Consider the following 144,179-nt stretch of genomic DNA (forward strand, 5'->3'; position numbering starts at 1 on the left):
AAAATCGTTCTCATCTGTGAGATGACTGGCATGAGAAAATCCTTCTATTTTCAGATCCCCTTCTCCGTACACTAGGAACATGTCTTTAGTCCTTCTCAAGTACTTAAGAATGTTTTTGACGGCATTCCAGTGCTCGTCTCCCGGATTACCTTGGTAACGACTCGTTATACTTAACGCGAACACTACGTCAGGTCTAGTGCATAGCATAGCATACATAATCGAACCGATTGCGCTAGTGTACGAGACTACAGCCGTGCACTTCTTATCATCTTCGGTTTTAGGAAATTGATGATTATTTAACTTTACTCCATGTATCATGGGTAAGTTACCTCGTTTCGATTCAAGCATGCTAAACCGCTTTAGCACCTTTTCGATGTATGTAGCCTGTGAAAGACCAAGCAATCTTCTTGATCTATCTCCATAGATATTTATACCAAGTATATAAGCTGCTTCACCAAGGTCTTTCATGGAGAAGTTACCTGATAACCATACTTTTACCGACTGTAGTAGAGCTATGTCATTTGCCATTAATAATATATCGTCCACATATAATATCAGAAATGCAATTGAGCTCCCACTTGCTTTCTTGAAAATGCAAGCTTCTTCGCAATTTTGTTCGAAACCAAATTGTTTTATGGTTTCGTCAAAACGCTTGTTCCAGCTTCTTGATGCTTGTTTGAGTCCATAAATGGATCTCTGTAGTTTGTAAACCTTGTTTGCATCCTTTGATATGAAACCTTCAAGTTGCATCATATATACATCCTCAAGCATGTTTCCATTTAGGAAAGCTGTTTCACATCCATTTGCCAAATCTCGTAATCGTAGTGAGCGGCAATAGCAAGCATTATTCTGATTGATTTGGACATAGCCACAAGAGAGAAAGTTTCGTCATAATCAATTCCTTGCTTCTGACGATATCCTTTCGCTACTAACCTAGCTTTGTAGGTGCTAACCTTTCCATCCATGTCAGTCTTCTTTTTGAAGATCCACCTGCACCCAATGGGTTTTATCCCTTCGGGTGGATCAACCAAAGTCCACACTTGGTTGGCGTACATGGAATCCATCTTAGAATCCATGGCCTCGAGCCATGCTTTGGAATCTGGACTGGTAAGAGCCTCTTCGTAGTTTTCGGGTTCATCGTCTAACACGGGAACCTCATCATCATCTCCCACTAGAAAACCATATCTAATTGGGAGTTCACGAACTCTTTGTGATCTATGAATGGGTGGCACTTGAGTCTCATCTAATGGGACTGCTTCGGGTTCCTCAACCGCCTCTGTTGTTTCAGTCGGTGTTTCTTGTTCTTGAACTTCATCAAGTTCAATCATGCTTCCCTTTTCTGTTTCTTCGAGAAACTCTTTCTCTAAGAAGGTTGCGTGCTTGGATACTATTACTTTCTGATCATCTGGATGATAGAAGTAATATCCCATAGTTTCCTTAGGGTATCCAATGAAGAAACATTTATCAGATTTAGAATCTAGTTTGTCGGGCGCAATGCGTTTGACAAATGCTGAACAACCCCATACTCTCATGAATGAGAACACGTGTTTCCTACCAACGAACAATTCATATGGTGTGGAACTAGCGGATTTAGTTGGTACTCGATTTAGGGTGAAGAGGGCAGTTTCTAAGGCATAGCCCCAGAATGTCTTTGGAGGTAATGCTATGCTCATCATGGATCGTACCATATCTAGTAAGGTACGGTTCCTCCTCTCGGATACACCATTGTGTTATGGTGTATAGGGAGGTGTCCATTGTGAGCATATCCCACATTCAGTTAGATAATTCAGAAAATCATCTGAAAGATATTCGCCACCTTGATCGAATCGAAGTATCTTTATTTTCTTTCCTAATTGATTTTCTACTTCATTCTTGAAGCATTTGAATTTCTCAAAGGCTTCGGACTTGTGCCTCATCAAGTAGATATAACCATATCGGGTATGGTCGTCTATGAAGCTTATGAAGTATCTGAATCCTCCTCTTGCTTGGACTGACATAGGACCGCATACATCGAAATGTATTAATCCTAGAGTGTCTGATACACACTCACCTTTATTGCTAAAGGGTGTCTTTGTCATTTTACCTTTTAAACATGCTTCGCATGTTTCCAATGATTCAGGATCAATTGAATTTATAATCCCATCTTGATGTAGCTTAAGCATGCGTCTTTTGTTTATGTGGACTAAACGACAATGCCACAAGTAAGTTGAATTATCTAGCTTATGTCTTTTGGTATCAATTGCGAAAACAGAAATTTTGTCATCTAGCACATAAATCCCATTTTGTGATATTCCTGAAAAATAGAAAATCCCATCTCTATAAAAATCGCAATGTTTGTCTTTTATTGAAATATGAAAACCGTCGTCAACAAGACGGCTAATAGAAATAATGTTACGAGACATCTCTGGAACATACAAACAGTTCCCTAATTCTATTACAAGCCTAGAGGGCAAACTTAAAGCATAATCTCCAATGGCGAGGGCGACAACTCTTGCTCCATTTCCTACTCGCAAGTTTATGCTTCCTTTCTTCAGTTCCTTAGTCCGATTTAGTTCCTGCATATTTGTACAAATATGAGATCCACATCCGGTATCAAGTACCCAAGATTCAGACTGTGAAACTGTATTTATTTCAATATAAAACATACCAGATGTTGAAGCACGACCCTTTCCCTTCTTGAGGGAGGCTAGGTACTCCTTGCAGTTCCTTCTCCAATGCCCGTCTTTACCACAAAAGTGGCACTCTCCTTTGGGCTTCTTCACTTCCTTTCCCTTAGCTCTAGTGGGCATGGCTCCCTTGCCTTTCTTGGGATATTTAGGATTGGGAAAATTTCCCTTCCTCTTCTTTGATCCCTCTATGACAAGAGCCAATATTGCCTTGTCTTTCTTCATATTGGGCTCAACTGACTTGAGCATATTTGCAAGCTCTTCAAGAGAGGTTTGCAAGTCATTCATCTGGCAGTTCATAATGAATTGTGAATAACTCTCTGGGAGGGATTGAAGAATTAAGTCTATGCTTAGTTCGTTATCCATCGCGAATCCAATACTAGAAAGCTTGGTAATATAGCTAATCATCTTGACACAATGTGTCATCACAGATGTGCCCTCTTGCATCCTGCAATGATATAGCAACTTGGATATCTCGTAGCGTTCGCACCTAGTCTGTTTCCCAAACAGTTCCTTTAGGTGCATGATGATGGAATAGGCATCCATTTCCTCATGTTGCCTTTGCAATTCCGGTGTCATCGATGCAAGTATGATGCATCCCGCATGATCGTCATCAGCTTTGTGCTTCTGGTAAGCATCAATTTCTTCGATGGGAGCATCATCAGTAGGGATAGGGGGTATCGATGTATCAAGTACATACCCTATCTTATCGAACTTCAAAACAATTTTGAGGTTATGAAACCAGTCGGTGAAGTTTGAACCGTTCAACTTGTTATCGGTAAGAATGTTTTGCAGATTGGTTTTAGTCATGATTTTAAGAGTGTTTTAATTTAAACCTGAGAGTGAGAAAGAGTAAACGTACGTTATTCATTTGCTTTAAAATACATCAATCTAAAATTATAGGCCTTTTAGTTTATTTTAGATTGCTCCCACTATTTTGCCAAAGTAATAGCCCTCCATATTAATTCGAAGAATTTCACAAATCCTTTAGTGAGCTAGGATCCTAACTCCTGAGATTTCGCCTTGAGTTTACTCAACAAGCTAGTCTCATTTGTTAGGTAGATTCATGTAATCAATCACATCTTTGATGTAATTCCTAGGTTATTGGGTTACTAACCACATTAGCAACTTAATATGTTATTCATATTAATCCCAACCATATTGCCCATTAGTTTATGAGAACATGAGTTTACTCATCCAATTATCATAATCTAATTTAAGTATTACCCCATATTCATGAAAAGATTATTTTCAATAATTCAGGTGTTACCATAAGACCCCGAGCTTGAGTTTACTCAACAACCCAAAGGCCCCCAGTACTGCCGGCTGAATTATAATATTAGGGAGGGGCAACCGATTTTAATAACTTGCTTATTTACTTAACTTTTAATTAGTGAGGGATTTTTATTTTAAGTCTCATAATCTAACTTAGTCTTGATTTGCTTTAGCATACATCAGACACATACATTGGTGTTATGGACATATTATCTAAATTATTCCGTCGAGCCAGAGACGGAATAAAAGGCCAAACCTAGGGAAATACTAACTATTACATATTTCTCTTTAGGTCCTCCGTCTTCTCCATGGCGACTTGAAATTACATATTAATTTCTATACTACTAAAGAAAACTTCAATTAACTTGAAGGGAATTAGATGAGAGGAGAAATTACAATAGATAGTAGAAAGGCACGACACGCAGGCCCTATTTCAAAAATACCAAAAGACTAAAAGAGGGTCCAAATATGTCCATAACTCCAAACATGCACAGACTCAATTAAATAAATTTAATTGGTTGATTACATAAGTATTTTATGTAATATTTAGGTTAATCACATTAACAAATCAAATTAACTTTCATCCAATTTTAATTCTAACAGTTTCGTATCTTCTATATTAACCTTTTAGATTAATACAACTATACAATTATTTTGATTTCAATTCATTTAATACTTTTGATTTACAAATAGGTAAAACAAACTTTTAAATAAATTTTCATTCGATAATCAAAACAGAAAACTATTAATTTCTGAAACATATATATACATAAATATATTTAAAACTAATTTTAAAACGATTTAAAATCAAGTGGGTCTTGGGCCGAGCCCGAGAACGCGGCTGCTGCCGTATGGCAGCAGTCCTAGCGCGTCTGGCCAGCCGCTGCCTTGCGGCAGCGGCAGCCAGATGCCGTGCGGTTGTTGCCGCAAGGCAGCAACCGTGCCACAGCAGCCGGGTCGCGCCTCACGAGCTGCTGTCCAATTTTTTTTTTTTAAATAATTATATATATATATATCAGTTTCAAAACGGTTTTAAAACGATTTTCAGAAAGTAAGATAACCTATTATAGATTTCCGGATTTATCTTTAGAATCAATAAAACTAACTTTTATCAATCTAACTATAAAACTAATAGATTTTGTTATAATGATTATCAACCAAAATTATTAGGGAACATATGCACAATTTATTTTAATTAACAATTAATTAAAACTTATTTATCTTTAGAACTTAATTAATCAAAACAGTTTTGTTAATTAACCTAACTATAAACATTTATTCAATCTGATTGAAAAACTTCTAAATTTTCATATATGAAATAATGGATTTAACCTGGCTCTGATACCACTGAAGGATAATAGGCTAACGTATGGCAGCGGAAATATAAAAATTTTAACCTATTTCCATAAACCCAAGATCCGTTAATCGTTATTTCATATAAAGAGGGATAGAAAGAAATACCTTTTAGAAGTTCTATCTACCGTTGCAAACGAAGTGCCCACAACTCTTACTTCGAGTTCCCAGGCACAAAACAAAACAATTGAAGATCAAGTTAGAATCAACCGTATATAACAACCAAAATAGATTGTCTCTAATTAATCAACACAAGATCAAAGATAAAGAGAAAGAGATGAAAATCAATTGAACGGAAGGAAGCGGTAGATAATCTCGTCCTTATGGTGTGGGTCGAAATTCTCTCTCCCGGCTTGCTTAGTGTATTTCGAAAATTCACATATAGGGGGTATTTATATTCTCTTGTATCAAAACCCTAGTTAGATAGAATTAGGTTACTGAATAAGAATTTAATTCGGAATATAATTCTTATTTATTATCTATAATTATATCTTAAATATAAAGATAATAATAGTAACCTTATAGGATAATAATAGGAGCAATTTAATCTAATTAAAACTCCTAACTTATTTATCCTTTAATTAATTTAATTCACAATTATAATCTAATTAGAATTGTTTAAAATCAAATTAAATGTTTATGTATTTTATATACATAAAATCGCCCCACCCCATATACTGGGCCTTAGTGGACTCAGTTGGGCTTCCATCAATTAATTAACATCTGTTTCTCTTTTGGGTTCCAAGTCTTATGTGTGACCCATTAGGTTCTTATTGCTTCTAGCCGTATGCAACTATTAAATTAATTTTCACAGAATTATATTTAATCTTTGCATAACGGAATGAGTACGCAAAATGTGATTGGCAAATCCGAAACATTCCCCTAGAGCTATAAGAAGACAGGTTGATTCTGTCCTTGACCTTTCCGTATTAGTTACAGTATAATTCGATCCTTTATCAACTACATCCTTGAACTGAATCTTATGACTATGGATAATGTCAAGTCACATATAGCGAGACGTTCGTTTTACTTGTACAGGCCAAGTCAACTCCAATTAGATAGGTTAAGTGAAATCTATATTTCAAGTCTTAAGCTATCACCTTGCAAGGATTTAGAGTCAAGTCTTCCACAAGTGATCCATGGATGTATCTCCCATTTATCGGGAGTGATAAATGCTCAATCCAATGTATAACTATCCTGCAATTACTTCCTGTGATACCCAACGTCTGCCGTTCACACCCCAGAGTCATCTCTGTTATGGATCGTGTTACAACAGGATCAAAGCGTCACATTCCGTAATCCAGAACTAATTAACATTCCTTTGAGTCTGAGGATTACTTATACCTATTAATACCAATGAGATGAATAGGTGACAAGGATGAATCTACCCATCCTGTTATCTCAAGTCGGGTCCCCAATCCTAATGAACTTCTTTTCATTGGATCCATGTAACTGTCCAGATATCTGTATATATGAAGCTTGTAAGATCAGCTTTCTGTCTCGACAGAAGACATTGTTACATGCAAGTCTCAGCTGTGATATGTCAATCCTAAACATATTACTTGACTTGGGGTGGTTTTAAGTTTATTAGTTTATTATAAAGTTTCGTCTCACTTCATGTTTGTATGAACACTTTATAATCACTTTAAACAAACTTATGGATTTCCTTTTATTAGACTTTATTTAGTTCTTAAAAGGGATTGCCTTTATATAGTTATGAAACCATATCTCATTAAAACAAACGATATAAAGAACACTTCATTTACATTAAGTTTGTATCCTAGAACAATTGTCTATAGGACACTAAACCCCAACACATATATCACATATTATACTTGGAATTTATTGAAGAGGATTGAACATACCAATGGCTTCTCTAAGTATGTTGAATTGCTCACGAGCCAGTGGCTTTGTGAAGATATCAGCAAGTTGCTCATCCGTTGGGACATAGGTCAGCTTGATCTCTCCCTTGAGTACATAATCTCTGATGAAGTGATGTCTTATGCTGACGTGCTGGATTGGGTTCTTTGATAGGTCAATAGCACTCTTGTTGTCACATTTGACTTCAATTGTTTTAGTCTGAACGCCATAATCTTCTAGCTGTTGCTTAATCCAGAGGACTTGAGCAACAGAGCTTCTAGCAATAATGTACTCAGCTTCAGTGGTTGACATGGCTACTGATGACTGCTTCTTACTAAACCAAGACACAAGACAGCTTCCAAGGAAGTGACATCCTCCTGAGGTGCTCTTTCGTTCAAGCTTGTCTCGTCCGTAGTCAGCGTCAGTGTATCCAATGAGTGTGAAATCATAAGTATTGGGATACCATAAACCTACATTCACTGAGCCTTGCAAATATCTAAGGATTCTTTTTACAGCTATGTAATGAGATTCCTTAGGGTTAGATTGATATCTAGCATAATAACATACTGAGAACTGAATGTCCGGCCTACTAGCAGTTAAGTAGAGTAGAGAGCCAATCATACCTCGGTACAGTTTGCTGTCTACTGACTTACCATTTTCGTCAGCGCAAAGGACAGTGTTATTGCCCATAGGAGTAGATACTGACTTGCAGTTTTCAAGTTCATACTTCTTCAATATCTCCTTAGCATACTTAGTTTGACTGATGAAGATGCCATTTTTCCCTTGTTTGATTTGAAGTCCAAGAAAGAAGTTGAGTTCTCCCATCATTGACATTTCAAACTCAGTCTGCATCTGCTTACTAAACCTTGCACATGGACTCGTTAGTGGCACCAAAAATAATGTCATCAACATATATCTGAGCCAGTAGGGTATCTTTACCCTTCCTCTTAATGAATAAGGTTGTATCAGATTTACCTCTGACATAATTTCTAGTCAGCAGGAAACTGGTCAGCCTCTCATACCAAGCACGTGGTGCTTGCTTGAGACCATATAGAGCCTTTTTGAGTTTATAAACGTGGTTTGGGAACTTGGGATCCTCAAACCCTGGAGGCTGATTAACATAGACTTCCTCGTTTATAACTCCATTAAGGAATGCACTCTTAACATCCATTTGAAATAATTTAAAGTTCATATAACTTGCATATGCACATAAAATTCTTATAGCCTCTAGCCTTGCCACTGGGGCGAAGGTCTCACCGTAGTCAATACCTTCTTGTTGACTATAGCCCTGAGCTACTAGTCTTGCTTTGTTTCTAACCACGTTCCCTTATTCATCTAGCTTGTTGAGGAAGACCCATCTTGTTCCTATGGTCTTCTGATTTCTTGGATTTGGCACTAAGTCCCACACTTCATTTCTTCTGAACTGATCAAGTTCTTCATGCATTGCACTCATCCAGAACTCATCGTGCTCAGCTTCAGTGAAGTTCTTTGGTTCCTGAACTGAGACGAATGCTACGTTGCTGAGGTATCTCCTGAGTTGATTTCTTGTCATCAGGGTGTTTTCGGCAGCATCAAGAATGGCACTCTCTGAGTGTCCTCTTGGTATTCTGATCTCTTTTGGTAGAGTGATGTCTTGAGCTGGTTGTGTTTCAACAATCTCTGCAGGTATTGATTGGTCAATGAAAACAATTTGAGTTTCGCTTTTACCTTTGGTCAGCCCTTGAGGTAGTGACTCAACGGCTGTTTCTTGGTCAACGGGTGCTGAGTATGGATCATCCTCAGTCAGCTGCTTGTCTTTTCCTGCAGGGTTAGTTTCATCGAACTCAACGTGTACTGACTCTTCTAAGACCTGAGTTCGTTTATTGAAAACTCTGTATGCTTTGCTGTTTGTTGAGTAGCCTAAAAAGATAGCTTCATCGGCTTTTGAATCAAACTTAGCAAGGCTGTCTTTAGTATTTAGAATAAAACATTTACAGCCGAAGGCACGAAAGTATCCAATGTTGGGCTTTCGTCCTTTCCAAAGTTCGTAGGGAGTCTTCTTTAATATGGGTGTGACTAGAGCCCTATTAAGTATGTAGCAAGCTGTGTTGACAGCTTCTCCCCAAAAGTACTTTGGAAGCCTATGCTCACTCAGCATTGTCCTGGCTATTTCAACCAAGGTTCTATTTTTCCTTTCAACAACCCCATTCTGTTGAGGCGTTCTAGGAGCAGAGAAATTATGGTCAATGCCGCTGGCTTCATAGAATTCAACAAACTGTTGGTTTTTGAATTCTCCACCATTATCACTTCGGATGTGAGCTAACTTTAGGTCTTTATCATTTTCAAGTTTTCTTACTAATGTTGAAAATGTCTCAAAGGTCAGCGGCTGGACTGGTCCGAAGAGATCCAAGTGTAGCAACTCAAGTGGACGCTTGGTTGAGACAATGTTTTTACTATGAAAAGATGTTTTGGTTTGTTTCCAGCCTGACAAGCATAGCATAATTGATCCTTTTCGAACTTAAGTTCTGGCAGTCCCTCAACTAATTGCTTTCTTGCTAATTTGGCCAGGAGGTCCATGCTTATATGACCAAGTCTCCTGTGCCATAGCCAGGAATTTTCTTCCTTTGACACTAAGCATACATTTTTTGAAAATTTCTTTTCCAAATTCAGCATAAAGACATTATCAATACGAGGGGCAGTTAAAATCAATTCATTTGTTTTTCCCTCGAGTATTTTACATCCAGTGTTATCAAATATAACTTTTCTCCCGTTATCACATAGCTGAGCTACGCTGAGTAAGTTATATTTAAGTCCACTGACTAGGGAGACTGACTCAATAGTAGGATTACCACCAACGGTTCCTGACCCTACTATCTTACCCTTTTTGTTGTCTCTGAAACTTATGCTTCCACCTCGTTTACGCACAAATGTGATGAACTGAGTTTCATCACCCGTCATATGCCTCGAGCATGCGCTGTCAATGTACCACATTTTTGACTTCTCAGCACACCTCAGGCTTACCTTAGTTGAGTGTGCCTCATCGTCAGATGCAATGGAGGGGTCAGCATGCTCAGAAACACAGGGCTCAGCAAGCTCATCTGCCATGAAGCAGATCTTTGCTGACTCAGTGACATCAGCTCCTGATGATGATGACTCATCACTATCACTCCAGGTTGCCATCATTGCCTTCTTGTTGTTCTTCTTTTCCTTCCTCAAGGTAGGACAGCTTGATTTGATATGGCCAGTTTGATGACATTCAAAGCATGTGATTGGCTTTGAGCTGTCCTTCTTGTACTTGCTGTCGTTGGACTCAGCTTTGTACTTGTCAAACTTCTTGTACGGCTTCTTTGAATACTTATCATTCTTTCTGAATAGACCTTTTCATTTTTCTAGTGAACATGGCCATCTCTTCATCGTCTGTTAAGCTCCCATCAGTGGAGTCAGCTTTCATGACAAGAGACTTTTGCTTCTTGTCCTCAGACTTCTCCTTCACCTCAAAATTCTTCATTGAGATCTCATGGGTCAGCAGAGATCCAATGAGTTCATCATACTTGTAGGTGGTCAAGTCTTGAGCTTCCTCAACAACGGTTTTCCTGGCTTGCCAGCTTTTGGGAAGGCTCCTCAGTATCTTCTTGACTTGCTCTTCCTCAGTAAAGATCTTGCCAAGTCTTTTGAGCTCGTTGATTATATTTGTGAATCTTGAGTTCATTTCAGAGATTCCTTCATCATCATTCATTTCAAACAGCTCGTACAACCTCATGTGCTGGTTCACCTTGGACTCCTTAACTTTGTTGGTTCCTTCATAAGTGACCTCCAGTTTCTTCCAGATTTCCTGCGCTGACTCACAACTTGAAATCTTGTTGTACTCTGCAGCATCTAACGCACAGTGAAGCATGTTTATAGTCGAAGCATGATTTTGTAGCTTCTTGAGGTCATCTTCTGTCCACTTAGCCTCAGCTTTGACAACCGTTTGGCCGTCAACAGTTTCAACAGGAACAAATGGGCCTTGGACTATAGAAAGCCATGCACTCATATTTGTTGCCTGAATGAAATTTTTCATTCTGTTCTTCCAAAAGGTGTAGTTAGACCCGAAGAACAGAGGAGGCCGAGTAATAGACAGTCCCTCAGGAAGAATCTGAGTTGTCTGATTTCCTGGGAGGAAACGAGTGCTGTTCTCAGCCATTGTGGGGATCAGCTCAAGATAGTTATATCTTGCTCAATGAGCTTTTAAGCTCTGATACCACTTGTTGGTCCCGTATAACGTGACAAGGTTAGTTCCAAGGGGGGATATGAACTATTTAAAATTTTGTCCGTTAAGGCTGACTTCTTTTCTTTAAGAAAAGGTTTACACAGCGGCGCTAAGTAGTTTTAAGACACAAGCTTAGTCAACTGGTGATTAAGTCTGTTTCTTTCATTGAGTCAGGAGATAGCACTTAAGTCTATTCCTGAACTCAGCTTCTTAGTGCACTCAACTCAGCGTGAGTTCGTTACTTAGTCAGTTTTATAGCAAGCAATATATAAAGGAGTTTAAAGGTTAGAAATATGTTACTCAACAGACATATCCTGGTTCGGCCTCTCCGCCTACGTCCAGTCCCCGAAACTCGTTCCGAGCTTTTTGAATCCTCTACTGAGCTCTTTAAAGGTAGAGCACGAAACCTTTTACAACAGAAGCTGAGTATACAAGAGTACCTTCCTCTATTCCTCTATCACTCCTATAACTACCGCTGAGTACTATAACCGAGTACTCAACTTCTCCTTTCTATTCTTCTAGAAATGATAAGTGTTTGTCCTAAACAACAATTGCTAAGACACTTTAGATGAATGAAATCACTCTAGACTTTTACACAAAGATTGGAATTGGTGTAAGGTTTGCTTTGCTTTTCTCACAGAACTTCAAGTATGAATTTGGTCAGCGTTTCGACTTGATTGAAGATCTGCATCGAATGAAGCATTTGAAAGGCCTATTTATAGTGACACTTCAAGCACCGGTGATTTCGAATTTCGAAATAACCGTTGGAGTCAAACGGCTTCCTGTCGCTTTCACTCAGTATGTGCTCAGCGTCTTCGGCCAATCATATTCTTGTATCTTCTGTCTTCGCCAGTGCTCAATAGCTTTTCGTCAGATGAAACAGAATGTTCCCACATTTACGGCAAAGTCTTCCAGATAGCTTCCTGCGCCTTCTGAGCTTTACCCAAAGTAGAAATACTTTGTCTCCAAGTTCATTCTGGTCAGCCGCTGACCTGACAACCTTGTCGCTCAACTCACCAGCTTCGTCTTGAAGCTATTTGGTCGAAGGCTTCTCGATCCTTCTTGTTGTTGGGCTAACGCCTTACTCAGTACGACGGCATTTTGAGTCTTCTTGGGCCGTGAGGCTTTGATCTGTTGACTTGGGCTTGACTTCTTCTTTTGGGCCTTTGGGCCATTTATCTTAATGTCTTATAAATCAAATAACTCAACATTGAACAAACACATTAGTATGAATAAATCAAAGCATTTAAATTTAATGTGTTGGAATATTTTTATCATTCACATAAATAATTTTGTCAAATCAAAATCATGTGGAAAGGTGTTTCAACACACGCAAGCAGTAATGTGAAACGTGTAAGTTGAGATACTGGAAAGGTTGTTGACAGTCACCCACTGCAGTTCTTCTTCTCGAGTCCTCGAGTGAGTATCGGATTATATACAATAAAGGATTACAAAACTAATGTATTACAATTTAAAAGATTAAATTAAATAACAGAATAAATGTCTTACTTGATCGCCTCGATCTGAGCCTCAATGTCCTTGTGCACTTTCGCCCACACTGTATCGAGTGCACCAGTAGATGAATTCAACCACTTTTTCAACTGTGCATGTGAACTCTCCACTCTACATGTTGTGGTGTTTCCTAAGTGCAACACCTTGTTCGTCCATGCTCGATAAAACTTCTCTTTGTGCACTAGCCATGTGGTCTCTACGTACTCTATCACACGAGGCCAGTTGGTAGTAGTATTCTTCATGGCTACCACTGCCGCCTCGTATTCGGCTACTGTCGGGGCTTCAATTATACGTTTCCATTTGGAATTCTTAAAAATTTCACCAAAACTCTTCATTCCACACAACTTGCCTACTATATCCTCCACGTCTTTATTAATATGCCATGTGCACAATAAATGATGACTATAAGGAAATACCTCACGAACCGGTCTCATTAATCCTAACTCCTGATCCGTAGCAATGGCTGTCGGAGGCACATCAGGTTGGAGCGAAAGCTTCAATTTTTGTAACACCCACATATAACTTCCCTCAATTTCATCCTTCATGATTCCATAGGCGATCAAGAAGTTTTTGTTTGAAGGCGTCATTCTAATGATCTCAAAGAATGACATCTTATACTTATTTGTTTTATATGTTGAATCCATACCAACAAACAAGTAATAAGATCGGAACAGTGTGATCGATGTAGGATGTGCCATAAATAAGTGAGTCACAACATTGCTGTCCGACACCGCTTGCGTCCAATGTACGTATTCCTTATCTATAGCAAGCCGATAAAACTGATCGATTACATCCCGACCCTCAAAGCTCTCAGTCCTGATTTTCTCCCTGTAGTTATAGATATGTCTTTGTGTCGGGCAATCCGCCGGATGTTTTTCTTTGATTGCAGCAAAAATAGCATAAGACTTAGCTTGAGCTGAACTCATTTCACGAACAAGTTTTTTGGAACACGGGCTTAGTCCGCTCATCTGTCTGTAGCTCTGACGATATACAGCCAACTGATGACAGTGTTGTCCTCTATCTCCAGCAATCTCATTCACCACCCAACCGCCTAATTCAGCGATTTCCAGAACCTTTATCTGGAATTTGCAACCACAGTACTTTGTTTTTTTCTCCCTCCATAGTATATAATCCGTATCCATATCCCTTTTCCTTCTATAATTCTTAATACCATGAGCACATTTAACCAATATCCATTTTGACTTGCCCCTTGTCTTGTGCGACGCTGTGGTTAACTCGAAGCCGATCCCAATTGCCGTCTGTTTTGCCCAGTTAACAGCTTTATGATATGTTTGAAACGTTTGTTTGGGAAAAAACTGCGAACTGTAATCAATGTTGTTTCCACCAAAATCTTCCCACGAAACCTCCTGCAAATGATAAATAACAAACATTACATTCCAACACGCGACATTTCTACAGCGTTTCGGTGTCTAAACCCGAAAAAACAGCAACAAATATGCTCGGGCGTGTGAGCATCACGCCTCACCATGTGGTGGGGCATGTGAGCATCACGCCTCACCATGTGATGGGGCGTATGAATATTACGTCCCACCACATGGTGGGGCGTATGAACATCACGCCGCACCACATGGTGGGGCGTATGAACATCACGCCTCACCATGTGGTGGGGCGTAATATTCAAACGCCCCACCACATGGTGAGGCGTGATGCTCACACGCCCGAGTCCGAACCAGCGACTTTTTTTTTCAAAAAATTGACAAAAATCAATGGAAGTTCAATCGGAAAAATACCTGGACTTCAGGGACAACGTCATTCCCGTCTCTTCGCGGTGATAACGGATCGCTCTCCATCAAACGTGTTGTCTTTGATTTCGAAAAAAAATGTATTTGAGAGAGTTTGGGAGGGTTTGGAATTTTCAATTTTTGGCTAAAAGGCGGTTACGTCTTTTTCCGGGGCTGGAAGTGTGAAATTGGGGCTGGGTATAATAATCCACTTAATTGATAGGTCCATTTATGTATTTACACCGTATTACATCAACTTTTATAAAATAGATGATTTTAAACTAAATTTTTCCAAAATACCTTTAGTACTTAATCATTTTTTCTTTCTTATTTTTTGTGAAGACCTATTCAATGATTTGTGTGAATTCTGTGTGCATTTCTCACCTGGAGTTCTGTGTGCGATTTATTACTGTGATTTCAATGATAAAGATCAAAAAAGGTAAGTTCCTAACGTTATTTCTCATATATTTTTCCATTTTTGTTTTGTTGCAATTTTGATTTAGGGTGATTGAGTTTTGTTGTGATTTCTGTATATATAATGTTGCAATTTTGTGTTAGGGTTTAGGTTTTTATTTGCATTTAGCGTTCTTTGTTTTATTCTTTTTTTTGCGATTTTGGTTTAGGGTTTAAGGTTTTGTTGTATTATTTTTGTGCCGTTTCCTATTGGAATGTTATTTCTGGGGTATTTTTGTGCCGTTTCCTGCTAGAATGTTATTTTTGGGGTATTTCTGCATATTGAAACTGAAAAATGGTCTTATTTCACCAGAATGACACTTTCATAGTCATAACTTTCTTTTGCAGTTGACGCAAACTGCGAAGCAAAAGCATAGTAGTTGGCGTCTACTAGGGGTGTGCATCGGTTCGGTTTAAACCGCATACCGAACCGAACCGAATGAATTCAGTTTTTCGGTTCGGTTTTTTAACAATTCGGTTCGGCACCAGTTTTAATTTTAAATGTATTTCGGTATTCGGTTTGGTTTGATAGAAAATGTAAAGAAAACCGAACCACACCGAATTACACATATTTTACACACACACACACACATATATATATATATATATATATATATATATATATGATTATACAAGTTTTTTTTATTATTATTTTTGAGATAATAACCCAATGTAGATATATTTTGGAAATATTTCAATTTTTGTTGTTGTTGAGGTAAATTTTATGAGAAAATATAGTGATTTTTATTTGTTATTTGTTATTTTTAACTTAATTCGGTTTGTTCGGTTTAAACCAAACTGAACCGTATATTTCGGTTCGGTTTTAATTCGATTTTACCTATTATTCGGCTTGGTGTCAGTATGAATTATTTTGGTCATTTCGGTATTCGGTTTTTTCGGTTCGGTTCGGTTTTGCACCGATGCACACCCCTAGCGTCTACTGCGGAAGAGATTTCATGACTGCTATGGTTATTTGTGCTTTCGCATTTGCACAAACTGCGAAGAGATTCAAGAAAATGCGAAGTCGCAGTTTGACTCTTGTTTCGCAGTTACGCTCAACTACGAATTATAATACATAGACTTTTAGTTTCACACTGCGAAGTAGTTGTTTGATACTGCGAATTAGTTTTCTTTAATTGTTTCCTTACCGTTAGTCCCATTTTTGTGAAGGTTGATGTTGCCGAGAAGGATTCCAAGAAGAGGAAGAGAATAATATCTCTTGATTATAATGTTAAAGGCATCAAATTCAAGTATCCCTTCAGCTTGAATACGAAAGCATCAATTACAGTGGGGGATGAGATTGAGGTGATGAAGAAGGTAAAGAGCAAATTTTCAAATATTTAGGTAGAGTTCTTTCGAGAATTTAGCGGATATGGAGGTAATTACTAGAGAGATTACTCCACGGAACGTAAAACATAGAGAGATGTGGTTCAATATCAAAGGAGTTGAACTCAAATTTGATGATTGGGAGTTCGGTTTGATCACCGGGTTGAAATATGGTGATCCAGCACCAATTTTGTAGAGGAAGTCGGAGCTTAACACACAAGCAAATTTATGAAGCTTTCGGCAGCACAAATTGGCACGACGAAAAAGACGGTGATGCAGTCTTCATGGCGATGTTGTATGTTATACATAAGATCTTCTTCACTACCGATCCAACTCATTTGGTGGATAACAACATCATCGAGCTCACTGACTTTCCTACCCTGTTTACTGAGTTTCAATGGGGTGTGATTGCTTGGGAGGGGACTTATAAACCCATGCAAAAGGGTTATAACTAGTTCGTCTAGAAATGAAAAGTTTGAGAAATTCAATAAAGGTAAGATCGATAGTGTTGTATCATATCAGTTAATTGGGTTAGCACAATCATTTCAGGCATGATTCCTATATATATATATTTGAGTTTTAGATTTGTATGAACATATTTTTTATTAAATTGAATTTATACAGGTTTGGTTACTCGAGGTGTGGAAGGCGCTTCGTAGATTCCATCTCAAAAGAGAAAGTGGCGTCCTCCCACGCTTAAGTAGATGGATAACTTCAAAAAACCCAACATTTAAAGAAGCAGTGGATGTTTTTACTGTAAGTAAAATTGGTTTAGACATGTGTGTTTAATTGGATGATTATGGTTTTGGTTATCATGATAGTTGTGGTTTTGGTTTTATTTTGCAGTCAACTGAAACTCCAGAAGCTCAAGTTGTGGCGGAGGAAAATGAAAAAGAATATGCCTGGTATAAGTCACTCCAAGACTATATCGACGGTCATACGATAGGTATTGATGCCTTATAAGTATGAGACCGTGGAAGAAGAAGAAAATGTAAATGAGGAAGAACAAGAAGTGGAGGCAGAGGATGATGAGGAGAAGAGGAGAAACGAGAAGAGGTGTAAGAAGAATGAAGATGTATATGAGGAAGAAGAAAGTGCACAATCAAAGATGCAAGAAGATAAAAGGGCAAAGATGTGGCTTCAACTACTAAAGTTGAAGTCAGAGGTTTAGGCGGAGGTTGTGCTAGAGTTGATGGAAAATATGAGGAGAGAGTTGATGGAAAAGATGGCAGAGTTGAGGGATGGGCATATGAGAGAGATGGCGGAGTTGAAGGAAGAGCACAAGAGAGATATGGACGAGATAAGGGCAGAGATGATGAGAGAATGGAAGGAAGAGCGGAGGGAAGATACTGTAGAACAAGAAAATGCTCAATACCATGTATATCAAATTGACGACGACACCAATGAATAACAAAAGACTCCAAAGATGAACTGTAGGTAGATGACATAAACTGTTGAATAATGTTTTTGTTAAAAATGTATCCCTTAAACTGTTTTCGTTGATTATGATTTGACAGGAAATGCTCAATACCATGTATATCAAATTGACGATGACACCGATGAACAACAAAAGACTCCAAAGATGGACTGTAGGTAGATGACATAAACTGTTGAATACTGTTTTTGTTAAAAATTTATCCCTTAAACTGTTTTTGTTGATTATGATTTAACAGGATGATATTTCGAAGCAACAAATGAATCCAAGTAGTGCTGATGCTATAAAATCCATAGTTATGCTTTCGGTACATATACTTTACTTATAGGTTTATGACATTTTGTCTGTTGAATATTAGTTATGTTAAAAATTTATCTCTTAAAATGTTTTCGTTGATTATGTTTTGACAGTATGATACACCAGAGTAATAAATAAATCTAAGTAGTGCCGATACTACAAAATCCATAGTTGTTCAGGTACATATACTTTACTTATAGGGTTATGCCATTTTATATGTTGATTCCCTTAAACTGTTTTGGCTGATTTTGTTTCTTTAGGATGAGATTGAACAGTTCTAGGTAAGGGGGAGAGCTGGAAAGCCTATAGTAAGTGATATTATTGAAGGGGTCCAAGAAAAGAAACTTTCACAATAAGTGCTTTCACCTTTCACTTTTCCGGGTAAGAGACCTAAGGGTGTGAAGAAGATCCATGAGAGTATGCTTATTGGAGTAAAAAAAAACAAACCCTAAGAATGGATTGGTCGGTTTGAATTAGACGATATTGTGATGTATGAGACATGGAAAATTAAAATCGATGCAAAGACTACCAAAATTGTGGAAGGGTTCTCATATCTATATCCAGATTTGAAATGGTTTGAGGCCCTTGAGACTTTTGGCATCTATTGGAAAAGAGAGGTAAGTATATAGAAAATTAGATGTTGTTGTGATTGATTGTATTGTTTGCTTGAATTAGCACATCGATGTGTTTCTTTGGCTATTGAGGTGTCAGTCTAACGAATCTGATTTAATTGCGGATTGGACTATGACTGATAGCCAATTCACTGGGTGGATGCTCGAGAAGAAACCCTCAATGGAATATTTTTTGGGAACGATCAACAGTAAAAAAAAGAAGAATGTATGAGACCCTGTAAGGAAGTAAAGATGGTATACATATGCCTATATGTGTGAAGTTAAATCATTGGATACTAGGGATATTTGATATGACGGTGATGCATCTACATAAATGATAATATGATTTCAAATGACAATGATGCATCACTATACTAGTTCCTAACTAGTCACATCTTGGTCCTTTCTAGGGCCATTGCAAAGTCCGCATATTGGCCAAGCCTGAAGGATATTTGACCAATAACTTAGAGTAGGCTTATGGAGACTCCACAAGAGGTGATGGGTTCGAACGATTATGGCGTATTAGTTATTGTTTTCACACAGTATTTATATGCTCGAAGGCGGTTTACATTTATATCCCAACGAATGAAACTTTTTTTACGATATCGTATTGTGCTTAAGGGAAAATCTATCCGTTAAATTAGGAACATTGATCTTTTTTTAGAACAATGATTGACATTGTAAAATTTCGGATAATGTGCTTGTGATATTGTACAATTTAGAATACTGCATTCATTTGACATATTAGATTTTGTGTTTGATACTGTTTGAATGTTCAGTTTTGGATGGTATTGTGTTTGATATCGTTTAAATGTTGAGATTTATATTTTTAAAAATTAGTAAAGTTTAATAACCATGGATGTAATTTACCAAAGACATATAACGTAAAAAGTAACCAACCGTTTGAAATTTAATATTAAAAATTTACAAAAACAATATTATTAAATAATACAAATTTCTCACAACTAAAAGTATTAAAATAATTACAATCACATTACAAAATTATTTTATATAACTTTTTATAAAATAAAATCAACATATTTAGTATTCACATCGATGCAAATGATTTTAATCGGTCAACATTAGATTTAGACTTATTAAATCTAAATATAACCTGACTGGCCTCAATCAGAGTATCTTCCTATATATTTTCTATTTTGTAAGAATCCAATCCAATACAATCTAATCTAATCCAATCCGGTCCAACCCAATGGACTCATTGCGAGACTATTGGGCAACCATTGACAACAACACCAGGAGCAGTTGGACAAGCAGCTAAAGAACATCCATCAGAATCGTTCCCCCACCAATCCAACCCAACATGCTCCATCCCCAAACAAAAGTACAACAAAACAGCCATAAAAGCTAACCCAGCATCAAGTGCACCAGACAACACATAGTTATGGCGACTCCACCACTCTCTATAATATCTATACACAATAAACCCTGAACCAAACCCAATTATAATCCAAGTAACATAGTTAACAGAAGTAGCAGGTGGCATGTTGAGTGTAGCAGCTAAGATTACAGGCATGGAGATCAATTTAATCCAGGCTTTTTCAGGGAAGGTTTTGTGTGAAATCCAAACAATTAGAGGTGCTATTGCACCTGCTAAGAAAAACCAGTTGATTGCTGAGTAATGGCCTAGGTTTCCGAATATTCGTCGAGGTCCGATTAGACCCCAGATTACTGATGCATCGTAGAAGACATGGTCACCTGGACATGTCCATGGGCTTTGTGGTGGGAGTAATTCACGGTTGCATATGTCTGGAATGGTTTCCATTAGCCACCATGATGTTGTTAGATGGACTGTTGCTGATATTATAGTGCCTAACACCTGATCATCAAAACATTTAATTAGGTTGTAATCAAGCCGTGTCATATTCGGCTCGACAGAAAATTAACGAGCTCAAGCCAAGTTTCGAGCTCAAAATTAGGGCTGTAATCGAGTCAAGCTGAGCGGAAATTTTGGCCTACTCATACTCGGCTCGATAGAAAGTGGACGAGCTCGAGCTCCACATCTTGTTCGTGAGCTGTTGCGAGCGTTATGTTCATTAATTACTACGTAGTTTTGAAACCTACCAACTAAAACTAAAGTTTCACACAAACCTACCAACTAAAACTAAAGTTTCACACAAAACAACGTAGTTTTATATTTCCCTTTTTATAAGAATACTATTGTTAAACAAATTTGAGGGCGAGCCTTGGCGCAACGGTAAAAACGTTGTTGTCGTGTGACCAGAGGTCACGGATTCGAGTCTTAGGAGCGGCCTCTTGCCAATTAAATTGGCAAGGGAAGGCTTGCCCCCAATACACCCTTGTGGTGGGATCCCTCCCCGGACCCTCGCTCAGCGGGGACGCGTAATGCGACCGGGCCGCCCTTTTTTTTTTTTTTTTTTTTTTTTTACTATTGTTAAACAAATTTATTGAACCAAGCTTGATCACGAGCCTGTTCATGAATGTTATAATCAAGCTTGTTCATGAACCTATAACCGAACATGCTCGTGAGCTTTCAAGTCTAGTTTCATTGCATATGTATATTACCTGTGCCATGAACATGGCTTTAGGAGGAATCTTCATATAATGGCCAAGCTTGAAATCTTGGAGAAATGTGATGGCTTGTTTCATGCTAATATATCCATACACTTTGAAGCATATGTTAGCAACTGGGAATCCTGGGTACAAATAACCAATTATATATTCTGTAATCACATTCAGCCCTGGTGTCTGTTACCAAACATAAACTCATTTTCAGAAGTATGTTACACAGAAACCGAAATGGAAATAAATACTAAGAAACGTTATTTCTAAAAAACAACTAGCTAGCTAGGTTTAAGTTACCTGATTTGTTGTAGCAGTAATGATTCCAATAGGAAGGGTGAAAAACAGGGCAAGACTGCAAGCTAGCAAAACACCCCACCATGGCAATTGAAGTTGATTGTTGTAATACTCGCATGTAAATATAGTCACACCTATGGTCAACACAAGAATGAACAAGAACCACCATTCTGGAACTCGCTCATATTTTCTCATCAGTTTTGTGTGCACATCCATTTTCTTCTCTTGAAAAGCAGACTTGCTTAGCTGCCATATATCTCTACATTAATCCTTCAAAATTGAGCAAGTTAGATTGATTACATTAATTAACTTAATTTTGCAGTGCAAAAGTAGCTACTCATGGGTCTATAAATGAGCCGAGCCGCAAAATTCGAATATAAACGAGCCGAGCCGCAAAGTTCGAATATAAATGAGCCGAGCCGCAAAGTTCGGCTCGATAATTCGGTTCAATTTATAAATGAGTCGAGCTTAAACACAGTTATAGGTTCATGAACATACTCACGAACCAAGACGATTATAATGTTTAGAGATAAGGTATCAAAATAGGCCTATTATTTTTGGAGAAGTATCAATTTAGGCTCCACTTATAAAATAGCACCAATATGGGCTCCACTTATACAATTGATGGAACTTAACGGAGTAATATGAATGACATGTCACGTTCCGTTATCGAGGCCTAAATTGATACATTTTTTAAATGGTAATCTCATATTGGTGCTATTTGATACGTGGAGCCTAAATTGATACTTTCCCAAAAACCATAGACCTATTTTGGTACCTTATCCCTAATGTTTACGAACATGCTCCTAAGCAAGCTTGGTTGGATTATATTTTTAATAATAGTATTTTTGTAAAAGAGGAAATGTAAAATTACGTATTCTTATGTGAATCTACAGTTTTATAGGTTACAAAACTATGTAGTTTCGTGTTAATTAACGAGCTACTCGCAAGCAAAACTCGTGAACAAATAAACGAGCTGCTCACGAACAGGAGGATGTTGAGCACAAGCTCGTCGTCCATTTTCTATTGAGCCGAGCATGAGCAAACTAAAACTCGGTTGGCTCGCTCGCTCGATTACAACCCTAGTTACTTATTCTTTTATTGTTTTACTTACCTTCCATGAAAAAGGAAGACATGGACAATAGTGGCAGCCAGGCAAGCAAAATTGAGGCCATAAATCATTGCAAAGTTAGTGCTAAGATACAGAGGACCCTCTTGATCATATATGTCCATGTCAATATGAAAATTGGGGTCTATGATAGCTGAGATGTTGTATTTTTTACCAGAAGAAGTGAACAAACCATCTGAGAAAATAGGAAATGTCTTGGCCTTGTAAATGTTGAGGCAATAAGCAATTGGAGTGATGAGATACATAATAAGTGCAAAACCAGCAGCTACATTAGCAGTTGCAAACCATGGACTAGCCATTGGACTGCCAAGATAAGAGGAAACAGTAGCCCAATCAAATCCAATTGACCCGATTCCAAGACCGTGTAGTCCTGAACCGAGCTGTTGCGCGAGAACGGAGGCCGGAAATATCCAACAGATCCAGGATAGAGAGGTTAACTTTTCAAGAAGGTACCCTGGAAATAAGGGTGTCAAAATGAGTCATCGTGTTATCCGTGTCATGAGCAGGTTGTCTTGTAAAATCGTGTTGTCATGTCAGAAATTGAGAGACGTACCTGGAAACACATAGTAAGCAAAGCTAGTGATAAAGGCAACAATGAAGAACTGGTTCCTTGTTAGTCTTCCCTTTTGCCTCTTCTCCTTCTCATGTAATGCCCTGTATTGTATATATAAATATGCTAAGAAATTAATACATCCACATTCATTATAAACTCAATCCAAATCCATAATCATTTGTTTTAGGTTAAACACATAATTAACCTATTCAACTTTTATGGTTTGAAGAATAGATCTTCTAATCATTTATTTTTTCCGGATTAAGTTTCTGAATTTCAGTTTTTCTACACACTGAACCTCGGTAACGGTTTCTTTAGCTAAAACTTAATACACGTGAAAAGTAAACGAAAGATAAAGGGTTTAATAAAAAAAAAGTTTTAAAGATCTCGGGCTCATTAAAAAAATGGTTATAAAAATCAAGAGGTTAATAAAAAAAAAGTTATAATTTTTTTACCTATAATAAAAAATAAATATGGATTGAATATACTCAATTTATTATTATTTAAATTAATATAAAATGCTTCTATACGAAGTCATTTGGTATAAACAATTTTACTGATTTTTTATTAGTCATTTTTATATATTAGTTTGCAAGTAAAAATTCTAAATTTAAATAATATTTTTTAAAGTTAGAAACACAAAAATTTTATGGATTTTTTATTTTTTATTTCAATTTTTTAAATTATCCGATATATATGTATCCAAAATTTAGAAGAAAAAAATGAAAAAAAAATATTTATTTTATCTAAAAAAACTATTTATTATATTTAAAATAATAAGATAATTAAATAAATAAATATCAAAACACGTTATTAAATCCTTCAACTTTTAATTCTACCAAAAAAAAAAAAAAATCCTTCAACTTTTAAAATTTTAAAAATTAAATCTTTAATCTTTAATTATACACATATACAATCATTCACTAATTGTTAATTAATTAGTGTGAAAATTAAAATTTAATTAGAAAAAATAAATGATCCCATCCTCTTAAAAAATTTGTTGGGTAAATTACATCCATGGCCACTGAACTTTATCAATTTTAACATTATCGCCACTGAACTTCAATTCTCAACGATATGACCAGTGAACTTTACACTTTTTAACATTGATGGTCACTCAATTTTAACTAACTCCTCAAAATGAATGTTAATGACCTCAAAATCAAAATATTCAAGAATTAAAGTTGTTCAGAACGATATTTACCATGAAACCACATTTTTTATTTTCCAAAATCACATTTTTGAAGCTTTCTCTCTTTAAAAATTTACTTTCTCTCTCCTAACCAAACAACGCCTATATGACCTCAAAACAAAAATTTTCAAGAATTAAAGTTTCTTAGAATATCATTAACTCTTCAAAAAATTTATTTTGAGACCGTCAACGATCGTTTTGAGGTGTTGAATGGCCACCAGAATTAAAAAGTGTAAGTTGAATGCCCATAATATTAAAATGGTAAAGTTCAGTGGCCATGTAATTTATCCAAAATTTGTCATATTCAATTTACTAGCCGTTACACTGTTATTTGATTACTACTAATAAATTCTCTCTTTATGTTAAAGAGTGGTGAAAGAGAAAAATGTATCTAGACAAAAGCATGTCTAGATACATTTTGAATAGATTATGTTATTTGGACATTTATGCATTTTTCTCTCTTTCCATTTTTTAACTCGAAACAACACCTTAATAATGTGACATTTATTACCTTATGGAATCGAATCTTTTTCCTTTTGGTAACAATCTTATGTTTTCTCAAAAAAAAAAAAAAAAAAAAAAAAAATCTTATGGAATCTTTCACAAAGTAATATCCAAATTTTGTACAAAACGACAACGTACTTAAAAAAAAAACCCTGAAAACGACATACTTTCTTATTTTCCAGGTCATTATTAGTCAGCTAGCAATTTTATAAAGATTATCCAATTATTCAATATTCTAATCCTAATTGCATCATGTGCTTATTCTACAGTATAGTGGGCCAATCCAATGGAGAAAAAAAGTCTTACCTGAAAAGAGAAACCTGTACCAGATTCTGCGGCCACCACATGGTGGCCGGTTCAACCAAATACCGCCGGAAAACACCGGCCCATCCGAACCCCAACACCTGCGTCGTTATAACGACGAGAAACGCTACAAAGAAAGTCAATTCCTTCTTGTAAAATATCTTAACGGTGCTAACGATATGAATCGCGTAAACGGTACCGGCCCCAGCATTAGCGAAGATCGTGATAAGCACGTGTTCTTTCATATTAAACGGCCCCGGATTGAGCGAGAACTCCCATCGTTTCCCCTTGAAGAAAACCTTATCGGTAATCGTGGCGGCCATCAGATGGCCGAGAGGAACCACCGCAATCTGAGCGGAGATTGAAGTGATGGTGAGAGGTTCACGGCGGTACCAGAAGAATTGGTTGAGGAAAGAGAGGAGAATACAGGCGAGAGTCCCCAAAGTCCACATACGGAAAGTTATGGTCGGAAGAGTGGAATCGTCGGTTATCGGAACAGTGAGGGCAACTTGTTCGATCGGAGAATTCTCGTCGACTGCGGAAGTGGAGGCATCGTCGCCGGTACTGTTAACTGCGGTGTTTGAAGAGAAAGAAAGTTAGAAGAGAGTAAAAGAGGAAAATGAGAAAAAAATGATAGGAAGAAATATTACTTAGAGGAACAGTGATTTCGTCGGCAGCTATCGTCGTCTCTTTCTCCATTCCGGCCGGTGATTCTCACCTGTAAAAATTTCCTTCTCCTGCATTTATGGAGAAAAAGGTTGCTTCTAATTATAAAGGGGGTGTTTGGTTGGTTCTTTGTAGGCTCCGTTTGTCTTTTCACTTCAAAAGGGAGAGTTTTAGGTGTTTGGTTAGTGACCTCATGTTTGCCTTTTACCATTGAAAAGCAGCATTAGGTGTTTGGTTAGTAGTCTTTTGTTTGCCTTTTACACCCGAAAAGTAGCCTTTTGCAAAAGCAGAGAATCTCTGTTTTTTAGAAAAGCAACTTTTTCCAACAGCAAACCGTAACAGTAAACAGCAAACAGCAACAACAAACAGTAGGTAAAACAAACGGGTCCAAAATCCCACAAAAATAAAATAAACCAACCTGTGGGACCCCCATGAGTGGATTGCTATTCGTCGTCCCTATTTTTCTTACCGTCGCCTCCTGTTTGACATTTTTGCCCTTTTCATTTTTCATTCAAAAAAGTGAAATTCTCTCAACCACGAAGAACAAAACAAAGAAAAATCATACCTCCAAAACAAGGAAAAATAATTGAACATCTAAGTTTCGTATTTACCAATAATCTGAAATTTAACGAATTTAACTTGAAACAGAATTTTTTTTCATTGAATTTGCACTAAACGGGTAGCCTATACGGTCCGGTCCATGGATCGATAGCATGAACTACCCTATTTCACCTAGACAAAACGGGTAGCCCACCCTATTTTGCCCCCGTTTTGCCTAGGAAAAATAGGATAGTCTACCCGTTTTGCTTTAGAAAAAATGGGTTTATTTATTTATTTTTTTAATTATAATAAATATTAATTATAGATAAATTATGTATTGATTGGAAATAAAAAATACGTATTGAAATGTCCAATTAATTTTTATTTGGTAAATTATATTTATTTACCTTTTAGAACGTAAATTTAATTATAAGTAAATTATGTATTGACTGGATAGAAAAAACGTATATATAAATTATTGATTGGAAATAAAAAATACGTAAATTATGTATTGCACGCGTTAATACGTAATTTATCTATAATTAATATTTATTATAATTAAAATAAATAAATAAATAAATTTATTTTCTCTAAAGGAAAACGGGTAGCCTACCCGTTTTCACCTAGGCAAAACGGGTAGGCTACCCTATTTTGCCTAGGCAAAACGGGTAGTCCACCCGTTTTGTCTAGGCAAAATAGGGTAGCCTACCCGTTTTGCCTAGGTGAAATAGGGTAGTTCATGCTATCGGTCCATGGACCGGACCGTATGGGCTACCCGTTTAGTGCAAATTCAATGAAAAAAAAATTCCGTTTTAAGTTAAATTCGTTAAATTTCAGATTATTGGTAAATACGAAACTTAGATGTTCAATTATTTTTCCTTGTTTTGGAGGCATGATTTTTTTTCGTTTTGTTCTTCGTGGTTGAGAGAATTTCACTTTTTTGAATGAAAAATGAAAAGGGCAAAAATGTCAAACAAGAAGCGACGGTAAGGAAAATAGGGGCGGCGAATAGCAAAACCCTAATAAATTGGTCACTATGTAAGGAAATTTAATATGCGGAATTGGAAATAAAGTATTCACCAAAGGAATAATAATAAAATACTACTAGCATTTATGCAAATAAAGTTAATTCTTTTACATAAATACTAGGAATAATTTCTCAAAATAATGTGAGTTATGAGAATAACTCCATATGTTTTGCCTGACATGGTTAAAACTAAATTAGAGATAAAACAAATACACGGTTTTTGTTTTGTATGAAACTTGTGCTAGGTCACTTGTAACGGATAAATTCTATTATAAACTAGAATTAATACTGGTCTTTCCACTGAAATAATATTACATCAACAGTTAAACTGACATGATATTATTTTAGTGAACGTTCTAGTCAATTGTAGAAATCTTCCTTATAATATTAATAGTGTTATATACTATGATTATTTTCACGTGGTAAACCTTATATCTAAGTTTATTAGTAAGTTTTATAATGATTTTAAAATAAATTCTAAAATTTTAATAAGTTTAATCATAATTGTGATTGATCAAATTTATAAAATCAATCTCTAAGTAAAAATAGTTGTTTATATACTGATGATGACAGTAAAAAAATCAACGCCATACATTAAATTAATGTATGCTCTCTTGTGTGCAAAAAGATTTCCACACGAACCATTACTTCCATGTAGGGAGTATTGGCTTTAGAGCCATTTTGATATTTGATAACATCCAGATTCGTGAACGGTGTCATCAATCATTAGCAATTGACGAATACACAGAACTTGAGGAGTCTTATGGTAAGGCAGGCGAATCTGCATGAGACAAATTCGCCTTCAATGTCTTATGATAAGAGATCCGTCTAGAGAACCTTGTCTCAAGAGAATTACAAAAGGTCATGTCTGTCGAGAGCCGCACGAAAGATCGGCCAAGGGATTCGCCAGAAGTCAGTATATTGCCACGTCATTGTACCTCTTGTACGATTATGCAGAATCCCGAGAAAGGCGTTATTCCTTCTAGAAAGAAGAAGATAACAAAATAAAAGAATGACCCCATTAGGACGAGCACGTCACGGAAGAGTATATATACCCCCAATTAGGATATCATTTCGGGTAAGTCAACAACATTTTCTCAATACCTTTCAATACACATTAATTCTCAAATATATTACTGACTTTATCATCAGAGGTGCCACGACCGAATCCAATGGTGTCTCACCAACGACGGGATCACCAATAAATTTACCCAAAGGGGAGGTGATATTATCAATATTGTTTTTTCAAATTCTAAAAGCAATTTCCACACAATAGTGTCTTGGCACATGTTAAATAGCTTCCCTAAATCCATGAAAGATACTTTTAGGACAAGCTACTACAACATGGCTCTCTTATTTTATTTTTCATCAAAATCTCATCTCTCTTCCTCCTAAATCTAATCCGAAAAATACTCTTAGGACTTTTATTCTCTTTATTTCAATTTTTTTTCTCATTTCTATCCACAACCTAACTTCCATCAATATTTTCTACATTCAAATTTGAGTTGTACCAATTAAGGTTGGTTTGAGTGGTTAAAAGATTCAAGTCGTTTAAACTAGATCTCGAGTTTGAGCCTTAACATACGCATGAAGCTTTAATTAGGAGATGATTTATCTAAATGGTATCTTGACGAACCTCGAGACAAACTGTAAAATAAAAATGTGTATAATATTTTGTCCTTAATCTAATTTATGAAAAAAAAAATATTTTTGTGTTGGAGTGAAATTCATATTCATATTCAGTGCCAAGATTCTTGGTAAAAATTATTGACTCTATTCAGTAACTTAATAGTGTGTATATATATGGAAATATTTAATATGAAATCTACTCGTAGCGAAAATGAGCCAAATACAGATTAAATGGCTAACTATCTTTTGGGTTCAAGAGAGCGAAAAAGGTGTCATGTGAGAAAAGATAGTTTGACAAGAACAAAAAAATAATATGGCAAAACTACACCTTCCATCGTTTGACCAAAAATTGTCATGTAAATATTTCTAATGATACGTTAGCATTTTTTACTATCTTTGCTAATAGTGTGAATTTCAAGGTACTGTTTGTTAATTTTTAAACCACTAGTCAGGTTAAATTGTCCAAAATAAACTTTTATGATCTAATCGATTCTCAAAATGGATCACTGTGTTTTTTTTTTCCAAAACAATGATTGTGAATGTTGTTGTTATAGAATGACAAAATCTTTCTTGAGACCATTAAAAGTGCTGATGTAACAAGAATAATTTCGTCCAAATATATATTTTTTTATTATCTCTCTCTTCTCTTCTTCCTTGTGAACGCTAAATACCGTCCCGAATTATTTATCACCGTATCTTTTAGACTTTTTTGCCCTTCTCATAATTTTGATCAAAAACTGAAAATTCTCTCTCCAAAATCATAAACCTGAACAACAATAATTGAAATTATGAAAATAATTGATGTGTGAAATCCGAATCCCGAAAATGGATGATTACGAATCGGAAACATTAAGATTTACATCTTTTTATCAAAAAAACTCATGAAAATAATATATATTTTTCATGACGATTTTGCATTTTTCGTCACAAAAAATAGAAGAATTTTTCATTTTTCGTCACAAAAAATTGAATGATTTAATATTTTTCGTCACTAAAAATTTTACAATTTTACATATTTCAAAATTTAGCCTAAACGGATACTGCATACCGCCCGACCCATGGCGGGAATGGGTCGGACGGTATGCCGCATCCGTTTAGGCCAAATTTTTAATTTTTTTTCAAAAAAAAATTCCCCAATTTTGAAAAAAAAATTATGCCAAGGGTGATAAGTAATTTGGAGGGAATAAATAGCAAAACCCTTCTTTTTCTTTCCTATTTGCTGAAATTTAGATCTTCAAATTCCATGATAGATAGCCCGATAAGAAAAACAATAGAAACCAACATTCCTTACCTTTTCATATAATTCTTGTATTTCAAATATGAAAATCAATTTTGAACTCTCAGAACGACAATTCTAATAATAAAACAGAGACACAAGTGATTTTAAATGTTCACCATCACATACCTATCAACAATTTGGTTTTGGGATATTCCGCTAAGGCTTTGATTGGTTGGGAGGTTTTGAAGGGTAATTAAAAGGATGGTAGGGAAGAGTTAGTGGAAACCCTTATTTGGAAGATTAAAAAAATATGAGGGTAGTTTGATTGGATGAAGGGAAGAGAAGGGTAAATAAAGGAAGGGTGGAGAAGGGTAGGAAAAGGTGAGGAAGGGGAAAGAAGGGTAATTTCTAACCCTTCCAAACCCATCAAATTGGGGGGTTGAAAATTGGATGAAATTTTTTAAAAAAACCCCTCCAAACCCTTACCCTTCTATTTTTTTTTTTGTATTCCAAACATGGATTTGTAAAAACCCTTACTAACCCTTCACCCTCCCAAACAAGGGTTTCTATCAACCCTTACTAACCCTTCACTTATTAACCCCTCTAACCCCCCATCCAATCAAGCCCAGAGTTTTGAAGGGTTGATGAAAGGTTTTGAAAGGTTCAAAATCAACAAGTTTTTAATAGATTTTCAACCCACCAAATCGGTGGGTTTGGAAGGGTTTTGATGAACCCTTACCTTTCTCCCAAATAAGGATGAGGGTAATACCCTCTCTCCCACCTCTTTCTCCTTTCCAACCCTTCCCTACCATTCCTTTAATTACCCTTCAAAACCTCTTATCATCCAATCAAAGCCTAAGGGATCGAAGGTTTCATCTATACAAAAAATGAATTTGAGTTGCTCAGACATTATTTGGTAAGATTTATCTCTTGACCAATTGATGAAACCTCAATAGATGTGGAATGTAAGTTGACAATTATATTAAAACTTTAACCTACCTAACAAACGATCAATAAACATTAAATGAAACTGTTAAAAAATTAACAGAAATAAAACAGCCGATGGTGCAAAAATTCAAACTTTTATATTAGTTGAGATTTTACCCATTTTACCAAATAATTGATTAAAAGACAAAAATCAACATTTTAGATAAATTAATGACAAATATTATCAAATAATAATAGATGAGGATGAAAGAATGATTAAAGTCAATAGTGGTTTAATAAATATGTACCTTTTGCATTTCTATTAAATGGAAAATTAATCTCTCCAAGTTAGAAATTTTTTTTTGATAATTTTTTAAGAGAATGGTTCGAACTCACAACCTTTCCCTTCTGAAAATAGATGGAAATTGCTTGCCTCTCAATTGAAGGGTAAACTATACCAATGGTACCTGAACTTTACATAGTTTACATTTTGGTACCTAGATTACATTTTGTCCCAAAAATATACCTGAAGTAAAGATGACCGGACAATTTAGTATATTTTTACCGGTTATGACCGGTCAACGCGAGTTTCATGAGTTAATTACATTAATGGTACCCGAACTTTACCACAATTCACACTTCGGTACATGGATTTTATTTTATCCTAAAAACATAACACAAGTAAATGTGACTTAAAGGTTTAGTTCATTTGATCGATTAGTGACCGGGTAACATGAACTAAACATTGAGACTCACCATACACTCAATTAACATAAAATTATAATATTATCATTTATGAGCTAAATGATATTATTATAATTTTATGTTAATTGAGTGTATGATTGGTCTCAATTTTTAATTTAAAATGGTTAAACTCGGGTTGATCAATCACTGATCGGTCAAATATACTAAAATATTGAGTCATCTTTACTTGAAGTGTATTTTTTCAATAAAATGAAATCTAGGTACCAAAATGTGAATTCGGGTAAAGTTCAGGTACCATCAGTATAATTTACTCATCAAAATCGCATTGACCGACCATTAACCGGTAAAATATACTTAATTGTCCGGTCATCGTTACTTCGGGTATATTTTTGAGACAAAATGTAATCTAGATACCAAAGTGTGAATTAGGGTAAAGTTCAGGTACCATTGGTGTAATTTACTCCTCAATTGAATAGTTCTTACAAGTTGCATACAAATGGACGCCTGCCATCTCTCTAGGTCTTTCTCATCTTGTGTCGCCCACCTACTCCTTTCTGCTTTCTTCTTTCTTCCCTTTTCTTTTTTCTCTTTCAAACTTGATCTTCGTAACTTTAAGCTCGGAACAAAGTAGCCAGATCTAGTCGGAGGAGGGAGAAGGAAGCTTATCTTCCTGATTCCTCCTCCCATCTATGTCTGAATTTCCGTTTTTCTAGTTTTTTTAGTGTTTTCCTTTTGTTTTCAGTTAAAATCCATACATTTAATCAGATTTTCTCCATCTGATTCTCACCTGTTAGCTATATCTCTATCGTTTATGCTTTTTTAAGGTTTAGTAAGAGCGGAAACGTATTATTTTATACGTAAATCTACGGATCTACGGAGTTGCATCAGTAAAAAGGACTCACATCCGATTAGCCGGAAGAAACTAAAGGATGACGATTGGTTTGCCGTTGCTTTCATGCGGAGTTGGATTCGTGAGAAGTATGAGTTTTATCATCTTATTGTTTTAGTTGTACATTTTATGGTTATTTTTGCTCTTTGCAGTTTTTTTATTTCCTTTATGGACGTTGTATTAGGTATTAGCTTGTATCCCTTACTATTTTCATGATGTACTTGTACTTCTTCGTCTAAGTTTAAGCATTATTATAAATAAATAAAAATTGAATAGTTCTTAATTTCTTATTGGCATAGCTATCACCCAAGACGACTATTAAACAAAAGATTAATTACGAGAAAGCAATAGAGAATCAAAAGAAGATGAATGAAGGAAGAAGAGAAAAGCATGTGAAAGTGAAGGAGAGGGAAAGAGAAAAAGAAGAGAGAATAAATAAAATAATAAAAAATAAATTTTGGATAAAATTATCCATTGCCATGTCATCAACATTCACGGTGTCAAAGAAAAATTCTGCAATTGCTTTTTATAAGGATTTGTTGATCAACTGAAATTGATCAAATTTAGATAAAAAAACTCTCAACATTTTGAATAAATTCAATTAAATCTCTTCTGATAAGTTTTGATTCTCAAACTACCAAGAACCAAATTCAGCTCCCTAATAACTCAATATTTTTGCAGCATCAAAAGGAAATCAAAAGGAAATTTTAACCTAAACTAAGTTGCAGACTTTGTGAACCTCACAACAAAGAGTCCACTGGTTTGTGAAGTCATAGGATCAAAGCGCAAGGTCTTCGGTATCCTCCCACTTTTACATGGCCAATCTCTCGCACCGTCAATCTCCTGCAGCTCTGCATCAATATGTGGATCAACTACAGACAATTAGCAATCAATATGACCCTTTAGATCAATAAGTCTTTCCGCTGCGACAATTTAAAAGTCTACATAAAAATGGTACACCGGCGGCATTCAAATAAATCCTCAAGGAAAAAAGCAACCAATAAGAACAGCTCATTTCTGTCTACTGTATTCCCTGAAAACGTTTTTCTTATCATGCACTTAGCTCATGATATTTTGCTTCTCATAATCAGAGATTCAAGACTAACGCGCACAATTCTAGTAGCAAGATGCGGAAAAGAAAGAAAATGAGAAAGGCTTAAGGCTCAGCATAAATGAATTTTCCTTTGCAAAGATCAATAGATAAATAAATAAATGCGCAGACCATGATTCATCATCTCCAAAGAAGAGATACCGTACCTGCAGAAGGATTTTCCTTGAGAAATTTCTCAACCACATCTTCATTCTGAGAAACTGTCAAACTGAAAATAAGAAGGATCAGTTTTAAACATATTGATATTCAATGTGCTCTTGCTATACATGGGAGTTGCCAATAGGACAAACCTGCAAGTGCTGTAGACAAGCAAACCGCCAACTCTTAGCAGCTTGAAACCATTTGTTAGAAGTTTTAACTGCAAGAAAAATATAAATCACCTACACGCCTGAGAATGCACTTTGAACAGAAGACGTAGAACATAGCCCAATCTGAAAGATGCATGGAAAAGAATAGCAACAAAATGTTCTAAAAACAGTTGTAGCTTAGATGTTATTATACTAGAGACATTGAGATTTACCCTAGGAAGCACCGACAGGGGTACTCGTACGGGTGTGAGCACAGCAAACAACATTTTTTTAAAATGAGACACGGGTACGGCGGGGACACGCTAAAATTATATAACCACAAATAACATTTGTAAGTCATTATAAACCACAAAGAAGAACCCACCGATTAAAAGAACCCACATGAAAAACCATCATCGAGTTAAGGCTGTTTTTGGTTTCTTTGTGTTGCGACTTGCGATTCTTAATTGCAGATCAAATGTGTTTAGGTTGGATTTTTTTACTTTTAATTTTGATTTTTTTACTTTTAATTTTGTGTGTGTTTTAGGTTTGGGTTTTTTTGAAGTTTTAGATTTTAATTTCCTTTCTTTACATAAAAACGGGCAGCTGCTATATTCTTTTGTTTAGATTTTGATTTCTTTTTTTTTATCGGGATTTTATTTTATTTTATGTCAACCGCTCTTTTTTGTAAAATTATTTTTTAAAAAATACTATGTCTTACCTAATTAACTCAGAAACCATGTCTCCGAAGTGTCCCCGCATGTCCCCATATTAAAAATAAAAAGAGGGGACACTTATTTTGGCGTGTCGGGTGCGTGTCCCCGTGTCCGGAGTGTCCGACACTCGCACATTAACCTCCTAGAAGTGTCTGTGCTTCCATTTAACCAAACAACAAAATCATATTTGATTTATAACACTATCACTAAACTAGTCATACCACGACAGATGAACTTCCACTAATTTATTATGCTGCTGCATTATTGATGGCTGGAGAATCATTTCACATTCATATGAGATCCATAACATCAACATATCAATCGCTAAAACTTCTTCTCTTCAATAGGTTCCTAGTCATGACATAAACATTCCTCAAGGTTCCCAGCTGCCCATGTGTATCTGTGTAACTGTGTGTACGCATATGTATTTGTTAGACAAGGAATACTGTTAATGTTAATGTGTATCTGTGTGTGCGCATATCTATTTGCATGTATGTTAATGTTAGACAAGGAGAACTGCTATGAACTCAATCAAGGCTGTTCCAAGTCAGGGTCTATCAGCACTATATCAGGCTATGGGAAGGCGCAGCAGTGAGACTGGAGAAGTTTACATTTAATTTAGGTTCAGAAGTATACGATCCTTTGGTTAATCCTTTTTTTATTCTTAATTTGGATGATCTTGTAAGTAGACCACAAATTAGGGGTTGTAATAGAGGAATGTGGCTCAAAAACCTCTAATCTCGGCATAGACCCCCATTCTGCAAACCAATTAAGGTATGCAAGTTAAATTGGCTACCTAGCATTATGAGCTACTAATTCATAGACAACGTGATAGTGAGTTGGTGGGTATAGTTAGTTATTTCTAATAGGTGTATAAGGGTAGTGAGCTAGAGGGTAGAATTGGGAAATATTAGGGGTAGTAGGAGGGTGACAGGAATAGGAAGCTATTATATTGAAAATAGTATTGTTGTTTGAGATAGAAACGAAAATAGAACACAGAAGAAATAGAACAGATATAGTGAAATGAGTGAAACAATATCATTTTTCATAACCTTTCCTTCTCTCCCTACTGCTATATATAACCCAACTGCAACCCTCTCTCTTCCCTAACTAACTCTCATAAGACCCCAAGCCACGTATCACTTAATCCCCATATTACCCTTAGACCTATTCTATTAGCATATTCTCTATCAGTTTGGCTCTTCTATTTGAGTAGAGCAGAACCTAAGTTCTGGGTGGATTTGGGATTTCTCCCATTTCTGCAATTTATCTGTCACTTTCTGTTTGGTTCATATCTTCATTCAACAATATTAGTTCATCTTTCATTGGTTTCCTTTATGTGATCTTGCATCTTCGGTGGTGGTTTTTTTATACTTGTTTCTATCACTAATCTACAATGAACATTCTCCATCACATCAGACTAAAGAATTCCAGGAGTTTCTTCAATATGGACGTACAGAAGATATCAATATCAAGCATTCTCTTGTCATTCCACAAGAACCAAACTTTGAATTATAAAGATTCTCATATAAGTTTGAGGGCCAAAAAAAGTGCGAGTTCAGTGTTCAATGATATAGAGAAATTTCAGAAGACAACAAAAAAATATTTAAGTCATTCTAAATCCGTCCTACAGAAGCATGGATAACCAAACCACCAAAAAAATGTACTAACAAGAACATCCAAATAGCTAACTTTTGTGCTTATACAATTAAGAAATTATCTTATTATCTGTATGCCATAAGGAATTTTGTCTTCTAACTATCAATATAATGATTAATGAATGCTTCACATTACATCTCTTTACGTCACTCTCTTAATCTGATTTGATTTGGCGATATGAAAGGAGATGCTTATTCTTCTCACTTACCCTTCCATCAGTCATCATTGCACAATCATATGATTTAAGGAGTGTTAAATTAATTCTCAATATATAGCACTTGCTCTCTGGGCGCATATTATTTGAAATATTTTTCAGTTGTCAATAGTATTCAAGAAAACAAAGTAATTTCGTTCATTCAATGAAAAAAATGCATAACAAAAACACCCAAGTATCTTGATACATTTTAATTTAATAAACATCATATGCCAATTATAAGTAAAATTTCAGCAGAACACGCATAGCAAATGGTTAGTACATGACAATTACCTGAAGTGTGGTCAAACTATCGGTCCTGTCAGCATTTAGAACACGTTGCTGAAGAGTTTCCCATCCCCACTGCTCAAATTTTTGGATATGTTTAACTGATCCATCATGTGTACACTCTGCATCCACGAGAACCTGTATAAAATTTCACCACTTATTAGCATGCACAGTTGAATAAAATGGATGCTCGAACTGTTAGTAACAGGGAAATGTAAAAATACACACTACACAGTCTATGCCATAGCTTACCTTATCATAGCCACAGCTTAAAACCTCATTATTGCACATAATCTGATATAATTCACTTTTGGTAAGCCCAACTACTCCAGAATCCTGACCATAAAAAATTATTTCAGGACAATCACTTTCTGCTGTCAATGCTCTAGCAGAAAGTTCCCTTGCTTTAGCAGCTCTTTTCCTCTCTTTCCATAATCTCCTAGAAGTCCACTCCCTAAATGTGTCGTCTTTTTCTTTACATGCAGATTCATCTGTTCAACTCTAGACAGAAGGATAAACACATCAAAATGAGTCTCAAAAAGTAAAGGAAAAAACCTCCAAGCTTAGTCAAAATAAGACAATCTACGTTCCAGTTTCCAAGATGCTTACAAGATTTAGAATGCAAGCATTCCCTCACAGGCACAAGCGAAAATGATGTTCCATCAGCAACAAACAGTCTGCACCTATTACCCAGTACATATTTCTGTAGCATCGTTCTACAAGCTGCCAGGCGATGTCTTGCAATATCAACCCCTGTTACAGATCCTGAATCACCGAGAAGGTCTGATATCATGCAAAGTTTAGCACCTGAAGATGAAGGATAAAAATAAATAAATAAATCGTGTGATAATATTATGCATATCACCAACTACTCCCTCTGTTTCAATATAGATATCTTTTAAGGTTTAGGAACCTAGATTAATAAAGTAATTAAAATATCTTAAATATAGTGTTATCATACCAAATATCCCTATTTTGTGATCAACACTAGATACATGGGTAGACAGGTAAAGTTTATTAAATGCCTTGTATATTTGTAAAATGGCATCTAATTTAGAATATGCATTCTTTTTACTGGAAAGACATCTATTGGAAAACATTCGGAACATAAGTATACATCATGATAAGAACACTAGCACAAGGACTCAGTTATGGAAAACTATCTCTTAACCTATTTTGAATGAGATGAATAAAAACTAGCAAAACTAACAAAGTTTAGATCCATAATCAGCACTCTTAAGCGTTTAAAAGTTTTTGAATATTCAGCGCTTCTTTGCTCACACACTGTTATCACCATCCTATAAAACTAAAGCGTAGGCAACTTAATATCTCCATAGTGTAGCAAGATGGTCCAAGCTGAGGTGATGACAAAAAAGGGGCCATGTAAATCAAGTACCACTGCTAAATTATGTGTAAGGAGGATCTTCTTTTCCAAAAAAAACAGAAGTACACATGGAGGTTGCAAATTATCAGACTGCTCATTCTTTTTAAAGTTCAAATCAATGACAAGTTATGATCAAACTTACCTGGAGCAGCACAAAGATCAAGGACATGATCTCCAGGCAAGATATTCAACGCCATTACTGCAGCTCCCGAAGCTGCATCAATTCCATATATCTGAATGGCCATAGAAAGTAATTTATAAGCATGGACCTAATATTACAGTCAGCTAAAACCCTAAAAAGAACAATTCAATAAAATCTTGAATTTGAAGCAAAAATAATCACCCAAATACAAAAGTTTTTCATAAGAACATGTATCTGTTACCTTTCCTTCTCTATAAGCATTTGAGTTAGCAATCTGAATTTGTGGTGGAAAAGCATAAAAACCAGGTAACCAACCCACCCTCTCAAGCTTACACTGCATCTCTGCCTCAATCTCTTCAAGATCATTTTCACTCCCAGGCTTCAACCTTCGCCAGAAACACAAATTCAAAATTTAGGATTAGCAAAAAGAAAAACTGTCAAATACTAAAAACTTCAGTTCGAAGAGCAGGAATCGAGAAACTTGAAGCTAGGAGACATAAATTATTCATTATCATAAGCTACAGAAACCAGAAATTGGTTATTCATATGCAATCATTAATGAAATTGGGTACCTTATGTAGCGAGGGACTGAATCGGTGGCCGTGTAAATGGCAGGGTCAAGCCCATTTTGTTGAAGGAAGTCGAGGAATGCTTCTGGCAATGGTAACTTCGAAACTCCTTCCATCTATTACTATCCTACCGATTCTACTTCCTAGCTTCCCGAATGGTTGGGTCGATCACCGGAGTTTCATAAAATAATTCAGGATGAAGAAGCGCCGTTCTCTGGACGACAAGTCGTTTAGTGGTAGTTTTCTATTTCACGAAACGACAATGCAGTTCATAATCGTACTTCTCCGACTACCACACTCAAACGACAAATCCTCCATTTTAAGTTTAATCTAGGATAATGTGTAAAAATATCAATAATGTTTATATTTTACTATTAACGTCTAAAATTATATAATTTTATCTTTAATATTGACGACTAAAAAAATTTACTTTTAACGTTGATAAGTTGGGTTAATTAAATAAATTATTCATCAAATTGTCTTCCTGGTCATGAATATTATCATCTACACTTTACATATGCATCATTTTATCACTCATTAGTAACCAATCACAAACACATTAAAATAATATCTAAAATTGACTCAACTTGTCAATGTTAAGGGTAAAATTGCTATTGGTTGCTAATATTATGGATAAAACTGTACCATTTTAGACGTTAAAGGTAAAATTGTCCATGTCCGTAAATGTAAGGAGTATTTTTGCATTTAGTAAATGGGTAAAATTGGCCGTTTAAACTATTTCTTTTCTTTTCTTTTAAATCAAACCAATTTCATTAATCAATAAGGATAAACGTTCTTAACCATTACATCCATAAACCATAAGAGAATATTAAAATAAAAAGACTTGCTAGCATCGGGAAAAAAAACTTATCTTGTAAGCGTTAAAATTATAATAATAGCACTTATGAGTACAAAAAGCTTTTTTCTCTCCCTTTTGTATCCCGTGGTTTGTGGTTCAATTAGGTCAGATATCTCGGGAGGTTTAGGAAATTAAAAGGCTTCTTTCCTCATAATATTATGTATTTCATTTTGCAATTGGTTCTTGAACAAACTCTTCCCGCACCTGGTCCGTAACGTGAGCAACTCTATTCACTAAGTGGGGAGAACAAAGGACTTCAGGAACTAATACTAAGTATCACCTTGCAATCTAAGAGGAGATTTCCAAAGTTCGATAAATCGTGAGTTACCGCCACTAATCCATCAACTACTACCTTCGAGTCCGTCTCAATCACAATATTACACATCCTTTGGGATTGAATCCACATTAAACAACTTCATAATGCCAATGCTTCCATGACCCTCCTCGTGAACTCCATTTATCAAACCACTTTTACCCGCTTTTACCTGTCCAAACTCGTCATGAACCATTGCCCCCACCCACACTGTCCATCAACAGCAAACACCGCCCCATCTGAGTTGCACTTCAGCTACCCCGACGCAGATCTCCGCGAATACACTGTTGCTGTAGTTTCAGTAGCTTACTTTTGGGGTTGGATCTCAACCGGTAAGGATGGACTGTCCAATCGAATAGGAGTGAATTACTTGTCATGCTTAATTCGTTTAGATTTAAGGAATAATTAGGTTGGAAGCGCTAAGCCAACATCTATAACATGTTCATTATAGTTCACTGTTGAACACTATGTTTTCCGCCAATGGTTAACAATCATAGATCCTGAATTAAAATTACCTTTAATTGGGTATCTCTATAAACATTATCAAATTTCATCCATATAGTCATTGTTATTTCCACCCCCATTTACTTTACTGCATTTATTATATGGTCATCGAAATAATTAGAAAAATCGATATTAATCCATTGGGTTCGACTTTTACTACTCTTTTACAATCGTTCTAGGCTAAGTGAAATTATATTTATTTTTAGTGGATTCGACTCTCATCAACATTATTCTGTTGAAACCAGATTCCATACATAATTATTGTTGTTGTTGTAACTAGTTATGGTCTTGCTGTCTGACAGAAGTTGAGGAACCATTTCGCAGCCTCCTCGAACTCACCCTCTAAGGTCTCATACCCGTTGTCTGCCAAAAGCTCCTAACAAATGAACAATCCATAAACACGTGCCAACTATGTTCAACATCTGTACTGAAGGAAAATAGGCTAACGTATAACAGCGGAAATATAAAAATTTTAACCTATTTCCATTAACCCAAGATTCGTTAATCGTTATTTCATATAAAGAGGGATAAAAGAAATACCTTTCAGAAGTTCTATCTACCGTTGCAAACGAAGTGTCCACAACTCTTACTTCGAGTTCCCGAGCACAAAACAAAACAATTGAATATCAAGTTAGAATCAACCGTTTATAACAACCAAAATAGATTGTCTCTAATTAATCAACACAAGATCAAGAGATGAAAATCAATCGAACGGAAGGAAGCGGTTTTTCTCTCTCCCGACTTACTTGTGTGTGTCGAAAATTGCATAGGAGGGGGTATTTATATTCTCTTGTATCTAAACCCTAGTTAGATAGAATTAGGTTACTGAATAAGAATTTAATTCGGAATATAATTCTTATTTATTATCTATAATTATATCTTAAATATAAAGATAATATTAGTAACCTTATAGGATAATAATAGGAGTAATATAATCTAATTAAAACTCCTAACTTATTTATCCTTTAATTAATTTAATTCATAATGTAACGTCCATGTCTAAAATTCTAATCTTCGATATATTATAATATAGTTTTTATAGTGATAATTAATTACGAACTTAAATATATTAACGGATTTAATTTATCGAGTTTAATTTAATGTTTTGAGATGTAAATTAAAAGTTCTGGGTAAGTTTTATAAATAGTTAAAAATTTAAGAGGACCAAAATCAAATTTTTTCTAATTTACCAATTACTCTACACGTAAGAGAACATACAACTTGTATGTTGGAAATTAAATTTCATATTATTTTATAAAATAATAATAATAATAATATTAAATATTATTAAGAAATAGAATGGCACTTGTTTGAAAAGAAAAACACAATGATGACACCTTTAAAACACTTGTTAAGTTGCATGTATATAAAATGTATATAAATGACACATTTTAAAGTACTTATCAAAATATAAAACACTTTATACTTATATATGCCATGTGTAATTCTTATATATATGCCATATTACACATATTATATATATCTTGGTGGAGAATGCGGAGGATTAGGAAGAGTTTTGAGTTTTTTTAAATAACTACAAGGAAGAAAAACGTTTTATGTTTTTTTCTTAAAATATATATATAAATATTTTTGCACCCACTTATGATAAAGGGGTTTATTAAATGGGATTTGGTTTTCTTTAATTGTTTTACTTGTTTTGGATTTGAATTAACCAAAACGTAAAGGAAAGATGATTTTATTCTGCTTCGGATTAGCTGTCAACGGAACCGATTAATATTTCAGTGACCGACGATGATAATTCGGTGACCGACGACGACATTTCGGATCTGTTGTCAACGGTTTATATCGATTGATTTTCGGTGATCGACGATGATATTTCGGTAACGATATTTTAAACTCAAATTATTTTTAATATTTTATAAGTATGATTTTGAGTAAGTCTAGTTTCGGTAGTTTCGTCAAATTTTAACAGATTTAAATTTACGATTAATAATTTATCGACTAAGGGTAATTCATATAAAATTTAGACCATTGTCGATTAGATTTATTAAAATGAACTAATTAAAATGAATTCAATAAAATGAATTCAAGTTGGTATTAATGGTCTTTCAGCAGCGTCACGAGTTTAAAAGTATAATCAATCTGAATTAACTACGTTGCTTTAAAAATTAATATTTCAGTGACCGAAAATAATCCAATTTCGATCAGTAAAATATTTTAAGGAACTTTTAACACTTAGAGTTAAAATAAGTTGAAAATACAAGGACTAATACTGATATTTTTCAAGTAAAGTCGGTGTAAAGTTGAATATAAAAATTAATAGAATAATTTGAATATAAAATTAAGACGAATAAGACATCTAGTAATTTAACGAATCTAGTAATTTAACGAGTCTAAGAGTATTCATAGTTCGGATTAATTCTTCAGTTTAGAATTTTTGTTTCGGTGATTTTGTTTCGGTAATCGGAATTAGTCCGATAAGAATATTTATTTTTAAACGATATGAAATGTTTATTGATATAATATTTTGAGCTATTTAATTTTTGAAGTTAGATTAAATTATGAATCAGTTATTTTATACGAGTTTTTAATAATTTTACTTATATTAAAAGAATATTTAAGTTAAGGGATTTTGGTATTTTGTTTATAGATTATTTTGAAAAATTGTGGCTATTTGCGAAATAGTTAATTGAAGGAAAATGGTTTTGTATTTGTGGAATTATTTAGAAATTTGATTGTTTTAAAGATATTTGAGCATATTGTGATATTGTGATTCTATGAGTTTTATATCCATCTAGAGTAATCCGGACCTGTGGTTTTATATTTGAAGACCATGTTCAGTGAGGGACATGGCCTGTTTACACAGTGTAAAGACCTAGTCGGGTATTGGCAGCGAAGTGTGGGGTAAGACAATACGGGATTAGGCAAGGTTAAAGAGACGTCTCGACTATGTGATTCTTGATATGTGTGGTTATGGATTGATATATAAGGGGAGAAACTCTGGAATGGATATAAGGTTTTATGTTTTCGGTTATTGATTGATTTTGAGGTTTTACGGTTGATTAATTACGAGTTTGATTGATTACAAATTTGGTTTGATAAAGCATTTATTTGATTACAGATTTGGTATGATAAAACTTTTGGTTGATAAAACGGCGGCTTGATGAAACATTGTTCGCTTTGATTGCTTTTGATAAAATGTTGTTTCGATTTCATTCGTTTTGATAAAACGTTGCTCGATGTGATAAAACGTTATTTGATTTGATAACGTGATATTTTTTTAGACGGCCTGAATAAGAGTTTTTGGTCTATGGTCTATTTCAAAATTAAGTTAAGTTATTAGAAAATTAAATTAAGTCTTTAACAGGTTAAAGATTGACGAGTCGAAATCATAGATCGGATACTAAATAAATTGTGACTAGTAATAATGATGAAACGAAACTATATAGTAATAAAAGTGAAGTCTATTATAGTCTATTAATTTCATCAAAGTCTCAATAAGTTGAGAGAACTATCTAATGGGTAGAACTACGTGGCTTTGATTCCCGATTTAAAGATTAAAAGACGTTCGGGATACGTAGGAAGCTTGATAGAATTATCGAGTCCAAGCCAAATAATTAATAAAACTTTAGGTAGTCCAATTAAATTTTTATTCGTAGAAAATCGGTTCGCCTTTTAGACTGCTAGAAGTCTGTTATTTTGTTTTCCCTTCATACCCGATGCCGTTTCGGGTCGGGTGTGACATATAATCCTAATCTAATTAGAATTGATAAAATTAAATTAATTATTTATGTATCTTATATACATAAAATCGCTTCCCCTCATTAACTGGGCCTTATTGGGCTCAGTTGGGCTTCCATCAATTAATTAACATCTGTTTCTCTTTTGGGTTCCAAGTCTTATGTGTGACCCATTAGGTTCTTATTGCTTCTAGCCGTATGCAACTATTAAATTAATTTTCATAGAATTATATTTAATCTTTGTATAACGGAATGAGTACGCAAAATGTGATTGGCAAATCCGAAACATTCCCCCAGAGCTATAAGAAGACAGGTTGATTCTGTCGTTGACCTTTCCGTATTAGTTACCGTATAATTCGACCCTTTATCAACTACATCCTTGAACTGAATCTTATGACTATGGATAATTTCAAGTCACATATAGCGAGACGTTCGTTTTACTTGTACATGCCGAGTCAACTCCAATTAGATAGGTTAAGAGAAATCTGCATTTCAATCTTAAGCTATCACCTTGCAAGGATTTAGAGTCAAGTCTTCCATAAGCGATCCATGGACATATCTCCCATTTATCGGGAGTGATAAATGCTCAATCCAATGTATAACTATCCTGCAATTACTTCTTGTGATACCCAACGTCTGCCGTTCACACCCCTCTGTTAAGGATCGTGTTACAACAGGATCAAAGCGTCACATTCCGTAATCCAGAATTACTAATTAACATTCCTTTGAGTCTGAGGATTACTTACACCTATTAATACCAATGAGATGAACAGGTGACAATGATGAATCTATCCATCCTATTATCTCAAGTCGGGTCCCCAATCCTAATGGACTTCTTTTCATTGGATCCATGTAACTGTCCAGATATCTGTATATATGAAGCTTGTGAGATCAGCTTTCTGTCGCGACAGAAGACATTGTTACATGCAAGTCTCAGTAGTAATATGTCAATCCTAAACATATTACTTGACTTGGGATGGTTTTAAGTTTATTATAAAGTTTCGTCTCTCTTCATGCTTGTATGAACACTTTATAATCACTTTAAACAAACTTACGAATTTCCTTTTATTATACTTTATTTAGTTCTTAAAAGGGATTGCCTTTATATAGTTATGAAACCATATCTCATTAAAACAAATGATATAAAGAACACTTCATTTACATTAAGTTTGTATCCTAGAACAATTGTCTATAGGACACTAAAAACCCCAACATACTCCCACTTGGACTAAAGCCAATTGTTTCTACAACTCATCCCAGTAGAAGTTAGATGATGATCATGTACTTTCTGGGTTAAGGGCTTTGTCAACGGATCTGCAACGTTGTCCTCAGTAGGTACTCTTTCTATTCTCACATCTCCTCTTGCCACAATTTCTCTTACAATGTGGTATCGCTTCAGGTAATGCTTGGATGCATTATGAGACCGTGGTTCCTTTACTTGCGCAATGGCTCCATTGTTATCACAGTACAGTGTAATGGGATTTACAATGTCAGGCACCACACCAAGTTCAGTAATGAACTTCCTAATCCAAACCGCTTCCTTTGCTGCTTCCGCAGCAGCGATATACTCTGACTCGGTCGTAGAGAAAGCTACGCTTCCTTGCTTGGAACTTTTCCAGCTGACCGCGCCCCCATTCAAGATAAACAGGTATCCTGATTGGGATTTAAAATCGTTCTCATCTGTGAGATGACTTGCATCTGAAAATCCTTCTATTTTTATATCCCCTTCTCCATACACTAGGAACATGTCTTTAGTCCTTCTCAAGTACTTAAGAATGTTCTTGACGGCATTCCAGTGCTCGTCTCCCGGATTACCTTGGTAATGACTCGTTATACTTAACGTGAACGCTACGTCAGGTCTAGTGCATAGCATAGCATACATAATCGAACCGATTGCGCTGGCGTACGAGACTACAGCCATGCGCTTCTTATCATCTTCGGTTTTAGGACATTGATGATTGCTTAACTTTATTCCATGTATCATGGGTAAGTTACCTCGTTTCGATTCAAGCATGCTAAACCGCTTTAGCACCTTTTCGATGTATGTAGCCTGTGAAAGATCAAGCAGTCTTCTTAACCTATCTCTGTAGATCTTTATACCAAGTATATAAGCTGCTTCACCAAGGTCTTTCATGGAGAAGTTACCAGATAACCATACTTTTACCGACTGTAGTAGAGCTACGTCATTTCCCATTAATAATATATCGTCCACATATAATATCAGAAATGCAATTGAGCTCCCACTTGCTTTCTTATAAATGCAAGCTTCTTCGCAATTTTGTTCGAAACCAAATTGTTTTATGGTTTCGTCAAAACGCTTGTTCCAGCTTCTTGATGCTTGCTTGAGTCCATAAATGGATCTCTGAAGTTTGCAAACCTTGTTTGCATCCTTTGATATGAAACCTTCAGGTTGCATCATATATACATTCTCAAATAGGTTTCCGTTTAGGAAAGCTGTTTTCACATCCATTTGCCAAATCTCGTAATCGTAGTGAGCGGCAATAGCGAGCATTATTCTGATTGATTTGGACATAGCCACAGGAGAGAAAGTTTCGTCATAATCAATTCCTTGTTTCTGACGATATCCTTTCGCTACTAACCTAGCTTTGTAGGTGCTAACCTTTCCATCCATGTCAGTCTTCTTTTTGAAGATCCACCTGCACCCAATGGGTTTTATCCCTTTAGGTGGATCAACCAAAGTCCACACTTGGTTGGTGTACATGGAATCCATCTCAGAATCCATGGCTTCGAGCCATGCTTTAGAATCTGGACTGTTAAGAGCCTCTTCGTAGTTTTCGGGTTCGTCGTCTAACACGGGAACCTCATCATCATCTCCCACTAGAAAACCATATCTAATAGGGATTTCACGAACTCTTTGTGATCTACAAATGGGTGGCACTTGAGTCTCATCTAATGGGATTGCATCAGGTTCCTCAACCGCTTCTGTTGTTTCAGTCGGTGTTTCTTGTTCTTGAATTTCATCAAGTTCAATCATGCTTCCCTTTTCTGTTTCTTCGAGAAACTCTTTCTCTAAGAAGGTTGCGTGCTTGGATACTATTACTTTCTGATCATCTGGATGATAGAAGTAATACCCCACAATTTCCTTAGGGTATCCAATGAAGAAACACTTATCAGATTTAGAATCTAGTTTGTCTGACGCTATGCGTTTGACAAATGCTGAACAACCCCATACTCTTATGAATGAGAACACGGGTTTCCTACCAACGAACCATTCATATGGTGTGGAACTAGCGGATTTAGTTGGTACTCGATTTAGGGTGAAGAGGGCGGTTTCTAAGGCAAAGCCCCAGAATGTCTTTGGAAGTAATGTTATGCTCATCATGGATCGTACCATATCTAGTAAGGTACGGTTCCTCCTATCGGATACACCATTGTGTTGTGGTGTATAGGGAGGTGTCCATTGTGAGCATATCCCACATTCAGTTAGATAATTCAGAAAATCATCTGAAAGATATTCGCCACCTCGATCGGATCGAAGTGTCTTTATTTTCTTTCCTAATTGATTTTCTACTTCATTCTTGAAGCATTTGAATTTCTCAAAAGCTTCAGACTTGTGCTTCATCAAGTAGATATAACCATATCCGGTATGGTCGTCTATGAAGCTTATGAAGTATCTGAATCCTCCTCTTGCTTGGACTGACATAGGACCGCATACATCGGAATGTATTAATCCTAGAGTGTCTGATACACGCTCACCTTTATTGCTAAAGGGTGTCTTTGTCATTTTACCTTTTAAACATGCTTCGCATGTTTCCAATGATTCAGGATCAATTGAATTTATAAGCCTATCTTGATGTAGCTTAAGCATGCGTCTTTTGTTTATATGGCCTAAACGACAATGCCACAAGTAAGTTGAATTATCTAGCTTATGTCTTTTGGTATCAATTGCGAAAACAGAAATTTTGTCATCTAGCACATAAATCCCATTTTGTGATATTCCTGAAAAATAGAAAATCTCATCTCTATAAAAATCGCAATGTTTGTCTTTTATTGAAATATGAAAACCGTCGTCAACAAGACGGCTAATAGAAATAATGTTACGAGACATTTCTGGAACATATAAACAGTTCCCTAGTTCTATTACAAGCCCAAAGGGCAAATTTAAAGCATAATCTCCAATGGCGAGGGCGGCAACTCTTGCTCCATTTCCTACTCGCAAGTTTATGCTTCCTTTCTTTAGTTCCTTAGTCCGATTTAGTTCCTTAGTCCGATTTAGTTCCTGCATATTTGTACAAATATGAGATCCACATCCGGTATCAAGTACCCAAGATTCAGACTGTGAAACTGTATTTATTTCAATATAAAACATACCAGATGTTGAAGTCCCGACTTCTCCCTTCTCGAGGGTAGCTAGGTACACCAAACAGTTTCTTTTCCAATGCCCGTCTTCACCACAAAAGTGGCACTCTCCTTTGGGCTTCTTCACTTCCTTTCCCTTAGCTCTAGTGGGCATGACTCCCTTGCCTTTCTTGGGATGTTTAGGATTGGGAAAATTCCCCTTCCTCTTCTTTGATCCCTCTATGACAAGAGTCGGTATTGCCTTGTCTTTCTTCATATTAGGCTCAACTGACTTGAGCATCTTTGCAAGCTCTTCAAGAGAGGTTTGCAAGTCATTCATCTGGTAGTTCATGATGAACTGTGAATAACTCTCTGGGAGGGATTGAAGAATTAAGTCTATGCTTAGTTCGTTATCCATTGTGAATCCAATACTAGAAAGCTTGGTAATATAGCCAATCATCTTGACACAATGTGTCATCACAGATGTGCCCTCTTGCATCCTACAACGATACAACAATTTTGATATCTCGTAGCGTTCGCACCTGGTCTGTTTCCCAAACAATTCCTTTAGGTGCATGATGATGGAATATGCATTCATTTCCTCATGTTGCCTTTGTAATTCCGGTGTCATCGATGCAAGTATGATGCATCACGCATGATCGTCATCAGCCTTGTGCTTATGGTAAGAATCAATTTCTTTGATGGGAGCATCATCAGCTGGGATAGGGGGTATCGATGTATCAAGTACATACCCTATCTTATCGAACTTCAAAATGATTTTGAGGTTGCGATACCAGTCGGTGAAGTTTGAACCGTTCAACTTGTTATCGGTAAGTATATTTTGCAGATTGGTGTTAGTCATGATTTTAAGAGTGTTTTAATTTAAATTTGAGAGTGAGAAAGAGTAAACGTACGTTATTTATTTGCTTTAAAGTACATCTATCTAAAATTATAGGCCTTTTATTTATTTTAAATTGCTCCCACTATTTTGCCAAATTAATAGCCCTCCATATTAATTCGAAGAATTTCGCAAATCCTTTAGTGAGCTAGGATCCTAACTCCGAGATTTCGCCTTGAGTTTGCTCAACAAGCTAGTCTCATTTGTTAGGTAGATTCATGTAATCAATCACATCTTTAATGTGATTCCTAGGTTATTGGATTACTAACCACATTAGTAACTAATATGCTATTCATATTAATCCCAACTATATTGCCCATTAGTTTATGACAACATGAGTTTGCTCATCCAATTATCATAATCTAATTTAAGTATTACCTCATATTCATGAAAAATGATTTTCGATAATTCAGGTGTTACCATAAGACCCCGAGCTTGAGTTTGCTCAACAACCCAAAGGCCCCCAGTACTGCCGGCTGAATTATAATATTAGGGAGAGGCAACCAATTTAATAACTTGCTTATTTACTTAACTTTTAATTAGCGAGGGATTTTTATTTTAAGTCTCATAATCTAACTTCGTCTTGATTTGCTTTAGCATACATCAGACACATACATTGGTGTTATGGACATATCATCTAAATTATTCCGTCGAGCCAGAGACGGAATAAAAGGCCAAACCTAGAGAAATACTAACTATTACATATTTCTCTTTAGGTCCCCCGTCTTCTCCATGGTGCCTTGAAATTACATATTAATTTCTATTATACTAAAGAAAACTTCAATTAACTTGAAGAGAATTAGATGAGAGGAGAAATTACAATAGATAGTAGAAAGGCAAGACTCGCAGACCCTATTTCAAAAATACCAAAAGACTAAAGGAGGGTCCAAATATGTCCATAACTCCAAACATGCACAGACTCAATTAAATAAATTTAATTGGTTGATTACATAAATACTTTATGTAATATTTAGGTTAATCACATTAACACATCAAATTAACTTTCATCCAATTTTACTTCTAATAGTTTCGTATCTTCTATATTAACCTTTTAGATTAATACAACTATACAAAACTTTAATTTATGCATGTCCCAATTATTTTGATTTCAATTCATTTAATACTTTTGATTTACAAATAGGCAAAACAAACTTTTAAATAAACTTTTCATTCGATAATCAAAACATAAAACTATTAATTTCTGAAACATATATATATATATTTAAAACTGATTTTAAAACGCTTTTTAAAATAAGTGGGTCTCGGGCCGGGCCCGTGGACGCGGCTGCTGCCGTTTGGCAGCAGCCCTAGCGCGTCTGGCCAGCCGCTGCCTTGCGGCAGCGGCGCCCAGGCGCCGCACGGTTGCTGCCGCGGGGCAGCAACCGTGCGACAGCAGCCGGGTTGCGCCGTGAGGCGCGACCCGAGCTGCTGTCCCTTTTTTTTATTAAATTATATATATATATATATATCAGTTTTAAAATGGTTTCAAAACGATTTTAAGAAAATACGAAAACCTATTATAGATTTTCCGTTTTATCTTTAGAATCAATAAAATTAACTTTTATCAATCTAACTATAAAACTAATAGATTTTGTTATAATGATTATCAACCGGAATAATTAGAAACATATGCATGAACTATTTTAATTAACAATTAATTAAAACTTATTTATCTTTAGAACTAATTAATCAAAACAGTTTTGTTAATTAACCTAACTATAAATATTTATTCAACTTGATTGAAAAACTTCTAAATTTTCATATATGAAATAATGGATTTAACGCAGGCTCTGATACCACTGAAGGAAACTAGGTTAACGTATAGCAGCGGAAATATAAATTTTTTAACATATTTCCATTAACCCAAGATCCGTTAATCGTTATTTCATATAAAGAGGGATAAAAGAAATACCTTTCAGAAGTTCTATCTACCGTTGCAAACGAAGTGCCCACAACTCTTACTTCGAGTTCCCGAGCACAAAACAAAACAATTGAAGATCAAGTTAGAATCAACCGTTTATAACAACCAAAATAGATTGTCTCTAATTAATCAACACAAGATCAAGGATAAAGAGAAAGAGATGAAAATCAATCGAACGGAAGGAAGCGGTAGATAATCTCGTCCTCTAGTGTGTGGGTCGAAATTTTCTCTCTCCCGGCTTACTTGTGTGTGTCGAAAATTGCATAGGAAGGGGGTATTTATATTCTCTTGTATCTAAACCCTAGTTAGATAGAATTAGGTTACTGAATAAGAATTTAATTCGGAATATAATTCTTATTTATTATCTATAATTATATCTTAAATATAAAGATAATATTAGTAACCTTATATGATAATAATAAGAATAATAAACAATGTCTTCTGTCCGACATACAACATAATAAACACTCAATAGGAACCAGGATGTGCCTAATACTTAGCACGTAACATAAGATAAGCACTTAGAGCAAAGTTTTCAAAGAAATTTTTTAAGTTTGGGTGGAAGATGAAGATTCCACAATCTTGCCCAACCATTAATCGGTGCTCGATTATTCATTCTCTCGTCCAATAATCTATAACCAGATTTTGACGACTACATACCATTTTTTGTGTAGTGTCACATTAAACCATTCGGATAATATCTACAAGAAATAACCCGTTGAAGCATTGTTGTTGCATCACCATTCTGAAAAATTGCTTCTACTTTTCCCACGATCACGTACTTTCGACCTTTCCACGAACAACTTCGTAACCCGCATATCCTCCAAACCGCCTGGACACTGGGATTGCACACGGAATCCGCTAGAGCTTGTCAACCATAGATATTGCCAAATCCGAAATGTCTTGCCATCACCAATCTGCCATCTCAAACCAGGCCGAAGAACTTCAATTGAAAGTCATACACTTCTCCAAATAAAACTAGAATTAGTGCCAAAATTTAAAGAAAGAAATGTGTCACTAGAAAAATATTTAGCTTTGAACAACCTATTAACCAGAGCCTGTAGCTTCGACAAAAAAATTTCACCCTTGTTTACCCAATTAAGATAAATTAAATTGATGCAGATCTTGATACCAAATCCTCATTGGTCCTTACTGTAGCACAACCGATTCTAGTCAATCTAGTGGATGTTACCCTTTCCTTCTGCCTTCATACCCACCACAAGGAATTCATCATTCTTCGTAGTTCATCACATATGGATTGGGGAAGTAAAAAAATACTCATAAAAATGTAGGAAGTTCCTATGCCACAGTTTTAAGTAAAACGCCTGTTCCTGCATTAAAAAGAAAATGACAACCCCAACTACCAAATTGTTTCCTCAATCCATCAATCAAAAAGGTAAATATATTTCTTTTCAATCTCCCAATCAAAGAAGGAAGACCCATATGCCTATATGTATCCAATGGAGAATGAACATTTAGTAGTGCACTAATACTTACCTGATCCTCTTATTTGACGTTAGAGCTGAAAAATATACTAGACTTGTTAACATTAATGGCATGTCGCGATGCTTGTTTGTACTTATTAAGAATCTCAATGATAACACATGTTTCCTCAACAGAAGCTCCTAAAAATAGAAAACAATCGTCTGCAAAATAAAAATAAAAATAAATGAGATATCACTGGTGCTTCCCTGCATACTCCACACCTTTGGACCAGACTATCAGATTTAGCTTTATAAAGGAGTTTAGACAAAACCTCCGCACATAAAATTAACAAGTAAGGGGACAACGGGCCCCCCCTGCATTAACCCTCTATTAAGAGTAATATGACCAACCATGTCCCCATTTATAGCTACTAAATATGAGACTATAGTGACACATAACATTATCCATTTAACCCACTTCTAATGGAACCCTAGTCTGACTAGGACCTCCCTAAGAAACTCCAATCCACCCTCTCATGTGAGGTTAATTCAAATGACAGAATGCAACCGTCGTATGAAGGAACGTAAGACGGCAGCGAGTTTCGTTATAGTTTTATATTCTTCGAGATGACGGTTTTGAACCGTCATCTAAAGGGGTTATCGATGTAGTGTCGAGTTGCATTGAGTGGACCAGCCACCTTCGACGTAGCTTAACGATGGAAGAATTCACAAGTGCATGTGCCTTCATCTGGATGACATGGTTCGAGTATAATCAAATCTGCCATGAGGAAGCAAAACTCACTGCTCTGCCTTTTTCTAAGGAGTTACCAATGCCATCATATGGTCCATTTCCACTCTGAACACTACACTGCCGGTTAGCGGCGGAGACGGCCCAGGACTCCAGGGCCGGAGCCTCCTTGGTCTCTGGCACCACCCCTGAATAGGGTTGGTCCCGTCTTGGACAACCCCCTCTAAGGGAGAAATATGTATACTTATAAATGTAATCGTGAAATAAAACAAAAGAATAACTTAGCACAATTGGTTGTAGGAGGAGTTAGAACCCTCTCTTTTGGATATATCCAAAAGGTACTTGCTTTGAACCTCTATTTCTTTATTTTTTTTCCATGTTTTTCCTTTAAAAACACACTTCCTTTAAGTTTTTCTCCAATTTTATTTTTTTCCCTTCCACTTCCCTATTTTTTCCCTTTGAATAAAAAAATCATTATCTAAATGCACTTCCTTATTTTTTTCTCTAATTTTAGTTTTCCCCACTTGAATCAAAAAGTCATTATCCAATTTTAATTTTCTCCCCTTAATCAAAAAGTCAAACTTTTCCTTTAAATCAAAGTGTTGATATTATTATTATTATCTAATTTTAGGGGTTCTGATTTAGGAAATTAGCGTTGAACTTATAGAATATTAAATTTCTATGTCTTTCACGTTGGACACTTTTAATTTTATAATCAACACACCAAAATGAAGAAGTTTTATCATACAAGAGGATAAAAAAAATTTACCCAACCCTGAAGGGTTGGACTTTAAAAAATTGCCTCTAACCATTGTGCTAAAATTAGCCTCTAGACTCCGCCACCGCCACTACTACCGGCTAAACGCCAACCCGTGCCATTGTCACCCCCCCCCCCCCCGGGTTCATGAAGCTCCACTATGATGTTAGCTTCTAGCGGCAATCTCGGAACAGTACGACATGCTTCTTTACTAGAAATGAACACGGTGCAGTGACCATGTGTGGATCCTGTCCGTTGGGACGCTTCTAGTCGTTCTTCACGCCGAACTCCTGGCTATCCTCCACGGTATATCTTTTGCTAAACTTTGTGGTTTCGAGTCCTTACTTATAGTCTCACATAGCAAAGAGGTTGTTAAGGCAATTGAGGCCGGAAAAGACTTGAGTTATATTGATGATGTGGTTGGGAGCTAAACCAAGATGCCCATGAAATGGCAAACTGGGGAGTCATTTACTCTCATCATGCATTTTGTTGGAAATTTTTTAAGTTGTATCCTTTTTTTCTATTTCAAACTGTAACGGTCTCTGTTCCATGAATTTATAAAAAATGTATATTAATTTCTTATTATTGTTGAATTGTAATGGGTAAATTGCGCTCATGACTATTGAATTTTACTAATTTCCAAGGTATGATCACTAAACTTCACAATGTGATATAAAAGTCACTAAACTTTACACTTTGTAATATTATGTCTATTAAACTTCAATCAACGTCTCAAAATAACTGTTGACGACCTCTCACAATAAAAAATTCTAAAAATTTATGATATTTTAATAAACATTAATTCTTCAAAATTTTCATTCTGAGCTCATTTAGATGTTGTTTGGTTAGAAGAGAAAAAATGAACTTTTAGAGAGAGAAAGCTTTAGAAATGACGATTTTGGAAAATTAAAAAATGTAGCTTTATAGTAAATTTCGTTCTAAATAACTTTAATTCTTGAACATTTCCATTTTGAAGCTGTTAATAGTCAATTTGAGACATTATTTAAAGTTTAGTGGTCTTAATTTATAAAGTATAAAACTGAATGATTTTTATTTAGACCTATTCAAGAGGCGGCTGACCCATCTAGCTCAACCAAACTAGCGCTTTATGTGTTGAGTTTGGACATATATATTTCCTCTATATTTTATGTTTACTTTTGGTCTGGTCCAAACCCGTTTAAGCTCGTACATCAAATGAGTTGGGTTTGGAATTTACCACAAAATCTCGAGCCCGACCCAACCCGAGCGCCTTTATATTTATTATTATTATTATTATTTTGAAAAGATATATTAATTTAATATTTGATGTATTAAATTTCTTACAGTATTGATTTTTAATAAAATATAATACATATAATACACCATATACAATATATGTATTTTCTTTTGAAATACAAATAGAATTCTGTTGCAATGTTAGTTATTTTATGAAGGCGACCCATTAATGAAATATGGAATAAGTATACAGTTGACACGTATTAAATTAGGCTTAATATATCAACGGCTGCTTAAATTTGTTCACAATAGTAGATTGACTCCCTGAACTTTACAAGTGTCTCACTAGTTCCCTGAACTTGCTTATTTCGTATCACCAACTTCCTAAACTTGTCCATAAAAATTGATTAGCTCCCTAAACTTTGCAAGTGTCTTACCAGCTCCCTAAACTTTGCAAGTGTCTCACCAGCTCCATAAACTTGTTTATTCTGTAACAACTAAATACAAAAACCATAATACTAACTCGAGTTAAGGTGTAAAAATACCTCTAATATTTTGGGTCAGGAGTAATTTTACCCCTAACGTTTAAAATGGTGCAATTTTACCCACGTTGGAATCATGAGCTATTTTACACTTAACATTGATAAATTGGGTTAATTTGAGAAATAATTCATCAAACTGTCTTCTCGGTCATGAATCTTGTCATCTACACTTCACACATGTGTCATTTTATCAGTAACGAATCACAAACATATGTTGGGATGTGAAAAAATAAAAAATATACTGTTTTTTTTGTACGAATTGGATAAAAAAATTCAAAAAATTCACCAAATTTATAAATTTGCTCTTGGCCCCTAAAGTTAGGGGTAAAATTGCACTATTTTAGACATTAGGGGTAAAATTACTCCTGACCCAAAACGTTAGGAGTATTTTTGCACCTTAACCCGAGTTAGTATTGTGGTTTTTGTATTTAGTTGTTACAGAATAAGCAGGTTTATGGAGCTGGTGAGATACTTGCAAAGTTCATGGATAATCAATTTTTATGGAAAAGTTTAGGGAGCTGGTGATACGAAATAAGCAAGTTTAGGGAGCTGGTGAGACACTTGCAAAATACAAGGAGCCAATCTACTATTATGGACAAGTTCAGGGAGGTGGTGATGCATTAGGCCATTAAATTATGATTACAAACTGTATATTTTATAATCTGATCCATATTTAATTAATTTTTTTTAATACTCTTGTTATTTTATAAAGTAATCATAATTTAAGTTTTTATTTTTTAATATAAAATATATTAGTTGAACCGACTAAGCTGGGTTTGGAAGTTAGTTTCTTTGATTTAACTCAATCCGACCCGAGCCCGAGCCCTAGTCCGATACAAATATAATACAGATAAAATCAAGTTTGGATAAACTAATTACATGTCATGTCATGTCCGGGTAGGCCCGACGCAATGCAAACATATCTATTTTTATGATGTATCGTTAAAATGAATAAAGTTGAGTGGGTATGAATGTAATTTACCCATCCTGCAACCGATAATGAATAAATCTATTACAAGTTGCATTAAGAATTGAATTGTTCGAGAAGTCATTAGATTGAATAAGGGTATTGCTATTTACCGTCCCTAAATTCCTTACTACCGTCATCTTTTGACAATTTTGCCCTTTACATAATTTTTGATTCAAAATTTGAGAAAAAAAATTTGAGAGAAAAATTTAAAATTTGGCCTAAACGGATGCGGCATCCGTTCGGCCCATGGTGGGGGCGGACGCGGCACTCCGACCGACCCATGGCAAGAACGGATGGCGCATCCGCCCCCACCATGGGCCGGGCGGATGCGCCATCCGTTCTCACCCTTGGTGGGGCGGAGTGCCACGTCCGCCCCCACCATGGGCCGAACGGATGCCGCATCCGTTTAGGCCAAATTTTGAATGTGCAAAATCGTAAAAATTTTAGTGACGAAAAATACTAAATCGTTCAATTTTTTATGACGAAAAATGCAAAATTCCCCAATTTTTTGTGACAAAAAGTACAAAATCGTCATGAAAAATATGTATTATTTTCATGAGTTCTTTGATAAAAAAACATAAATTTTAATGTTTCCGACTCGTAATCGTCCATTTTCGTGGTTCAGGGTGTTACACATCAATTATTTTCATAATTTCAATTATTGTTTTTCGGGTTTATGATTTTGGAGAGAGAATTTTTAATTTTTGATCAAAATTATGAGAAGGGCAAAAAAGTCCAAATGAAAGCGGTGATAGTAATTTGAGTGCGGTATTTAGCCGCTCACTTGAATAATGTACTCCTTTCATAAGAAAATAGATTGAATAAAATAAAATATATACGAAAAATTAGATTCTACAAGGGATTAGATTGTAATTTGAGCACCTCAGTAAGACAAGAATGTCTGAACTCGAACAGCCTCGTCTGAAATCGGATGAGTGGTTCCAAATTGGAGCAAAAAGAGGAAATCATAAATACAGTGAGACAGAGATGAGAGAAGCACTGTGTAGATATAGATATATAATTATAATCCTCTCCTTTTGTTACTTTAATCGATTAATTTCAGCCACTGTTGTTCTAAAACCCTTATTATTTTCTTTCCCCGACCTTCCCGCCAAATTCGGTAACTTTTCCCCCTTTAATTTCATCATCACTCTGATCTTTTTCCCTTTTCCCCTTTTTGCTATTTCAATTTGTGGTTCTAATTAGACCCTTGTTTATTTCAATTTTTGCAGCTGCTGGCCTCAACGACTCTGCAAGATGCGGAGCTCTACATTTGGCGAATCCCGTGGATGCGTGTTCTTCGCTGGCGTCAAATAACACTGCACAAAATGTAAGATTCGTTTTGATTGAAAGGGGTGAATGTTCTTTCGAGGATAAAATTCGAAATGCTCAAAATGCTGGTTTCCTTGCTGCTATTGTCTATGATAATAGAGATATGAGGAATTTGATTTACAGTAAGTTTTTATTAATCTTCCCATTTTCAAATTCTTCGTTTTTGCTTGGAAATTTGGAGGTTAATGGAGAGGAAGCGATTATTTGAGAGTTTATAGGATGTAAATGATAGTTGAATTATTAGCTTCCATTAAAAAGTTTCTATTTCTCCCATTAATCCCCAATTTGGAGGTGAAAACCCCTAATTTGAAGCTTAATTTCCATTAGCCTTTGTTTGGAAGTAGGGAGCTTAATGGAGGTGAGAGTTAGAAGAGGTAACAGAAGGGAAGGGGAAATGATTTACTTGTTTCCGAGTTTGTAGAATGTAAACGAGAGATACATTACTCCCATTAACCCCCAATTTGGAGGGCTAAAACCCCTAATTTGAAAGGGTAATTGGAGTAATATAGACTTATTGACCATTGGCGTGTGCATCCAGTAGTAATTGAATCTAGGAATTCGCCAATTATGAGTCGTGGGCTTTTAATCATTCAGCCAGGGATGCTTAGCGGGGATCCTCGAACCCGGTGAATAACCAAATTCCAATTGAAATGAAATCTTTGGAGATGATTCGGTACTACAATTCGGTGGAGGAACTTTAGGGCACCCTTGGGGAAATGCATCCGGTGCTGTAGCTAATCGAGTAGCTTTAGAAGCATGTGTACAAAGAGGGGGTGATCTTGCTCGTTTGTGAGGTTGGAAAATGGAGTCCTGAAAGGTTAACTCCCGTTAACCTTCGCTTATGACATTACTCCCATTTAACCCCCAATTTGGAGGGCTGGAACCCGTAATTTGAAGCTTAAAGTTTAGAGGATAATGGGAGTAATATAGACTTATTGCCAATTGGCGTGCATCCAGTAGTAATTGAATCTAGGAATTCGCCAATTATGAGTCGTGGGCTTTTAACCATTCAGCCATGGATTCTTAGCGGGGATCCTCCTACGTGGTGAATAACCAAATTCCAATTGAAATGAAATCTTTGGAGATGATTCCGTACTACAATTCGGTGGAGGAACTTTAGGGCACCCTTGGGGAAATGCATCCGGTGCTGAAAGGTTAACTCCCATTAACCTTGGCTTAAAAGGTTGTTCTAATAGTTTACATTCCATTACTCACATTAATCTCCTTTAACCTCCTCCCGAACAAGGGCTTAGAAAATTCATACCTTTTTTTGCTCTTTTTGGTTGTTTATGAAGTATGCTATCATATGTTGTTGTGCTTTGCAGTGATGATGAACCCTGAGGGGATGAATGTGTCTGCGGTTTTTGTTTCAAAAATGGCTGGTGAAATTTTACGGGACCATGCTCGAGGGAAGGAAGGCGAATGTTGCATTTACTTGACTCATTTTGGTGTTGAGACACTGTGGAATGTTGTAGCAATATCATTTTTCTCTCTTTTTGTTATGATATCTTTCCTCATGATGGCCTTTGTTATGCCAAGACACTGGATTTATAGTCTCCGAATCCGCAAATGTGTGGACCTGCGGATGTTGGAATCGCTTCCACGCTTTAAATTCCGCTCTGCTCGTTTGAATCTCAGACACAGTGGAGAAACTTGTGCCATTTGCATTGAAGACTACAAAGACGGCGAAATCCTTAAAGTTCTTCCTTGCCAACACGGTAGGATTTTCGTTTATTATCTTCAACACTTGTACACTGAATCTAAATCACTTTTCATTTATCTACTTGTACTAGCAGAATATCATTCGAGCTGCGTGGACTCATGGCTGACTAACTGGGGAACATTTTGTCCGGTCTGCAAGTTTGACATGAAAGCCAAATCTGTGTTTTCCGAGGTGAGTGCAGCATAACAACTATTTAGATTTTGTTGTGCTATCGTTTAGGAACTCATGTACCAATTTGCAATTATCGTTTTGGTCACGTTGATGTGTAGAGTATAACTCTTATCGAACAGCATGAGACAGATCGTCGGCAAGTCTTTCTAAGAACATAACAACATGTGCAAGAAATTTAAGCCTCTTTGCTTTAAGGTTTTGGTTGAGGAATTGAGAACACAATTTCAGACAATTTCACACAATTTCAGACAATTTCACATAATTTCACACAATTGCACATAATTTAAGAGCGGATGTGCCTTCATAATCCTTCGAGTTCCCTGTAATATTTGGCTATTTGTGTTGCAGGCCTTTCGCTTATCCGGATTGTCTATTTGAATCCAAGCTAAGGTCAGGTGGTTTCATCTGTACATACAAAGTTTTTTTTTTTTTTTTTTTTTTTGTTGTTACGAAGACAGAATCATTTGATTTCATAAAGGCATTTTCAGTCACGCTGATTGCTCAAATGCTTTCATAAAATAGTATTCTCTATGCTTCGGTGTGCAAATTTTAACATTGCTGTTTGTCAGCCTTACGGCCTAAGCCCTTAGGCCAATGAACAAGCGTTAAAGGACGGATTTGGCTGATGTCTACGTTACTGTTTGGGTTCGGAGTCCAATTTAGATCATGACATTTAGGCATGGTCTATGTCAGAGTTGGGTTGAATCCAAGAAATTACGAGAGATTACTTACACGAAGCAAGTCGGTTCGAGAAGTTAGGTACATATGGAGAAAGTTATGCCTCTTGGAAAAGACATTAAGTATCCCAAAATACTCGGTGAATCCATGTGTTTCATACTTAACATTTCTAAATACATTCAGTCTAACTTGTAATCGTTTTGAGCCAAATGGCAATTTAAAATGCATGAAACATAAAAAAATAAATAACATATTGCATTTTTTTCAATTAGATTTTACCAAGTTATTAGCATCAGAGGGCGAGCCTTGGCGCAACGGTAAACGTTGTTGTCGTGTGACCAAGAGGTGGGATCCCTCCCCGGACCATCTCATCACATTTAGACTACCATTATTCAAATTAAAAAGATTCATAATTATATTGAATATTTTTGGACTGATCGAATATTCAAATTAAAAAGTCAAAAGATTCATAATTAGATTGAACGATTAACATTTTTTAGAACCAAATCGTGAGAAGATTTTTTTGGTATATATTATTTGTCACAGGTTTTCGATGTAAATTTTAGTCTATTTTGTATAAATTTAATACAAATAAATCATTTTTTTAATAGTTATGATTTGGTAAAATATAACAAATAATATTTTTTTTAAAAGTTATGCGCAATGCACTTATATTAAAAAAAGAAAAATTATATTAGAGATAAAGAAAACCCTCAACTCACTTCAGCCCATGTGATTCGAACTTATGACCTTTAGGATCATAGGTAAGCTCTCAACCAAAAGAGTGTTTTATTATGGAACTCTTCTTCCATTTTCGCACCTCCCTTTTTTATATACAAAAAGCTACAGTTTGGAAATTAAAATGTAAAGGATAAAATCTCACAATTAATAAACACATGAATTTCATATTAGAAAATAAGCTTAATACATTAGTAGCTTCCAAAACTTTCTTAAAAATTTGATTGTTTTCCTGAGTTTACAAAATGTCTCGTTAGTTTTCTGGGCACATAATTAACCTCCCAAGTTCATGTGGCAGAACAAAAGAGAATTTAGATAAATTAAGATATAGATCACTTTGATGCTTTATCAGTATTCACAAGAACATTATAATACTTCGGTTAACCATACAAAAAAAAAAAACTACATAAAACACAAACAAAATATAATAAATACCTAAAAATTGAAAAGCTCAAACATAGTATTAGAGAAACATGTAGAAAGCAAGAGCAAAAGAAAAACAAAAATGCTAAAAACACTATACCAAACAAAGAATGAATTCCAAAAACACCAAAAAAATAAAACGGTAAAGAAATAAAACTTTTCTTTTCATTCTTTTTTTTTTAAATAGCACAGGTGTGGAAATACCACTGGTTATATGTTGGAATTCACTTGATAAAAAGGTATTTCATCTTAAATTCTCCTAAATTTAGGATATATTAAATTTTAGTATTTGGCAAAATATACTTGCTATTATTATGTAAAATGTCTAATATGAACGTATGTTTTAGATTAATCAATAAATAAATTATAAAAATACATAATGGTAAATTTCAAATAGGTTTTATCGATTTGCAACTTTGCACCTATATTTTTTTATTGAAAAAAAGGAACGAGGTCATCGTCGTTAGCAAAACTAGAGATTTGTAGGTTGACACTTTCAGTTTTGACGATTGATGAACTCAAAATAGTAAATTATGATTTTAAAAAATAAAAAACGTGCTTCCATGGTAAACATGGTACTAAACAAATTTACCATTATGTATTTTTATAATTTATTTATTTAAAATATAAAAAACGTACTTCCATGGTAAACATGGTACTAAACAAATTTAATTTTTGAAATTTTCTAATTTGAGGTTATCAGCGGTTACAACTGACAAAAAAAAAAAAAAAAAACCACAAACACCCATTTATAAATTGACAAAACCACAAGGTTTATTTTTAAATTTTCCCAATAAAAAATCCAATCCAAATTAGTAAAATAATCTATATAACTAAATAAAAACCAAAAATAATAATTTTATTGAATGTGTTTGTTCTCTCGGCAGTAACGTTAAAGAAATAGAAATAAGTTTAAAGAAGAGATCGGTTTAAAAATTAGAAAAATAATTATGTCAAAATCAAATATATATATATTTAGATGTATCTAGTACAGTCAATGTGAATATCCTCATCCTAACTTGCAACATCTCATCTTTGATCTAGAATTGGGCAACTAACGGAACCATTAAATCAATCTCGATACAAGACCGATATAGTGTTCTTATTAACTCTCACATCCTTACCAATGATGTTTCCCAACCTAATAGAATGTATTCATCATAATATTGCATGAGGAACAATGGAAATCAAATGCCACAAATTCCAGTGACCAAGTTCGAACGGTTGAGTAATGGCCCTGAACAATCCAAGGTCCATCCCCCATCACATATTCTCGATTCTCTAGTTCATCAAATTGAACTAAGTAGAATCCGTTCCATCATATCCATCTCTCCCATAGGTTTCCACAGCTCGAGTGCTTTCTTATTCAACACTATAAATCTCACATCGCTTCCCAAAATCTTAACAATCAACGCGTCCTTCCAAGGTTGATTTAGTTTTTCACCAAACTTTGGTGCAAAACATATCTCAAGTATATGATAATATCAACATTCATTAGGCCAAGGGCAACGAGGTTTTACGGAGTTCTATCAATCAACCATGGTTGATCAGAGCCGAACGTGGAGGAGAAGCCGTACCAAAGGCCTAACGTTAGGTTCGATCAGGCGACCGCAACGGTGGGCTTGAGGAAATCAAAAGTGAATGCATAAATTAAAAATCAAAATAAGGTAAGGATATCACTTATTTTCCTTTCCTTTACTAATTTTCTTGTTTAGGCCTCTATCCAATCAAAACCTAGAGTCATTAATCATTTAAATTAAATGATTTTTGTTTTTTTATGAAAAATTAAAAGATTTTGAAATGCATAAAGCCTAATAATTAATAAACATTTTTTTAACATCATCATTATAATTATGAAATCAGAATATATTACATTAATTACCCAACATTGTCTCTAAAAATTAGCATATTCAATTTTCCCTAAATTTCTTAATTAAGGAAATTCATATTATGATTTCTAATTTCCTTGAAAAGGAAGAAAAACATCACTTAGCCTAAATACTCACCTTTTATTGCAACAAAAGCTTCCTTTTCGTTCAAAACCTAAAACTCCATTGCTGCAGATTGCTCCAAAGCTAAGGTAATTTTGTTTTGCTAATTATTTAGTTTAATTTCATTAATATGAAGTAGAACAGAAATTGATTAATCTTTGTTTGTTAGATCGAAGAATTATGGTTGGCATAGTTACTAAAATGGAATTCATAGAGAAAGATCGTGATAGAAAGCATAGATTCGAGAAGAGAAAGACAAGTTTGGTGAAGAAAGTTTCAGAGATTTCAATTCTTTGTGAGGTTGATGCTTGTTTGCTTATCTACACTCCCAAACAGAATTCTGATGAACCTGTCAAGCTCGATACTGTTTGGCCATCGGATTCTGATGAACTTGGTAAACTTATTCATAAATACAAAACAACTCAGAATGTAAGCAAATCCTACACTGTCTCTGATTATTTTGCAGAGAAGAGAAAAAAGACCGATTCAGAAATCTCTAAACTCTACAACCAAATCAATGGAGTTGAGTATTCTTATCTGGACAAATTTCCATTACATGAATTGAAGGCACTTGATTCTCGATTGGAGCATAAAATTGAAGGTGCATCCGAAAAACTCAACCTCATGGATTTTATGTCGTCTGAATGCTTTTCGGGAAACTACATGAATAGGAGCAATTTTCAGCCTGGACCGAGTTGGTTCATGAATTCGCAACATCAGGTTTTCTCTGATTCGAATTTGATGATGAATAGGACCACTTGCTTGAATCAACTACGGGATAATCTGCCTGTGCCTGTGCCTGTGGCTAAGCCTGCCTGTTTTCAGCCTGGACCGAGCTGGCTCATGAATTCGCAACAGCAGCAGCAGCAGCAGGTTTTCTCTGATTCGGATTCGATGATGAATAGGAGCACTTGCGTGAATCAACTACAGGATAATCTGCCTGCGTCTGGGCCTGTCTATTTTCAGCATGGACCGAGTTGGTTCATGAATTCGCAACATCAGGTTTTCTCTGATTCGAATTTGATGATGAATAGGACCACTTGCTTGAATCAACTACAGGATAATCTGCCTGTGCCTGTGCCTGTGGCTAAGCCTGCCTGTTTTCAGCCTGGACCGAGCTGGCTCATGAATTCGCAACAGCAGCAGCAGCAGCAGGTTTTCTCTGATTCGGATTCGATGATGAATAGGAGCACTTGCGTGAATCAACTACAGGATAATCTGCCTGCGCCTGGGCCTGTCTATTTTCAGCATGGACCGAGTTGGTTCATGAATTCGCAGCAGCCGCAGCAGCTTTTTTCTGATTCGGATTCGAGGATGATTCTGAATCGAGGCGAGGCAAGTGAGGCAGAAGTTAATGTACCAAATTGGGCTGGAACTTCAGGGTGGAACATGAACAATAATAATTCAGATAACAGCTTCCAAATGGTAGCTCCTCGTCCTCCTGAATTGCCTCCTCCTCCTCCTCAAGAAAAAGTTTATAGTATTCTGGATCTAATCTGCCCCAACGCCTCCTCGTCCGCCTCTAATGGATTCAACCGGTAAATATAAGATCCGATTAATGGTTGTTCAGACACCTTTTTAGATGGTCGTAGAAATTTTTACATTCATCTTTAGTTGAATTATATTTGTTATTTTCTCGACTTGAACATAATTTGAATCTTAATTAATTATATTTTACTCTTATTATATAAATCAAAGCATGATGTTGTTGATTACAAAGCTAATGTGAAAAGGAATCATGTTCTAACATCTAAATAAATGTAGCCACTGCCAGAATCAAGGAGGGACCTAAGATTATCCTTCTTATTTCTAAAAAAACAAAAATATATATGTTTATTTTTTTATCATTATTTATATTTGTGCAACATAACTACTGGAAGAATAATGTTTTGTTGCGTTTCATAAATTTTTTATTTTTTTATATATCATTATTTATATTTTTACAACATAACTACTGGAAGAATAATGTTTTGTTGCGTTCGATAATTTTTTTATTTTTTATATAGATTATTTTTATTAATTTGTGTAACACATTTTTTTATTTTATAATATGATAAGGTGCAAAAATATCCATAACATTTATAGCTAGGAGCAATTTTACACTTAACGTATAAAATTGTGCAATTATACCCCTAACATTTGATAAGTTGGGTTAATTTGAGAAATAATTTATCAAACTGTCTTCTTAGTCATGAATATTGTCATCTACTTCACATGTACACCATTTTATCATCGTTAATAACAGATCACAAACATATAACTAGACGTGAAATTAAAAAAATATATATTGTCTTTTGTACGAGTTTGACAAAAAAATTTTAAATATTTCGCCGAATTTATAAATATTAATTATCAATTTTATTATTAAATCACAAAAAAAAAAACGAAATCTTTTTTTTAGAACTACCGATTGTGCAATTGGTGTAGAATAAGAAATAAAACATCTATATTTTCTAATAATATCTGAAATTGATCCAACTTGTCAATGTTAGAAGTAAAATTGCTCTTAGCTTCCAGCGTTATGGGTAAAAGTGCACAATTTTAGACGTTAAGAGTAGAATTATTCCTAGTTGTAAACGTTATGGACATTTTTTTCACATTTTCCTTTTATAATTTTCCGTTGATTAATTTAAAACATGTCCACATTAGACATTTTAAATCCGAACATCAACATTTCAATATAAGTTTACCGAACACTAGTAATTAAACAGCTAATAACAAACAGCTAACAGCTTACTGCAACTGCAAACAGCTAACAGCAACCGCAACAGCTATTAGCTAACAGCCGAACCAAACAGGTCCTATATTTATGAGACAGTTTTTTATTCAATGTTCTCCGTAATTTGTTTAAAATATTCTGATAGCACCTTTAACATTCCAAAACGCGTGTAAAATACCTTCCGTATGAAACGTACTTTTTTATAATCAATTGATTAATTGATTACATTTAAGTAAGTCGAAAGACTATCGAGACATTTTAAAAGTTTAAGGGTCAATCAAGTTGTTTTGTACATGTTAAGGTGCAAATGATGTATTAAGTTTTTTTTTATATAATTATTTAAGGACCGTTTGATAAGGTATCCCATTTAATTTTATTGTCTTTGCATTTCCTATTAATATTTTCTTTCTAACACTCTCTTTGTTTGTGCTCATTTTTATTTATTTTATTTTTATAATTTCTAAAATAAGTGCTTTCTATACATCTAAATAAATTAGAGTAAATAATTTATTATTTTCTACCTTTTTATATATAACATACTTGAAAAACATACTATAAGATCTCTATATTTTGTCAACATCAATCTTTTGGTCTCTTTATCTATTTTTATTTTTTTTAGATCTTTTAACCCAACATATCTTAGCTTTCAAGAAAACTATAGTAAAATACAAAATGACCATGTTACTCTGTTATTTGATGTTTGTCTATTTATGTCAAATATAATGGTCAAAAATCTAAAAAAAAATATACAGAATGACTAAAGGGTTAATATTGACAAAATATAAGGACTTTATAATGTGTTTTTCAAAATAAGAGGACTAGACAGTATGTTAGATAAAAATTGGAGGACTAATAAATTATTTGCCCAATAAATTATAATCGCTCAAGGTAAGACTTGGAGTTGCTCCTACTTCGGTTGATAAAAAGTTCGAAGGTGAGCACAAAATGAGGTAATCCATATGAGGATACAACTCATTATCGCAGTCCCACATGTGCTTTAACGTATCTTACCTTCACGAGACCAGATATATCATATGTTGTACAACATGTCTGCTTACATATGCATTCCTTGATGGATGAACATATGCATGGACTTAAGCGAATTATACAGTATATCCAAGGTACTTTGGATTTTTATTTGCATCTATACCTGTCTTCTAGAGCAGATTTGGTGTCATGTACTGGTGCAGATTGAGGTGGTTGCCCCAATACTAGGTGCTCAACATTTGGATATTTTGGTGACAATTTGATTTCTTGTTCGGCTAAGTGACAACTTGCATTGTCTCAGTCTAATGCGGAGGCCAAATACATGGGGGTAGCTAAAGTTGTCTCGAAATCCTAGTGGATTCAAAATCTTCTTTTATAACTACTTTGTTCGGTACATAAAACATACTTTGGATTGTTTGCATCTTTATCCGTCTTCTATAACAGATTTGGTGTCGTGTACTGATGCAGATTGGGGTGGGTGTCCTGATACTAGGTTCTCAACATTTGGATATTGTGTAGTTTTGGGTGACAACTTGATTTCTTGATCAGCCAATTGACAACCTACATTGTCTCGGTCTAATGCAGAGGCCAAATACATGGGGGTAGCTAATGTTGTCTTGAAATCCTAGTGGATTTGAAACCTTCTTTTAGAACTACATTGTCTGATACATAAAGCAACTTTGGTATATTGTGACAATGTAAGTGCTATTTACCTTTCCAATAATCCCGTACAACATCAACAAACCAAGTATATTGAAAGTGACATACATTTTGTTCACGAAAATGGTTATACGTGGGGAAGTTTGTGTTTTACATGTCCCGGTATCAGATTGCATACACCTTCATAAAGGGTTTACCATTTGTACTTTTTGAAGATTTTAGGGACAGACTCGACATCCATAAACCTCCCGCTTCAACTGCGAGGGTGTGTTAGAATATATGTAAATATATGCTTAGTTTGACTACAAGTTGTAAATATATTGTATATATGTCAATAGTTAAAATCAACAATTAATAGTCAAAGTCAATAGTCAATAGATATAAATTTATTAGCTTTTATAATCTTTCTTTGTTTAGCTTTTTACCTCTTGTATAAATACTTAGACCTGAACAGTAATAAGATCCGGAAACAATTCTTATAGAAATCATACATTTGAGAAGAGAGACGAGTTTAGTGAAGAAAATTTCAGAGTAAGTTCGAAGAATTGAAATCTCTGAAAATTTTAGAGATTTCTAGGACTGTGAAATTTTCAGAGATTTCTAGGATTAACCAAGTTCAAAGAATTGAAATCTCTGAAATTTTCTTCACTAAACTTATCTTTCTCTTCTCGAATGTATGCTTTCTGAAATAATTCGTACGACTTTCCCATTTTGTAAAGAAGTATACGTGGATAAGAAAGATGACAAGGCAATTCATTTGACTCACAAAAATCACAAAAAGTTTATTGTCATGTTCCCGACCATTATCATATTGCACATTTTTTATTTTTTTTGCTCCAATTGAGTTTGAATATGAGCCTTAAAAGACAAAAGGTCGAAAAGATTTGAGATTTTTTTTATTTTTTTAACCAAGATTTGAGATTTTTTAGACACGGGAAAGTTCATAAATATTTAGAATAATCATCCAATAAAAGCATATAATATTTAATATGTTTTCCCAAAACACACAAGACTAACAATATTAGAATGACAAATTCTATTACAATCAATGAATTTATTCTTTGACATCTAAAATAGAATGAGCAAATTCTACCTTGAATCTGCACCTTAAGATTCTAATAAGTCTAGATCTAACGGTGAATGAGCAAATTCACTTGCTCATTAAGGTGCATGTTACATGCTCATTAAGGTGTATGTGATCAAGACTGCTTAATAAAAACTAATGAAAAAATGACTTGATTTTTGATGGTGGTGGTAATGGGATAGAGATCGCCCATTATTAAAATTTGGATAATATTAAAAAAAAAAGTCATAAAAGTTCAAATTTTCTCAATAAGATAATTTAAATTTGCTTTTATTTTAATAAAGTTATTTTTCAGTTATATTTTTATAGAAATTGTGATATATTAAAAAAAAAATTAACTACACATTTTAATTGACAATCTATATGGTTAGTTTGTGGTTAAATTTTTTGTATTATGACACATAATGTTCAGACTTGTGATTAAATGTCATGTAATCAATTCCGATGATGTCGGATCAACACAAGCTCGACACTTAAAGCTCTCATAAATGATGCCATAGTTCATCGCTTTAGCTCTCAAATTTCTGAATTATGGGCAGCTGCAATTGGAAATTCTATTTGGGCATTGTGGATTACTCGGAATAGATGCATTTTTTTGGATGAAAAACCAGAAACACTAATGGTTTTAAGACGCATTTGGAGAGCCTTGAGAGAATCTTCTCATATGGGTCGGGGTACTACATGGAATTCGTTAGTGGAAACACAAATTTTGAGAGAGCTCGGGATTCCTAAAAGGCTTGCTGAAGGGTCGCGAATCATCCCGGTTGTTTGGCAGCTTCCTCCGAGGGATTGGACGAAGAGTAACACTGATGCCTCTGTATCGGGTTCCCCTGGACCGGCCGGGTGCGGTGGAATTTTTCGCTCAAGTACTGGTTTGTGTCTGGGAGCATTTGCTTTTCCAATCACTAGTTCGTTTGCCTTCCTTGCTGAGTTGTCTGCGGCTGTTCATGCTATTGATTTGGCTTACAACAAAGGTTGGTGGAAGATTTGGATTGAAAGTGACTCTATGTATGTAGTGCAGATGCTGAAAACCAAATCCACATCGGTTCCTTGGGTAATTAGATAGAATTGGTTAAATTGTTTGACACATGTTGAAGCTATGAACTGTGTTATTTCTCATATTTTCCGCGAAGGCAATCAGGTTGCTGACTCGCTTGCAAACTTTGGACGGACGGCTTCTAGTTTTACGTGGTGGGATGATATTCCGGGCTTCTGTGAATCGGCTTTTCTTCACAATAGGAAAGGATGGTGCTCTTACCGTTTCTCTTGATCATGTTCTGTATTTTTTTCTCTTCTCTTTCATTCTTTTGTATTCGGATTTTTTATTTTTTCTTATAATAATATTGGTTCGGGGGTCATGGGGTTGAGGTCGGGGGTGCCAGCATAGCTGGGATGTCCGTCTTCGGCTCCTCCTCGATAACCAACCTTTATTAAAAAAAATGTAATCAATTCCGATGGAAAAATGATTAAAAAACGTCTAAAGTGATTTTATTGGGATAAAAACAAATTTAAATGATTTTATTGAGACAAATTAAACTTTTATAACTTTTTGAGATATTGTTCAAACTTTTGTGATCATTGATGCTAATTCCCTGGAGTTAATGGTGTTGACTGATCCGCGAATTGGGGATTTAAAAATTGGATAATGGGTTAGTTGACTATTTTGGGCTTTTTATAGAAAAATCACATATGAGTATAAAATTACAACTAAATCATATTACCAAAATTAATTCTAAATATGTTACTATTTTTTAAATATCATAAATAAAGTATGATTTTATACCATAATTTAAGAATTTTAGATCCCAATTCATAAATCCTAAAGCCTATAAATTAAATCCTAAATTCTAAATTTATAACCCTTAATCCTTAAAATATATTAAAAATAATGATTTATTATTTTTTTTGGTAAGAAAAAATAATGATTTATTTAGTTTGACATAATTGAAATTCTTATTTAATATAATTATAAATAATTTTCAAAAATCAATTTTCATAGGGATAAGGTACAAAAATACCCCTAACGTAAACAGTCAAGAGCAATAATACCCTTAACGTTAAAAATGGTACAATTAAAGACCTAACGTAGACAATCTGGTCCAATTTTAACCAAACTAACATATTTCTTTTGGCACATTTAAAATTTCCGTTTACAGCTTAATAGATTCCATGTGAATAAAATAGCTAATTGTTAGACTCATCATTTTCATCTCTTAATCATTCATCTCATCCTATCTTGTTCATCTATCAATTTCACTCCACTTGTTCATCTTATCTTCATCTTTTTTCACTCCACTGATTTGGTTGGAAAATTAGAATATTATCTGTATAATTGCAGATGTTGTGCCATGGCAGAAAATTTACAAGAAGCACTGAGAGATATATTATGGAAGTTGCTCTTGAAGTCCATAATCTAGCACAAAGTGGGTCTGAAAATCATCCACTCTTGCTAATTTAATTTCAACTCACCTTCAAAAACAAAGAAAAAAAAATCTCCTGACTTTTTCCGCATCAATGGGATGTTTTTGCTAAAAATGGAAGATTGTTACTATTTTGTTTTTACAATCAAGATTACTTTTGGTCCATGTTCATGTTACTATCACAATTAAAAGGAAATGATGGAGACTTTATTAATGAATCACCAGAAAAGACTTAGCAAAACAAAGAAGATGGTTAGCTATTTATAGTAGCCAAGAACCATCGATGATTACAGAAGCAGTTGTAACTGCAGGTACAGTAAAAAGGCTGTAAACAGAAAGTTTGTTAGAGCAGCTTTGATCCTGTGTATGCTAGCACATTATAGAGTGAAATGAGTCTTCATTTAGTTATCTCAACATGCCTCCCTCGAAATGAAGACTAAGATTGAACTTGAATGAGACCCATTATGATTAAAGCTAGTAACATTGTAGAGGAACTCAGTGGTTTAGTAAACAAGTCTGCAAGTTGCACATCAGTAGAAACATGTGAAGCTTGAATGAATCCTTGAGCTATATACTCTCGTATAAGGTGACAATCAATGTCAATATGTTTTGTCTCTTCATGATTAACTGGGTTCTTGGCTATAGAGATTGCAGAAGTACTGTCACAAAAGATAGAAATTGGTAATTGAAGTTTGATTCCAAAATCATGAAGCAAATACGAAATCCACTTTAATTCGCAACTAGTCACCGCCATGCTTCTATACTCTGCCTCTGCACTTGATCTGCTAACAGTATTCTGCTTTTTGGCTTTCCATGAAATCATGGAAGACCCCAAAAATATGCAATATCCGGAAACTGATCTTCTAGTCTTTATACACATACCCCAATCTGCATCACAGTATGCTTGTAACCTGTGTATATCTGTTTCACAAGGGTAAAATAAACCAATTTGCAAAGTGCCCTTTAAGTATCTTAATACATGCATCGCTGCCTGTAAATGATGAGTACAGGGACTCTGCATATGTTGACTTAATTGTTGGACAGCATAGCTGATATCTGGCCGAGTGAAACTAAGATACAACAATTTTCCAACCATTCTTCTGAATTGAGTAGGGTCTTCAAGAGGTATTCCTAGATCAGATAAAACCAAACCATGAGACATTGGACTGGAAGCAGAATGTGCATTAGTTAAACCTGCATCATCCACCATGTCCCTAATGTACTTAGTTTGAGACAAAGTCAGACCCTCAGTTGATCTAGCTACTTCAATACCCAAAAAATACTTCACAGGACCAATGTCCTTGATAGTAAAAAGGTTATGTAAAAATGCTTTGACCTTAATAAGACATTGCTCTACTAGCCCCATAAGAAGGATGTCATCTACATAAACAACAACAGCCACGAAGTCATCCTTTGATATTTCAGACTTTAAAAACAAGCAGTGATCATTGGGAGATCTTTTGAAGCCAAAGGCCATCAATTTGGAACTCAACTCTTTGTGCCACTGACGTCCAGCCTGTTTAAGGCCATATATAGATTTAACCAATCTACAAACTTGACCAGGCTTGGCTAATGTATACCCTTCAGGAGGAGACAAGTAAATTTCTTCATCCAAGACACCATGTAAATAAGCATTATTTACATCTAGTTGGTGTATTGGCCAATTGAAAGCTGCTTGATAGGGGCATTTTGTCCCTATCTTTTAGCGTGAATTACGGTTTGATTATGGACTAAATAAGTGAGTTTAATTACAAAAATAATGTGTTTTTGATACAACAACAAAATAAAAATAAATTTTATGCTTTTGATCAATTTCTTTTGTTTTCAGTTAATTTCGGAAAAATAAAACGTCAAGCTAACTCGGCCGTCGAGAAATGTATTTCGCAGGTACAAGCAAAGGAGTAAAATCCTCCAACCACACGGGGCGTTTCTATCAATACGCGGGGCATACAAGAGAAATTCTTCAATATAAGTTTCAGAAGCTCAGTTACGCGGGGCATGTCCCAAGCCACGCGAGGCACCAAAGTCATGATTCGAGCAATTAAAACTTCAGAGGCTCAGCCACGCGGGGCGTACTCCAACCTACATGGGGCGTGGCTATGACAAACAGTCTGAATCTGACCAACATGCAGACAATTATCAACGGAATGGGCAAATACGCGGTGCGTCTGCCTATCCACGCGGGGCGTGTTTATGACATCAGGCCTGAATCTGATCCACACACAGTCAATTATCAACGGAATGGGCAAACACGCGGGCGTACTCCTGGCCACGCGGGGCGTGGTCCGAATAACAAGACTAAACCTGATCCATATGCCAGAAATTGTCAACGGAATGGGCACCCACACGGGGCGCTTGCCTGTCCACGCGGGGCGTGTCTTGGGGAAATGCAGAAATAATGCAACTTGTGTATTTACAATTTTACCCCCGAGTTTGATGTATAAGTAAGAGTGATTAGCACTCATTTGATTCATTCAATTTTCCATGTATTAGAGTTCCTCACACCTTGAGATCTTGATAATCCTCCCGTTACTCCGTCGAAGTTCCGTTCCATCCGCATTCACCAAGCTCGAGAGTTTCGTCTCCAAGTCCTAAGAGACGACTTTGAGTCCGGTTAGCTAGTCTTAAGGGCCGATTCTTCTTCCCTTTTTACTTGTTAATTAGCTTGTACTCTTTCTATGTACTAGGCTTGGTTGTATCCCGTATTTTCGTATTCCACATTTATAATACATGATTTACGATTCCGTTTTCACTATACGTGTTAATGTTTATTGCTTGCTTTGATATTTATAATTGATTGTTGTGTAGGTCGTTAACAAGCTCCGAAATCTATTAGGATTCACATAGGTGTTGCCTCACCGGAGTTGATAAACCGAAAACCATAGGAATTGACAAGCCATGGAACTTACGGGCCCTAGTTTCTGATCCTAAGAATTAGAGTCGCCTTAAGAGGGAATCACGACTCTAGAACCTCACGGAGTTGTTCGGTCTATTAATAGTCGTCTTTGCAAGAGTAAAACTATTAATCGTGTATATTTCGTGTTGTTTATCATAGGTTATAACTTATCATCACCCGTATCATTCTAAGAGGGCCCGAAACACATGAAAATTGTCTCACCCATAGTTAGGAGTAGTTTATAGTTCTTACCCAACCAACCAAAGTATTCACCGCTTAGATAACGAGTAAAACCGAGTAGTTTAATACTTGTAGATATAAATCCCGTGGATTCGATACCCGGTCTTAACCGGATTATTACTTGATATGACGGGGTACACTTGCCCCTACGTAGTAGCTTCTAGTAGAGTCAAAGCACTTAGAAAGATCACATCCATAGCCCTAGCACACACTTATCATTACATTTTACCAATCTACCGGATACTCATCAAGTTTTTAGCGCCGTTGCCGGGGATTTATATGTTCTTGCAATATTAGACCAAAACGTTTTATTGTTAGTCTAAGCATTATCTTTGTATAAATTGTTTATATACACTTTTACCGACAATATTTTTTGTTGTTGTTGTTGTTGTTCATATTCTCTTTGTTTATTTATTTTTTTTTGAGTTTATGCACACCCGATCTCAGAGTGGTACTCTCGTTCCTATTGATCTTGAAATTGAACGTACTCTTTGTAGGATTCGGAGAGAAAAGATGGCCAACCTCAACAATGAAGCTAACCAACCCGAGGAAAACCAAAGACCGCCCGTCCAACCCGTGAACAACAACCGCAATGGAGGGGGCAATGACACAAGAACGATGATGGAGATCCTTGCTCCGCATAGGCCCCAAAATCGCAACGGAATCGTCGCTCCCACCATCCCGACCAACACATATGAGATAAATACTAGCATGATCCAATTGATCCAACAACTTGGTCAATTTGGAGGAGAACTTCATGAAAACCCTAACGAACATCTTGATAAATTTCTTATGTGTGCCGATATTTCTCGGCAAAATGGTGTTCCGGTTGAAGCCGTACGTCTAAAGCTGTTTCCTTTCTCTTTGACAGGTCAAGTGTTGGAATGGTTGCGCTCGTTGGAGGCGGGGTCAATTACATCATGGGAGGAGCTTGAGAAGGAGTTCCTTTCCTACTACTTCCCGCCGTCCAAAACAGTTAAGTTGAGAAATGATATCACTTCCTTTAGGCAACTTGAATACGAAGCCCTTCACTCAGCTTGGGCTAGGTTCCGAAAGTTGCTCCGAAATTGCCCACATCATGACATCCCCAAGCACGATCTTGTAAGTACCTTCTATCATGGTTTAACTCCCACTAATCGTGCAACTGTGGATTCTGCCGTAGGTGGGAATTTGTTTAGGAAGTCGACAAGCGAGGCTTATGAACTTATCCACGAGTTAGCTAGAAAAAGCGTCCAATGGCAAGAAGATCGGCTTTTCGGACCCTCGCGACATCTAACATTTGCCGTGGAAGACGAGGCTCCCAAAATCTCCATGGTTGAGATGAATAAAAAGCTAGACGCCTTAATGGCACAAATGAGCCTCAAAAATACAGCATAGGTCCTGATGTGCTCGCATTGCGATGGTGACCACCATGGTCAAGATTGCCAAGCCGGAAGCCCTTTTGCCGGCGATGTCGAGAGCGTAAGTTATGTAGGGGGGCAACCAAGGTACAATTCTAATTATAACTCCTATCATAACCCGAATGCTTATCACCACCGTAATAATAATAACAATGGATGGAGGCCTCAACACCAACACCCAAATTTGTCTTATGGCAACAATCAGAATGTGTTGAAGCCCCCATCCGGATTTCATAATGAATACAAGGAGCAAGGTTTGGGTCAATCCCCCAACGCTCAAGGAGGAAAAACTTCTCAACCTCCTAGCAACACGTAAGACTCTACGGTAATTAATCTCCTTAAGGAAATATCTTCCCATCTTGCTGACAATGAGGCTTTTTGTAGGGATTTGGGGCATCAAGTGGCCCAATTGAATTGCCACCAACAAGAGAGACAACACGGGTCTCTCCCAACTAACACCAAACAAAACCCGAGACCTAAGAATCGGGAGACCGCGCAAGCAATTACACTCCGTAGTGGTAAGGGTTTGGAGTCACCGGTTCAAAAGGCGATTCCAACAGCTCCAAAGGTAAGTAACGAACCGGAAGTGGTAAGCAACCCCGGTTCGGATCCGAAACCCATGACTTCCTCGGATAATAATAAAGATGTTACTGATCCAATTGGGACTTACGTACCGAAGCTCCCTTTTTCATAACGACTTAAAAAGGAAAAATTGGATCACCAATATGGCAAATTTTTGGAAATCTTTAAGAAACTTCACATTAACATCCCGTTTGCGGAAGCATTGGAGCAAATGCCCACCTATGCAAAGTTTCTTAAAGAAATCCTCACCAAAAAGAGGAAGTTAGAACAAAATGAAACGGTAGCGCTAACGGAGGAATGCTCCGCGATTATAATGAATAAACTCCCGCCTAAACTCAAAGATTTAGGAAGTTTTTCTATCCCATGCATGATTGGTAATGTTGAGTTTAGTAGAGCTTTATGTGATTTGGGTGCTAGTATCAATCTAATGCCTTTGTCTGTTTTTAGGAAGCTCGGCTTGGGAGAACCAAAGCCTACCAATATGATGCTTCAATTGGCCGATAGATCCATTGCCCGGCCGAAAGGAGTTGTGGAGGATGTCTTAGTGAAAGTGGACAAATTCATTTTCCCACCGATTTTGTAGTGCTTGACATGGCGGAAGACGATTCGGTACCAATCCTCCTAGGAAGACCATTTCTTGCAACAGGTAGGACTCTCATCGACGTCCACGAGGGTAAGCTTATACTACGGTTGCAAGACGAAGAGGTAGTGTTCAACGTGTACAACTCCATGAAATTCCCTTCTCATACCATGGAGGATTGTAACTTTTTAAATTCTGTGGAGTCTATTGATATGTTTGTTGAGGATTTTTGTGGTAGGTCTTCCATGGAAACCTCTTCGGATACAAATGATAATGAGCACTTGGATGAGGAGCCATTGAACAAACCATTTGAGTACTCCTCCGAGATTGAACAATGTTTGTTGGCAAGGAGCCGGTTCGAGGGTTTGGACCGGGATAGCAAAGCAAAGCAAAGCCAAAGTCGTCTCTCGAAGAGCCTCCGACTTTGGAACTTAAACCCTTGCCTCCTAATTTGAAATATGTGTTTTTACAACCTCCTAGTTTCTTACCCGTTGTCATATCTTCTCTTTTGATAGAGGAAATGGAGGAAGCATTGATTGCGGTGTTACAAAAACACAAAGGCGCATTTGGATGGACCATTCACGACATCAAAGGGATTAGCCCCACCATTTGCACACATCGCATCTTTATGGAGGACGAAGTCAAACCCTCCGTGCAACCGCAACGACGACTTAACCCGAACATGAAAGAGGTAGTAAAAGCCGAGGTAATCAAACTCCTCGACGCAGGTATAATCTTTCCTATCTCGGATAGTGAATGGGTTAGTCCGGTCCAATGCATTCCCAAAAAAGGGGGCACTACGGTAACGGAAAATGATCAAGGGGAATTAATTCCCACAAGAAAAGTAACGGGGTGGCGCGTATGCATCGATTATAGGAAACTTAATGAAGTCACCCGAAAGGATCATTTTCCCTTGCCGTTCATTGACCAAATGTTGGAGAGAATGGCGGGACACAAATTCTGTTGTACCCTCGATGGCCTATCCGGCTATATGCAAATCCCCGTTGATCCTTCGGATTAAGAAAAGACGACATTTACTTATCCATATGGGACGTTTGCATATAGGCGGATGCCGTTTGGGCTTTGTAATGCCCCCGCCACCTTTTAACGGTGCATGACGGCTATATTCTCCGAAATGATTGAGGATTTCATGGAAGTCTTCATGGACGATTTTTTGGTTTTTGGGTCATCCTTTGAAATTTGCTTAAACAATCTTGATAAGGTCCTTCAACGATGCGAGGACACTAATCTCGCTCTTAGTTGGGAAAAGTGTCAGTTTATGGTTCAAGATTGTATCGTGTTAGGACACAAAGTGTCCGGGGAGGGAATCGCGGTCGATCCGACCAAGATTGAGGTGATTGAGAAATTGCCTCCACCAATCAATGTAAAAAAGGATCCGGAGTTTCTTGGGTCATGCGGGTTTCTATAGGCGATTCATTAAGGATTTCTCTAAAATAGCAACCCCCTTGACCCAACTCCTCCTAAAGGATGCGGAATTTAATTTTTCTTACGAGTGCTTAATTGCATTTAATACGCTTACAGAAAAATTGATTAACGCGCCCATAATGGTGAAACTCGATTGGGATCTCCCCTTTGAACTAATGTGCGATGCTAGTGATTTGGCAGTAGGTGCTTGTTTGGGCCAACGGGTGGATAAACTTTTCCGCCCAATTTTCTATGCGAGCAAAACTTTCAACGAGGCCCAACAAAACTATTCCATCACGGAGAAAGAAATGCTTGCGGTAGTTTTTGCTTTCGATAAATTTAGATCCTATCTTGTGTTATCGAAAATTATCGTATACACTGACCACGCAGCTCTTAAGTACTTAATGACCAAACAAGACGCCAAACCTCGGTTGATACGATGGATTCTCCTCCTACAAGAATTCGACATTGAAATCAAAGATAAAAAAGGAGTGGAGAATGTCGTGGCGGACCATCTTTCCTATTTGCAAAGCGAGCAAGCCGAATCTCCGGAACTTGTGGAGATCAATGAGACCTTTCCCGACGAGACACTTTATACGGTAACACCTCTACCTTGGTATGCCGACATGGAAAACTACAAGGCCGGTAATATTCTTCCCCCGCACTTTACCTACGAGCAACGTAAGAAGTTCTTTCACGATGCTAAGAATTATTTTTGGGAAGAACCCTTTTTGTTTAAATCTTGTGCTGATAATATTATTCGTAGGTGCATACCGGAGGAGGAGGTAAATCATGTGTTACAAATGTGTCACACCCAAGAGCCGGGGGGCCATTTCGGCCCGAGTCGAACTATGGAAAAAGTTTTGCAATGCGGTTTTTATTGGCCACCATGTCCAAGGATTCCCAAGACTTCGTCAAGTCATGTGACGCTTGTCAACGGAGCGGGAACATCTCCTGTAAACATGAAATTCTCCAAAAAGGAATCCTAGTTTGTGAACTTTTTGATGTGTGGGGGATAGACTTCATGGGGCCTTTCCCTAAGTCGCATAACAACGCCTACATTCTCGTGGCTGTTGACTATGTCTCCAAATAGGTGGAGGTCGTTGCCTTACCCTCAAACGACTCTAAGGTGGTAGGAAAATTTATAAAGAAAAATATTTTTACTCGGTTTGGAACCCTTCGAGGTATCATTAGCGACATGGGTTCCCACTTTTGCAACCGTCAATTCGATCAACTCTTACATAAATATGTGGTTGCACACCGAGTATCCACGCCCTACCACCCGTAAACTAGTGGGCAAGTTGAGGTCTCTAACCGAAAATTAAAACGTATTTTAGAAAAAAACGGTTAGCACCTCTAGGAAAGATTGGAGCCTAAAGCTCGATGACGCTCTTTGGGCCTACCGCACGGCGTTTAAAATGCCCATCGGAATGTCACCTTATCGGTTAGTTTTCGGGAAATCATGCCACCTACCGGTGGAATTAGAGCATAAGGCATATTGGGCTCTGAAATTTTTAAATTTTGATGTGCAGGTGACAAGGGAACATCGTCTCCTCCAACTCAATGTCCTTGATGAACTTCGTCTAGGTTCGTACGAAAATGCAAAACTTTACAAGGAGTGTACGAAAAAATGGCACGATAAGCACGTGCAAATTCGGGAGTTCAACAAGGGGGACCAAGTTCTCTTATACAACTTCCGCCTCCATTTGTTCCCTAGAAAATTGAAAAGTCGGTGGTCGGGACCATACACGGTTATCCATGCATACTCCTCCGGAGCGGTCGAAATCCAAGGTTCCGACAACACAATCCAATGGGTGAACGGCCACCGATTGAAAATATACCGAGGCGGAACTCTCCCACAACATGGCGAAGCCACATATCTCCAGACTCCATGAGCACGCACGCACGAAAGTCGAGCTACTCCGACTATAAACGTAGCCCCGATTTGCATTTTCCAAACCTTGTGTCTATATGTATTAATTGGGATATGTGGAACAGTGATCCGAGCTCTCTTCGGGTAGTTCTGAGTTCCTTGGGGGTCGTCTCTGTGCGGGGAGCGGTCCCTGGGAACACTCCGACGATCAAGATAGTTAGTCGCTCGAGAGTATTGTTAATCTATTGAAAATGAGATAGAGAGTATGTTACCCGATGCCTTTGCCTTTATTGGTTCGTTTTATTTATAGTGAGTTGCCTTGTGCCTGTGAGGCTTCTAACGCAGAATTAATTGCTTTTACATTAATGCTTCTGCACGCGTCGTAAAGAATCGTTGGATACCGTGTTTTACCGGCGCCTCCGTTTTTGATATAAAATGTAGGAAAGAGGTTCCATTTTCGTCTTCCTTTTGCAAATTCTCTCTTGGTGTGTCTTTTTAATCCACTTCTTTCTTTGGAGCTCTTGCTTCCTTGCTGGCATTGTGGTTGGCGTTCCGTCGCTTGTCAGAATTTGCTGAGTACCCGGGTTTATCTGTTTGCGGCGGTCGTTTGAGGGCAGTTTCTCATTGTTGTCGTGACGTCGTTGAGGTCAGTTGTACCTCTTTTTTAGCTTTTTTCTTTCGTTGTTATTTCGTTTGTTTATCTTGGGAGGGAGAGTATGTCAGAGGGTTCTTCTCGGGGAGCCTTAAAACGACTACCGCTAGTGACACCGAGTGACTTTACGCTTCGTGACGCCTCGCAAACGCGGTCTGCGAAAAGAAAAAGATGAGTAGAGACGGAAGGGGAGAGTGGTGCCATTCTTGGAAAAAAGAAGAAAGCCGTTGTAGTGCGTGCGCTACCTAGTGTTGAGCGGCCGTTAGGAGGAGTTGCCGTCGGCGTTCTTGAAGTGACTGTGGTTGTACCGGAGGGTGTGATTACCGAAGATCGACCCTTAGCCTTGATTTACGAAGAAATGCGTGAGAGAGTGTGGACGCAGTCGTCGGGTGTTACTAGTGTCGATGGTAAGCGCTTTGAGGGGGCGCGACGCCCGAAGAGACCGGAGTCTTTTTCGGTGGATGATGCGTATAGTATCATAGTGTCCGCGGACTTAGCTGCCATCTCTGCAGTGTACCGATTAGGGCAGGGATAAGTGTCCAATTCAATGTTCAAATGTCTACTTTAGTGCTAGGTTATTTAATTAATTTAGTGTTATTTCAGATATTATTGCTTGTTTTGGTATGATTTGTCTCCACAGGACTCAAATGATTAAAAGGAGCGGAATTGGACTTAATTTGAAGAAACTTTGGACTTGAAACGAAATTGGAGTTAGCCTTGCCCAAGATGAACTGAATCAAAGGAGCTGAAACGAAATTGGAGTTAGTCTTGCCCAAGACTAAGACCTCCGAACTGATGATGTTTAGATTGATCAGGACTCTTTCCTACTCAAAGAAGAAGGCAGAAAATAAGGGATATGCGAAGATTAGAAAAGATTTGTGATTGGGAAAGATATTATTTTGTTAGCTAATTTAGAGGGATATATCTTATTTACAAAACATGAGGTTTGGGATTAGATTATCTCTCTCTCTTTTTTCTTAGACTTTTTTACATTTTGGAGAGAACGTATCGTTCTTCATCCTGGAAAAACTACAAACACTTGTTTTGTTCTTTATGGCTATTCATAGCTAAACCCTTTATTTCGGTTAAGGGATAATCCAAAGGCAGGAATCTTCAAGTATTGTGAGATCGTTTCTCTTCTAGTATTTTTTCTTTATTCATATCATTTGTTTATTCACTGTGTTTAGGGATTTTATCTCAATTGTTAGTTTGCTTTTGAATGATAAGGTCGATTGTTCATTTGATTAAACTGGCATACAGTTGTCTGATTAAACTAGATAATCAACGAGTCATTATTTAGTTAAATCTGAGTTAGTAGCAATTGATGCTATAAAGTTGAAATCTAGATTGTATTTGGGGATAATCAGATTGACAACTGAGAACTCTTCATGTGACATTAATACATCTATTTTCGACTTTATCACATCAAGTGAATGAGTAATTAAGTTTCTGAATCGATATCGCTGAGAATCAGTTGGCTTAGATTAGGTTCTTCTAATTCATAACGCTGTTAACGGGTTGAATCTTAGCCACTGAGGTAAGGTTATTCGTTAATTAGGAGTTAACTACAGTCTTACTTGGTTAATTCATTATTTAGGAAGAATATACCAAACTAATCTAATATGCAATTTAGAAGAAACATCATTTCTGTCAATGATCAAGACTAACCGAATTCCTTGCCTGAGAATCTCTTAGCTGAAATTCTAATTAATCATTTTGTTCAATTTCAACTCAACTCTATTACTTTTGTTAATTTAGCAATCAACTATTCCAATCCCCCCTTTTTACTTTTTATTTATTTGCTTGGTTATATTTACAAATTTAGATCAGTATTAGTCCTTTGGGTACGACCTTTGCTTACCCTTGTGCAAGCCTGACGGCTGTGAAGTTATATTTTATTTTTGGTGGATTCGACAACCGTCAGGCAGCCATACGAGTTGGTCGCGCTTGAAGAAGACGATCATGCTCATCATACGAGTGGTGCTAATGAGCTAGTGGTGTACGAGGAGCAGTTGGAATCAGGGATGCGGCTACCTCTTCTTCCCTTTTTTTGTGGAGGTATTAAAGGAGTACGATTTGTGTCCTGGTCAGATCCATCCAAATGGATGGAGGATGATGGTGGCGTTCTACTCGCTATGCCGGTCGGCTAGATTTCGAGCCACTGGATTGGTGTTTCATGAGTTCTTTCGCCCGAACAAGGGACCCCGATCACAACATGTGACTTTCTCGCACCAAAAGTTTAAGGTGCTTGGCGGGTTGAAGGATAAGGTTCCCGAATATAGGCATCGCTATTTCCTGGTGCGGAAGCTGGATGGGGATTTCCCCTTTCGGGTGGTATGGAATGAGGATCCCATGGATTCTAGTCGGTGGCTGAAATCGCGCCAAATGTTGCCATCTGAGGAGCAGCTCGTGAAGTACTTAAAGGGGCTGCCGTCGGACAAAGAATGTAAGAAGGATGTGGATGAGCTCGTTGGTCATTTTCTCGCCGCAGGGTATTATATCTGGAACCAATGGCGAATGGCTCAGCTATCTGGCTGGTCGTCAGCAGATTTCGAGAAGTGGAAACGTGGGTACAACTTTTCAGCCGGAGAACTGGCGGAGCTGGAGGCGATAACCGTGAATGTCGCTGTCGTATGTGAGGGGTCCGGGTTGTGGGTTTTATTGTGCATGTGTCTTGTGTGTTCGTTTGAAATATATTGATCGTTTTACTCCTTATATAGGTCCAGGTGATCCTCGCGTGAGTATGGACTTTGACCCGAATGAGTTTGGTGTTGGCCTGAAGACTGCTGAGGAAGCATTTGCCGGTGCATCGGGTTCCTTGGCCTCTTTCTCTGCTCTTGAGGATGCGAACCAAGTGGTTCAGAGCATGGGCGGGGTGCTTGCTGTTGAAACACCTTTCCACATGATTTTGATTTGACAAAATTATTTAAGTAATTGATAAAAAATATTCTAACACATTAAATTTAAATGCTTTGATTTATTTATACTAATGTGTTTGTTCAATGTTGAGTTTATTTATCTATAAGACATTAAGATATAAAGTCTAAAAGCCCATGAGTGGAAGTCAAGCCCAAGTCAACATAATCAAGACCTCACGGCCCAAGAAGATGAAACGAAGTCGTATTAAGCAAAACGGCGACTTAGCATGAAGAAGGATCGAGAAGCCTTCTAGCAAAAGCTTCAAGAGGAAGCTGCTGAGTTAAGCGACAAGCAGTCAGGACAGCGGCAGACAAGAACCAACTTGTAGACAAAGTATTTCTACTTTGGATAAAGTTCAGAAGGCGCAGGAAGCTGTCTGGAAGACTTTGCCAAAAATGTCGAAACATTCTGTTTGCCAGACGAAAAGCTACCGAGCACTGCCGTGGACATAAGATGCAAGAATCTCATTGGCCAACGACACTGTGCACGTACTGAGTGACAACGACAGGAAGCCATTTCCCTCCAACGGTTATTTCGAAATTCGAAATTACCGGTGCCTCAAGTGTCACTATAAATAGGCCTCTCATTTGCTTCAATCGATGCAGATCTTCAATTAGCCAAAAACGCTGTCCAAATTCATACACGAAGTTCTGTGAGAAAAGCAAAGCAAAAACCTTACACCAATTTCCATATTATTGTGTAAAAGTCTAGAGTGATTTTCAATCATCTAAAGTGTCTTAGCAATTGTTGTTTAGGACAAACACTTCATCATTTCTAGAAGAATAGAAAGGAGAGGCTGAGTACTCGGTTATAGTACTCAGCGGTAGATATAGGAGTGAGTAGAGGTATAGAGGAAGGTACTCTTGTATACTCAGCTTCTATTGTAAAAGGTTTCGTGCTCTACCTTTAAAGAGCTCAGTAGAGAATTCAAAAAGCTCGGACGAGTTCCGGGGACTGGACGTAGGCGGAGAGGCCGAACCAGGATATGTCTACTGAGTAACATATTTCTAACCCTTAAACTCCTTTATATATTGCTTGCTATAAAACTGACTAAGTAACAAACTCACGCTGAGTTGAGTGCACTAAGAAGCTGAGTTCAGGAATCGACTCTAAGTGCTATCTCCTGACTCAACGAAAGAAACAGACTTAGTCACAAGTTGACTAAGCTTGTGTCTTAGAATTACTTAGCGCTGCTGTGTAAACATTTTCTTAAGAGAAGAAGTCAGCCTAAACGGACAAAATTTTAAATAATTCCTATCCCCCCTTTGGAACTAAACTTGTCACGTTATAAGGGACCAACAAGTGGTATCAGAGCTTAACAGCTCACTGAGCAAGATATAACTATCTTGAGCTGATCCCCACTATGGCTGAGAATAGCACTCGTTTCCTTCCAGGAAATCAGACAACTCAGATTTTACCTGAGGGACTGTCCATTACTCGGCCTCCTCTGTTCTTCGGGTCTAACTATACCTTTTAGAAGAACAGAATGAAAAATTTCATCCAGGCAACAAATATGAGTGCATGGCTTTCTATAGTCCAAGGCCCATTTGTTCCTGTTGAAACTATTGACGGCCAAATGGTTGTTAAAGCTGAGATTAAATGGACAGAGGATGATCTCAAGAAGCTATAAAATCATGCTTCGGCTATAAACATGCTTCACTGTGCGTTAGATGCTGCAGAGTACAACAAAATTTCAGGTTGTGAGTCAGCGCAGGAGATCTGGAAGAAGCTGGAGGTCACCTACGAAGGAACCAACAAAGTGAAGGAGTCCAAAGTGAACCAGCACATGAGGTTGTAGGAGCTCTTTGAAATGAATGATGCTGAAGGAATCTCTGAGATGAACGCAAGGTTCACAAACATTATCAACGAGCTTAAGAGACTTGGCAAGATCTTTACTGAGGAAGAGCAAGTCAAGAAGATACTGAGGAGTCTTCCTAAAAGCTGGCAAGCCAAGAAAACTGCTGTTGAAGAAGCTCAAGACTTAACCACCTACAAGTATGATGAACTCATTGGCTCGTTGCTGACCCATGAGATCTCAATGAAGAATTTCGAGGTGAAGGAAAAGTCTGAAGACAAGAAGCAAAAGTCTCTTGTCATGAAAGCTGACTCCACTGATGGGAGCTCAACAGATGATGAAGAAATGGCAATGTTCACTAGAAAGATGAAAAGGCTGTTCAGAAAGAATGATAAATATTCCAAGAAGCCTTACAAAAGTTTGATAAGTACAAAGCTGAGTCAAGTGACAGCAAGTACAAGAAGGACAACTCAAAGCCCATTACATGCTTTGAATGTCATCAAACTGGCCATATCAAATCAAGCTGTCCTACCTTGAAGAAGGAAAGGAAGAACGGCAAGAAGGCAATGGTGGCAACCTGGAGTGATAGTGATGAGTCATCATCATCAGGAGACGATGCCACTAAGTCAGCAAAGATCTGCTTCAGGGCAGATGAGCTTGCTGAGCCTTGTGTTTCTGAGCATGCTGAGCACTCCATTGCATCTGGCGATGAGGAAAACTCAACTGAGGTAATATCACTACCCTTGCTTAGAAATGAAATGGTTAATGCCCTGAGTGACCTCTACACACTTGTCAAAAAGTGTAACAAAAAGGTTAGAGCACTCAGCAGGCGATGTGACGAGATTGAGGAGGTCAAGCTGACCTTCGATATCTTCTCCAGGACAACTCAACTTTGCATAGTAATGTAGAAATTATGCAAAAGTTTGTCTCTGAGGTCCAATCAGATTCTAAGAAACTGAAAAAGGTTGTCACATCTATTCAGAACCAACTTAAGGTTCCGAATAAAAGAAAGATTCCTCTGAGCACTCAGTACCGAAGTACTAGTCAACAGATATGGAATCCTCAGCGGAATATCCAGTGTGACTTCTGTGGGAAGAAAGGACACACCACTAAGGTGTGCTGGCACGCTCAGCACTAGGGTGCTGACCAGTCAGTGAGATATCCTAAACGGAAGGTCAGTTGTGACTTCTGTGGGAAAAATGGACACACTTTCTAAGTGTGTCGTCATAAAAATAAATATGATGCTTTACCTGTTGAACCTAACAAACAAGGACCCAAAAAGAATTGGGTACCTAAAAGCAACTAGCTATATTGCAGGTAAGCCTGAGGTGTGCTGAGAAGTCAAAGATGTGGTACATTGACAGCGCATGCTCGAGGCATATGACTGGTGATGAAACTCAGTTCATCACATTTGTGCATAAACGAGGTGGAAGTGTAAGTTTTGGAGACAACAAAAAGGGTAAGATAGTAGGGTCAGGAACTGTTGGTGGTAATCCTACTATTGAGTCAGTCTCCCTAGTCAACGAACTCAAATATAACTTACTCAGCGTAGCTCAGCTATGTGACAATGGGAGAAAAGTTATATTTGATAACACTGGATGTAAAATATTCGAGGGTAAAACAAATGAGTTGATTTTAAATGCCCCTCGTATTGATAATGTCTTTATGCTGAACTTAGAAAAGAAGTTTTCAAAAACTATATGCTTAGTGTCAAAGGAAGAAAATTCCTGGCTATGGCACATGAGACTTGGTCATGTAAGCATGGACCTCCTGGCCAAATTAGCAAGAAAGCAATTAGTTGAGGGACTGCCAGAACTTAAGTTTGAAAAAGATCAACTATGCCACACTTGTCAAGCTGGAAAACAAACCAAACAATCTTTTCATAGTAAAAACATTGTCTCAACTAAGCGTCCATTAGAGTTACTACACTTGGATCTCTTCGGTCCAGTCCAGTCGCTGAGCTTGGGTGGTAGAAGATTTTCCTTGGTCATTGTAGATGACTTTTCTCGGTACACTTGGATCATCTTGCTGAGTAGCAAGGATGAAACCTTTGAGACATTTTCAAACTTAGTAAGAAAACTTGAAAATGACAAAGACCTTAAGTTAGCTCACATCCGAAGTGATAATGGTGGAGAATTCAAGAACCAATAGTTTGTTGAATTCTATGAAGCCAACGACATTGACCATAATTTTTCTACTCCTAGAACGCCTCAACAAAATGGGGTTGTTAAAAGGAAGAACAGAACCTTGGTTGAAATAGCCAGGACAATGCTGAGTGAGCATAGGCTTCCAAAGTACTTTTGGGGAGAAGCTGTCAACACAGCGTGCTACATACTTAATAGAGCTCTAGTTAGACCCATATTAAAGAAGACCCCCTACGAACTTTGGAAAGGACGAAAGCCCAACATTGGATACTTTCGTGCCTAGGGTTGCAAATGTTTTATTTTAAATACCAAAGACAGCCTAGCTAAGTTTGACTCAAAAGCTGATGAAGCTATCTTTTTAGGCTACTCAACAAACAGCAAAGCATACAGAGTTTTTAATAAACGAACTCAGGTCTTAGAAGAGTCAATACACGTTGAGTTCGATAAAACTAACCCTGCAGGAAAAGGCATGCAACTGACTGAGGATGATCCTCACTCAGCGCCCACTGACCAAGAAACAGCCGCTGAGTCACTGCCTCAAGGGCTGACCAAAGGTAAAAGCGAAACTCAAATTGTTTTCACTGACCAATCTACACCTGCAGAGATTGTTGAAACACAACCAGCACAAGACATCAATCTACCAAAAGAGATCAGAATCCCAAGAGGACAGTCAGAGAGTGCCATTCTTGATGCCGCTAAGAACACCCTGATGACAAGGAATCAACTCAGGAGATACCTCAGCAACGTAGCATTCGTCTCAATTCAGGAACCAAAGAACTTCGCTGAGGCTGAGTATGATGAGTTCTGGATGAATGCAATGCAAGAAGAACTTGATCAGTTCAGAAAAAATGAAGTATGGGACTTAGTGCCAAAACCAAAAAGCCAGAAGACCATAGGAACAAGATGGGTCTTTCGCAACAAGATGGATGAACAAGGGAACGTGGCCAGGAACAAAGCAAGACTTGTAGCTCAGGGCTATAGTCAGTAAGAAGGTATTGACTACGGTGAGACCTTCGCCCCAGTGGCAAGGCTAGAGGCTATAAGAATTTTATGTGCTTATGCAAGCTATATGAATTTTAAATTGTTTCAAATGGATGTTAAGAGTGCATTCCTTAATGGAGTTATAAACGAGGAAGTCTATGTTAATCAGCCTCCAGGGTTTGAGGATCCCAAGTTCCCAAACCACGTTTATAAACTCAAAAAGGCTCTGTATGGTCTCAAGCAAGCACCACGTGCTTGGTATGAGAGGCTGACCAGTTTCCTGCTGACTAGAAATTATGTCAGAGGTAAATCTGATACAACCTTATTCATTAAGAGAAGGGGTAAAGATACCCTATTGGCTCAGATATATGTTGATGACATTATTTTTGGTGCCACTAACGAGTCAATGTGCAAGAAATTTAGTAAGCAGATGCAGACTGAGTTTGAAATGTCAATGATGGGAGAACTCACCTTCTTCCTTGGACTTCAAATCAAACAAGGGAAAAATGACATCTTCATCAGTCAAACTAAGTATGCTAAGGAGATATTGAAGAAGTATGAACTTGAAAATTGCAAGCCAATATCTACCCCAATGGGCACTGACACTGTCCTCTGCGCTGACGAAAGTGGTAAGTCAGTAGACAGCAGATTGTACCGAGGTATGATTGGTTCTCTACTTTACCTAACTGCTAGTAGGCCGGACATTCAGTTCTCAGTATGTTATTGTGCTAGATATCAATCTAACCCTAAGGAATCTCATTACATAGCTGTAAAAAGAATCCTTAGATATTTGCAAGACTCAGTAAATGCAGGTTTGTGGTATCCCAATACTCATGATTTCACACTCATTGGATACACTGACGCTGACTACGGACGAGACAAGCTTGAACGAAAAAGCACCTCGGGAGGATGTCACTTCCTTGGAAGCTGTCTTGTGTCCTGGTTCAGCAAGAAGCAGGCGTCAGTAGCCCTGTCAACCACTGAAGCTGAGTACATTGCTGCTGGAAGCTGTGTTGCTCAAGTCCTATGGATTAAGCAACAGCTTGAAGATTATGGCGTTCAGACTAAAACAATTGAAGTCAAATGTGACAACAAGAGTGCCATTGACTTATCAAAGAACCCAATCCAGCACACAGGATGAAGCATGTCAGCATAAGACATCACTTCATCAGAGATCATGTACTCAAGAAAGAGATCAAGCTGACCTATGTCCCAACGGATGAGCAGCTTGCTGATATCTTCACAAAGCCACTGGCTCGTGAGCAATTCAACATACTTAGAGAAGCCATTGGTATGTTTAATCCTCTTCAGTAAATTCCAAGTATAATATGTGATGTATGCATGTTGAGTTGATTACCATGCTGAGTGATTTATGCTAAATCAATAACTATCACATGCTGAGTGAATTTACTTGCTGAGTGTTTATCTTAAGCTGAGCTACTAAACACACGAATTATCCCTTCCGCAACACTGACTACTCAAAACCTTAAACGTTTCGAATTCTTAACACTGAGTAAACATCCGTTGCAAAACTTAATGCAAAACACGCGAATTAAATAGCCACCTAGGATGACGTAAGCGCAATAATTAGAAAATACACGCGCCGAATGTGTCATAAATGCCAGAATATTTGTCGATTGAGTATCTTGAGGTCAAACGGCCACCTCAACGCTTAGGATCAATTCGACAATTCTATAAATAGTGGTTAATTTCCCACTCTTATCTCTTTATGTTGGGGTTTAGTATCCTATAGACAATTGTTCTAGGATACAGACCTAATGTAAATGAAGTGTTCTTTATATCATTTGTTTTAATGAGATATATGTTTTATAACTATATAAAGGCAATCCCTTTTACGAACTAAATAAAGTCTAATAAAAGGAAATCCGTAAGTTTGTTTAAAGTGATCATAAAGTGTTCATACAAGCATGAAGTGAGACTAAACTTTATGATAAACTAATAAACTTAAAACCACCCCAAGTCAAGTGATATGCCCGGGATTGACATATCACCGTTGAGACTTGCATGTAACAATGTCTTCTGTCCGACAGAAAGCTGATCTCACAAGCTTCATATATACAGATATCTGGATAGTTACGTGGATCCAATGAAAGGGAGTTCATTAGGATTGGGGATCCGATTTGAGATAACAGGATGGGTAGATTCATCCTTGTCACCTGTTCATCTCATTGGTATTAATAGGTATAACTAATCCTTAGACTCAAAGGAATGTTAATTGGTCATTCTGAATTACTGAATGTGAGACTTTGATCCTGTTGTAACACGATCCTTAATAGAGATGACTCTGGGGTGTGAACAGCAAAGGTTGGGTGTCACAGGAGGTAATTTCAGGATAGTTATACATTGGATTGAGCATTTATCACTCCCGATAAATGGGAGATACATCCAAGGATCGCTTGTGGAAGACTCGACTCTAAATCCTTGCAAGGTGATAGCTTAAGACTTGAAATACAGATTTCACTTAACCTATCTATTTGAGTTGACTCGGCCTGTACAAGTAAAACGAATGTCTCGCTATATGTGACTTGACATCATCCATAGTCATAAGATTCAGTTCAAGAATGTAGTTGATAAAGGATCGAATTATACTTTAACTAATACGGAAAGGTTAACGACAGAATCAACCTGTCTTCTTATGGCTCTGGGGGAATGATTACGGACTTGCTAATCACATACTCTGTACATCATTCCGTTATGCAAAGATTAAATATAATTCTTTGAAAATTAATTTAATAGTTGCATACGGCCAGAAGTAATAGGAACCTAATGGGTCACACATAAGACTTGGAACCTAAAAGAGAGATAGATGTTAATTAATTGATGGAAGCCCAACTGAGCCCAATGAGGCCCATGGACCATAGGGGGTCGAAATGCATGTATAATACATGAATGATTAATTTGATTTTAATCAATCCTAATTAGATTAGAATTATGAATTAAATTAATTAAAAGATAAATAAGTTAGGAGTTCTAATTAGATTATAATACTCCTATTATTATCCAATAAGGTTATTATTATTATCCTTAATATATTAGATATATAATGAGATAATAATTAGGAATTCTATTCCGAATTGAATTCCTATTCAGTAACCTAATTCTATCTAACTAGGGATTAGATACAAGAGATTATAAATACCTATATAGGAATTTCGGCCAACACAAGCCAAAAATCCATAGAGTGATTTTCGAAATCTACTATAGTGCAAGAGAGAGAATTTTCGACCCCCAGTTCGATGACGAGATTTTCTACGGCTTCCTTCCGATCAATTGATTTCATCTATTTCTTTTATCCTTGATCTTGTATTGATTAATTAGAGGCAATCTACTTTGGTTGCTATTCAACGGTTGATTCTAACTTAATCTTCCTGTGTTTTATTTTGTGCTTGGGAACTCGGAGAAGAGTTGTGGGCACTTCATTAACAACGGTAGATTGATCATCAAAAGGTAATTCTTCTTATCCCTCTTTATATGAAATAACGATTAACGGATCCTAGGGTTAATGGAAATAGGTTAAAATTTTTATATTTCCGCTGCTATACCTTAGCCTAATTTCCAACAGTGGTATCAGAGCCATCGTTAAATCCGTTATTTCATATATGAAAATTTAGAAGTTTTTCAATAGGATTGAATAAATATTTATAGTTAGGATTAATTAACAAATTGTTTTGATTAATTAGTTCTAAAGATAAATAAGTTTTAATTAATTGTTAATTAAAATAGATTATGCGTATGTTCCTAATTATTTTGGTTGATAATCATCATAACAAAATCTATTAGTTTTATAGTTAGGTTGATAAAATCAGTTTTATTAATTCTAAAGATAAAACGGAAATCTATAGTAGTTTTTCCTATTTTCTGAAATCGTTTTAAAACCGTTTTAAAACTGATATATGTATATCTAAAATTATTAAAAAATAAATAAATACGTCAGCGGCTCAGGTCGCGCCTCGCGGCGCGATCAGCCACTGTCGCGCGGCTGCTGCCTCGCGGCAGCAGCCGCGTGCGACATCTAGGCGCCGCTGTCGCAAGGCAGCGGTGTTTCAACCGCCAGAGGGCTGCTGCCAAACGGCAGCAGCCCGACCCCGGGCCCCGGCCCGAAACCCACTTAATTTTAATTAGTTAAAATTAGTTTTAAATATATTTTAAATATATGTGTTTCGGAAATTGATAGTTTTCTATTTTGATTATCGAATGAAAATTTGTTTAAAAGTTTGTTTTACCAATTTGTAAATCAAAATATTAAATGAATTGAAATCAAAATAATTGGGACGTGCATAATTGACGTTTTGTATAGTTATATTAATCTAAGGATTAATATAAAGATACGAAACTATTAGAAGTAAAATTGGATGAAAGTTAATTTAATAAGTTAATATGATTAACCTAAATATTACAAAAAATAGTTATGTAATCAACCAATTAAATTTATTTAATTGAGTCTATGCATGTTTGGAGTTATGGACATATTTGGACCATCTTTTAGTCTTTTGGTATTTTTGAAATAGGGCCTGCGCGTCCTGCCTTTCTACTATCTATTGTAATTTCTCCTCTCATCTGATTCCCTTCAATTCAATTGAAGTTTTCTTTTAGTAGTATAGAAATTAATATGTAATTTCAAGGCGCCATGGAAAAGACGGAGGACCTAAAGAGAAATATGTAATAGTTAGTATTTCCCTAGGTTTGGCCTTTTATTCCGTCTCTGGCTCGACGGAATAATTTAGATGATATGTCCATAACGCCAATGTATGTGTCTGATGTATGCTAAAGCAAATCAAGACTAAGTTAGATTATGAGACTTAAAATAAAAATCCATCGTTAAAAAGTTAAGTAAATAAACAAGTTATTAAAATCGGTTGCCCCTCCCTAATATTATAATTCAGCCGGCAGTACTGAGGGCCTTTGGGTTGTTGAGTAAACTCAAGCTCGGGGTCTTACGGTAACACCTGAATTATCGAAAATCATTTTTCATGAATATGGGGTATTACTTAAATTAGATTATGATAATTGGATGAGTAAACTCATGTTGTCATAAACTAATGGGCAATATGGTTGGGATTAATATGAATAGCATATTAGTTACTAATGTGGTTAGTAACCCAATAACCTAGGAATCACATTAAAGATGTGATTGATTACATGAATCTACCTAACGAATGAGACTAGCTTGTTGAGTAAACTCAAGGCGAAATCTCAGGAGTTAGGATCCTAGCTCACTAAAGGATTTGTGAAATTCTTCGAATTAATATGGAGGGCTATTAATTTGGCAAAATAGTGGGAGCAATCTAAAATAAACTAAAAGGCCTATAATTTTAGATTGATATACTTTAAGCAAATGAATGACATACGTTTACTCTTTCTGACTCTCAGGTTTAATTAAACACACTCTTAAAATCATGACTAACACCAATCTGCAAAACACTCTTACCGATAACAAATTGAATGGTTCAAATTTCACCGACTGGTATCGCAACCTCAAAATTGTTTTGAAGTTCGAGAGGAAAGGGTATGTACTTGATACACCGATACCCCCTTACCCAACGGATGATGCTCCCTACCAAGAATTTTATGCTTACTTGAAGCATAAAGCTGATGACGATCAAGCAGGAGACATCATACTTGCATCCCTGACACCGGAAGTAAAAAGGCAACTACATTCAGATATGGATGCCTATTCCATGGTCAAGCACCTAAAAGAGTTATTTGTGAATGAAACTCGGTGCGATCGCTTCGAAATAACAAATGAGTTATATAAAAGCAAGATGCAGGTGGGCACATCTGTAATGGCACATTGTGCCAAGATGATCAGCCTCATCACCAAGTTTTCTAGTATTGGAGATGCGATGGACCATGAACTAAGTGAGAACTTACTTCTTCAGTCCCTCTCCGAGAGTTACTCATAGTTCATCATGAACTACCAAATGAGTGGCTTGCAAACCTCTCTTGTAGAGCTTGCACATATGCTCGAGTCAGTCGAGCCCATTATAAAAGAAAACGAGGAGATACTGGCCCTTGCTATTGAAGGATCAAGGAAAAGGAAAGGGATCACTCCCGATCCAAACCATCTTGATAAAGGCAAGGAGGTTGTGCTCACCGAAACGAAGGGAAAGGAATTGAAGAAGCCCAAAGGAAAGTGCTACTATTGTGGTGACTTGGGGCATTGGAAGAGAAATTGTTCTTTCTACCTAGCTACCCTCAAGAAGGGAGAAGTCGGGACTTCAACGTCTGGTATGTTTTATATTGAAATAAATACAGTTTCACAGTCTGAATCTTGGGTACTTGATACCAGATGTGTATCTCATATTTGTACAAATATGCAGGAGCTAAAACAGACTAAGGAACTAAAGAAAGGAAGCATAAACTTGCGAGTAGGAAATGGAGCAAGAGTTGCCGCCCTCGCAATTGGAGATTATGTTTTGAATTTGCCCTCTGGGCTTGTAATAGAATTAAGGAATTGTTTATACGTTCCTCAAATGTCTCGTAACATTATTTCTATTAGCTGTCTAGTTGACGACAGTTTTCATATTTCAATAAAAGACAAACATTGCGATTTTTATAGAGATTCGATTTTCTATTTCTCAGGAATATCACAAAATGGGATTTATGTGTTGGATGACAAAATTTCTGTTTTCACAATTGATACCAAAAGATATAAGCTAGATAATTCAACTTACTTGTGGCATTGTCGTTTAGGCCATATAAACAAGAAACGCATGCTAAAGCTACATTCAGATGGGCTTATAGATCCAATCGATCCCGAATCATTGGAGACATGCGAATCATGTTTAAAAGGTAAAATGACAAAGACACCCTTTAGCAATAAAGGTGAGCGTGTATCAGACACTCTAGGACTTATTCATTCAGATGTATGCGGTCCTATGTCAGTCCAAGGAAGAGGAGGATTCAGATTCTTCATAAGCTTCATAGATGACCATACCCGATATGGTTACATCTACTTGATGAAGCACAAATCAGAAGCTTTTGAGAAATTCAAATGCTTCAAGAATGAAGTAGAAAATCAATTAGGAAAGAAAATAAAGACGCTTCGATCTGATCGAGGTGGCGAATATCTTTCAGATGATTTTCTGAATTATCTAACTGAATGTGGGATATGCTCACAATGGACACCTCCCTATACACCACAACACAATGGTGTATCCGAGAGGAGAAACCGTACCCTACTAGATATGGTACGATCCATGATGAGCATGGCCTTACTTCCAAAGACGTTCTGGGGCTATGCCTTAGAAACTGCCCTCTTCACCCTAAATCGAGTACCAACTAAATCCGCTAGTTCCACACCATATGAATTGTTCGTTGGTAGGAAACCCGTGTTTTCATTTATGAGAGTATGGGGTTGTTCAGCATTTGTCAAACGCATTGCGTCCGACAAACTAGATTCGAAATCTGATAAATGTTTCTTCATTGGATACCCTAAGGAAACTATGGGATATTACTTCTATCATCCAGATGATCAGAAAGTAATAGTATCCAAGCACGCAACCTTCTTAGAGAAAGAGTTTCTCGAAGAAACACAAAAGGGAAGCATGATTGAACTTGACGAAGTTCAAGAAGAAGAAACACCGACCGAAACAACAGAGGCGGTTGAGGTACCCGAAGAAGTCCCATTAGATGAGACTCCAGTGCCACCTATTCATAGATCAAAAAGAGTTCGTGAACTCCCAGTTAGATATGGTTTTCTAGTGGGAGATGATGATGAGGTTCCCGTGTTAGATGATGAACCCGAAAACTACGAAGAGGCTCTTACCAGTCCAAATTCTAAAGCATGGCTAGAGGCCATGGATTCTGAGATGGATTCCATGTACACCAACCAAGTGTGGACTTTGGTTGATCCACCCGAAGGGATAAAACCCATTGGGTGCAGGTGGATCTTCAAAAAGAAGACTGACATGGATGGAAAGGTTAGCACCTATAAAGCTAGGTTAGTAGCGAAAGGATATCGTCAGAAACAAGGAATTGATTATGACGAAACTTTCTCTCCTGTGGCTATGTCCAAATCAATCAGAATAATGCTCACTATTGCCACTCACTACGATTACGAGATTTGGCAAATGAATGTGAAAACAGCTTTCCTAAACGGAAACCTACTTGAGGATGTATATATGATGTTGTTGAAACACCTTTCCACATGATTTTGATTTGACAAAATTATTCAAGTAAAATTAAATATATTCTAAACACACTAAGTTTAAATGCTTTGATTTATTTAACTAATGTGTTTGTTCAATGTTGAGTTAAATTGTTTATAAGACATAAAGAATAAAAAGCCCAAGGCCCATACGGAAGTCAAGGCCCAAGTCAAACAGATCAAGACAACTCGGCCCGCGTATGTCAAAAAGCTGTCGTTATGTACAAAACGCATCTCAGCGAAAGAAGGATCTAGAAGACCTTCGTGGAACAACTTCGGGACGAAGCTGCTGAGTTGATTCGACAAAGAGTACAAGACAGCAGCTGAGCAAGAACAACTTCCAGACAAAGTGTTTCCACTTTGGGTAAAGTTCAGAAGACACAGAATGCTGTCTAGTTGACCTTACCATAAATAGAGAGACATTCTGCCGAGCTGACCAAAAGCTGACCGAGGATAGAAGATACTCAAATCTGATTGGCCGAGAGCTCTGAGCAAGACTGGGTGACAACGACAGGAAGCCGTTTCCCTCCAACGGTTATTTCGAAATTCGAAATGACCGATGTCTCAGACGTCTCTATAAATAGAGCCCTTTCAGTTGCTTCATTAACAACACAGAACTTGATCAAGCCATTACGCTGACCAAAATCCTACGCAAAGTTCTGCAAGAAAAAGCAAAGCAATCTTACACTAAATTTCATATCTTTTGTGTAAAAGTCTAGAGTGATTATTCAATCATCTAAGGTGTCTTAGCAATCGTTGTTTAGGACAAACACTTATCATTTCTAGAATTAGAAAGGAGAGGCTGAGTACTCGGTTATAGTACTCAGCGAGAGATTAGGATTGAGTAGAGGTATAGAGGAAGGTACTCTTATTATACTCAGTTTCTAAGATTGTAAAAGGTTTGATGCTCTACCGTTAAAAAGCTCAGTAGAGAATTTGAAATCTCGGAACGTGTTCCAGGGACAGGACGTAGGCTTGGAGGCCGTACCTGGATAAATCTGCTGAGTAACATATTTCTAACCTTAAACTCCTTTATATATTTATTGCTTGCTTAAACAAAAAACTGACCAAGTAAAGAGGTCAAGCTGAGTTGTGCGCATTGAATATCTGAGCTCAGGAATAGACTCTAAGTGCTATCTCCTGACTCAAGTAAAGAAACTGACCTAGTCACCAGTTGACTAAGCCAGTATCTTGCTATTCACTCAGCGCCGCTGTTAAAACCTTTTTCTCACGAAAAAGAAGTCTGCCCTTACAAAATTTTTTAAATAGTTCCTAACCCCCCCCTTGGAACTATACTTGTAACGTTATAAGGGGCCAACAAGTGGTATCAGAGCTTAAAAGCACACTGTAAAAAGGTTTAACCACCTTGAGCTGATCCCCACTATGGGCGAAAACAGCACTCGGTTTCTCCCAGAAAACCAAACAACTCAGATCTTACCTGAGGGGCTGTCCATTACTCGACCTCTCCTATTCTTCGGGTCTAACTATACCTTCTGGAAGAATAGGATGAAAAATTTCATTCAGGCTACAAATATGAGTGCCTGGCTATCCAAGGTCCATTTGTACCTGTCGAAGTTGTGGCTGGCCAAACAGTTGTTAAAGCTGAGGCCAAATGGACATATGATGATCTCAAGCAGCTACAAAATCATGCTTCGGCTATAAACATGCTCCACTGTGCGCTCGATGCTGCAGAATATAATAAAATTTCAGGTTGTGAGTCGGCGCAAGAGATCTGGAAGAAGCTGGAGGTCACCTACGAAGGAACCAATAAAGTAAAGGAGTCCAAGGTGAACCAGCAAATGAGACTGTACGAGCTGTTCGAAATGAACAATGATGAGGGTATATCCAACATGAATGCAAGGTTTACAAACATCATCAATGAGCTCAAGAGACTTAGGAAGATCTTCACTGAGGAAGAACAAGTCAAGAAGATACTCAGGAGTCTTCCTAAAGACTGGCAAGCAAAGAAGACCGTTGTTGAGGAAGCTCAGGACTTAACCACCTACAAATATGACGAACTCATCGGCTCGCTGCTGACCCATGAGATATCAATGAAAAACTTCGAGGTGAAGGAAAAGTCTGAGGACAAGAAGCAGAAGTCCCTTGTCATTAAAGCTGACTCCACTGATGGAAGCTCAACAGATGATGAGGAGATGGCTATGTTCACCAGGAAGATGAAAAGGCTGTTCAAAAAAAATGACAAATATTCTAAGAAGCCTTATAGAAAGTTTGATAAGTATAAAGCCGAGTCCAGCGACAGCAAATACAAGAAGGACAACTCAAAGCCCATTACATGCTTTGAATGTCATCAAACTGGCCATATTAAGTCAAGCTGCCCCACGCTGAGGAAAGAAAAGAAGAATGGCAAAAAGGCAATGGTGGCAACATGGAGCGACAGTGATGAGTCTTCATCATCAGAAGCTGATGCCACTGAGTCAGCAAAGATCTGTTTTATAGCTGACGAACTTGCTGAGCCGTGCATTTCTGAGCATGCTGACCCTTCCATTGCATCTGACGATGAGGAGCAATCAAATGAGGTAATATCACTTCCCCAGCTCAGAAACGAAATGGGTAATGCCCTGAGTGACCTCTATACACTTGTCAAAAAGTGTAATAAGAAAATTAGAGCACTCAGCAGGCGCTGTGACGAGGTTGAAGAGGTCAAGCTAAGTGACCTCAGATTCCTTCTTCAGGACAACTCAACCTTGCATGATAACATGAAGATCATACATGAGTCTGTCTCTGAAGTCCAATCAGATTCAAAGAAACTGAGAAAGGACGTCACAAATATCCAGAACCAACTAAAGGTTCAAAACAAATTAAACATTCCTCTGAATGCTCAGTACCGAAGTACTGGTCAGCAGAGATGGAATCCCCAGTAGAATGTCCAGTGTGACTTCTGTGGGAAGAAAGGACACACCATAAATGTGTGCTGGCACGCTCAGCACTAGGGTGCTGACCAATCAGTGAGAAATCCTAAACGGAAAGTCAGCTGTGACTTCTATGGAAAGAATGGCCATACTGTCCAAGTATGTCGCCATAAAATAAAATATGATGCTTTACCTGCTGAACCTAACAAGCAAGGACCCAAAAAGAATTGGGTACCTAAGAGTAACTAGTTACATTGCAGGTAAGCCTGAGATGTGCTGAGAAGTCAAAGATGTGGTATATTGACAGCGCATGCTCGAGGCATATGACTGGTGATGAAACTCAGTTCATCACATTTGAGCGTAAACGAGGAGGAAGCGTAAGTTTTGGAGACAACAAAAAGGGTAAGATAGTAGGGTCAGGAACCGTTGGAGGTAATGCTACTATTGAGTCAGTCTCCCTAGTCAGCGGACTCAAATATAACTTACTCAGCGTAGCTCAGCTATGTGATAATGGGAGAAAAGTTATATTTGATGACACTGGATGTAAAATATACGAGGGTAAAACTAATGAGTTAATTTTAACTGCCCCTCGCATTGATAATGTCTTCATGCTGAACTTGGAGAAAAAGTTTTCAAAAACTGTATGCTTGGTTTCAAAGGAAGAAAATTCTTGGCTATGGCACATGAGACTTGGTCATGTAAGCATGGACCTCCTGGCCAAATTAGCAAGAAAGCAATTGGTTGAGGGACTGCCAGAACTTAAATTTGAAAAAGATCAACTATGCCACGCTTGCCAAGCTGGAAAACAAACCAAACAATCTTTTCATAGTAAAAACATTGTCTCAACTAAGCATCCGTTAGAGTTACTACACTTGGATCTCTTCGGTCCAGTCTAGCCGCTGAGTCTGGGTGGAAGAAGATTTTCCTTAGTCATTGTAGATGACTTCTCTCGGTTCACTTGGGTCATCTTGCTGAGTAGCAAGGATGAGACCTTTGAGACATTTTCAAATTTGGTAAGAAAACTTGAAAATGATAAAGACCTAAAATTGGCTCACATCCGAAGTGATAATGGTGGAGAATTCAAAAACCAACAGTTTGTTGAATTCTGTGAAGCCAGCGGCATTGACCATAATTTCTCTGCTCCTAGGACGCCTCAACAAAATGGGGTTGTTGAAAGGAAGAACAGAACCTTGGTTGAAATAGCCAGGACAATGCTGAGTGAGCATAGGCTTCCAAAGTACTTTTGGGGAGAAGCTGTTAACACAGCGTGCTATATTCTTAATAGGGCTCTTGTTAGACCTATACTAAAGAAAACCCCCTACGAACTTTGGAAAGGACGAAAGCCCAACATTGGATACTTTCGTGCCTTTGGCTGTAAATGTTTTATTTTAAACACCAAAGATAGCCTAGCTAAGTTTGACTCAAAAGCTGATGAAGCTATCTTTTTAGGCTACTCAACAAACAGCAAAGCATACAGAGTTTTCAATAAACGAACTCAAGTTTTAGAAGAGTCAGTACATGTTGAGTTCGACGAAACTAACCATGCAGGAAGATATCTGCCGCTGACCGAGGATGATCCACACTCAGTACCCGCTGATCAAGATACAACCGCTGAGTCATTCCCTCAAGGGTTGACCAAAGGTAAAAGTGAACCTCAAATTGTTTTCACTGACCAATCTACACCTGTAGAGATTGTTGAAACACAGACAGCACAAGACACCAATCTACCAAAGGAGATAAGGATACCAAGAGGACAGTCAGAGAGTGCCATTCTTGATGCCGCTGAGAATACCCTGATGACAAGAAATCAACTCAGGAGATACCTCAGCAACGTAGCTTTCGTCTCAGTTTAGGAACCTAAGAACTTCGCTGCTGCTGAGGAAGATGAATTCTGGATGAGCGCATTGCAAGAGGAACTTGACCAATTCAGAAGAAACGATGTATGGGAGCTAGTGCCACATCCAAGGAGTCAGAAGACTATTGGAACAAGATGGGTCTTCCGCAATAAGCTGGATGAGCAAGGAAACGTAGTCAGGAACAAAGCAAGGCTTGTAGCTCAGGGCTACAGTCAGCAAGAAGGTATTGACTACGGTGAGACTTTTGCCCCAGTGGCAAGGCTGGAGGCTATTAGAATTTTATGTGCATATGCATCTTACATGAACTTTAAACTGTTTCAAATGGATGTTAAGAGTGCAATCCTTAATAGAGTTATAAACGAGGAAGTTTATGTTAATCAACCTCCAGGGTTTGAGGATCCTAAATTCCCAAACCACGTTTATAAACTCAAAAAGGCTCTGTACGGCCTCAAGCAAGCACCACGTGCTTGGTATGAGAGGCTGACTAGTTTCTTGCTGACTAGAAACTATGTCAGGGGCAAAGCTGATACAACCTTATTCATTAAGAGAAAGGGTAAAGATACCCTGCTGGCTCAAATATACGTTGATGATATTATTTTTGGTGCTACTAATAAGTCAATGTGCAAGGAATTTAGCAAGCAAATGTAGACTGAGTTTGAAATATCGATGATGGGAGAACTCAACTTCTTCCTTGGACTTCAAATCAAACAAGGAAAAAATGGCATCTTCATCAGTCAAGCTAAATATGCCAAGGAGATATTGAAGAAATATGATCTTGAAAATTGCAAGCCAATATCCACTCCTATGGGCACTGACACTGTCCTCTACGCTGACGAGAATGGTAAGTCGGTAGACAACAAATTGTATCGAGGTATAATAGGCTCTCTACTTTACTTAACAGCAAGTAGACCGGACATTCAGTTCTCAGTATGCTACTGTGCTAGATATCAATCTAACCCTAAGGAATGTCATTACATAGCTGTAAAAAGAATCCTTAGATATTTGCAAAGCTCAGTGAACGCAGGTTTATGGTATCCCAACACTCATGATTTTACACTCGTTGGATACACTGACGCTGACTATGGATGGGACAAGCTAGAACGAAAAAGCACCTCTGGAGGATGCCACTTCCTAGGAAGCTGTCTTGTATCCTGGTTCGGCAAGAAGCAGGCGTCAGTAGCCTTGTCTACCACTGAAGCTGAGTACATTGCTGCTGGACACTGTGTTGCTCAAGTCCTATGGATTAAGCAACAACTTGAAGACTATGGTGTTCAAACAAAGACAATTGAGGTCAAATGTGACAACAAAAGTGCAATTGATCTATCCAAGAACCCAATTCAACACAGTAGGATGAAGCATGTCAGCATAAGACATCACTTCATTAGAGACCATGTACTCAAGGGTGAGATAAAGCTGACCTATGTCCCAACGGATGAGAAGCTTGCGGATATCTTCACAAAGCCACTGGCTCATGAGCAGTTCAGCATACTGAGAGAAGCCATTGGTATGTTTAATCCCCTTCAGTAAATTCCTGTTCTAAATGTAAATTTATGCTGAGTGAATTACTACGCTGAATGATTTATGCAAATGCATGCTGAGTGATTGTTATGCTGAGTACTTAACGCAAAATATATATCAATACTAAGTAAATGTGCACACCGAGTAGTAATCTCAAACTGACCACTCAGAATATAAAACGCTTAGTATTCTAAACGCTGAGTGTTAGATCCGTTGCATTAAATGCAAAAGCACGCGAATAGCCACCTAGGATGACGTATGCGCCGAATGTGTCATAAAAGCCAGGATCTTTGTCGGTTGACAATCCCAAGGCAAAACTGACACATGGATTCGATAAGATCCACTCTTCACCGCTATAAATAATGGGCAAATCCCCATTTTTTATTTTCTTTACACTTACCGAATTCTCTGGCAAAGCACTCTTTCTCTCTAAAAACTCTCAAAGCTTCCCAATCTTTTTCTGAAACTATGACTAAGGTTTCCATTAACATCTCCGGTGCCGGTCACCCTAAGACCAGTTCCGATGAACCCTCAAGGCAAGCTACTTCGCCTGAAACTACAAAGGTCACTACGCCGAGCAAAGGCAAAGCTGGCCAAGCCACCTTATCTAAGGGAAAGCCAACCAAGGTCAGAACCTACACCAAAGTTTTCGCAGACGTTAGAGAATGTAAGATAGACTTCTCTAGATGGGTCTCAGAATCCTTCGTAAAAACTGAGCAACCCTTCTGTGAATGCATATCGAAGAATGGCTGGACCGAGCTGTTCTCCATTAGAGATCACACCTACCCTGGCCTAGTAAGGGAATTCTACCACAACCTCCGAGTTGCAAACGATAACCAGGACTATCTGGTAACTGTGGTAAAGGAAAAGACCATTTTTATAAACCCTACCTATCTTGCTAACTTGCTGAAGTTAAAGAATGAGGGAACAAAATTGAGGCGGTCTGGGGATCACGAAGGAACCGGGTACAATACCACCTTCTGCAAGCCCGCTGGCCACTCTGGAGAAATCTCCAGCACCTCAATGGGTCAGCACCAAAAGATGGCCCACTATCTGCTGACCTACTTCATTTATCCCAAGATCAACTGTACCACCTTAGCAACGAATTTTGAGCAATGCTTCATATGGCATATGCTGACATACAAGCCGATCAACATGCCAGTATTCCTGATTGCTGGTTTCCAAAGGAGCACTGGAACTCTCAGGCTGGGTTCGCTCATCACCAGAATCCTCTTAGATCATCAAATTGATCTATCTGAGGAAACTAAGGCTAGAGGATCTGAGATAACCGCTGCTTCGCTGAGGGCTTTAAAGTACAATCAGCCAATTAAGAAAGGGAAAAATACTGATGAGGCTAATGAGGAGACAACTGACCCAAAGAAGGGCAAAAGGACAAAGGCTCCAGCTGCACAAAAGAGAAAAGCTGTTGGGACTCCTTCAAAGAAAGCTGAGCCTCAGGCTAAGAAGCCTAAGTCAGCTACTGAAAAAGGCCAGGAGAGACCTAATTCAGCTGAGAAGAGAAGCAGGCAAGATGAGCCTGAAATAGAGGAAAGAACAGATGCTAATGAGCAACCTCAAAAGAAACAGAAGTCTTTTACGCTGACCCCTATCGATGCTATCCCTACTGACATCGTTGTTCCTGGTGATTCTCACTACACACAGTGTCAAGGAACAGAAGCTGAACATCAAGAAGATGATGTGCAACTGGATGATCAGTTCATTGCACAAGTTGAGGAAGAGTTAGATGGCAATGATGAAGAAGATGACGAACAAGGAGAAGAACACAGTGATGATACTAACTCCGAGGAGACAGCTAGTGAGGTTGAAGCTGAGCCAACCAACACTGTGTTGGCTACTGGAGAAGAACAAGAAGCTGTCCAGCTTACTGCTGATCAAGAGGAAACTTCTCCCTCTTACTCAGGAGAGTCTATCCAAGCTGACACTCCTCCTCGCAGAAGAAGATTTGTTAAGGCAAGTCAGCAGTCTATCATTGACCTTCCTATTAAAAAACAAACTGTCCCTGACTTTTCTATCTAGAAGCCGACCAAAGATCCTTATACACTCAAGCTGAAATTTTTCAGAAAACAAACATCTTCTACTCCATCGGCTTCTCTTGAAAAGCAAGCCTCTCTTTCTTCACCAAAGGAACACGCCGACTTGAATGCTTCCGCTAACTCTATAAGCCAAATGGAGCAAATTCTCGTCAATGCTGTTACTCAAAGCATTGTGCTGACTCAGGACATTCCTGCTCCAGTCAGCACAGACAGCATTCGGATTACTTCTTCTCCAATCAACACTTCTGCCGATCAATCAGCTCTACCCGAGACTCAAGTGCAGATTGAAAACACACTTCCAGTCACTGACCATGTTATTCCTCTGACTCCTCTTCCAACCGGTCATACTGAGGAAACTAGGCAAGTTAATGAAGGCTCTCTCAGCTACTTGCATGCCACCGAGTCTGGTAAAAGAATCATCGACTCAGTGCAAACATTAATTAAAGACCTTCATCAAACCACACCACCTGCTGCTGGGTCTTCTACTGTTGAGACAACTCAGCTCTCCCACGTAACTCAGCTTCTCAATGAAGTTAAGGGATTCAAGGATTTGCTGAGTGTCATAATCTCCATTCAAGCACAGCAACCTAAACAGGATTCCATCACAAAGCTGGCTGAGCTCCAGCTGACAATAGTTTATCACCTCAACACTCTTCAAGGTCAAGTTCAGACCTTGTCAGCTGCGAACACGCGATATGCAACTTCTGATGAAGTCAAAATGCTCTTTGCTCAGCTTCACACTGAGCAAATCAAGACCAACGAGCAAATGGCCTCCTCCTCTCAATGCTCGATGGAGCAAATTAGCGAAGCAGTTCGTCTGCTGAACTTAAATAGACAGGAGATGGACACTGACCAGATGAAGCAAAATGAGATTCTGGTCACTACCCAAAGGACCTTCACACATGTGCGTCATAATAATATCCAGCGCCAATACTATGACTCAGCTCTGCTAAAGACGTTTCATCAAGCGTTTGCTGCGCTGTCCGATACCATTACTTGGGTAGGTAAGTCTCAAGACTACATCCTGAGCCTACTCAGCGCCGCTGAACTCGGTATACCTAAAGATGTGCTGGATGAAGGCGTTATTGTCTTTGACGGCTTTAATGAAAGTGCCGACAAACTTAAGGAGCTGACCGTCGTACTGACCGCCGCAGTCCTAACCGACTCTTTTAGAATTCCTCCTCCTCCCGATGCTGACAAAACGGGGGAGAAAGAACCAGCTAGGACTCAGCAAGAGGCTCCTAGAAGCAGTCAGTCTAAGCAAAAGAAAAAGAAGTAGAAATGGGCTAGCTAGCTTAGTTTTGTACTTAGTCTACAGGTTATGTTCTCTTTTATGCTCATTCTATGTATGCTGACTACTTTAATTCAATACAATACTTGCATCTTTTATCCAAACTTGAGTTATTACATATGATGCTGTGTATTATGTTATTATGTATCTTCAAAAACATCAACTATGTTTAATGCTTATAAAACGTGTTGAGTGTTTCCAATGCTGATAATATGTTTGACATTGACTTGTATGTTTATAAAACATTGTCTTATAAGACTTATTGAACAACAAATTACTCAGCGCCCTCTGAATGATAATACTTCCGCTTGAACACTGAGTAAAATAGAATATGTTTCATGAGCTGACCTATATCTGAAAACTGACCTTAGACTTACTCCATTAAACCTTTAAATGTTTTGAGTAAAACCAAGTCAGTAGCTCAACCCTGACGGGGGAGTTTGTTGAGCAATAATAGGTCAACTATCATGAGGGAGCTCAACACTGAGTTCCTCGCTGAATAGTTTTGCCAACATCAAAATGGGGGAGTTTGTTGAAACAACTTTCCACATGATTTTGATTTGACAAAATTATTCAAGTAAAATTAAATATATTCTAAACACACTAAGTTTAAATGCTTTGATTTATTTAACTAATGTGTTTGTTCAATGTTGAGTTAAATTGTTTATAAGACATAAAGAATAAAAGGCCCAAGGCCCATACAGAAGTCAAGGCCCAAGTCAAACAGATCAAGACAACTCGGCCCGCGTATGTCAAAACGCTGTCGTTATGTACAAAACGCAGCTCAGCGTAAGAAGGATCTAGAAGACCTTCGTGGAACAACTTCGGGGCGAAGCTGTTGAGTTGATTCGACAAAGAGTACAAGACAGCAGCTGAGCAAGAACAACTTCCTGACAAAGTGTTTCCACTTTGGGTAAAGTTCAGAAGACACCGAATGCTATCTAGTTGACCTTACCATAAATGGAGAGACATTCTGCCGAGCTGACCAAAAGCTGACCGAGGACAGAAGATACTCAAATCTGATTGGCCGAGAGCTCTGAGCAAGACTGGGTGACAATGACAGGAAGCCGTTTCCCTCCAATGGTTATTTCGAAATTCGAAATGACCGATGTCTCAGACGTCTCTATAAATAGAGCCCTTTCAGTTGCTTCATTAACAACACAGAACTTGATCAAGCCATTACGCTGACCAAAATCCTACGCAAAGTTCTGCAAGAAAAAGCAAAGCAATCTTACACTAAATTTCATATCTTTTGTGTAAAAGTCTAGAGTGATTATTCAATCATCTAAGGTGTCTTAGCAATCGTTGTTTAGGACAAACACTTATCATTTCTAGAATTAGAAAGGAGAGGCTGAGTACTCGGTTATAGTACTCAGCGAGAGATTAGGATTGAGTAGAGGTATAGAGGAAGGTACTCTTGTTATACTCAGTTTCTTAGATTGTAAAAGGTTTGATGCTCTACCGTTAAAGAGCTCAGTAGAGAATTCGAAATCTCGGAACGTGTTCCGGGGACAGGACATAGGCTTGGAGGCCGAACCTGGATAAATCTGCTGAGTAACATATTTCTAACCTTAAACTCCTTTATATATTTATTGCTTGCTTAAACAAAAAACTGACCAAGTAAAGAGGTCAAGCTGAGTTGTGCGCATTGAATATCTAAGCTCAGGAATAGACTCTAAGTGCTATCTCCTGACTCAAGTAAAGAAACTGACCTAGTCACCAGTTGACTAAGCCAGTATCTTGCTATTCACTCAGCGCCGCTGTTAAAACCTTTTTCTCACGAAAAAGAAGTCTGCCCTTACAAAATTTTTTAAATAGTTCCTAACCCCCCCTTGGAACTATACTTGTAACGTTATAAGGGACCAACAAGTGGTATCAGAGCTTAAAAGCTCACTGTAAAAAGGTTTAACCACCTTAAGCTGATCCCCACTATGGGCGAAAACAGCACTCGGTTTCTCCCAGGAAACCAAACAACTCAGATCTTACCTAAGGGGCTGTCCATTACTCGGCCTCCCCTATTCTTCGGGTCTAACTATACCTTCTGGAAGAATAGGATGAAAAATTTCATTCAGGCTACAAATATGAGTGCCTGGCTATCCATAGTCCAAGGTCCATTTGTACCTGTCGAAGTTGTGGCTGGCCAAACAGTTGTTAAAGCTGAGGCCAAATGGACAGAGGATGATCTCAAGAAGCTACAAAATCATGCTTCGGCTATAAACATGCTTCACTGTGCGCTCGATGCTGCAGAATATAATAAAATTTCAAGTTGTGAGTCGGCACAAGAGATCTGGAAGAAGCTGGAGGTCACCTACGAAGGAACCAATAAAGTAAAGGAGTCCAAGGTGAACCAGCAAATGAGACTGTACGAGCTGTTCGAAATGAACAATGATGAGGGTATATCTGACATGAATGCAAGGTTTACAAACATCATCAATGAGCTCAAGAGACTTGGGAAGATCTTCACTGAGGAAGAACAAGTCAAGAAGATACTCAGGAGTCTTCCTAAAGACTGGCAAGCAAAGAAGACCGCTGTTGAGGAAGCTCAGGACTTAACCACCTACAAATATGACGAACTCATCGGCTCGCTGCTGACCCATGAGATATCAATGAAAAACTTTGAGGTGAAGGAAAAGTCTGAGGACAAGAAGCAGAAGTCCCTTGTCATGAAAGCTGACTCTCAGAAGATTCTCAGAAGATTCTCCCTAAAATCTCCCAAACTTCTCAAACTTCTCTAAGAATCATGACAAAAGATTCTCAGAATGTCTCCGGTGTCGTTAATCGCTCCGATGAAAATCCTTCATCTCCTGCCAAATGTAAGGTCACTACGCCGAGCAAGCAAACCAAAGCTGACCAAGCTGCCTCCTCAAAAGGAAAACAACAGAAGGATAAGGCAAAGAAGCCTGTGGAACGCACCTACACTCCAGTTTACGAGAGTGTGAGGGGGTATAAGATAGACCATTCCAGATGGTTCTCACGGGGTTTTGTGGAAGCTGAGCAACCCTTTTGTGACTGGATAAAGAACAACGGCTGGACCGAGATGTTCTCTGTTCGTGAAGAAACCTACCCAGAGTTAGTTAAAGAGTTCTATGCTAACCTAAAAGTCGCGGATGATGACCGGGACTGCATGGTTACCAAGGTAAAAGGAAAGGACATTTTCATCAACCCTATTTACTTGGCCTCGCTACTCAAGCTGAAAAATGAAGGAGCAATTCTTCGTAAATCTGGTGACCAAGACAAAACCAACTACTCCGCTGAGTTCTGTAAACCTCCTGGTCATGTAGGAGACATTTCGAGTACCTCCATGGGTCGGAATCATAAGATGGCCCACTACATACTGACCAATTTTCTCTACCCCAAAATCAACTGCACCAACTCAGCGACAAATTTTGAGCAGTGCTTCATCTGGCACATGCTGACCTATACGCCGATAAACATGCCTGTCTTCATAATCGGTGGATTCCAAAGAAGTACCGGAACCCTTAGGCTGGGCTCCATCATCACCAAAATCCTTAAGGATCACAAGGTGAGCTTAGTTGAGGAAATCCACGCAATAGGGACAGAGATCGCTGCTGCGGCACTGTTTGGTCTATTCTACGATCAACCAATAGTGCCTAAGAAAGGGAAAGGGGCCGCTGTCCAGGAAACTGAGGGGCAGGTGACTCGCAAGGGAAGAACAGAAAGAAAGAGGAAAGCTGTGCAAAGCACCTCCAAAGAAGCTGTCTCTGCACCAAAGAAGCTTAAATTTGTATCCAGAGGAACTAAGCCTCAACCTCAACAAGGTCAGGATGGACCTAGGTCAGCTGAGAAAAGAACAAGGCAAGCTGAGCCTGAGGTAAAAGAAAGAGAGGATATTGATGAGCAACCGTTAAGAAAGAAGAAGAAGATCTCTTCTGAATTAAGTCCTATTGATGCCCTTCCAACTGACGTTGTCATTCCTCCTAACTCCCATTATGTACAGAGTCAAGACATTAACACTGAACAACGGTCAGAAGAAGAGGAAGAACAAGACCAATTGGGTGGTCAGTTTGAAGAAGAGGAAGAACAAGACCAATTGGGTGGTCAGTTCGAAGAAGAAGAACTGGGTGGTCAGTTCGATGATGAGGTAACAGTGGAGGATGAGCATGATGAGCCATCAGACGTTGACCAACATGGCACAATCTACACTGAGGAGATTGAAGAAGAAGACGCTGAGCCAACGGCAAATCATCCCGTTGTTCAAAGGGAAACTTCACCTACTGACTCTATTGAGTCCATTCCTGCTGAAGCCTACTCCTCCAAAGCTAAAGAGACTAAGAATACTTAAGAAGAAGAAGGCATATCGAGCCCCCGTTATTGACCTCATGGGTGACTCGCCGCTGAGGGATGAGATCACTGACCTAACAGAAGTACACCTTAACTGCTTCCCCCAACCATAAGAAAATCAAGCCTCTGTTTCTCAGCCGAAGGAACATGCCGACTTAACTGCTTCCCCCAGCCACAATCATGCCGAACAAGTGCTCGAAGATCCTGCTACTCAACATATTGAGCAAGCTAAGGAATTACCTGCTCAGGTGAACACTGAACTTCCTCAACCTCCAACACCTAGTCAGCTTCAGCCTGACCCTGAGCAAGTAACACATTCTGCCGATCCTCCTCTTCCACAAATCCAAGTGCAGAATCTAAACCAGTCAGCTTCTACTGGAAATCTTAATTCAAGACCAGCCGCTGATCATGCTGGCACTTCTAATGTTGAGCAGAACCAAACACCGCTGTAGACACCGAGTCGGAGGACCTGTGACGAAAACCTGAAAACAAGATGGTTGAAGCGGTTGATTCCGGAAGTTTTAAAAAAAAACAAAAAAAAATAAATGCATAATAAGGAAGGAAAAGTTACGACGGGTCGTTGTTGTCGATCGGATGGCTCACGAGTGCTTAACGGCGTGCTGCGAGCGCTTAGCAGCAGCCGACGCGCGTTCGACGACAGTCGGACGCCCGCTCGACAGCACGTGGCGCGCGCTCGGCGTCCGTCGGACGCACGCGTCCAACCGCAAATGGCGCACGCTCGACGTCCGAGCGACGCACGAGCCCAGTAGCGCGCACTCGTCGGCCACGGGGCGTGTGGACCCGGCAGCGCGGAACGCACGTTCGGCGGTCGCGGCGCGTGGGCGCCGGCGGCGCTGAACGCGCGCTCGACGGCTATAGGACGTGCGCGCCCGACGGCGCGAGACGCGCCCCGGCGGCCGTTGGGCGAGCGCCCAACGATCGTTGGGCGAACGCCCAACGGCGGTTGGGCGCGCGTCCAACGATAGTTGGGCGCTCGGCCAACGCTGTTGGGCGATCGCCCAACAAATGTTGGGCGGCCGCCCAACTATTGTTGGGCGACAGCCCAACGAAGGTTGGGCGGCCGCCCAACATGGCTTGGGCGGCCGCCCAACCCTCTTGGGCGACGCCCGATTTTGCTCGGGCGTCGCCCATTCCTCCGGGGATCCGAATTCCTATAAAAGGCACAGATCCCCATGCATTAGAAGATGAGCTTTTTTTGGAAGGACGATTCGTGGAATCAATCGATGTCAACCGTCAATACCAAACTTAAGGTATTATCCGAGGACTAGACTCTTTTATTTTATTTAATTTATTTCCTTCTTTTATTTATTTTTATGTTGTGTTTTTATTTATTTAGTTGTTCATTTATTTTATCACTTTTTATTTAATTTTGGGTTTTTATTTAATTTTCATCTCGTTGTGAATAAAATTGGGTTTCGTTTTAAAATAAAAAACCTCGTTTTGATATCCCAATACGAACCGTGATCCGATAAAAAGGTAGTTCGGGTATTGAAAACGTTGTAATTATAAGTTTTTAATTTAAAAGAAATTTCCAAATAATGTTAAAAAATAAAAACGTCGTTTTAGGAACTTCCGTTATTGACTATGATCCATTTTTGGTAGTTCGAAAATCCAAAACGATTGAATTAGACTTAATTTAAAGCTTTTGAATAAATCTGGAAACAATTGGAGTGCTGCTGTAATTTTCCGTTTTCTGTCACTAAAGGCTGTTTACCGACGGAATTTCCGTCAGTAAATCTGCTGGAATGTAAAAAATGCTGTTTTGGTCCCTCTTTCTCAACTTTTAAGCTTTTAATCCTTTATGTATATATGTATATTTATGTAACAAACATTTTCAAATTATTTTTGGATAGTTGGTACATATAGTTTTAGGATATTTATATATCATGTTTTGATTTAATTTAAATATAAGTATATGTATATATATCTTTTTTTTTCTTTTTCCTTCATTTAAATGGTAATGAATTTTATTTTAAAATGATATTTACTTGGGTGTTTTGGGAGTGATTAATTAGTAGACATTTTGGGGATAAATGGATATTATTTTGACATTTAAATTACATTATGTATGTATATATATAGTTTTGGGCTATTTGGGCTATATTAGTTATTATTAGATAAAACTATTTTGGGGACAAATGATATTTTCTTATTTAGGGGTTTTATTTGTTATTTTCACATATTTAAAGTAAAAATGTATTATATTTAGTATTTTCATCATTATTCTTCATATATGTATTATATAGTATCTTTTCATTAACCCTTATTTCATGTTTCTTTTTTTGACTAAAATGTATATATATAGGCGTATATTATTTTCTTTATTCTTTTGGTCATTTATGGGTCCATGTTTCAAATGAGCTTTATTTGAGAGTGAGTTTGGATTTAATATGTTTATTGTTGTAATTATGACAAGTAAAGAATCCATTAGGGAGAAAGGGAAAATAAATCACAAAAAGAGTTTTCAATTTAATTATTTAAACTAATGGATTTTTAGAGGTTCCTAATGTAAATAAATAGTGTTTTCTTGACATTTCAAATCGTTTCTCAAAACACCACGTTTTAAAACCTTAGTCCGTTCCAACGACGGATTAAGCGAACCTTGTAATTAAAATCATTTTCATTATGAATAATAGAATTTTCGAATTGTTTTCTTAAATGATTTATACAAAATAAATTGACTTGTATGCTTAACCACGTCTTCTTATTAAAGGTTTTTACCTTAACGTTTTCAAACACTTGAGTCGTTCCAACGGCGATTCGGGTGAACTTCATCAAACGGGATTTTGAAACGTACCTAAATCGTTCCAACGGCGATTAAGGTACGAACCATGTAAATAAACTCATTTTGGGAAATAAGTTAGTATAGAATTAACACGCAACACGACATGTAAATCACGTGGTAAATAAACCACTTCTTTCTTCCTCCCCTCTCTTTGTATGTATATCCAATTGATGTAAATGAGTGATTCTTTACTAAAGTGGCTTTTCAATAATATATGCTCAAAATGGTTTCTAAAAAGAGAAAGAAAAGGTTTCAAATGAATTTTAAACTTAAAGAAGTATACGATTAGTCCGTTATCGCCTAACATGCTGAGTAGGAGGCAGGTGGTTCATAACCGGGCGATGTCGGGGTGCCTAGTAGCCTTTCTCCGGAAAGGAGCTAGCCTTCTCGGCTCGTACCTAAGTTTCCCGAACCCACACCGGTCTCCCGCAAGGGATCGGTGTTCATTTTCCCATTCGTGGGTGGCGACTCTTCCATATCTCCGAGCTCCGGTTCTGCCGAGCAGCTTGATTCCACGATTGGTTGCTTTCGGCGCCAATCACCGCTTACGTCGCCATGAGGTTGTCCACCCCCCGGTCCGCCCGGGAGATTAGGCCGCGGCACCTCGTCTAACAAGTGGCGACTCTGCTGGGGAAGCGAGAAATTTGATTCCGGAAGGCGTGTATTAAGCTCTTAACGGGGACGGATCGTATTATTTCTTTTCGTATGCATTCATGTGCATTATTGCAAACCTTTTGGGTAATTTCCGCGAAACCTCTAGTGAGAGTCCATTCGTCGCTCGAAAGAGGCTAGTGTAAGTTCCCCCTTACAGTAAGTCGCCAAAGGGTCCCCATCCATTCGTTAGGGGCGAATTTGTGCGGTCCTGTGAGGTCCCGCGCTCAGCCGTGTGAGCATATAGTAGCCTTAGAAGTTTCCATAGGATTACCCGTTACTATTTTTGATGTGATAAATGAATCAGTTCGTGTTTTCAAATCGCCATGATACGTGTCCAATCCTAACATATGTAAAGAAAATGAAATGATACGTTAATATATACTCTTAAACCGATATATGAACTACCCCAAAGTATTGAAACGATTCGAACTAAAGACGACTTAGTCATCTCGTATGAATGAACTTGTGCGACCCGCCTGGTCCCTTTCCGTGTCCCGAAGAAGGCACATGTTCATAGAAATACGTTATGACGTAAGCATGTATTAGTACGGATCGGTTTGATATTAAGGATAGTTATATCTCGATTCAAAAGACTATATTAACGAGTAGCCGTTATTCACATTCTTTAAATAGGTTGGGATAAAACGAAATTATAATGAAACGAAAACGAAGAACATTTCTGTTTCGAATGACCCTGTTGTAACGTAAAGAGTTTCGCAAACGTGACCCGTCCCTTCCGAATAAAAGACGAGCTCTTACGTTATGCCGTGTGTCGTTCTTAAGAGAAATGGACGTGTCCACAAAGGTGACTAAGAAAATAAAAGAAAAGGCAAAAATAAACAAACAACCAAAACCATTCTTTATCTACGATATATGTCAATCTCGAGAGTCGTTAAAGAAAATAAACCAATGTCGTTGGATACGTGTCTCGAACAAGTATATGCGCTGTTTAAAATCACGAAGCCGAATCAAACCAAACCGCATAATTGCGCCATATGGACGAGACTGCGGGTTTTGACTAACGACTCGATCATTTCGACCGTTACCAAAACTGCAAGAAATATGGCCCGATGTACGTGTTTGCTTAATTCGTGCCCAAATGAAAAAGAACGGTGAAATCCTTGCTTCGAATAAACATGCGATTCAACGAAACGTTGATTTTCTATAGCCACGCTAAGGTGATATATCCTGGAGATTGGAAAGAATAAAGAGTTGTAATTAGCCGAAAGATTACCATGCGCTCAAATAAGACTCGCCGTCTTTTCACGTAGCTAAAACGAGCAAACAGAGTCTTAACGCTAAAAACAAACGCGTTACGCGATGAATCCGTTCCCTAAATTCAAAAGTGATTTCATCACTAAATAAACGCATGGTTACGTCTCTCGATAGATCTAAAAGATCCCGTTGTAATCCCAAAATCGAGACACGAATCCGCGTGAATAAAAGGGAACGAGTCATGGACGATAACGAACGATTGGACTAAAAGAATAACTTGTACCACGTCTAAAAACCGAGATGCGCTCAAAGGGAGTCAAAACCCGAATTAATGCGTCTCGCGAAAGGACAAAAGATGAGTTATACCGAAAGGACAATCCGACTTGGTCGATTTCTTAGTCACTGAACGTTGACACGTCAAAACGAACTGTATTGTCTGATGGATGATTTACTTTTTTCTGCAATAATCGACGGCATCACGCGTCCCCTGGACCGCAATGTGAGCCCCAAACCAAAATCCTAGGAAAGAGACTTGGACCATCGAGTGTGTGGAGGAATAAGGGTGGAAGAGAGATGTTGTGATATGTGTAAATTAGACTAACGTTTGTTCTTCTTATCTTATATATCCGTAAATAAATAAACGCACACACCACGAATCATGCATATAAAACCATGCATACATACTAATAAATATCATTCGCGCAGACGTCACCATTAAGCGGTTGTGGTTCTGGGAGAGCAGTCGGTTAGTACGAGAGTTTGATCAGTTACAGATTGATAGTTCCGAATCGGTAATTGTGGCTTCTGATTCATCTTCATCCGGGTATACTCCTTCATCTGTCAGTATGTCTGCGACCGACGAAAAAGTGGCCGGATTGGAAAACTCTGTGAACAACATTAATGAGTAGTTAGCAATAATAGCGGCCCAGATAGCTAAGCTGGCGATGAAAGATGATAAGAGTGGCAGCAAGCAAGCTGAGAATGAGGTGAACGATGGCCCTCGCTTTGGGAACGAGGATGATTATCAGGATTATATCCGAAAGCAGCTTGAGAAGGAGAAAGCTAAGGAAGAGGAGTGGAAACAACACATCACACAGGAAGTGTAGGACTTACGCGGGGGAAGTTCCGGGAGTCAGGACTTTTATAACTTGAAGAATTGTTTATCGGCAACAGCTTTGCCTTTGAAATTCCGGCTCCCTGACATGAAGAAGTTTGATGGAACTGGGGATCCCACCGCTCACATGAATCAGTATGTTGCTGTGATGAAGCACACGATCCTGACTGAGGATCAAGTCCTGGGGCTGTTTAACACTTACCTAGAGGGGGCTGCCCTCACATGGTTTCATGCATTGCCGATGGTAACAAAGAGGGATTGGAAGGAATTAGCGAAGTCATTCATCGCTCAGTATAGCTTTAACACCATGCTTGAGGTCACTTTGAAGGAGTTAGAGAGCACTAAGCAACAGGTTGGGGAATCTTTTTCCGATTTTATGAAAAGATGGAGGGCTAAGGCCGCGGTTATGAAGCAGAAGCCGCTTGAGCAAGATCAGATTCGAATGGTGGTTGGCAACACATTGCCGTATATTAAGAATGAGTTGCGGTACATGCCGTTTACCGATTTCAATCAGATGTATAGTTGTGCCTTGACCGTTGAGGGGGATGGAGAGCCAAAGAAAGCTTATACCAAGTGGACGAAGTCTGGATATAGTGCCGGAGGGCCCAGTGCGAGTACCGAATCCGCAGCAGTGAAAGTACTTGATCTTAATGCTATTGAAAAGAGGAGGTTCGCCAAGTTTGATCAAACCTACGCGAAAGTTTTTGAGCGTTTGCAGAAAAAGGGATTGTTGAAAGCCCTTACTCTGTATAACAAAGCTCCACCTACTCCGCAGATACAGGCTAGAGGGTATTGTGAGTTCCACAACAGTTATGGGCATACAATTGAGAATTGCGAGAGGCTGAAACACGAAATCCAAGATCTAATCGAGGAGAAAAAGATAACTGATCCTTCGTCAGCGAACCCTTCCGTTAGGCGTAATCCATTGCCTAATCATAGGGTGAGCATGATCGGAGTTGGTCTGGCAGAAAGTGTAGTGATGGAATCCTTTGAGGAGAATGTAGAGGAGTTGTTGGACTCTGACGAAAAGAACAATGTGGGAAATGGTCTATATGTGTCCTTCCTTAGCGATGAACAAGAGGATGAACCAATGGATGAAGGATTGGATGGTGGAGCATCGTATGATGAAGATAGTGCTGAAGAGACCGGAGAAGGGTCGTCTCGGACTATTGTGCCTAATTTGGGTCTGTTTAGTGGAGGAAGAAATCCCGAGGTACACTTGCGTGAATATATGCACGACATGTTTGTTGAATCCTTCGGAGTGGATGAGATTGCTCAGTGGTTCCACCATTCGCTGGGAGGCGAGCCTTTGGAATGGTTCCACTCATTATCCGACTCTTGCAAGCACGATTGGGATCGGTTGTCGGATTTATTCTTAGAAAAGTACCAAAGAGCTGAAGACAGAACTGCGGAGCGCTTTGCGATACAGATTGGACCTATCAAGCGTCCGTTACTGAGGGTTAGCAAGTATAATGGCAATAAGGACCCTATGGAGCATCTTCACTTCTACTTGTCGGCCATGGCGCCTTTGGGTTTTAAAGAAGAAGAGATCACTAGCTTGTTTTGTAATTCGTTGATGGGTGAACCGTTAATGTGGTATATGTCGCTGCCGATGTATGTTAAGACCGATTGGGCGGCAATGACGAAGAGATTTATCAAGGAGTATACAGTATGGATGCTGGTAGAGCAAACCCCGGATTCCCCTTCTTACCAAACACCTGATGCGGTGTTAGCAATACCTAGGTATGGTGGATACCAGGATCCTGTTGAGCATGCGAGGTTATTCTGCAACCATATGTATGATGCCGGATTTCCGCAATGTGAATTACATGAACATTTTCCAGAAACCTTAATGGGAGAAGCCTTGTTGTGGCATCAAGGCCTATCAGAGGAGGAAATGGGTCATTGGGTACCGCTCAGGAGTGCCTTTGTGGCAAGGTATGAGATGTATAGTCCGTGGACGGGATCCCTGGAAGATCTGGATAGGATTAGGCAATTCCCCGAGGAACCATTTATGGATTATGCTAGGAGGTGGAGGCACCATTATGAACAGTGTCACGAAACAATGAGCAATAAGGTGCAGCTTATGTGCATACAACGAGGTGCTATTCCGTTGGCGGCAAGGAGAATGAGCAGAGTGTCCCTCCGTGATTACGACGATTTGATAGGCTGGGCTTTGTATGGATTAGCAGATCCCTTTTATTTGAATCCAAACGTTCCTCACGTCATGGATTTAATGATTGTGGACATTTGGGAGAGCTCTTCGGACGAGGAAGATGCTAATCGGAGGATTCCTATTAACATTTGGGATGAATCTGGTGATGAGCCGGAAATCGCCGTCATGACAAGATCAGGTCGAGTGGCCGAGGGAAAGGCACCTATAGTAGAGACTGAGATAGGGGAAGGGTCGGCTCCTAAGCCCGATGACCAAGTTCTTGAAAAATTGAAGAAGACACAAGCTAAATCCACGGTGTGGGAAGTTTTATGCCATTATAAGTACCATAGTGAGAACCTGATGAAAGAGCTGCAGAATTTGGTTATTTCTACCGATACTGAGCCGGCAGCACTAGTAGGGGCAATCATGGCTCGAAAGAAAACCAAAATCACATTTACGGACGAGGATCTCCCAGAAGAGGGGAAGGCTCACAATAAGCCTTTGTATATCCGAGCAGAAATCAACGGGAAGAAGACTAGCTGTGTGATGGTCGATGATGGATCGACTATTAATGTTTGTCCGTTGAAACTCTTGTCTAAACTGGGAGTGGAAAGAGGAGACTTGACGGCCTCAGAAACTGTGATTAGGGCTTATGATGATAGCCGAAGGCATATTGAAGGAGTCTTTAAGGCCAAGTTGAAAGTGGGGCCGCATGAAGAAGAAACTGAGTTCACAGTGCTGGATATCCCGGTAACCTTTGCCGTATTGTTGGGACGCCCATGGTTCCATAAGTTGGGAGGTGTGCCCTCCACGCTCCATCAAATGATCAAATTCCCCTTCGGAGAGGAGATAGTGACAATTAGAGCTGAGAAATTAAGCTCGGTGGCAGCGTTGGGAATTGAGCCTCAACTTTTCTCCGGATTCCAAGTGTCCGGGGTTTATGAGTCAAGCATGACCACCGATGTGGTGAAGATGATGAAGGGAGGTTTCATCCCAGGAATGGGCTTAGGAGCACACCATTAGGGGTTGCCAGAATTTCCGGACTTTAAGAGTCAGAAAACTCGGAGGGGTTTGGGATATGAGCAAGGAGGTCCGTCCAATGCAAGTAGTGAAGGAAAAGTGGGCCTAAGAAGTACTTCGTGAACGAGGGGCATGGAAAGGTGTATTCAGGAACCCCCGAGTCATGGACTAGCACAGAAGGGAAGATTCTGCCGGGGTTCGAAATCTTCAATGATGTTGCCGACTGGGGCAAAGGAAAGGCGAGCTGCTTTGTCGAGGAGATTATGATGCTAGACTTGAATGCCGAGGAGCAAGTCATCACTGTTGAAGTAACTGCAGGAGCGGGAGATGAACCCAGTACCTCCAAAGCATATGAGAAGCCCGAGAACCTTGATGATGAAAATTGTATTACTGCTTTGTTTGAATCTGATGATGTACTCGCCAATACTATCAATGAAATGAATTCTGATTTTGCTTACTTGCTTGATGTTGATCATGATCATTCCATGCATTCTCATTCATATAACATGCCTACATTTGAAATCAATGCAATAGAAATGTCAACTTTCAATTTTGGCACGGATGAAAATCCTAAACTTATACAAATTGCTCAAGAATTAACTATTGAAGAGAGGAAAGAATTTGAGAGAATAATTAAAAAATACGAAATAGTGTTTGCTTGGACATACGAAGACATGCCAGGAATCGATCAATCAATCGTAACTCACCGCATTCCAACATATCCCGAGGCGAGGCCCGTAAAACAGAAGCTCCGACGCATGAGACCAGAATGGGCAGATAAGATCAGAGAGGAAGTGAAGAAGCAGTTAGAAGCAGGGTTCATCGAAGTAATCGACTATCCCCCTTGGGTCGCAAATGTGGTGCCCATCGCAAAGAAGGACGGCAAAGTGAGAATGTGCATTGATTATAGAGATCTTAACAAAGCGTGCCCGAAAGATGAGTTCGCATTGCCTCATATTGACGTATTGATCGACAGTGCAGCATCGAGCGTTTTACACACGAATGTGGACGGTTTCATAGGCTACATGCAAGTTCAGATGGCCGAAAAACACAAAGCAAAAACCTCATTCACAACTGAGTGGGGGACATACTGTTACAGGGTGATGCCGTTTGGTTTGAAAAATGCCGGGCAACTTACCAGCGAATGGCCACAGCACTGTTCCATGATATGATACACAAGGAGGTAGAAGTTTATGTGGATGACATGATGGTCAAATCAGAGACAAGAGAGGGGCATTTTGCTGCGCTCGAGAAGTTTTTGGCCCGAATTGCAGAATTCAAGCTAAGGTTAAACCCGAAGAAGTGCTTTTTCGGCGTTTCATCAGGGAAAATCTTAGGCTACGTAATCGGAAATAAGGGAATCGAAGTAGATCCCGATAAAGTGAAGGCTATATAGGAAATGCCGGCACCGAAGAATGAGAAAGAAGTGAGAGGGTTTCTGGGGCAGGTTCAGCATATCAGTCGGTTCATAGCAAGACTCACCGCAATCTGCGAGCCAATCTTTAAGTTGTTAAGGAAAGACCAACCCACAATCTGGAATGATAAGTGTCAGCAAGCTTTGGAGAGCGTCCGGAACTATTTGTCTAATCCGCCAGTGCTGAGACCGCCTAAACTAGGAAAACCGCTTCTCCTCTACGTAGCGATTGAGGAGCGATCTATTGGGACAATGCTGGCCCAAGAGGGAGACACCGGTGTGGAGCACGCGGTGTATTATCTGAGTAAGAAGTTCTTGGAATACGAGCTCAAGTACAACATGATCGAAAAGACATGTGTGGCAGTAGTATGGCTAACGAAGAAACTACGGCATTATTTTCAATCGTATAAAGTGATCATTATTTCTCGGATGGACCCCGTGAAGTATCTGTACCGAACTCCGTCGTTGACAGGGAAGTTAGCCCGATGGCTACTACTTTTATCCGAGTTTGACATTGAATATGTAACGAAGAAGGTTGTCAAAGGGAGGGCCGTGGCAGAGTTTCTGGCCAACCAACCTCTAAATGCAGAAGAGGAAGAGATAAGCTATGATTTCCCCGATGAACACTTGAACGCAATAGAAGTTATACCATGGAAAATGTTCTTCGACGGAGCAGTTAATTCAAATGGAGCCAGAGTTGGAATACTACTTATTTCACCGGAAGGAGAAAGGATCCCGATGGCAAAGAAGTTATCCTTCCCTCTCACCAATAATATGGCCGAATATGAAGCGTGCATTTATGGTTTAGATTCATTAGCAGCACTGGGAGCATCGTATGCCGAAATTTGGGGTGACTCAAAGCTAATCATCGAGCAGGCACAAGGAAACTGGGAAGTAAGGGAAGAAAGGCTACGTCCATATCTAGATCAGCTAGAAGGGTTGGCACAAAGATTCAAGGAGTGTCGTTTCTATCACATTCCTCGAGCGCAGAACCAGGCAGCGGATGCCTTGGCCACTTTGGTGTCAGTTTGGGACAACCCCCGGGACCTGGCCTCGAAGCCGTTGGTATTGAGGAGATCTCACAAACCATGCTACGAAGACGTAATGCTGTTAGGGGCAGATGAAAAACCATGGTATTTCGATATCGTGAACTTCATGAAGAGTGGAACATATCCGGCAGAGTCAGAGCCCAGGGATCAAGCTGTGATTAGAAGGTTAGCTCGGCAGTTCGTCATCCACAACGACTTGCTCTACAAAAGGCACATTGATGGGTTACAACTAAGGTGCTTGGATGCGGGAGAAGCCCGCGAGGCAATGGAATCAGTACACTCAGGGATTTGTGGGGCCCATATGGGAGGAGCAGTGCTGGCCAAGAAAATCATCAGACAAGGCTTCTATTGGCTCACCATGGAAAGAGATTGTAATGAGTATGCGAAGAAATGCCACGATTGTCAAATCCACGGCGATTGTAGTCATCTTCCAGCCATGGAATTACATGTGTTAGCACCTATTTGGCCATTCGCTGCTTGGGGCATTGACATCATTGGCGAGGTAAGGCCTAATGCTTCGAATGGGCACAAGTTTATTGCAGTCGCCATCGATTATTTCACCAAATGGGTAGAGGCAGAGTCGTTTAGCAAATTGGGATCCAAGCAGATGAGAAAGTTCATTGAGAAACACTTGATCACCAGGTTCGGAGTGCCTCATCACATGATTACGGATAATGGGGTCCAGTTTCAGGGAGAAGTAAGGAGTCTCTTCCGAGAATATGGCATTGAACATCATAGGTCTTCTCCGTACCGTCCACAAGCTAATGGAGCAGTAGAAGCAGCTAATAAGAACCTTAAGAGGATTCTCGTAAAAACGGTGGAATCACATCGGAATTGGCATGAGCAGCTCCCACTCGCATTATGGGCTTATCGCACGATAGTTAGAACCTCAACTGGGGCAACGCCATTCTCCTTAGTATACGGTGCAGAAGCCGTTCTCCCGATTGAGATTGAAAAGCGATCGTTGAGAATCGCAGTGGAAGCAGAAATTCCCGAGACGGAATGGGTGAAGAGGCGGTGTGAGCAGTTGGCTTTAGTTGACGAGAAAAGGATGGAAGCCCTTTACCATGTACAGTTATATCAAAGAAGGATGGCTTGAGCTTTCAATAAAAAAAGTCAAGACCAGCCCTATCAAAGAAGGAGATTTGGTGCTGAAACAGATCCGTGTGATGCACACCGACCCTAGGGGCAAGTTTAAGCCTAACTGGGAAGGGCCATTCTTCGTGAAGAAGATACTAAGCAAAGGAGCGGTGAAGTTAACTACTATGGATGGCATGGGGCAATCAGGGACATCCCAATGGGTGAAAACCCGAAAGGGCACTCGTTTAAAAATTCCGGGATAGTAAAAGGAGAGGGGAAAATCGCCGGGATCCGAAAACCGAAAGGCGGGTCCTGGTAACAATAGTTATAACTTGAGCAATTACAAAAACAATGTATAAGAGGCTAAGTATTTCTATTGTTTGTAAATAAATAAAGGCATGAATATATTTGACGAGAATGATTGGAATCATCATAATCTACTGAATGCATGGTAATATGAATCATGAGTTATACATTTCCTACCTTACTTTTCACAATAAAAAGCCTACATGCTATCCACCCCACTCCCTATACATCAGCTATACATCGGGGTAACTCTAATGAAAACTACAAAGCAATACATAATAAGCCTAATATGGAGGGAAGTCCCAGTAGGCCTCAAACCCCCTCAAATGCGATGCCCGCTCCGCAGATAAGGTCTCCTCGGTAACTCGAAGCCTCTCCTCGGCAACTCGTGCTCTCTCCTCGGCAGCGAGGCGTCTAGTGGTCTCAACATGCACCCTCTCCTCGGCAGCAAGGCGTCCAATGGTCTCATCACGCGCCCTCTCCTCAACGACAAGACGTCCAACAGTCTCTCTCCGCATCACCCCCGACCAGTGGTCGTTCTGCTCTTGGTACACCTGGCCAACCCTGGCATCGGCCTCCCGCACCGACTCACTCTGTCTCCGCTCATGGGCATGAAGATCGCTCTAAAAAAAAGAAAGGAAAAACAGATGAAAAAATAAATAAGAAGCAGCATAGGCAAGAACAGAAATCATACATACATGCATGCATTCCACTACACTAAAATAAAGTAAGGATACATACCAGGTGATCGGCACAGCGCAAGCTGAGGCGGTCTCGGAGGTAACCGGACAGTCCCACATAATCTGTATAAGTCTCTCTTGTAGTCTGCGAAGCATCGGAAGGGTCAAAGGGCACCCTCGATGTGAAGACGGGAGGAGCCATCTCGACACCCGCATAGGCTGTCCCGAACTCATCATAACAAACGGTGGTGAAATCTCTCCCGTAGTCCGGAACGGGCACACCGAATGAGGACCTCTCCGGTCGGGTAGCACTGTAGGACTCGCCGACATAGTAGGGTGGCTCGCCCACAGATGTCTGAGCTCGAGTGCCGTCAAAGAAGTCCGACAGATGAGCACTCCTCGAGGACCCCTCCTGCAAATGAAAACACAATAAATACCGCTAACCATCTCATGAATAAAGGTAAATAGGCTGAACCACTCACCGGGACCTCCTCCTGACCGAAGACTGCCGCGACAGCCTCCCGCGAAAATACGTCTGCCACGGGATCCACCTCCATCGCCGCCGCTGGGGCATCCCTCGCGCTCAATAGAGTCGATAGGTAAAGATCACGGCCCCCGGTATGAACCCACACCTCTCTACCGACAAACCGACGGGTCAAGTCCTGACGGATGACCGACAAGGGCATGGTCCGCACCGCGAACATGGAAACGGGAATCTCGCCCGGTGACCAGTGTGCATCCCTAATCCCGGTGATGCCCCGGTCACCCAAATACCAAGCCCGCATGCAGGGGCCGATGAGCACGCACTGCTGCTCCTGGACCAAAGTCACGTACATGTAGTCGGGACCAAAGTCAAGGTCGTCCCACCTAAACTTGATCTAAAAAAAACACACAGAAAGGTCAGATCCGATCAAACAAGAATCTAGCACGACTAGAAGATATCTACCTGTCCCAGGGTCCGCGAGTCAATCCAGTCTAGGAGCCGCACCACCGTCCGTCTCTTCTCTACGCCTAGGTCAAACTCTCTCCACCGAGTCATGAGAGAGAGCCTCGGTACTCGTGATCGAGGCCGAGACTGGCTAGGAAGGATCCGCCTCTCATACGCCCAAACCTGCGGTAAAAACAAGGGTTATGAATGTAAAAGCGTGAAGAAGATAAAATGGGCGAGTCAAGGATGCGTCACGTACCAGTAGGGCAAATGTGTAACCACCGAAGTCCTTGCGCTTCCGGCAAGTCAAATCCAAAAACTTATATAAGAAGGCTAGGCCCGCTCCCACCCAATCATAAGACGCTGCCGCATCCAAATCACTGAGAGCCTGCATAAGACCAGCGTGTACCTTTCCGCTCTTGGTGCGGAAAATCGTCTCACTCAGGGTGTACACTAGGAAGCTACGAACTGCCAAGTCAGCATCGTCCGTCTCGCAAAAATCCCGGCGACTCAAAAGACTCGCAGTAGAAACGAACTTCTCTGGAGAAGATCTGGCGCATGGGTAAGCTCCCGGCCCAATCAAAGCAGCTAGCCTAGCGCGGTCGACCCGCGGTCGCATCATATCAAAACAAAAGGGAACTGGAGTGCTACTCCCCCGCAGCCCTGTCAGCAAAGAAAAATCTCTGGGCGAGATGGTCATCTCCCCAAAAGAAAGGTGGAAGGTGTGGGTCGAGTCAACCCACCGCTCGCATAAGGCACGCAGGCCAAAACGATCGCACACCCCGTTGGTGCGGGGCAGCGCTGAAATAAAGGGCTCAAAGCCCAGCTCACGCACACGGGCTCTCGCCGCGGCGCCTAGCATAGAATACCACGTATGGATCTCGGCCGTAGTCCCGGAAATCTCGAGGAACTAAAAAGAACAAGACAGGAAAATTTAAAGCGTGTGTTTGATGAAAACACGTTAAGACTAGTTATTCTTTCAGTCAGGGTCTAACCTAGAGACATCTGGTCAGTTTGGACCAACTTTCTGTAAAAATCTCTCCTTTAGGGTCGTTTATGTAAGATTTAGTTAATTCTTTATTCTTTAATCCACTCTCGTCCGCATTGACAAGGGGCATTAGTCACGTTTTTACTATTCACGTGCACTATTCACGTTTTTACTATTCACGTGCATTAGTTAAGTTTTCACTATTCACGTTTTTACTATTCACGTGCATTAGTTAAGTTTTTACTATTCACGTGCATTAGTTAAGTTTTCACTATTCATGTTTTACTATTCACGTGCACTATTCACGTAAATTAGTTAAGTTTTCACTATTCACGTGCACTATTTCACTATTCATGTGCACTATTCACGTATTCACGTATTCACTATTCACATGCACTATTCACGTTTTTACTATTCACGTTATTTTTACTGTTAGCATGCATAAATTCGTAGTGTTACTATTCACATGCATATAGCGCGCATTCTTACACAGAAATAAACAAGTGTTACTTGTAAGTAAAGAAGTTCACATTTTCTAGCTAAAGTCCTCTAAGGCAATTTAAAGGTTAGCATGCAAATCATGTTCGGATAGGGATACTAAAGCCTAGAATTTGAATCAAATAACGAAAAAGTGAGAAAGTACTTACCTCGTTGCAGCGTGTCCGACTCAGGTGCGTCGTAGGATCGTGGAAAGGGTCCACTCTAGCCAGGTTCACGTAAACCTCCTCCATGCCTCTCGTGCCATCGCATTCATCCAAATCCATCCCGAGGATAATCCAAATCAAAATCTAGAGAGAGAAAGAAGAGAGAGAAGGTTGGGGTTGAAATGAAACCCCACCACCTTATATAGGAAGAGGGAATGGCGTTCCCGTAAATACTGAAAAAGGTACGATGTGACATAAAGGTAAAAAGTAAATAATTAATTACCAGGTGCACAGACCTCCGATTTGCAGTCCGTTTCAGCCTGCATTTCTCCCAGACAGCAACCAATATTGTCAAGATATGAACTCTAGACAACAGCCAATTTTTATAGAACAGTGACACCAGTCAAAATACAGATGACAGTCAACAGAAAAATAATCGTTAGTCTATATCATTCTAGACTAAAACACGTTCCCATTAAACCTCCGAGATGCTAGATCCAGTGAGAATATACAGACAACAGTGTTGTAGAAGAATTCAGAGACAATCCTCGCTTTTGAGCCATTCTACTCACGGTCTTAGACCGGATTTGCTTTTGAGCCGTTCTACCCGCGGTCGTGGACTAGGGTCGCTTTCGAGCCATCTTACTCACGGTCGTAGACCGGAATTGCTTTTGAGCCATTTTTACCCGCGGTCGTGGACCAGGGTCGCTTTTGAGCCATCTTACTCACGGTCGTAGACTAGGGTTGCTTTTGAGCCATCTTACTCACGGTCGCAGACCGGAGTTGCTTTTGAGCCATTTTACCCGCGGTCGTGGACCAGGGTCGCTTTTGAGCCATCTTACTCACGGTCGTAGACTGGAGTCGCTTTTGAGCCATTTTACCCGCGGTCGTGGACCAGGGTTGCTTTTGAGCCATCTTACTCACGGTCGCAGACCGGAGTTGCTTTTGAGCCATTTTACCCGCGGTCGTGGACCAGGGTTGCTTTTGAGCCATCTTACTCATGGTCGCAGACCAGAGTTGCTTTTGAGCCATTTTACCCGCGGTCGTGGACCAGGGTTGCTTTTGAGCCATCTTACTCACGGTCGCAGACCGGAGTTGCTTTTGAGCCGTTGTACCCGCGGTCATGGACCAGGGTCGCTTTTGAGCCATCTTACTCACGGTCGCAGACCGGAGTTGCTTTTGAGCCGTTGTACCCGCGGTCGTGGACCAGGGTCGCTTTTGAGCCATCTTACTCGCGGTCGTAGACCAGAGTTGCTTTTGAGCCACTTCACTCACGGTCGTAGACCAGAGTTGCTTTTGAGCCATTTTTTCCCCGGTCGTAGGCCGAAATCGCTTTTGAGCCCTTTTACTCACGGTCGTGCACCGAAATTGCTTTTGAGCCATTCTTACCCATAGTCAACGTACGCTAGACTCCGAGAGAAAAACATCCACCGACGGCCGATTCAGAGGCAAGGCTGGAGAGAATCGGAAAACGACACCGGAACGCGCAGCGCGAAGGTTAGGTATTCTCCCTCCTACTCTTTACGTGTCTTTTACTTTTTATATGTTTTACATTGCATGTGTTGCGTTAGCAAAAAACGTTTTCAAAACACACACATCACTGTCAAAATAGCAAAGTAGGGGCAACTGTAGACACCGAGTCGGAGGACTTGTGACGAAAACCTGAAAACAAGACGGTTGAAGCGGTTGATTTCGGAAGTTTTGAAAAAAAACAAAAAAAATAATAAATGCATAATAAGGAAGGAAAAGTTACGACGGGTCGTTGTTGTCGATCGGATGGCTCGCGAGTGCTTAGCGGCGTGGTGCGAGCGCTTAGCAGCAGCCGATGTGCGTTCGACGACAGTCGGACGCCCGCTCGACAGCACGTGGCGCGCGCTCGGCGTCCGTCAGACGCACGCGTCCAAACGCAAATGGCGCACGCTCGACGTCCGAGCGACGCACGAGCCCAGTAGCGCGGAGCGCGCACTCGTCGGCCACGGGGCGTGTGCGCCCGGCAGCGCGGAATGTGCGTTCGGCGGTCACGGCGCGTGGACGCCCGGCGGCGCTGAACGCGCGCTCGACGGCTACGGGACGTGCGCGCCCGACGGCGCGAGACGCGCCCCGGCGGCTGTTGGGCGATCGCCCAACAAATTTTGGGCGGCCGCCCAACAATGTTGGGCGCTCGCCCAACTATTGTTGGGCGATAGCCCAACGAAGGTTGGGCGGCCGCCCAACCCTCTTGGGCGACGCCCGATTTTGCTCGGGCGTCGCCCATTCCTCCGGGGATCCGAATTCCTATAAAAGGCATGGATCCCCATGCATTAGAAGAGGAGCTTTTTTTGGAAGGATTTTCTCACTCTAGACATTTTTAGAGAGAGAAAATTTATTTTTTGGGAAAAAACATTTTTTTTTCTAAAAATTACAAATCTCCTAAAAGTTAAAATTTTACCAAAAACATCGGGAAGCACGATTCGTGGAATCAATCGACGTCAACCGTCAATACCGAACTTAAGGTATTATCCGAGGACTAAACTCTTTTATTTTATTTAATTTATTTCCTTCTTTTATTTATTTTTATGTTGTGTTTTTATTTATTTAGTTGTTCATTTATTTTATCACTTTTTATTTAATTTTGGGTATTTATTTAATTTTCATCTCGTTGTGAATAAAATTGGATTTCGTTTTAAAATAAAAAACCTCGTTTTGATATCCCAATACGAACCGTGATCCGATAAAAAGGTAGTTTGAGTATTGAAAACGTTGTAATTATAAGTTTTTAATTCAAAAGAAATTTTCAAATAATGTTTTAAAATAAAAACGTCGTTTTAGGAACTTCCGTTATTGACTATGATCCATTTTTTGTAGTTCGAAAATCCAAAACGATTGAATTAGACTTAATTTAAAGCTTTTGAATAAATCTGGAAACAATTGGAGTGCTGCTGTAATTTTCCGTTTTCTGTCACTAAAAGCTGTTTACCGACGGAATTTCCGTCGGTAAATCTGCTGGAATGTAAAAAATGCTGTTTTGGTCCCTCTTTCTCAACTTTTAAGCTTTTAATCCTTTATGTATATATGTATATTTATGTAACAAACATTTTCAAATTATTTTTGGATAGTTGGTACATATAGTTTTAGGATATTTATATATCATTTTTTGATTTAATTTAAATATAAGTATATGTATATATATCTTTTTTTTCTTTTTCCTTCATTTAAATGGTAATGAATTTTATTTTAAAATGATATTTACTTGGGTGTTTTGGGAGTGATTAATTAGTAGACATTTTGGGGATAAATGGATATTATTTTGACATTTAAATTACATTATGTATGTATATATATAGTTTTGGGCTATTTGGGCTATATTAGTTATTATTAGATAAAACTATTTTGGGGACAAATGATATTTTCTTATTTAGGGGTTTTATTTGTTATTTTCACATATTTAAAGTAAAAATGTATTATATTTAGTATTTTCATCATTATTCTTCATATATGTATTATATAGTATCTTTTCATTAACCCTTATTTCATGTTTCTTTTTTTGACTAAAATGTATATATATAGGCCTATATTATTTTCTTTATTCTTTTGGTCATTTATGGGTCCATGTTTCAAATGAGCTTTATTTGGGAGTGAGTTTGGATTTAATATGTTTATTGTTGTAATTATGACAAGTAAAGAATCCATTAGGGAGAAAGGGAAAATAAATCACAAAAAGAGTTTTCAATTTAATTATTTAAACTAATGGATTTTTAGAGGTTCCTAATGTAAATAAATAGTGTTTTCTTGACATTTCAAATCGTTTCTCAAAACACCACGTTTTAAAACCTTAGTCCGTTCCAACGACGGATTAAGCGAACCTTGTAATTAAAATCATTTTCATTATGAATAATAGAATTTTCGAATTGTTTTCTTAAATGATTTATACAAAATAAATTGACTTGTATGCTTAACCATGTCTTCTTATTAAAGGTTTTTACCTTAACGTTTTCAAACACTTGAGTCGTTCCAACGGCGATTCGGGTGAACTTCATCAAACGGGGTTTTGAAACGTACCTAAATCGTTCCAACGGAGATTAAGGTACGAACCATGTAAATAAACTCGTTTTGGGAAATAAGTTAGTATAGAATTAACACGCAACACGACATGTAAATCACGTGGTAAATAAACCACTTCTTTCTTCCTCCCCTCTCTTTGTATGTATATCCAATTGATGTAAATAGGTGATTCTTTACTAAAGTGGCTTTTCAATAATATATGCTCAAAATGGTTTCTAAAAAGAGAAAGAAAAGGTTTCAAATGAATTTTAAACTTAAAGAAGTATACGTTTAGTCCGTTATCGCCTAACATGCTGAGTAGGAGGCCGGTGGTTCATAACCGGGCGATGTCGGGGTGCCTAGTAGCCTTTCTCCGGAAAGGAGCTAGCCTTCTCGGCTCGTACCTAAGTTTTTCGAACCCACACCGGTCTCCCGCAAGGGATCGATGTTCATTTTCCCATTCGTGGGTGGCGACTCTTCCATATCTCCGAGCTCCGGTCCTGCCGAGCAGCTTGATTCCACGATTGGTTGCTTTCGGCGCCAATCACCGCTTACGTCGCCATGAGGTTGTCCACCCCCCGGTCCGCCCGGGAGATTAGGCCGCGACACCTCGTCTAACAACCGCCTTCATTCGGTTCTACTCCTCTTCCGGCATCTGGGCCAACAAATAATGGATCATTCAGCTATCTTACTCCCTCTGAGTTAGGTCAAAGAATTATTGACTCATCACATGCCCTGCTCCATGACCTCCATCAAACAAACAACGATGCCGCTGGGTCAGTTCCTGTTGAGCCAACTCAGCTTTCGTCTGTCACTCAGCTTCTTACAGAGATTAAAGGTCTGAAGGATCTTTTGAGTGTCATGACTTCATTACAGTCTCAACAGCCTAGGCAGGAATCTATAACGAAGCTGGCCGAACTCCAGCTGACCATGGTACATTATATGAACTCTCTACAGAGTCAACTTCATCAATTGTCAGCTGCGAACACAATGTATGCAACTTCTGTCGAAGTTCATCAACTCTTCAACCAGCTTCACACTGAGCAGGAGAAAACCAATCACCAACTCTCTTCCTCCTCCCAATGCTCCATTGAGCAAATTAGTGAGGCTGTGCGTCTGCTAAACTTAAGCAAGGAAGAGATGGAAACTGACCAGCTCAAAACCAACGAAATCCTGAAGTACTGTCGAGTCACTTTCAACCACGTGCGCCATACAAATGCTCAGCGTCAGTATTTTGATTCGGCTTTGCTAAAGATGTTTCATCAAGCTTTTGCAATGCTCACTGACAGCATACACTGGGTTGGCAAGTCTCAAGCATATGTTTTGAGTATGCTGAGTGCTGCAGCTATCGGTATTCCACATCCTATTCTGGATGATGGTGTTCCAATTTTCGATGGCATAAATACAAGCACACGAAAACTAAAGGCATTCTCTAAACGCCTAACTCAAGCTGCCATTGACGACACCTTCATTCCTCCTCCCGCTGATGGTGGCAAAACGGGGGAGAAAGAACAAGCACAAAGAACTCAGCAATCAGAGGAAGCTTCAGGAAGTCAGCAAAAATACAAGGGAAAGGGTAAAGCTAAAGAGCATGAAGCCCAACTTAACTACAAGAAGAAATAGCCTGACTAGGATTGACTAGATTCAATTTTGTTAAAACTTGTAGTCTTTCCCTTATGCATTTTTGTTTTTGTGCTGACCTGAATACAAAACTATGCATCTATCTTTTCAACACTGACCAATCTTATGTGATGCTTACTCATGTTTTGTATTGAATAGTTAAACGCATCTTCATTAAATCAACTGTCCTACTTGTCTACATTGCTTTATGATTGTATGCTGTGTTGATCAATATGTTGACCTCTTTTACATGTCTTATTAAAAACACATTGAACAAAGAAATACTCAGCGCTCTCTGATATCTAAATCTTCCGCATAAACTGAGTTATAAAGAATATGTTTTAAAAGCTGACCTAATTCTGAAAACTGACCTTAGACTTACTTGATTAAACCTTGAAATGTTTAAAGTAAAACTAAGTCAGTAGCTCAACCCTTACGGGGGAGTATACTGAGTAATATAAGGTCAACTATCATGGGGGAGCTCAACACTGAGTTCTTCAACTGAATATTTTTGCCAACATCAAAATGGGGGAGTTTGTTGAAACACCTTTCCACATGATTTTGATTTGACAAAATTATTTAAGTAATTGATAAAAAATATTCTAACACATTAAATTTAAATGATTTGATTTATTTATACTAATGTGTTTGTTCAATGTTGAGTTTATTTATCTATAAGACAATAAGATATAAAGTCTAAAAGCCCATGAGTGGAAGTCAAGCCCAAGTCAACATAATCAAGACCGCATGGCCCAAGAAGATGAAACGAAGTCATATTGAGCAAAACGACGACTCAGCATGAAGAAGGATCGAGAAGCCTTCTAGCAAAAGCTTCAAGAGGAAGCTGCTGAGTTAAGCGACAAGCAGTCAGGACAGCGGCAGACAAGAACCAACTTGTAGATAAAGTATTTCTACTTTGGGTAAAGTTCAGAAGGCGTAGGAAGCTGTCTGGAAGACTTTGCCAAAAATGTCGAAACATTCTGTTTGCCAGACGAAAAGCTGCCGAGCACTACCGTGGACAGAAGATGCAAGAATCTCATTGGCCAACGACACTGTGCACGTACTGAGCGACAATGACAGGAAGCCGTTTCCCTCCAACGGTTATTTCGAAATTCGAAATTACCGGTGCCTCAAGTGTCACTATAAATAGGCCTCTCATTTGCTTCAATCGATGCAGATCTTCAATTAGCCAAAAACGCTGTCCAAATTCATACACGAAGTTCTGTGAGAAAAGCAAAGCAAAAACCTTACACCAATTTCCATATTATTGTGTAAAAGTCTAGAGTGATTTTCAATCATCTAAAGTGTCTTAGCAATTGTTGTTTAGGACAAACACTTCATCATTTCTAGAAGAATAGAAAGGAGAGGCTGAGTATTCGGTTATAGTACTCAGCAGTAGATATAGGAGTGAGTAGAGGTATAGAGGAAGGTACTCTTGTATACTCAGCTTCTATTGTAAAAGGTTTCATGCTTTACCTTTAAAGAGCTCAGTAGAGAATTCAAAAAGCTCGGACGAGTTCCGGGGACTGGACGTAGACGGAGAGGCTGAACCAGGATATGTCTGTTGAATAACATATTTCTAACCTTTAAACTCCTTTATATATTGCTTGCTATAAAACTGACTAAGTAACAAACTCACGCTGAGTTGAGTGCACTAAGAAGCTGAGTTCAGGAATAGACTCTAAGTGCTATATCCTGACTCAACGAAAGAAATAGACTTAGTCACAAGTTGACTAAGCTTGTGTCTTAGAATTACTTAGCGCTGCTGTGTAAACCTTTTCTTAAGAAAAGAAGTCAGCCTAAACGGACAAAATTTTAAATAGTTCCTATCCCCCCTTTGGAACTAAACTTGTCACGTTATAAGGGACCAACACTTGCTACGCACGAGGATACTGATGTGACTGCTGACATACCGCAAGGTATGCCCGTGCTGGAAAGTGAGGCGAAGGAGACTGCGGAGGGTGCAGAGGTGATTGCTGCCGAACAGGAAAAGGGCGAGAACCAGATTCAGGGGGTGCTTACTCGAAAGCGTAAGAAAGAGAAAGGCAAGTCAGTTGCTGGAGCTGAGGGTGAAGAGATGTGCGCTAGTGATGATGCTGTTGGGGCAAGTGAGGGCTCTAAGCGAGCGTGTACTGATGGCGGGGCCGAGCTTTCAGCGGATATGATGGATCAGGTAGGTGATCACCCAGAGATGGTAAAAAGAATGGCATAAAAATTGCCAAGTTTCGGGAATACGTTATGGGTTTGTCGGTGCACTCTGATATGGCATCGTCGGAGCTGGCACGTGCGATGGCTCGTGTTGCTAGGGTGCCCGGAGAAGCTCACCGAATGGAAGGCGTGTCCAAAATGAACCTGGGTGTGGAAACTTTGTCGGCGCTTGGTGTGGTAAGTTCTCCTGATATGCTCGTTTAGGTTTGTTTTTAATGACCGTATCCTGACTTGTGCAATTCTATGTAGGCCATTCAAAATGCCAACACGATTTTTGACATGTGTGTGAACGATGAGCAACTGTTTCGGGACATGGAGCAAGGTTTGCGGAATGCTGTGAACGAGCTGGAAGTGGCGAATGGGAAGTTAGTTACCGCCGGAGAGTTGTTGGAGCGCCGTGAGGGCGAGATCGCAGTGCTAACCGAGCAGCTTAAAGTGGAGAAAGGAGGCCGAGTGGAGCTGTCGAAGAGGTTGGCACGCGATGCTGAGGAGCTCCATTCCCACAAGGTTCTGCTTAAGGTGGCCATCTTATGGACTCGTCGAGTGAAGGAGAAGGTCGAGGAGAGAGCTAGGCAAGCTGTTTTTTTGTCCGAGGAGAACGAGACGCTCAAGCGGGAACTTGAGGTGGCTCGGAAGGAAGCTACTGATCTGCGTGCCTTCGCGGGACAACGCGAGGAGAAACTGATAAAAATGGACCGAATGATGCTCATTGCCGCTGCTCACTCTGCCGGATATGAGGTTCCTCCGGAGGTCATATTCTCGCCGAATGTGTATGATAAAGCTGCCTAGGCGAAAGCTGTTGAGTTTTGTGGCCGTTTTAAGAAAAAATAGTGGTAGATGGAGATAGCCTGCTGATAGGGGTAAAAAACCCCTATCTTTTGGTACGGTTTTAGGACGGTTTTTAGCGTTATTTCATGAATAAGCGAGCAATTCTCGCATTTATATGCTTTTGTGTGAGTTAGTTAGAAATTGGAAATGTTTTATTTACTTTTCGTTGTTTAGGCTCGTTTTCTGGTTATTTGAGGCAAATATGGCCAAAATAGCATGTACGTTAAATTTCCATTATCTTTTATAGCTAATTGATCCGCCAAAAGTCGCACCAAACGGAGTGTTTACTCAAAATGAGCAATTAGCGGGTCAATTTAACCTTTGGACTAATGTCATTTGGAGTTTATGTGCGTGTGCAGGTTAAAACAAGATCAATTTTAGGCAAAAATCGCGTCTCGGGGACCCCCGGCAGTCGCTCGGCGAATTGAGTATCGGCGCGCAGCCCAAGCGCTGCTCGGCGAGCTGCCCATGTGCTGCTCGGCGAGCTGCCCAGGCGCTGCTCGGCGCGCAGCCCAGGCGCTGCTCGGTGAGCTGCCCAGGCACTGCTCGGCCGAGCAGGCCCCTGGAGGCTAGCTCGCTGAAGGAAATTAAGGCTAAGGTATAGCAGCGGAAATATAAAAAAATTTTAGCCTACTTCCTTTTAACCATAGGATCCGTTAATCGTTATTTCATATAAAGAGGGATAAGAAGAAATACCTTTCGATGATCAATCTACCGTTGCAAACGAAGTGCCCACAACTTCAAAGGAGATGTAAACAGTTTACCAAACTTCCCCTATCCGAAACAGACCTTCCAGACCTCCGAACGACAATCCCTTCGGTGGAAACGTGGAAGAATATGTCTAGAAGCTACTGTCCAAAAATCACGACGATCCGACGGTTCAATCTCCGGGAATCCTCGAAATAGTGAACTGACCTGATGTAGGCGAAGAAAAACGAATTTCTCCCTTTTGATTGTTTTTCCTTCTTTCGTGAACACGGTGAGATTAAGTTAGAATCAACCCTTATGAGATGCAACCAAAATAGATTGCCTCTAATAAACCAACACAAGATCAAAGAGAAAGAGGGATGAATAAGATTAATCAATCGATGGAATGCCGTATGAATTCTTGTTCACGAACTTGGGAATAGAATTCTTTTCTCTCTCTCTTAAGCCATTTCGAAAATCACAAGTGGGGAGGGATATATGCTTAGTCGAAATTCACTATAGGGAGGGGTATATATATTAGCTTGTATCTAAACCCTAGTTAGATAGGAATAGGTTACTTAATAGGAATTCCATTCGGAATAGGATTCCTAATTATTATCTTATAATATATCAAATACATTTAGGATAATAATAAATAACCTAATTGGATAATAATAGGAGTATATTAATCTAATTAAAACTCCTAACTTAATTATCTCTTAATTAATTTAATTCATAATCCTAATCTAATTAGGATTAATGGAATAAAATTAATTCCTTACTAATACATATAAATTTCGGCCCCCTCCTTGTATTTGGGTCTCCATCTATTAATCATATCCATCTCTCTTTTGGTTCCAAGTCTTATGTGTGATCCATTAGGTCCTTACTACTTCTGGCCGTATGCAACCTATTAAATTAATTTCTTCAAGAATTATATTTAATCCCTTGCATAACGGAATGATGTACAGAGTATGTTATTGGCAAGTCCGTAATCATTCCCCCAGAGTCCGTTAAGAAGACATGTTGATTCTGTCGTTAACCCTTCCGTATTAGTTACGGTATAATACGATCCTTTATCAACTACATCCTTGAACTGAATCTTATGATTATGGGTAATGTCAAGTCACATATAGCGAGACGTTCGTTTTACTTGTTATTGGCCGAGTCAACTCAAAAAGATAGGTTAAGTGAAATCCGAATTTCTACTCTTAAGCTATCACCTTGCAAGGGTTTAGAGTCGAGTCTTCCACAAGCGATCCTTGGATGTATCTCCCATTAATCGGGAGTGATAAATGCTCAATCCAATGTATAACTACCCTGAAATTACTTCCTGTGACACCCAACCTTTACAGTTCACACCCTAGAGTCATCTCTGTTAAGGATCGTGGGACCATAGGATCGAATTCTCACATTCAGTAATTCAGGATGACCAATTAACATTCCTTTGAGTCTGAGGATTAGTTATACCTATTAATACCAATGAGATGAACAGTTGACAAGGATGAATCTACCCATCCTGTTATCTCAAGTCGGATCCCCAATCCTAATGAACAACGTTTCACCGGATCTATGTAACTGTCCAGATATCTATATATGTGAAGCTTGTGAGATCAGCTTTCTGTCGGACAGAATACATTGTTACATACAAGTCTCAACTGTGATATATCAATCCTAAATATATCACTTGACTTGGGGTGGTTTTAAGTTTATTAGTTTATTATAAAGTTTTGTCTCACTTCATGCTTGTATGAACACTTTATAATCACTTTAAACAAACTTACGGATTTCCTTTTATTAGACTTTATTTAGTGCTTAAAAGGGATTGCCTTTATATAGTTATAAAACATATATCTCATTAAAACAAATGATATAAAGAACAATTCATTTACATTAAGTTTGTATCCTGCAACAATTGACTATAGGACACTAAACCCTAACATACTCCCACTTGGACTAAAGCCAATTGTTTCTAAAACTTATCCCAGTAGAAGTTAAATGACGATCATGTACTTTCTGGGTTAAAGGCTTTGTCAACGGATCTGCAACGTTGTCCTCTGTAGGTACTCTTTCTATTCTCACATCTCCTCTAGCCACAATCTCTCTAATGATGTGGTATCGCTTTAGGTAGTGCTTGGATGCATTATGAGACCGTGGTTCCTTTGCTTGCGCAATGGCTCCATTGTTATCACAGTACAGAGTAATGGGATTGACAATGTCAGGCACCACACTTAGTTCTGTAATGAACTTTCTAATCCAAACTGCTTCCTTTGCTGCTTCCGCAGCAGCGATGTACTCTGACTCGGTCGTAGAGAAAGCTACGCTTCCCTGCTTGGAACTTTTCCAACTGACCGCGCCCCCATTTAGGATAAACAGGTATCCTGATTGGGATTTAAAATCATTCTCATCTGTGAGATGACTAGCGTCTGAAAATCCTTGTATTTTCAAATCTCCTTCTCCGTACACTAGAAACATATCTTTAGTTCTTCTCAAGTACTTAAGAATGTTCTTGACGGCAATCCAGTGCTCGTCTCCCAGATTCCCTTGGTAACGACTCGTTACAGATAACGCGAACGCTACGTCGGGTCTAGTGCATAGCATAGCATACATAATCGAACCGATCGCGCTGGCGTACGGGACTACATCCATGCGTCGTTTGTCATCATCAATTTTAGGACATTGATGATTGTTTAACTTTACTCCATGTACCATGGGTAAGTTACCTCGTTTCGATTCAAGCATGCTAAACCGATTTAGCACCTTTTCAATGTATGTAGCCTGTGAAAGACCAAGCAGTCTACGCGATCTATCCATGTAGATCTTTATACCAAGTATATAGGCTACTTCACCAAGGTCTTTTATTGAGAAGTTACCGGATAACCATACTTTCACCGATTGTAATAGAGCAATGTCATTTCCCATTAACAGTATATCGTCCACATATAGTATGAGAAATGCTATAGAGCTCCCACTTGCTTTCTTGTAAATGCAAGCTTCTTCGCAATTTTGTTCGAAACCAAATTGTTTTATGGTTTCGTCAAAACGCTTGTTCCAGCTTCTAGATGCTTGCTTGAGTCCATAAATGGATCTCTGAAGTTTGCAAACTTTATTTGCATCCTTTGATATGAAACCTTCAGGCTGCATCATGTATACATCCTCAAGCAGGTTTCCATTTAGGAAAGATATTTTCACATCCATTTGCCAAATCTCATAATCAAAATGAGCGGCAATTGCAAGCATGATTCTGATTGATTTGGACATAGCCACAGGAGAGAAAGTTTCGTCATAATCAATTCCTTGCTTTTGACGATATCCTTTCGCTACTAACCTAGCTTTGTAGGTGCTAACCTTTCCATCCATGTTAGTCTTCTTTTTGAAGATCCACCTGCACCCAATGGGAATTATCCCTTCGGGTGGATCAACCAAAGTCCACACTTGGTTAGTATACATGGAATCCATTTCAGAATCCATGGCCTCAAGCCATGCTTTAGAATCTGGACTAGTAAGAGCCTCTTCGTAGTTTTCGGGTTCGTCGTCTAACACGGGAACCTCGTTATCATCTCCCACTAGAAAACCATATCTAACTGGGAGTTCACGAACTCTTTGTGATCTACGAATAGGTGCCACAGGAGTCTCATCTAATGGGACTTCTTCGGGTACCTCAACCGCTTCTGTTGTTTCAGTCGGTGTTTCTTCCTCTTGAACTTCGTCGAGTTCAATCACGCTTCCCTTTTGTGTTTCTTCGAGAAACTCTTTCTCTAAGAAGGTTGCGTGCTTGGATACTATTACTTTCTGATCATCTGGATGATAGAAGTAATACCCTATGGTTTCCCTGGGATATCCAATGAAGAAACATTTATCAGATTTAGAATCTAATTTGTCGGACGCAACGCGTTTGACATATGCTGAACAACCCCATACTCTCATGAAAGAGAACACGGGTTTCCTACCAACGAACAATTCATATGGTGTGGAACTAGCAGATTTAGTTGGTACTCGATTCAGGGTGAAGAGGGCAGTTTCTAAGGCATAGCCCCAGAACGACTTTGGAAGTAAGGCCATGCTCATCATGGATCGTACCATATCTAATAGGGTACGGTTTCTCCTCTCGGATACACCATTGTGTTGTGGTGTATAGGGAGGTGTCCATTGTGAGCATATCCCACATTCAGTTAGATAATTCAGAAAATCATCAGAAAGATATTCGCCACCTCGATCAGATCGAAGTGTTTTTATTTTCTTTCCTAATTGATTTTCCACTTCATTCTTGAAGCATTTGAACTTGTCAAAGGCTTCTGATTTGTGCCTCATCAAGTAGATATAACCATAGCGAGTATGATCATCTATGAAGCTAATGAAGTATCTGAATCCTCCTATTGCTTGGACTGACATAGGACCACATACATCTGAATGAATGAGTCCTAGAGTGTCTATACACACTCACCTTTATTGCTAAAGGGTGTCTTTGTCATCTTACCTTTTAAACACGATTCGCATGTTTCCAATGATTCAGAATCGATTGGATCTATAAGCCCATCTGAATGTAGCTTTTAGTATGCGTCTCTTGTTTATATGACAATCCCACAAGCAAGTTGAATTATCTAGCTTATGTCTTTTAGTATCAATTGCGAAAACAGAAATCTAACACATAAATCCCATTTTGTGATATTCCTGAAAAATAGAAAATCCCATCTCTATAAAAATCGCAATGTTTGTTCTTTATCGAAATATAGAACATACCAGATGTTGGAGTACCGGCTTTTTTTTTTCTTCTTGAGGGTAGCTAGGTACACCAAACAGTTTCTTTTCCAATGCCTTTCTTCACCACAGAAGTGGCACTCTCCTTTGGGCTTCTTCACTTCCTTTCCCTTAGTTTTGTTGGGCACGGCTTTCTTACTTTTCTTTATATTGGGCTCAACTGACTTGAGCATATTTGCAAGCTCTTCAAAAGAGGTTTGCAAGTCATTCATCTGATAGTTCATAATGAACTGTGAATAACTTTCTGGGAGGGATTGAAGAATTAAGTCTATGCTCAATTCGTTATCCATCGCAAATCCAATACTAGAAAGTTTGGTAATGTAGCCAATCATCTTGACACAATGTGTCATGACAGATGTGCCCTCTTGCATCCTACTACGATATAGCATCTTGGATATCTCGTAGCGTTCGCACCTGGTCTGTTTCCCAAACAATTCCTTTAGGTGCATGATGATGGAACATGCATAGTTGCCTTTGTAATTCCGATGTCATCGATGCAAGTATGATGCATCCGGCATGATCGTCATCAGCCTTGTGCTTCTGATAAGCATCGATTGGGAGCATCATCCTCAGGGATAGGGGGTATCTATGTATCAAATACATACCCTATTTTTATCGAACTTCAAAACGATTTTGAGGTTACGAAACCAGTCGGTGAAGTTTGAACTATTCAACTTGTTATCGGTAAGTATATTTTGCAGATTGGTGTTAGTCATGATTTTAAGAGTGTTTAATTAAACTTGAGAGTGAGAAAGAGTAGACGTATGTTATTCATTTGCTTTAAAGTATAACAATCTAAAATTATAGGCCTTTTAATTTATTTCAGATTGCTCTCACTATTTTGCCAAATTAATAACCCTCCATATTAATTCGAAGAATTTCACAAATCCTTTAGTGAGCTAGGATCCTAACTCCTGAGATTTCGCCTTGACTTTAGCCAACAAGCTAGTCCCATTTGTTAGGTAGATTCATGCAATCAATCACATCTCGAATGTGATTCCTAGGTTATTGGGTTACTAACCACATTAGTAACTAATATGTCATTCATATTAATCCCAACCATTTTGCCCATTAGTTTATGACAACATGAGTTTGCTCATCCAATTATCATAATCTAATTTAAGTATTATCTCATATTTATGAAAGAACGATTTTCGATAATCCAGGTGTTACCATAAGACCCCGAGCTTGACTTTAGCCAACAACCCAAAGGCCCCCAGTACTGCCGGCTGAATTATAATATTAGGGAGGGGCAACCGATTTTAATAACTTGCTTATTTACTTAAATTTTTAATGAGGGATTTTTATTTAAGTCTCATAATCTAACTTAGTCTTGATTTGCTTTAGCATACATCAGACACACATACATACATACATTGGCGTTATGGACATATCATCTAAATTATTCCGTCGAGCCAGAGACGGAATAAAAGGCCAAACCTAAGGAAATACTAACTATTACATATTTCTCTTTAGGTCCTCCGTCTTCTCCTTGGCGCCTTGAAATTACATATTAATTTCTATACTACTATAAGAAAACTTCAATTGAATTGAAGGGAATCAGATGAGAGGTGAAATTACAATAGATAGTAGAAAGGCAGGACGCGCAGGCCCTATTTCAAAAATACCAAAAGACTAAAAGAGGGTCCAAATATGTCCATAACTCCAAACATGCATAGACTCAATTAAATAAATTTAATTGGTTGATTACATAACCGGCTTATGTAATATTTAGGTTAATCACATTAACTCGTCAAATTAACTTTCATCCAATTTTACTTCTAATCGTTTTGTATCTTTATATTAATCCTTAGATTAATATAACCATATAAAACGTTGATTATGCTCGTCCCATTTATTTTGATTTTAATTCATTTAACACTTTGATTTACATATTGGTAAAAACAAACATTTAAACGAATTATTCATTCGATAATCAAAACAGAAAACTATTAATTTCTGAAAACATTCTAAAACAATTTTAAAACGGTTTTCAGAAATAGGATAATCTACAATAGATTTCCGTTTTATCATTTAGAATTAATAAAACTAATTTTATCAACCTAACTATAAAACTAATAGATTTTGTTATAATGATTATCAACCGAAATAATTAGGAACATAAGCATAATCAGTTTTAATTAACAATTAA

General features: G+C 38.5%; 3 protein-coding genes across 3 annotated transcripts; 1 reads left to right on the plus strand and 2 right to left on the minus strand.

Moving 5' to 3' along the window:
• Positions 1 to 19,638: 19,638 nt before the first annotated feature.
• On the minus strand, positions 19,639 to 26,079 carry LOC136208867 (oligopeptide transporter 7-like). Its single transcript, XM_066000126.1, has 7 exons — positions 25,928 to 26,079; positions 25,281 to 25,848; positions 23,279 to 23,379; positions 22,711 to 23,179; positions 21,600 to 21,855; positions 21,303 to 21,485; positions 19,639 to 20,595 (listed from the first exon to the last, which is right to left on the minus strand). Exons 1-7 carry the CDS (start codon positions 25,974 to 25,976, stop codon positions 19,975 to 19,977), a joined length of 2,247 nt encoding a protein of 748 aa, XP_065856198.1. The 5' UTR covers positions 25,977 to 26,079; the 3' UTR covers positions 19,639 to 19,974.
• A 7,241-nt stretch (positions 26,080 to 33,320) lies between these two features.
• On the minus strand, positions 33,321 to 39,395 carry LOC136210031 (uncharacterized). The gene is made up of 9 exons (XM_066001707.1): positions 39,232 to 39,395; positions 38,901 to 39,045; positions 38,660 to 38,750; positions 37,743 to 37,940; positions 37,386 to 37,624; positions 37,140 to 37,271; positions 34,281 to 34,348; positions 34,137 to 34,198; positions 33,321 to 33,730 (listed from the first exon to the last, which is right to left on the minus strand). The coding sequence occupies exons 1-9, from the start codon at positions 39,342 to 39,344 to the stop codon at positions 33,597 to 33,599; spliced, it is 1,182 nt and encodes a 393-aa protein (XP_065857779.1). The 5' UTR covers positions 39,345 to 39,395; the 3' UTR covers positions 33,321 to 33,596.
• An 18,866-nt stretch (positions 39,396 to 58,261) lies between these two features.
• Positions 58,262 to 61,096, plus strand: LOC136207951 (receptor homology region, transmembrane domain- and RING domain-containing protein 1). Its single transcript, XM_065998809.1, has 5 exons — positions 58,262 to 58,499; positions 58,612 to 58,833; positions 60,037 to 60,429; positions 60,508 to 60,605; positions 60,954 to 61,096. The coding sequence occupies exons 1-5, from the start codon at positions 58,277 to 58,279 to the stop codon at positions 60,981 to 60,983; spliced, it is 966 nt and encodes a 321-aa protein (XP_065854881.1). The 5' UTR covers positions 58,262 to 58,276; the 3' UTR covers positions 60,984 to 61,096.
• The last annotated feature ends 83,083 nt before the right edge of the window (positions 61,097 to 144,179 follow it).

This window comes from Euphorbia lathyris, chromosome 10 (genome assembly GCF_963576675.1).
Source record: "Euphorbia lathyris chromosome 10, ddEupLath1.1, whole genome shotgun sequence".
Lineage (NCBI taxonomy): Eukaryota > Viridiplantae > Streptophyta > Magnoliopsida > Malpighiales > Euphorbiaceae > Euphorbia > Euphorbia lathyris.

Bases quoted from the DNA above. Each gene is read 5' to 3' on its own strand.
- LOC136208867 (XM_066000126.1), bottom strand. From the start codon at position 25,976: ATGGAGAAAGAGACGACGATAGCTGCCGACGAAATCACTGTTCCTCTA. The intron at 23,380-25,280 runs GTAAGACTTTTT...TATACAATACAG, and splicing joins GTACAGGTTTCTCTTTTCAG to GGCATTACATGAGAAGGAGA. The intron at 21,856-22,710 runs GTAAGTAAAACA...GGATTAATGTAG, and splicing joins GTCTTCCTTTTTCATGGAAG to AGATATATGGCAGCTAAGCA.
- LOC136210031 (XM_066001707.1), bottom strand. From the start codon at position 39,344: ATGGAAGGAGTTTCGAAGTTACCATTGCCAGAAGCATTCCTCGACTTC. The intron at 38,751-38,900 runs GTAACAGATACA...ATGGCCATTCAG, and splicing joins ATGCTTATAGAGAAGGAAAG to ATATATGGAATTGATGCAGC. The intron at 37,941-38,659 runs GTAAGTTTGATC...CTTCATCTTCAG, and splicing joins TGATCTTTGTGCTGCTCCAG to GTGCTAAACTTTGCATGATA.
- LOC136207951 (XM_065998809.1), top strand. From the start codon at position 58,277: ATGTCTGAACTCGAACAGCCTCGTCTGAAATCGGATGAGTGGTTCCAA. The intron at 58,500-58,611 runs GTAACTTTTCCC...CAATTTTTGCAG, and splicing joins CGACCTTCCCGCCAAATTCG to CTGCTGGCCTCAACGACTCT. The intron at 60,606-60,953 runs GTGAGTGCAGCA...TTTGTGTTGCAG, and splicing joins CCAAATCTGTGTTTTCCGAG to GCCTTTCGCTTATCCGGATT.